Here is a 144,179-nt window from a genome sequence, read left to right as displayed (position 1 = left end):
CACAGATACAGCACCCTCCTGTGACACCTCTGCTGTTAATGAGGTCTTCATCTTTTCCAATACACCATTTTACAAACAGTTGACTAATGTACCCATTAAAAAATACATACAATAAATACAATACACAATAAAGCCAGAACAGGACACTCTACAGCAGTTGCATCCTGTCACACACAGATACAAACAGACCTTCAATTATTTTTTTTTTAAGTGTGAGTTCTGAGAAGACCAAACTAATTTTCAGACCCACTTGTCCGCACTTACAGAATACTCTCAAAGTGGTTTCACCACTTTCACCACCAACAAAATAATTGTACTCAGCAGTTAAAAATAATTCTCCTTCAGAGAGTCTTATGTAAGTAGCTTGGATTTTGGAAGGCTTCTAAAACAAAGTTCATACTTACAGGCAGTTCAGCTTCTTCAAATCAGGTCAGGGTATTTCTTAGTCTTTGTTCCTATGTTGGGAATATTTCCTTCCCTTACCCTTTTAATAGATTTACATTTTGCTTTTACTTAAAAGATGCTGCAAAGAAGGTTGTTGTCAACCTAATCAGTTGCTTGTTACCTGCTATTCTGAAAGATAACAAAGCATTTTTTCTGTTCAGTTATGTTCTGTGCATTACAAATTAATAGATTTAACATGAATTATTGCATTACTAAGCACATAAAACTACTCTCAGATTTTATCAAGCTGTGCATGTGTGCAGTGGAAGAAAAAGGGAGCAGAACAATACCTGCCCAAACACAACATTTACATTCTACAACATTTAATTTACTTGAGTTTGGTTTCATTTGGTCTTTTTGTTATGAGGGAATATTTTTTGGGTTTTATGTTGTTTTTAAACTAACACCACTATTCTAGGGATGTCATATTCACGTTAGTTGGGCAGGCTATTAATATTTAGCACAGCTTATCTGGATGCCAGTGCTCTGTGTGTATTTTGAAATGTATTTAGGAAATGCAGCAAAAACCAAGAAGGAAACACCTGGAGTTAGAAATTGCTTTCTCTATCTCTAAGCACAAAATATCTATGCAAGATACATGCACTATACATCCTCATGACTTTATGCTAAGCACAATTAGTAGCATGCTGTGTAAATACTGTACCTACTACAGCATAAACATTTTTCAGTGCTAAAATGAGGAAATAAAAATGAAATGCTATCAATCCCAAACTGTGCAAGTTATCTATACAGGCAAAAGCTGCCTGCCACCTTAACTATAAAGTGATATGTTTTGGGTCTTTTTATTAATATAATTTATTTTATTTTGCCAGGTTGTGGTAATTGGGGAAGGGGGGTGGCTACAGGGGTGGCTTCTGTGAGAAGCTGCTGGAAACTTCCTCCACCCCCTATAGCACCAATCCCAGCTGGCTCTCAGACAGACGGGGATTGCTGCCAAGGCTGGGCCAATCAGAAATGGTGGTAATGCTCCTGTGAAAACAGATTTAAGAAGGAGGGGGGGAATATGATTGCATAGATGTAACTGCAGCCAGAAAAGAACGGGGTGAGAACACATGAGAGGAACAACTCTTCAGACACCAGGGTCACTGGAGAAAGAAAGGGAGGTGTTTCATGCACCAGACCTGAGATTCCCCTGCAGCCCATGGTGTGTCCCATGGTGAGGCACCTGTGCCCCTGCAGTCCATAGATGTCCATGGGGATGCAGAGATCCACCTGCAGCTGGTGGAGGAGCCCCAGGCTGGAGCAGTTGTATGCCTGAGAGGAGGCTGTCACCCCATGTGAAACCTGTGCTGGAGCAGGGTCCTGGCAGGGACCTGCACACCTGTGGAGAGAGCAGCCCATGGTGGAGCAGGTTTCCTGTAGGTTGTGACACTGCAGGGGCCCACACTAGAGCAGCCTGTCCATGAAGGACTGCGCCCTATGAACAGTGACCCACTTCAGCAGTCTGTAGAGAACTGTTGCCCATGAGATGGACTGAGATGTTGGAGAAGCTCATGGAGAACTGTCTCACATGAGAGGGACCCCCTGCTGGAGCAGGGGAATAACTCTCCCTAAGCAGTGGGAGAAAAAACTTGTGATGAACTGATCATAACCCCTATTCCCTGTCCCTCTGCACTGATGGGGATAGGAGGTAGAGCTAGAAAGGAGGGAGGAGTAGGGGGAAGGTGTTTTTATGGTCTGTTTTTACTCCCCATTATCCCGCTCTGATTTTGTTACTCATAAATTCAACTAATGTATCTAATTCCAGCCTGTTTTTCCCATAACAGTATTTGATGAGCAATATCTTCCAGTCCTTATCAACTTATGAACCATTTTTTGTATTTTCTTGACCCTGTCCAGCTGCAGAGGGGAGGGACACAGTAGCTTTGGTGGGTGCCTGACATCCAGCCAGGGTCACTGAACCAAGAAGAGAATTAAGCAGCTTTACAAAACCAGCCATTTTGCAGTCAGATTCCCAATACTGAAGGCACACATTTTGAGTAATTTAAATGATAACTGTCAGTTCAGATCATCACATTGTAACTTTTAGATTTTTTTTTTTTTTTTTTTTTTTTTTTTTTTTGCATCAGTTACATTTTCTAGCAGGAGTTTGATAATCAGGCAAGGCAGTTTTGCAGACAATCCTGTCAGGTCACTTGATCCACAGCAAAGAAAGCAGCAAAATGAAGAGACAACCTTCAGGCACACATGCCCTTCTGGTCCAAAATGCAAGCTGCAGATTTCAAATACAAGTTATCTAAGTGCTCATCTAAAATAGGTAGATGATAACTCTGAAGAGAGAATTTTAAAGAGAGATGGATAAAGGGGCAAGGGGGAGAAGTGGGGAGAGGTGAACAAAGAGAAACATTATAAAATAATGTTAAACCAGTAAGCGTGGGTTTTCTTTCATCATTAAAGATGAAATAAAAAATCTATCCTATCTATGAAGCGTGTTCCTGCTATATTTTCAGACAAAACTAAAACTTCTATTAAAAAATAGCTCAGTTTTTTTACCACTAGAAAGCTAGTTTAGTTGACAGTAGTTACTGATAAATATTGATTCTACTTCAAGAAGTAAGCTTAAGTAAAGGCTCAGTATGGAATTTAGGTCAACTTTATCTCCTGCTGAATTGCAATGAAATTTTTCTTCAAATGTAATGTCTCTTTGTAACATACAACTGAAATGCTTAAAAAGGGTGAGCTGAATGATGTCTCAAGAAAGCATTTGTGCTAGTTAGATTAATTGATTTAGTGTCTTGGTAAAAACTGTTCTCTTCTCCACATCACCCTTGCCTTTCATCTGACAGACTTTTTAGATGTCATGGACTGTATTCTCAAAAAGATCTGCCTACTGAATAATGAGGTAGTCTGAGCTTTTTTTAAATTCAAGGTCCCAGTAAGGCACACTTAAGTTGAATTTGTTTCTTTGGAGATCCTAATGATCACTGTGAAATAACTAAAAAAAGTAGAGATTATTCTACAGAAACTACTTGCTCTCTATCCTTTCTTATCAAAGTGTCATGTAAGCTCCCTCTGCCTGAAGGTCAGAATGAAATGAACAGAGGCAAGTACTTGCTTGGGACAACAGGTCAAGATGCCTCCTTGCCCATCTCACCCTCCCTTTAGGTGCCTCTCTGTACAATAGTTACAGGTAAGAAAGGTCATGCAACAGATGATGAGGATGAAGGTCCCTCTCCACCTTGATAACCAGAGGTGTTATCAAGGCCAGACAGGCCCAGAGTTCATAACAAGATCAGTTCCATGAGAAAGAAAATAATGGTTGTAGTAGTAGATGATTCCCTTCTCAGGGGAATGGAAGGTCCAACATGCTTGGAAGGATATTCCCCTCAAGGAAGTTTGCTGCACCCCTGAGGTAAAGATTAAGGAAGTCACTAGGAAATTTCCCAGCCTGGTACAGTGCTTGGACTACTACCCACAGCTGATCCTTGATGAGAGTGGTGATGAAATCACAACATGTAGTCAGTCCAAAGGCCATCACAGACTTCAAAGCCTTGGGACAATTGGTGAAGGAATCAGCGCGCAGGTTATTTTTTCCTCCACTGTTCCACTTGCAGGAAGTGATTGAAATAAACAAATGGATTAAGTCTGTTAACATGTGGCTCTGAGGCTTGTGTCACTGCCAAAATTTTGGGTTGTTAACAGTGGGATAGCTAAGATAGCACCAATCTTGCTGGCATCAGATGGGATCAGAAGCATCACCTCTCTCAAAAGGAAAAGAGGGTCTTTGGTAAAGGGTTAGCAGGAGTCATTGACACAGTTTTAAACAATTTATGACTGGGAGGAGGGAGGTATCATCCTATTTAATAGTGATAAGGTATGGGAATGACTTGCCATCCTACTTATATCAGTTAGATGCCAGAGCCAGCAAGAGACACCCAGAGTCTGGAGAGGAATTGCAGGTCCGCAGAACACCTGGAGGGCAGCTCAAAGGGATTCCAGCCACTCCAGAGAGAAGGTAGTTTTCTGGGTGACCCAACTTAAATGCATCTATCCTAACACATCCAGCATAGGGAATGAAGTAGAGATATAGGCATGTCTGCATGTCTATGATCTCAATGGCATCATGGAAACATGGTGGCAACTCCGGTGACTGGAGTGTTGGAATGGAAGGATACAGTCTCTTCAGGAAGGACAGGCAGGGGACAAGAGGCAGAGGTGTCAACCTCTCTGTCAGTGACCACCAGGAGTGCACGGAACTCCACCTGGAATGGCCAAGGAGCTTTTGGGTGAGGATTAAAGGGAGGGCAAGCACAGGTAGTTTTATAGTAGAGGCCTGCTACAGGCCACCAGAAGACCAATGAAGCCCACCACAGGCAGAGAAGAAAAGCCTCACATTCACCAGCCCTGGTCCTCATGGGGGATTCCAACCACTGCAACAGGAAAGTGTTGACTGGATTGAGGGTCCTGCAGAGGTGGGGCTGTCAGTCCTATTCTGAGACATATTTGTTTTCCTTCATAAATTGTTAAGCTTGTAAGGCTGCCTTGAGACTTATGCTGAGTGCACCCATGTCAAGTGTCAAGTTTCAGACACCTCACTAAAAGGGGCTCCAGGATACCACAGTCCACTAATTCCCTCATTTCCTGGAGGGCTCTAAATAACTGACTGCACACATGTGAACAAACAGCACCAAAAAAACCTATTTCAGGTAAGCCATAAAAGGGGATTGGTCCCCAGCATTGTGTCTGTCTGTCTCTCTCTTCCACCTTTTTCTCTCCTGTTTTATCCCAGCAATCATATTCTACCACTTACTCAACACCTGAAGTTTATTGTGACATTTGGGAGCTAGTTTGAAAGAGTATTATAGAAGTTGGAGAGCTTGTTAGCCAACTTTTTACAGCTAAATAGTAGGCTAATTGCTGGAGTTAAGGCTACTGTATAAACATGTGAACTTTGTTGAGACAGATGAGAATTTACAAGAAACCTCACACACACTTCTGGGTTGTGACAGCCTGTTGGAGGCTCAGGACAGTAGAACACGTGTATTCCAGGAGGTTCACTGATGACAACTGCCCTCTCCAATTGATAAAAGAGCCAAAGAGGAGAGGTGCTAGGCTGATTCTTGTTCTCAGCAACCAGGAGCTGATGGGGAATGTGGAACCCAAAGGCAGGTTGGGCTGCAGTGACTATGAAACAGAGGAAACTGAGATCCTTGGGGCAACAAGGAGAGTGAGAAGCAAGATAAAGATAATTACGCTGGACTTCAGGAGAGGTGAATTTGTCCTCTTGGAGGATCTCTCTGGCAGAATACCATGGGACAGAGCCCTGAGCATAGAGGGCTGGATGACATTCAAAGATTGTTTCCTCAAGGCTCAAGACTAATGTGTCCCACCAAAGAGAAAATTAGAAAATAATGTCAGGAGGCCTGTATGGATGAACAAGGAACCCCTAGACAAATTCAAAACACAAATAGGTAGCTTACAGAGCATGGAAAAAGGAATGGTAGCTTGGGAATAATACAGAGAAATTGTCCAAACAGACAGGGAGATGAAATTATTGCTGTTGTTATTATTAGCATGAGTGAGAGAGAGAGGAGTAAACCCCAAGAGAAACAGATGATGCACAGTACAATGGCTCAGCACCCACTGTCCAATGCCCAGCCTGTTGCCTTCACTGGCAAATATTCCAGCCACACTGCCCTAGTTGCAGAAGGTAAAAGCAGGGAGATAGTCAGGAAAGCTAAATCATTGACAGAAGTAAATCTGGCCAAGAATATCAAGGGTAACAAAAAACTTCTTTAGGTACATGTCAGGGTCAGCTTGGCAAGACCTCAACAGTGTGGAAGTCCTTTTTTCCCTAGCCCAACTGCTGAAGAAAAGGTTTGGAATGCGTGAAGCCAAGTTTTCAAGGTTATATTTTCTCTCTGACCTGCTGAGGTCCACCTAGTAGAGAAGCCATGGCAGTCTCCTCCAAGCCCTGGGCATCTCCCACATTATATACCCAAAATTACGTGTACCATGTTTACAGTTCCCGTGCCAATACCTAAAATCTATGTTGGACAGTGTGTCCCTATCCTAAACCAAGAGAAAAGTGTCACTATCACACCGAGATATGGAGGACAAGAAGAAGGAAGAAAAGGCTAGGGCATACCCAGATTCCTCCATCTTGTACCCCTGACTTACATTCTAAAAAACCCTAAAATTCTACTTTTCCACCCTGTGTCAATTTCCCTATTACACTACTCAAACCCTTTTGGCTTGTAATTCCTCATATAAGGTTGACAACCTCTCCCATGGGCTAAAATCAAAGCCACAGATGTTTCTGATTTGCTGCAAAGGTCCCTGAGCCGCTTGCCAGGGTCACGAGGCATCCAGGGCAGCCAGAGGGATGCTCTGGACTCTTGACAAGTACATTAGCAGTAAAAGATTTGGGAAAGTGTGGCTCCTTTCAGGAGGGATTTGGAAGACCTGGTTAGATAGGACATGGAGTAGACTGAGGTATTCAATTTTTTTGTCTAAGTCTTCACCAGCAAGTGCTCCAGCCACACTGCCCAAGTCACAGATGAGAACAGGGACTGAAAAATTAAGAACTGCACTCTGCAAAAGATCAGGTTCAAGAACATCGAAGGAACCTGAATGTGCACAAGTCCATTAAACTGACACAAAAGAGCAATAAAAAGCAGATTCATTTCAACCTTTTCTGCAATCCCCACTTCATCTAAGCTAGAAGTCCTCAACATCATCCATCTCTTATTCTCCTCCATCCACCTCACACCACAGGAGTTGTTAACCAGTCTTAGCACAGAGCTGGTAAGTATTGCCAGAGCTTGAGTTCTCTCAAATGCTCTTAAGATGGACTCTCATCTTGGTTTTTAGGTAATGATCAACTGCAAACACATTGAAACAAGATGCTTAAAGATTTTTAAACTTCTTTTATTTATCTGTGCACAAGAGAAGTAACTACCAATAGAAACTCAAAAGCTATACAGTATTTTTTTACTTGGTGGTTAAAAGTAATTAGAGTATCACATGACCATGAATAGAAGTAATTTCTCCAATTACAAATTGGAATACATGTTAAACTCTCAGTGGAACAAGCCAAATAGCCATAGAAACCATTTCAGAGCACAAGGCTGTGGCTCTTTAATTTGGACAATGACAAAAGTAATTTACAATAATCTGTGAATATTGAAATAATGTTATAATGAAAGTTTCTGTACAGTTAAATGTAAAGAGACAACCAGAACTGGACTCTAGTATATTTTAACTTAAGTTGCCTAAGCATTTTGTCTCAGATAGTTACCAAAGATCCTGGGCAGTTCTACACCAAATTCAAGGCCTATGACTTTTTTTGGTTGTTTTTTTTTTTTTTTTTTTGTGTGTGTGTTTTTTTGGGGTGTTTTTCTTTTTTTTTTTTTTGTGGGGTTTTTTGTTGTTGCTTTGTGGGGGAGAATTTGTTTGTTTTTCATTGCTTACAATTTCACTCTACCTTATAGTGTAAATCTCTAGAAATGAGCTGTCTCTTTTGTATATATTGTGTTTATACCTTAAACAAATAAAGTAAAAGATGGTAGATTACTCAAGTGGTATAAATCTTCTCGCATTTTGCTAGTCAAGAAAAAAAAAACATGCCAAAATCACAATAAGCAGTATTGGTACCCACGGCTTCAATTAATTTGTTTCCTTTTTAATGTGCAATCTACATAAATTACTACTGAACAATACTGTTTAAGTAGTAAATAATTGGCCATTTGTAGGTCAGACAAAACTTGTTCATCCAACTGTGAAAGCTGATACTGTTTCCAAAAAAATCACCAATAATGCTGAACAGAAGAACTGATGCACTTAGAAGTGAAAATGCATTGATTCCCAATGTCTGAAGAAAACTACTGCACTCCACCTTCAAATGCATCAGACTGGTTTTAGTTATAACAAGACAATCCCAAAAATCAAAATGAAATAAAGCAATTTGAAAGATTAAAGAGCTGTTATCAAAAATAAATTACATTTTTTCAAGTTAAAAGAAACACTGCTATGAAGGCTGAGAGCCAAGCAGCCTTTCAATAGCTGCATTGATGTCTCCTCCTGTTGCTATTAGTGCTTGTAAATTTGCTTCACGGTTCAGGAAGCCCATTGCACTCAGCTGTTCCAGTTGTTGCTGAAATCGAACTTCTGGATTTTGTAACTGCTAAGAACAAAATTTCAAGCTATAAAAGCATAATACATATTTAGCAAAATACACAATTTAAACATAGGTGGGTTCTGCGCCACTCTGTGTTTTCTTAATTTTGACTACACGTTTTTCAAGTTCCAAAAATATATATTCAAATAAATTCAATTAGCAACTAAAGAATTTTTTTTATAGCAAGTCAGCAACATCAAATTATCTACACTTATATATCATTCCTGAACTCCAGGAAAAACTGACCAATAGAGGAGGATTCAAATTAAACTGGGTACACAAACAGTTTCTCAAATATATACATATAGCTGTTTTTTAAAACAAAACACAGTGCAACCCAGCAATGTGGAACAGCAAAGATTATGTTGTTGTTAGCAATCTTGAACATCACAGGATTTATTTTTCCTTGCGAAGTGACATAAAGATCACTTCTTTTGTAACACTCCCAAGCATGTTGACTAAAACTACCAAAATCCTGATCATTAGAAAGCTTGAGTCTAAGGCAAACTCTACTTTATAGGAAGATCCTGTTTACACAAACTCATGGCAAAATTCTGCTTTATCTTAACGATATGACCTTCAGAGGCATGTTTTTAATGAGGTCAGAGGATGTTTTTTCAGTATTCACTTGCACAGCTGCAATAGCACTTTTAAGCCTCCTCTACTGACTGACCTTTGACCAGAAGCATCCAGTGGGCTCTCCCCTCAACTGTCTCTCTTCTGTCCAGTATTTTACAATTAAGAATAAAAGTAAAAATATCTAGACTATAATGATGTACATTACCTGAGCATTTGCACCAGCAAGTGCCTGCAACATCTGGTGGACAAACTGCTGGTGACCAGGTTCAGCAGTTCCTGAAGCTGGACTTGTATTTTCAGTGGAAACAGAACTAGGTACTGTGGATGCTGTAGGAGCTCCGCTGCTTCCCACTCCACCCAAACCAGGATTAAACCTGTATAAATTATAGAAAAAGAAATACACCACTTGAATAATAAAGACTAGTTTGTCTCTTCTCATTAGTTAGTGGGTAAAAATTCTGTCAAAGAGAAGATAACAATTTGAATAAAGTATTGAGAAAAAGACCAGATTTATCAATGATTAGGATTACACAGCAGACAAACGACAAATGTGACAGATTCTAAAACAAATTTGGTTGAACTAAAAAAAGGCAAGAAGATAAATCTTTAAGAAAGACTGTATACATCTCTAAATCTAAAAAGAATAACCAACACAAGGGAAGACTTCTTGTCCAAATTTGTAAGATCAATTCTTACCCTGGTATAAGCCCCGGTGCTTCTGTTGCTAATGTCTGCAAGCCCTGCTGAATCTGTAGCAGAGCCTGCATTGCTCTGGGGTTTGACATAGCTGATAATGTGTCAGGATTCTGCATCTAAGAGAAGGAGAGAAACTCTTTATTATATGTGCACATTCCAAGGTAATTTTTATTACTAGATGTCTCATAGAATCTGACATAATTTCATGATTTTGTAGTTGAATATTACAGGAAATCCTTCAGTTATTTTTTCTTCTGTGAGAAAACTTCCATGAAGGTAAGCAATGAACTCTCTAGAAGTAGAAAAAGCCTTTTGAACATGAATTATGCAAGAAGTATTTTTCATCACAGATCCCAATCTTTCAAAGGCCACAAGACTGTGTTAGTACATTATTTTAGAATTAGTCTCCTGTATCATACTACTAGTAAGCAACAATGCTGAACATGATGAAACTTGACCAAAAAATACCTCAGAAAAAGTACTAAGTTCCTTTTTCCTAGCTGATTTCAGATCACAGCAATTTGATGGTGACTATTTGCATATATCTTCTTATCTGTAGTGCTCTTACAGCCTGAAATGCTAACAAATATACTGGAAAATATACCAGCAAGCAAATGGATATTCAAGGATTCTCAGTCTACTGTGACTTCAATTACAAATTGGCTTTCACATAGTCAAATAATTTAGAAAGCAAATTCTTTTCATTTCTGAAATTAAACACCTAAAATCCTCATTATTTTAGATACAAACACAAAACTAGTGGCTTATGCTCAGCTTTGCACAGAGATGCAACAGGTAAGTGAAAAGCAATGTGTCAGTTACAAATAACACAGATTCGGTAATCAGACCAAAGTGCAGATAGGCTTACTAATCTTAGCAGCTTCTCCCTGGCAACTAGACCAGGTTACTTTTGCTGAAAAACCACATTTGATTAATGTAGAAATCACAGATTAAGGTGAAACTTCCTCTACTGCAGAGCAGAACCACAGAATAGGACATAAAGAACACTGATCTGAGTGCCTAAAGACACTTCAGAAGAGCAATTAATATTCTCCATTCATCCCTTCAACGACTATCTTCATGATAGCTAAAAGTCAACAAATAAATTTATAGTAGATGGAAAAGATTACTCAAATTTAAAGAGATAAACATTTTGGGGTCTCCAAAGAAAGCTGCCACAACTACTTTATGAAAATACTTAAATATTGACTTACTGTCTACTATTTGAAGCTGTCTTACATAAATGCTGGCCCAACAATTCTTAGAGCACTTAGGTGACCTGGATCTCATCTCTATTAATGTTATTAATTCCAGTAGCAGCCATTCTTCCCTAGTTCTGCTGGCCAATTGCCCTTAATTGCAAAAGATTCCATTATGCATATTCCATGGTTTCTGTCTCCCAGTCCCATAATATAAACACAGGTAGATAAGCAAGAATACACAAGTTGAAATATTACCAACATTCTGAGAATATCCAGATAATTCTTCACTTCACATCTCACCTGCTAATGATCATCTAACTTCAGACAGTGAATACAACAGAAAACTATTTGTGCAGATAAATTCCAAGGTGATAGCAACAGAAGGAGCTACACAAAGGAAACAGATATGATTCCTAGTGTGCCTTCATTAATTACCAATTACTAACAGATTTCAAAACATAACTATACGCTAGTATTCTCAAATACTACTGAATAATTACAAAGCAGTGGCAATATGAAACACCACAGCTATTCATGTGGTTCAAACAGTATAAATAGTATCTTCTGAACACTGAACATGCTACTGTAATTCATGTATGTGCTCATTATTTTACTCATAAAACCTCCCGTGTGCAGTCAGTTGTTGGCAAAGCATATTTACACTAATTTGCAAGGGCTGCCCAACTCATGCAGTGGATTAGGTTTTCAATCCCTACAAAAATCTTGCTTGCTTCTCTTTAGGAAACACAGTACTACTACACACTGTTGCAACTAACACCAAGTAGATACCTGGGCTGCAAACATGACGTTGGTATGAGCAGAAGACAACAGTGGAGCAACCTTTCCAGGAAAGACTTCAGAACCACTTCTTTTAAATTAGCTAATGACTTGGGTCTTTCAGGACATGCTCTAGGACCTCTTTTCCAAATATTTAATGCAGGTTTGAAGAGGTAGGAGAAAAGCACACTGAAACTTTAACTAGTAGTGTGAAAAGTACTATTCTTTTTAATTTCTGAAACAAATCTTGTTACAAACAGGTGTTTTCTGGCTGGTTTGCAGTAAGAGCATTTATTCCTTCTAAGCAAAAAATCAAGAACAAATCTTAGTGGTTGTGCTAGTAGTCATAGACAACAGCTAGGATTAACTTTTGAAAGAGATGGAGACATTAGCAAGAATATTATCAAGGGACAGTCTAACTTCATATCTATAGCTAATGAGAATATATTACAGAATCTAGCTATTAGCCAAATCAAGGACAGGCATAAGTTACTAAAAATATTGCTCATTGACTTGAAGACCTTTATTAAGAGCTAGTATTTCATCTTACTTGCTGAAGGAAAGTTGGAAGTTGTTGTCTCATTTGTTCCTGAAGTTGAGGATTTCCAACAAATAAAGGATTATTCAACATCATCTATAGGACAAAAATATTTAACTTCAAAGATCAAGCAGTAAAAACCACTGGAAGTTTTAAAGCAACTACAGATAATACAGTAATAGTCTATGAAAATTACCTCATAGAATAATAATCATCTACTCCATTGGACAAAATTTTTGGTGGTGTGTCTTTTTTTTTTTTTTTCACTTGTGCATCATTGGGGTTTTTTAACTTGTAAGTTAATGGATTTCCAGATACAAATAAGGCAGTTTTGCCAAGTATTACAAGAAAATCCTTTTCTGCTCAGCCTCCACTACAAATCTAAGTAATATTTAGCTATAAATATAATTTGAAGTCAAGGATATTTCTAAGTATTTAGCACAAAAGAGGTAATATTTTTTCAATGTCAGTTTAGAATTTGACTTTCAATATTACCACTTTAAATAAAAATGAAAAGCACTTCTACAACAACATTCATAAAACAGCATTTCCACTTTTACAGTAAGCACAGGTCAGAAATTAGAAGTTAAAACCAGAGTAGTATCCAGATAGGGCACCAAGTCTCCTCCTCCACTTCTCCCAGACTAGAGGGGGAATTTATTTACTGTTAGCTCTACTTTCATTCATAACCAAAGCACTTGTTTTGTCTGTTTCTAATGCTGGATCAAAAGTTTAGGGCTGTGCAAAACATACACAACCCTACAAGTGATTTTTGAAGCATGTCAGGCATGACATCCAACTAAAGCTGGAGAAATTGAAGAAACTCAAGGCAACAAATTGTTCATAGTAAGTAAGTAATAATTTCAGTGACTTAGGAATCAACAATAAAAACTGGCCCATTTGCCACAGGCAATCATTGAGCTTCTGGGTTTTGTCTTTTTTTACTTCAATAACATACAATATATTACTTTACCAAACACAATTTACCTGTACTGCAAGATCAGGATTCTGGCTTAATGACTGCATCATGCTCCTCATGTAGGGCGCAGACAACATATTCTGCATAAGTTGTGGGTTTTCTGTTATCTGCTGTAATAAGCTCTGCATTCCTGGTGTGTTGAACATACCAGCTTAAAGAAAAGGTAAAGGGCACATTAGTAAGCATTCTGATTATCATCAGAGAAAGTACACTATCTAAACCCAGAATATAACCACTTGGTTTTCATGAGTTTAAGAATCCGAAACTTACCTCAGTGAGGTTCTGTTTACAGAGACATATCTATCCTAGAAGACAGACATTGCACCCAACACACACTCCCACCAAATATCCACATTATTAGCTGTTTTCCCACTTGCCTTAAAACATAAAAAATACTATAATTCATCTACAGATTCACTACCTTTGTTCTTTTAAGGCAGTGTACAAGTATCATTATAATTTACATTATTTTTCATATTTTTTTATTTTTCCTCTTTTTCTTCAGAAGACCTTGGTAATACTAAAATGTTCTACAAAAGTAAATAGCAATAAAAACTGAATCAAAAACTCTCTTCCTAATGAAATAATAATTTCAGTAAGTTTGCAAATATGTGCAAATATACACAGTTGCAATAACAAACACACCTCCAAGCCCAGGTCCCAAATTCGGTCCAGTTGAGCTCTGTCCTGTTGTGCCTGAAGTGCTATTTTCAACATTACTGCTGTCCCTGCTCTCTCCAATAGTGCTGGTAGTTGTTGTGGAAGTCTGTGAGCTGGACTGAGGAGCCCACGGATTTGGCAGAGGATCTCTATTTTCTGTACGAGATGGCTGATTGTTCCCTCCTGCTGATGCATTGCTTACTAAAGAAGCAAATGGATTACCTCCAAACTACAAAGGAAAGCAAACACTTATCATCTACAAATTTCTAATCATAAATGAAAAGAAACTTTTATGGCTTCTAATCAGTTAGACTCACCTGTCTACAGTAATTAATGTAAATATTGTGAAAATACACTAAACTGAGAGATACTAGGACCCCCTAAAAATGAAATCAATTTTTCTTTTTGAAAGTAGTGGTGCTACTGCATTGTATTTTGATCACAGTAAAATTGTCTTGCATACTGGTTTCTGACTTTAAAGTCTTTTATTCTTCTCACCTTTAGTTCAAAATTTCTAAACACACCCTTAAAAGGATTTTACTGGACTTCCAAGTCTTAAGGCAGTGATTTAAAGGAATTAAAAATTAAATAACAAACAAATCTATTAACTTTAAAATAGCTTCTCAATCACACATAGTGATAGCTGTATTTCTTCAGGCTCAGAAGAACACAGGATTTTTAAAGCTCTTTCAAGAGTAAAAGGCTACATAACTTGAAGTTTCAATAATTGTTTTGTCAAGTAAACATCTGGAAATTTGAATTACTTAAATTCTTTTACATTAAAAAAAAAAATTCCTTTTTGTGTGATTTGTAATCTTTTCTCACCTGTTCCTGTGCTGCATTCAGTATTGGCTCCTGAATGTCTGTGTACATACGCCGCAAGGCATTGTACCCCCCTGGTATACTTTCAAGGTTGCTCAATGCTCGGTCCTGGTTTCGCATCATTTCCTGCATCATTGCAGGGTTTCTAGCAAGTTCTAGTGTCTAGAGAAGTGGAACGTTTAATCTGTATTAATAAGAAATCCATTCTAAAGTGAAAACGTCAGCATTTGGCAATTTCTCAGTTATCTCTGTCTAATCCAGTTTAAAATTATGATTAAAGCTGAATCAACCTGTCAGCTCAGTGTTAATCAACACAATTGGGTATTTAGTCAGCGTTCTACCATAATTCTTACTATTTCTAACATCGCTACAGCAGGCAGCCTGTAGTATGAAATTTAAAATAAATACATACAATTTCAAAAGCATCTATTAATCTCTTCAGGTTTTGATACATTTTGCCACATAACATATCTTATCTTTTAACTTAAAAAGCATTTAGAAGTACACACAGTAAGACACAATGAAAATATGCAGTATTTTGGAGAATTACTACTTACGGTAAAATTGCTAGCTAGACAACAGGTTTCAAGGGCGCATCCAGTTCTAGGCTCAGAAGGGATGTATTCAGTGACTTTCAAAAACTATGCTACAGATTTTCTGAAATATCAGTCTATTTTGGACATCAACAAGAAATGTAGACACTGGTTGTCTATGGCAACCTTTTATGGATTTTGAGTAAGAAAAAATACTTTAAGAATGTTTACACACTCCACTAAGCGTGTCCAAGTCCTACCTGTTGTTTACATAACAGCAGAATCACAAGTCATGAACTAATAGATCTTTCTACATACCTGTCTCATTATATCTGGATTATTCAGCATGTGACTGATTTCTGGATTTCTCTGCATCAATTGCTGCATTTGAGGGTTAGCCATAATTAACTGCCTCATCAGGTCGGGATTTGAAAGCATGCTCTGAACAAATGGATTCTCCATTATCTGAACCATCATTTCTGGGTTGGACATAAGTTGTCGTTGCATCTGACTTTGCAACTCCGAGAAGTTTGAAGTATTTAAGCCCAGACTACTCAGGCCTGCCAAACCTCCAAGGCCACCTTTAAGAGGATGAAAAAAAAGGATGTGACTGACTATACTTCCAATTACATCCAGATTAATTCTAAATACAAAATACTTGAATGTATCTCATACTTCAAAGTAACAAAAATGAATGGAAAGTCCCATGTTTTGCAAGGATGTTAAGGAGTCCTCACCAAGTATATGCTTCTTTAAATAAGAAGATGCATAACTAAAAATTCAACAAACTTTATTCTTAAATAAAATTTGTTATAATTCTAACAACTTTTCTTCTCATTTTTGAAAGCCAAGATACAACAAATGTTTCCGTTTCAGAGCTTTAGGTCTGTGTCCTGCTCCCACCAGCAACACTTAACAATTGCATTTGTAATAACAATTTATCTGTCTCTTCTTGGTCAGACTACAACTAAGAGCGAAGTCCAGTACGAGTAATATTCCCTATTCTAAATGCAGAACCTGTGTTCCTCTTGGTAATAATGCACCAAGAGCTAATTATGTTTTGAATTTTTGTGCTTTGCTGAATCCAGATAAAAAGTTTCACAAGGTACTAGACAGACCAAAGAACTACTAAAACCTAAGAAATCATCTGCTTACTGTAATTGTGTTTCCAATTCTACCTCTTCCCCACTCCTAAATGCAAAAAAAAAAAAAAAAAAAAAAAAGGACAAAAAAAGAATGAAACAAAACCCCACCGCAACTATGGAAATAGGTTATAATTTTAAAGTCAACAGACCACAACCTCTTTATTCATAGAAGACTCCTAACACCATCAGGCTTGAAACCTGAGAAATACTTAATTGTAAGATTAACATCAATTTTGTTGCTTTTATTGCAGATCTTGGCTTCACGTTAGAGGTCCAAACTTCTATGATTCATCTGTATTCAGATAAGAGGAATTCAGGTGCACTTTTAACTAGTACAAAGACCCTGGAAAGCATTTCATTACCCATAGTGCCAAAATATAGCATCAGTAGCACCTTACCACTGAAGGTGAAACAATACAAATTTTGTAGTGAAATTTGTGGTGAAGCACTGGCACACTTCATCCAGGGAGGTGATGGATGCCCCATGGGGCATTCCATCTCTGAAAACATTGAAAGTCAGGTTGGATGGGTTGGATGGGGCTCTGAGCAACTTAGTCTAGTTAAAGATGTCACAGCTAATTGCACAGACATTGGACTAGATCACCTTAAAAGGTATCCCTTCCAACCCAAACTATTTCATGATTCTATATAAAACTAATGAAACAACTCTCCTCTGGTAACTGACTGATCAGAAACCTTCTACAGCCAATTCAATATATATCTTTAATTAGTTTTTTGACTGATGTGTTTGTTTGGGTTTTGTTTTTCAAGTTCTGTCTACATTGTAGTAAAGCTTTGAGGACAATTATCAGAATACAAAAGATACCCACCATACTACCTAACAAATATTCTTACCCAAGCCAAATGGATTACTATTTGTTGATGCTGGTGTTGAGGTGCTACTGCTTGATGTTGATGTGGTAGCAGTACTCCCAGTGGTGTTTGCCTGCTGAGTTGGGGGGTCTTGTGATCTAAAAAAGCAATTTTAAAACTTTATAGAGTGTAACAAGTTATTTTAAGTAGTGCCATTAAATGTAGCTATAGTATTACACTTCAGAATCTTGAATTACATTTTGATTCTTGGTCAAAACCCAGTCATCCCCAGATGGTTTCCCTGTAATAAATCTTTCTCAGACACCTGTCATGTCATCAGTTTTTCAGAGCAGTAGTTTCAAATTGTAAAAAAACAGATAGGTATCACTGCAGCCATTACCACCTTCTTATCCTACCCCATGATGCTTGCCAATGAATTGTTTTCTCTGTCCTTATCTTGCTTTAAGGATCCATGTCTTATTTCATTATACTCACATACTACTGATAACATGCCCAAACCTTCAAGAAATAAAGCCTGACAAATTTAATGCAGAATTTATTTCATGTCACATCTCTAATAGGATGCTTTATTGAATGTGAAATTCAGTTAATGTCACATTTTATTAGAAGACAAATCTCTAACTCTCAATAACCTTTAGGACTTCAATGAGACTGATAATGAAATCACATGAAGCTAAAGCCAGCATATTTTAGCATAGGCACTAAAGGCTACCCTGGCTGTGTACTCACCACACCCTTCTGTTGCAGGCAGAAAGACAAATGTTGCCATGAAGTAAAAGAGATCAAGGAACTGAGCTTGAATAAAGCTAACCTGACCTCTCTATTCTAAAGAAAAGAGACTACCTAGAAATCTAAAAAAATTCTTCACTGTGGTTCAACAATCAATAAATAGCTGTATTTGCAGTACTACAGAATAAAATACTTTGTAAAACTATGAATTCAGACGTCATAAAAAGATTTGAGAATTTGAAAGTACACTAGACTCCATACTTCAGTTCACCTTGGGGGACCTTTCTCCTACAACTTAAGTCTGCACTTGCTCCACTCAAGCAAACATCAGAACTATACCAAAACTCAACTACACCAAAAACAAATCAGAAAGATGCTTTAAATGCAGATATTCTCCTGGGGTTTCTAAGAGTTCTTTAACTTCATTATCAGCAACTACAAACTTTGAACACAAGATGACTATAATCAGCCAAGCAGCTGTAACTTGAATGAGATAGATTATAGACTGTATCCTGATCGTGATTATCCTGCTAGAGATATTTGGTTTTCTTTCGTCTAGAGAACACAAACATCTTTCCTGCACAAGCAAAAGAAAAATAATAAGCATCAATCCTATTTGTATTTTCAACTGAGAAACTATTTTTAGAAGCAACTACACTGCTTCATGTAATAGACATGAAAGGTTCTTAAAAGTCTGACAAGAAAAGTAGATGACACTGAAAACTGAAATTCAATAGTGCTCCTATGCAAACTGGGGCATATCCTCTGAAGATGAGTGCAAACCTGTGAGCCTCCAGTCTTCCAGCGATATTCCTGTCAAGTGCACATTGCCTTTTATATCCATTTTGTCATTATGTTTCCTCCCAGCACTCACTGCTACTCTGACACTATACAAGATAGGTTACAAGATTGCACTAAAAGTCTGTAGCAGTCTGGAAAATGTAGCACAGTAAAACAAGTAATCTTTTTTTTTTTTTAACAAGCATTTGGGTGGAATAGATGAGGTTTCCTTTTTGAAATTACACACTTAGTCATAGCTTAGAAGGGAAAAGATCACCTTCAGATCCAGTTTTGGAAAATAACTGAATATTACTTATTCAGACACACAGCGGCAACAGTAACAGCAAGAGTCAACAGAAAAGTTAATGGCATACCATAAAGTAGGTGGGAACAAATCAATCTTGATACTCATGGCCAAAAATCGGCATGTTCCAGACCACATTGGCAGGGTCTAAATCTTGTCTTTCCAGACAAGCATCAAATACAGATATTTTAGCAAGAATATAACTGAGATATTTCAGGACAATACTATACTTTTTCAGAAGTGATTTTCATTCTCTCCAGCAGCTTTCAGCATGTTTTTAGTTTATTCAAGCAAAACTACAAGGTGAAAACTTTGATGCACCATTTGAGCACAACACAGGTACCTGCAAAGGATCTGTAGTTCTTAGTTCATACTTCATTTTCCCAGACATGATTAAAACATTCTGCAGATAGTAGAAATATAGTCTTCTAAAATGATTCAAAAAATAGCAGGTACAAATGAAGACATGGAGTGCAATGCCAATAAGACAGATGCAGGAACACCAAAAATTCCCCAAAAGACACACATTTGACATTTGTGTTCCTAAGGGCTCCTCTGCTCAGAGGCAAAGTGCAAGCAGGTCCAAGAGGCTGGCAGTGGTATTTCAGTATGTATAGCTACAGTAGGTCCAAACTATAAACTCTCTGAAGACTTTGCAAGTCAAAAGAAGCATCTTCCTAGAAGCACTCATGGTGCCACTCTGCCATACTTAAGACTGCAGGCAAAAAAAACAACAAAAAAACCTAGCAACAGCAGAATACTCATGCAGATGCAAAAGGACCAGAACTGCAATATTAGCTAACACCATAGTCAAAACTGACATGGCTTGTATCAGCCTAAATTTCAGGTGGAGAAGACACAGGGCAGGAAAGGGAGACCTCTGACAGTGAAAATATGTATTTTGACTCCAGAACACAGAAGTGAAGGTATCAGTTTCAAAAGGTACCTACATTTAATGATAATGATACTAATTTCAAAAAGACTTTGTATTTAATGCTAATCTTACTAGCTAGCCTTTGTGTCTTGGTAAGGCCTTGAAAGGGAAAGCCCATTTCTGTTCTCACCTACACTACATACTCTTTCCTTCAACATATGACATCTTCACATCAGAGGGGATCCTTACCATAAACAGGAAAGATCTAAGTAGAACAGGAGCAAAAACACTTTCACTCTAAAAGAATGAACATGTTACTCACTAATGTCAAACTGCTTTTGAGGGATCTATTGCTCTACTTGTTGGAAGGATTTTTGGACACTTCACAGGAAGTGCACAAACCATAGCTAACTGATACAGCTTTTTAACCATCATTCTAATGCTTCTTCACCAAAGGAAAAAACAAGAAACAAAACAAAACACCAAAATAGACCCAAAAAAACCCTCCAAAAATATCCCAAAATTCCTTAAAATTGAAAGTCTATTTAGACAGATAAATTCATTATATTAAAGCAGTTCCCAAAATTTTTCTTTCCTTGTTTTACCAAAACAGAGTTTTTACTCACTCTGCTGGTAAAACAAGGAAAGAATATTTACTGCAGAGGAAAAAAAAAAAAAAAAGAAAGAAAAGATTCACTACAAGTTTTCACGTGTGAAAAGAAATCTGCATAACATACATTAATGTATTAATGGATAATAAGAGCTGATATCTAACAACTGCAAAGCCAAAACATAGCTGGAACGAAAAATAAAAAAGCTATATAACAAAAACCAACCAACCAACAAAACTCCCAAAAAATAACCAAAAGAAAAAGTAAAAGAAATGTATTTAAAAGCATAAACCAAATTAAAATATGAGAGAAATAAAAAAAAATATAAAATAAAATAAAAAAAATTTTGTAGTTTCATAATTTCACTGTTGTCCTGCAGCAGCTGTAAGTAAGGAGCTGATTAACATGATTTAGTCAAATCTAGTTTTGCCCAACAGAAAGCTATTAATAATGCAGACTACTTTAACTTTTCTAGAGGTATACAGAAGACCACTTGTCATGAAGGTTACCTGTTTTGTGTTTTGATAACCAGGTGAACAGTGAGTCCATCATGAATTCCATGCTGAGTCAAAGTATCTTGATCTTTTAAAATTTTTCCAGCGAATATCAATACAAGCTGATCAATGTGGGACTTGAAACGCTTAGAAATTTCTTCCTTGAACTAAAAAAAAAAAAAATATACATTTATATAATTAAATACTGAAGTGCAATTTTTAAAAATAATTTAAGAACCTGTTTTTCACATTTGCCATATTACCTCACTTGTACTGCATATTCTGTATTTCACAAACTAGAAATACTTTTGTTTCCTGAACTTCTTTCTGCCCATGGGAAGATGGGAAAGATGTCTTTGTCATTCTGAAAAGGAAATCTGAAGAATTTCACATCTAGTGAAATTAGTTACATAAGCTGTGACAACAAAAATCTAATTTCCATTGAAGACTATTGTGACTTCAATCAGGCATGCATCCATGATATAAGTACATACTAGCATATTCAGTACTTAAACACACCCATATGTATATACGTGGTAAATTATGCATATAGTGATATACTAGCAAGTACACACATACAAATGTGCACACCACTGAAGCCATCCATTGCTGAAGGACTGATGACAATGCCACAAAGAGGACACATCTGCCTAGACTTCTGCTTCAACTGAATAACTCTATCCTTAGATGTATTTTTGCTGCCTTCCTTCCATGTGTCAAAACTAGCATTCCTTTCCACACAGACAAAACCATACATACCACACCTATACCTCAGGTGGCTCTGCTTTCTCATGCATGACATAGCTACATGAAATGCAGTTACAGCCCAGGACACAGTGAATAAATACATTTTTCATTTCATTGAGAAATCATTATGATACAAGACCTTTTACAAAAGAGCCTGCTTTCTAACTAACTGCTTGTTAACTGTCCAAAACACCTAAAAGAACAGATTAGCTTCATACATTTTTGGAAGAAAATCATCTACACATATGGAAAACGTAATCCTAAAATCATTGCTGAAAAGGAATGTAAAGATCATCTAGTTCCAGCTCCTCTGCCAAGGGCAAGTATACCTTTCCCTAGGCCAGGTTACTCAAAGTCCAGTCTGGCTTCGAACACTTTCTGCAAAGGGGCATCCACAGCTTCTCTGGGCAACCTGTGCCAGTGTCCTCACAGTAAAGAATTTCTTCCTAATATTAAAGAGGGTAAAGTCATTCTCCTTGTATCATCACTCTATGCCCTTTTAAGAAGGGCATGTAGGTTTCTTTTGGCCACTGAGAGGCTGCTCTAAGGTCTCCCTGGAGCTTCTCTTCTGTGCAATGAACAAAAGTCCCTCAGCCTGTCTTGACATTACATGGGCTCCAGCCCTCTGGTCATACTGGTGGCCTCCTCCTAGCTCACTCCAACAGGTCCATGTCCTCCTCTGCTGGGGTCCTCTGAGCTGGATACAGCACTCCAGGTGGAATCCCACCAGAACAGAGCAGAATTCTCCTCACTCACCCTGCCAGCCATGCTGCTTTTGGATGCAGCCTGGGATACAATCAACTTTCTGGGCTGTGAGAACACATTGCTGGGTTATGTCCAGCTTCTCATCCACAAGCACCGCCAAATCATTCTCCTCAGGGCTGCTCCCAATCTACCCTGCCTGTATTTGTATTTGGGCTTGCCCCAAACCAAATGTAGGACCTTGTACTTGGCCTTGTGGAACTTCATGAGGTTCACATGAGCCCACCTCTCAAGCCTAGCAAGGATGGCATCCCTTTCCTCCAGTGCCTCATTCACACCACAGTGACTGGCACACATTGTTGGGGTGCACTCAATCCCACTGTCCATGTTACTGACAAAGATGTTAAACAGTGCTTGCCCCTGTACCGATTCCTGCGGACACCACTCGTTAGTGATCTCCACTTGGACAATGAGCCATTCACCACAACCTTTTAAATTTGTTGTTCACTGAGCAGTCCATTTGTCAAAACCATGTGTCTCCAGTTTAGAGACAAGTCATGTGGCACAGTGTCAAACACTCTACATATGTGCAGGTTGATTATGTCATTCACTTTTCCCTCATCCGCCACCACTGCAACCCCATCACAGGCAACCATCAAATTTGTCCTTAGTGAAGCTGTGCTGACTGTCACCAATCTTCTCCTTACCTTCCATGTTCCTTAGTGTAATTTCCAGGAGGTTCTGTTCCATGATCTTGCCAGGCACTGAGGTAAGACTGACCAGCCTGAGTCATCCCAATTTCCTTTCCCAAAAATATATGGATGTCCTCCTTTGCCTTTTCCAGTCTGTGTAACTTCAACTGAGAACTGCTACAACTTTGCAAATACAACGGCTGGTGGCTTAACTACTATCTTGACCAGTTCCCTCAGGACCTATGGATGTATCTCATCAGATCCCACGGGTCTAGATCCTGATCTACAGAGGATGGTTCTTCATTCTCCCAACCCCTGCTTTCACAAACTTGGACAGTGTGGCTGGAGCATTTGCCAGTGAAGGGAACAGGCTTGGCCACCAGACAGTGGGTGCTGAGCCACTGTAGTGTATCATTTGTTTCTCTTGGGTTTTACTCCTCTCTCCCTCTTGTTTATTACTATGATTGCTGTTGTTATTATTATTACTGTTGTTGTTTTAAATATTAAACTGTTATTATATAAATCAATGAGTTTTACCCTTTTTTTTTCTGATTCTCTTCCTCATTTCACTAGGCAGGAGGGAAGTGAGGAGGCAAGTGAGGAAGCAGTTGCATAATAATTGCTGGCTGGGTTTAAACCATGACAGATTATGAAATTCAGGCAGTTCTAAAAAAATTCATTTTGGTGTTGTTTAGGTCTTCAGTTTGTACAGTATAACTAAATAACAGTATCAGTAAATTACAGTTAAAATACTTCATCCACTGGGAAAACCAAAAGCAGAAGTTCAGCATCACTGACTGGAAATGATGAGCATTTCTGTCCAGTTCTCCTAATGCAGTGACTCATCCTTTTAATTATCATGTAATAATTCAACTGACAATGTCAGGTCATTTGCTTTATTGTTCTAAATGCAAGTTTTACTTCATTGTAATAATACTATACCTTGTTCAGTCATAACTGGGCACAGAAAAGGACTCAAAAGTTGTGAAAATAATGTTTCAACATACTTGAAACCTAGTGTATTCATGGAAACTACTTCTTACAGTAAAATAATATAACGTCAATTTTTTATATGATTATTAGGAAAATATGTGGAGAGAAACACAGTGGGAATCAGACTAAAACACTGGACTAATATCTAGACAGAGGCCTCGTTTTCCTAGGGAGAAAAGCAAAAAGCATTCTTAACCTGAGTGAGTTGATTCAAGGTTACATTCTCCTCAAAGCATGGCAACTTGCAAATTTGAAATGAATCAGAACAAATCCAAAGCTTGTCTTGTTGAAGGACTTTGCCCAAATTGCCATTTTACCTCAAGTTAACTTGTTTACATAAGCTTTTTTTTTTGCTTTGAAATACAAAAGCAGAATAGGTTTTCATCTTGAGAACACTCATTGGCTTTTTAGCAGCACACCAGCACTTCTTGTTTATACTCTCAATTACATGCCAAATATCCTTATCTTCACAGCAACTTTAAAATAATCACTATTAAAAAGTTGCCTTTTTTTGTTCAATGTTAAGACACATGGAAAAAAAACCCCAACTCTCTGAAGCAAGCTAGAACTTTTACTACACTTCTCAAACTTGATTGCCTCTCCAGCTTGTTGCAAATTACAGATGGACACAATAAAATATTGTTGTCTAGTGTTGAACAAATGCATACTGGTACCTGAGCTAGTCAAAGTAAATACTTTATCACCAAACAAAGAAAATATCTGAATACACATTTGACTAAACCAGATACTGTTTCACACTGTCACTGTGCAAACCAGATCCATAATTTAAACATTAACCTACTAACATCTGACAATCTGGCCTTGGAAGAACCTGGTAAAGTGTTATTCCAGGTAAAGTGAAAGTATTAACATTCAAACACTCCTTTGATATGTTACGACCATATAATATTTCCAAAGCTTCTGTTGACTCATTTAATGACATCAAAATCAGCAACTGTAATAATCTTACTATCCACTCACAAAAAAAAGTGCTGTGATAAAGTAATAAAAAGAAAAGAAGAAAATAAATAAATTTTAAAATACTTTCTCTTTTTTGAGAGAATTGAGAAAAATTCTCTCAACCTCATCTTAGTAAGTCATATTTAAAAATTAAATTACAGTAACAACCTGGAAGAGGTCTTAGCAATTAACATCCAAGTCCATTGAAGTAACAGAAAACAGGTCCTTAGAAACTTCAACTACTTTGAAAATGTTAAGCTACAATTTCGTCCAGATGACTGTCAAAAAAAGTAAGGCTGCTGACTCTCCCCACATTAAACTGTTTTGAACACAATAGAGGATGACATGGAAGCAAATGTTTGTACACAGAAGGCTGAACTTCAGTTTTCATTCCTAGCAGTCTCTCAGATAGTTCTACCACAAATAAAGGTTTTGAAACAGTATTACCTAGTTTGGCACTGCTGTTTCAAGACACACCCATAATATTTAAACTTTCCATCATCTTTCCTAACAACATACACAGTTAAGCATATTGACTGAACTCCCGTCTGTTTTACACTCACACTGAGCAGCATCAGAAGCAAACTTTGATGAGCTCCAGCTTTCTTTTATACAACAGAATTAATGGTTACAGGTTGTCTTGACCCAAGAAGTAAGGAACCAAACATACTCATAGCCACAGCTGATAGCTGTGGTTTCCTTTTGGAATGAATCATGACCTGGACATCTTATAACTGACTTAAAGTGAGTCAGTAAAAACAGGGTTTCATTGCACAACTCTAGAACACTATACAGAAAGGAAGATAACAATTTGTCATTTCAAGCAGAAATACAAGCACTTTTGCCCCGCAACAGATAAAGCATAGCTAGAAATAATACACAAAATAATGTTTCCATGTAAGAGTACTGTCTTTCATGTCTTACTGGAGTTACTATTTTATGGTGGCTTTGCCAATGACCCATGCTAGTTTCATAATAAAATTATTTCCTCAAATGTCTGCAATCAAATCAAACTCAGAGTCAGATTCTTGATGAGCTTAAAAGGCTAGCAGTCCATAAAGGGTGAACTGCAGCAGAACATGGTAGTGTAAAGGACTCACAACTCAAGTTCTAGCCATTTCTATTCCCTTCAGGGACTCTTCAGCAAGCCACTGCACTTCTCCAAGGCTTTGTTTGGGGAAGCAATGCTTCTTCCATAAAAGCAGTTGGCAATCTACTCTCTCCCTGTTAGTTATGTACCTGACCACTTGTCATTGACAGCAGCTGGGGAAATGGAATCTCTTCCAGGGAGATGGGGGGTTCCTTTTGTTCAAGAAAACATGGTGGAGGGAGATGTCTGTTATCAAGGGAATTTTTTCCGTGTCAATCATTGATTTTCTTGCACCCTCTGTCATTAGCATTGTTGCTGTTAATATTTGTTTTCTTATTTCATTGCTGTTTCTAGTAAATTGTTTTTATTTCAACCTGTGATCTTGCCCTTTTGTGCTTCCAGCTCTCCTCTCCAGCATGCCTTGGGTTGACGGACAATTTAAGAAGAGTGAAAAGAGAAAAAGCTTTGCAAGTTACAGAACACTAAGATTCAACTAAAGCCATTGAGGTTTTTGTGCTACATAAAAGTGGAAAATGCTTCAACTCCTCTCTTTCACTGTTATTTTCATCTTGAAAACTCTCAACTCTATTATACAACTCAATTAATTTATACAACATTCAATGTTATTTAACAAACAAATAAAGCACTCAGGCTCAAGGGGGGGAGGGAGAGAAAAAGGTGGCAGAAAGAGAGAGAGAGAGAGAGAGAGAGAGAGAGAGAGAGAGAGAGAGAGAGAGAGAGAGAGAGAGAGAGAAAGAGAGAAAGAGAGAAAGAGAGAAAGAGAGAAAGAGAGAAAGAGAGAAAGAGAGAAAGAGAGAAAGAGAGAAAGAGAGAAAGAGAGAAAGAGAGAAAGAGAGAAAGAGAGAAAGAGAGAAAGAGAGAAAGAGAGAAAGAGAGAAAGAGAGAAAGAGAGAAAGAGAGAAAGAGAGAAAGAGAGAAAGAGAGAAAGAGAGAGAGAGAGAAAGAGAGAAAGAGAGAAAGAGAGAAAGAGAGAAAGAGAGAAAGAGAGAAAGAGAGAGAGAGAGAAAGAGATAGTGGCAGTGTGGTTTGGAAAGTCTCAGCAGGGTCACTGCGTTAGGGAGCAATATTCCTAAAAAACAACGCTGTTTAGCAAGAGCCAAAATCAGTGCGTTACCATTATTCTCATACTTAATACAAAACAAAGCACCATATCAGCTACTAATAAAATTAGCTCTATCCCAGTCAAAACCAGAACTTCCAAATTATTAAGATTTCACCCTAACTTTACTCCCAGACAATGCCCCTTTTTACAGAGACAAGGTTTATAGTCACTAGATTGAAATATTTTATGACTTTTTTACATGACACTATTACAACAGCTAAATATTCATTAAGGTTTTATGCGCTGTTGCAATTTTGAACTGTACACATGGCAATTTTTTAAAACTGTGTGACACCCCTCACTGAGGGTGAGGGATTTTAGCAAAACAAACTCGCAGGACAAACGCATCTGAAATAGATCAATTTTTTAAAAATTAATTATGAATGTCTTACTTTTATACAGCGAAGTATCCACACAAAATACACTTCACACTACTACTTAAGTAAGCTTTCTTATTTTACTCTGTCTGCCAGTCATTTATCAGAAAACACCTGTTGAGTACTATGGCCACTGTTATGTCTGAGTTACATCCAAATAAGCTAATAGTCAGGAAGGTCAATATACTTTTACTTCTGAAGGTTCTTCTATCAAATAATCACCTACCATTGCTCTACAACAATTTTGATATCACAAAATGATGGAGGAAAAACTTCAGGTTAAGAAATAAGTATAATCAGAGTATATCACGAGGCAAACTCCATAAAGAATCACATAGATGTGTTACAATGCACAGAGACACAAGACAATGGAAACTCTAATACTAAATGCTCCATGTATTCAAGTGCCTTGAGACACCTGAGAAACAACAGAAACCTGAATCACAATCCTGGAAACAAAGAACAGACTAGATTCCATTATACAGTTTCAACCTATTTTGTTTGTAGCATTCAGTAATCCCTGGATTACAGAAAAACAGTGAAACAGAATTGGATCATGTTAAAAAAATTGTTCCTATAAAGTACAGTTTCTTTAAAAGTAAAAATTACATAAAATATTAAAAGCATACGCAAGCCAGGAAAGATGCTCCACTTCCAAACTACCCAAAGCTTTAACAATTTATCATTTACACCTGTGTGATCTTTATAAAGCAGAAGACTGCCAATTTGGGATTGCAAGAACCAGGCACAAAAATGAAACCCTGGATTTATGGATTTAAAGTTTCAACCTTAAACAGTACTGAAATTTCAATCAAAAATTTAGACGTTCTCCACTTGACAAAAATCAGTCTTGACACAATGGATACATGTCCACTTTAAGTAACTCAGGGATTTTATCTGTAGTTTATAGTCTAGTGCAGAAAGCACATTTGTGATCACCTACTTTAAAAAACACAGAAGCTGTTAAATATGCTGTTACTGAAAACTGTATTCCACACTGAAAAGATATTCTATTTAAATGCTGAAGCTAAATAAAAAGGGGGTGGGGGGGAAGCCCTAAACCTGCAAGAGGATCTAATTTGTTTTCTGTGGGGCTAAACTCAATTTCACTAACTCTTCCTGATGGGCATTGCTCTGAAAATTTCAAATAATCAAAGAACTGGCAATCATTCTCTACAAGAACTTCAAATTGCTGAAATTATTAGCACACATTTAGTATCCACCGTTTGTTGGCCCAGCAGTAAATAACACACAGCTAGGCACGTTACTGTGTTTCAGAGTTGTAATGCTCACAGAATGGGCAACTCAGTATCTTCTCGCATGCTACACACCCACAGACAGTAACTCGGGACCAGTTATAATAAACTGATGGATACAGCAAATGTCAACACAAGGTACTAAAACAAGAACACATCAAGAAGCATCAGCAAACTTTAACTCTTCTAAAACTCCCTCATTCTAAATGATGAAGGTAAAAAAAACTGGTTTTCCATGTAACCATTTCCAACACCACAATACTCAAACAATTCAAGTCGCTCACTAAGACATGAAGGCATGAGTCTCTCCTAATATATGCACGCTTTTTCTTTGTTTACAGGCTTTACCAAACACATAAGACAACTCTGCTAAGCAAGAAATTGCAAAGACTGTACTGCCATGAACTCAGAAAATAAACCGAAGGAAAAAAACACTAGACAAGAGACAAACAGTTTTAGTGAGCCAGAGTATCAGCACTGCCAGGGTCAGCTAAAGACAGCGAATTTACCTATCACGTATTCACTAAGTCTCTTCTCTGAGCAAGATCAGTATCATACCCAGCCAAGAAAGCAAATATTTGGTCTTTGTCCTAATACTGAGCCAAACTGTGCTAAGCACAATCAAATAGTTTTCAGAGAATGAAAGACAGACAGCAGTTGCAATCAACTGATCTTCCAGAGTAGCTTTGTACTTAGTTTATTTTCCATACTAACCTGCATACTCACTGTTCTAGCTGCATAGCACAGGATCAGAGTAACAAATCATTCTCCTGAAGTCTTCCAATACAGGAAAAAATCTTGACAGAAAAGTTGCAGACGTGGTTGACATTAATGGGACAACATAAAATATAATTTTTTTTAGCCCTAAATTTGGTCCTGATGACACAAAATATTTTCTTAGAAAATCTAGGTTCATGTTCTAGCAGTACCTGAAATGACCGTAAAGAAATAAACAGCTCAATTCTTTAAGTTCTAATGTTAGCTATAAAAATATACTGAGGGAGTTTCTTTTGCCTTTTTTTGTTGTTGTTTTGTTTTGTTTTCCTTTCAGCCTACAAGCTACTGGCCCACTTATCTCAACTGTACAAACCACTTGCTGATCCCAGATGCACTTGAACAGATGTGCAACTCGCCTGGTATTTGAGATTAACCTATTCTCAAGGCTGGTTCTAGAAACATTGCATCTATTGTTTATACTTATTATAATCAACAGCTCATTTTTGCAGTTTAAGAGAAAAAGCCAGTATTAGTCATTCTATGGGGACAGCGCATTTTTTTGTGCTGTTACACTGCCTGAGACTTCAATCCAATGGTCAACCCAGCAGGGAAATCTTACTTCACAAGAATTAAGTCATAACCGCACATCTAATATTTTAACAGCAGTGCCAAGAGAGAAAACACAGTTTAAGGTATCTGTAGACAACAGAGACATCTGAAGTAGTATCCTCTGTTAATTTTCTAAACTTGCATGACTGCTTTCAGTAAAAATTCATGTGCTTGATAGGTTGTACAACCATTTCAGTTTATGACAACTGTTTATTTGAAAACCTGGCAGATCCGCCAGTATTCAAATCTGAAACAAACTTGTTAAAGTCAAATGTATTACAAGATTCACAGCTAAAGTAAATCTCTTTATTAATTCCAAAGGACCCAGCTAATGGCTGATTGCTTTACAGGACAAACACAATCCTCAGGTTATATTAAGTTTATGAATCTCTCTTTTAAAATATCCTAACAAAACAAAAGCCCCAAAACTGCAAAGACTTTTAAAAAAACTGCATTGCTGCTGTTCACAAATATATGGAGAACAGAGAAGTGGAAAGCACCCTTTTCAGACTGAGATTGCTGGGAAAGCAGTGGAAAACACTAAAAAGCAAACACAGTCTTTTTACTTTTGGAAATGCCTAGATCAAGCTTGCAGAGAGAGTAGCTCACTGCACACAACACTGCAGCTGCCAAAAGACAAGAGGACAAGAAAGCAGCTTCAGTGCATTGGCAGCTGAGAAAACCTCAATGAAACTCAGGTCTGGGACACTTCTAGCCCAAACACTGATGTACAAAAAAAAAAAAAAAACCAACATTGCAAAACAAAACTGAATGTAGATTAGACACAAGGACAAAAAAAACCTCAAAGAAATATTAGCATTTTCTCTATTCACAGCAACTAGATGAAACAAAAGTCTGACAGTCTAGTTGAATAGCTATCACTACATTTGAAATTTCGGAGATTTTACTTAATCTTTTGTATCCTCTTCTATTAACCAATCAGTGTCCTTCAGCTCACACTTAAAGAATGATGTCAAGTTCTGTATCTAGATATAAGTGGCGCTTTCAGACATGTTATCTTTTTTTATGAAGTCTGCAATACCAAAGTCACACAAAAAAATGTGGAATAGCACAAAGTTGACACAGTTAGAGCCATTTCAAGGTGAAAACTGGGAAATCCTATGGAAAACAAAAGAAGTTCTGAATCTAGCAACACCTACATTCTTTGTAAGCAGGAGTCTCTGCATTTTTACATTTTGATAGCAGCTTTGCTATGATTTGTTGCTTTCTAATTTAAGTAAATGAATTTTTAGTCAATACTTGCACAGCAAACCTACTAAAAGAGTTGAAAAAATAGAAGATTTGCACGAAACAGTGTGGATGAATCAGCAGGTGTCACTAGTTTGAGACAAAGGCAGCTGGAGCATAGACTTTCACAGGAAGGCACAAAAGCCCTAATAAATTGGTTATCTGACATAACCATGCCATGCTAAGTACTATATCTGTAACTAGCACATCAGAGTATGGGAGACTGAAGATTTTGCAAACACAGTACAAGGCTACAACTTCCCAAAGTTCAAGGCCTACTCACTGTCTTTAAAGACAGTGTTAGATCAAAATAAACACTGGAAATACAGAGATACAAGTAACTGTGTATGTTTTCTACAGTCATGTTAGCCAGACAGTGAGACAACTACCACCAAAGCCAGTCAGCTGAACAGGACAACTCACAGCTAGAAAATGAGAGAAGAGAAGGCTTTGGGGTGGCCTAATTGTGGCCTTCCAACACCTGAAGGGAACTTACAGGAAGGATGAGGCAAGCCTGTTTGCAAGAACATGTGCTGACAGGACAAGGGGCAATAGCTTCAAAGAGAAAGAGAGTAGGTTTAGATTAGCTATTACGAAAAAATTCTTTACTGTGGGGGTGGTGAGGCACTGGAACAGGCTGACCAGAGAAGCTGTGGATGGCCCATCCCTGGAAGTATTCCAACCCAGGCTGAATGGTGCTTTGAGCAACCTAGTCTATATGAAAGTGTCCCTGCCTACGACAGGGGAACTGGAAGATTTTTGATGTTTCCTTCCAACCCCCACGTTTCTACGACTCAACGAGTTGACGAATGAGCTACATCCAGCTTCCGAACCGGCCCTCTGCAGTGTAACAGAGAAGCGGGAGAGGAGGGTGCGAGGCGGCACATTTCTCCACTGCCCCCGCCCTCCTCAGAAGGCAGCAGTCCCCTCCCGGGCGAGCAGAAGCTGCTTTGTCACTGGGCAGGGCCCGGGCCCGCGCAGCCGAGCCGGGAGCCGCGGGCCGGCGCTGCCAGCCGGGCGGCGCTCCGCCCGGCCCGGCCCCAGCGCGCCCCGCCGGCTCCGCAGCCCGCCGCGCCGCCCCTCACCTGCCGGATGCTGCTGGCCTCGGAAACGGCGAACTCCTCCTTCTCCTTGGGAGTCTTCACCGTGACTTTGATGATCCGCGGCTCGGAGTCACCGGCCGAGTCGCGGGTGGGCGAGCCAGGGGGGCCCCCCGCGGGCCCGTCCGCTGTGTCCGACATCGCCGTGTCCCGGTGGGGCGGGGCGGGGCGGGGCAGCGCGCTCGGCTCCCGGCTCCGGCGGCTGCAACCGAGCGCTCGCGACGCGCCCGCGACACCGGAAACGGCCGGGCCCGGCCGCCGCGCGCCGTGATGACGCACGCACCGGGGAAGGTACTGGAAGGGGCGGCGCGCGACTCCCAGCGGAGCGCTCCCGCCGCCGCCTGGGCTCGGGGATGTGCCGGCCGCCGCCTGGGCTCGGGGATGTGCCGGCCGCCGCCGCCTGGGCTCCGGGCTGTGCCGGCCGCCGCCTCGGCTCCGGGCTGTGCCGGCCGCCGCCTGGGCTCGGGGATGTGCCGGCCGCCGCCTCGGCTCCGGGCTGTGCCGGCCTCCACGGACAGCACTCTGGGAGGACACTGCAGCGCCACGTCCACTTCTGGGCTCCTCGGTACAAGAGAGACAAGGAGCTACTGGAGAGGGTCCAGTGGGACTCACAAGGACAATTTGGGGCTTGAAACATCTCTCGTATGAGAAGGGACTGCAGGAGGTGGGCCTGTTTAGTCTGGAGAAGCCTGAGAGGGGATTCATCAATATATGTGAATATCTCAAAGGTGGATACAAAGAGTGTGAAAAATGCATATTACATGATTGGCTCTTCGCAAATATTAAAATGAATACTATAGGTGTTATGTTGGAAAGTTATGCTGTATTAATCTCTTTTAAGTAATGTGGTAAATATAGTTTTAGGCAATAGCATATTAAAATAGAAATGTGATGTAAGATTCTTTTTACAAGTAGCTCAAGGAATGGATAATTAAGAAATTCTTTGCATAGGGATAACAGCAACAAGACACTAAAATTCCAAGAGAATAATTACTGCCTCCTTATTGGGAAGACGCAGACTCCAAGGGACCAACATGACTAATTTACAAGACGAAGGTGGGAGTAAGCAGAAGAAATCCTTCTAAGCAGAAGAAATCCTTTGTTTGAATTTTTAAATCATGTATGAGATTATGAATATGCAACAGGCTATTGCTTTTAAGGGGTAATCCTTATTTAGCAAGGTGTGCTTTGTGGCAGAGTGCAAGGCACCCAGACATCCATAATTCTTTGCTTTTTATTGTCCAAATACTTACTGCTCTAATTTTTGCTACTATTTTAATAGCTATTTTATTCCTGTTAAACTTATCAACTAAACAAGTGACTGGCGTTTTTCACAAAGAGATAGTGCCAGCCTCTTTTCAGGGGTGCCCAGTAACATGACGAGGAGCAATGGGCATAAACTCAAAGACAGGAAATTCCACTTCAGCATGGGGAAGAACTTTACAGTTAGCATGACAGAGCACTGGAACAGGCTGCCCAGGAAGGTCATGGATTCTCTCTCTCTTGAGGCATTCAAAACCTGTCTGGACATGTTCCTGTGTAACCTGCTCTAGCTGACCTTCCCTTGGCAGAAGGCTTAGCCTGGATGGTGATCTCCAGAGGTCCATGCAGAAGGTCACCAGTTTCCCAACTAGGGTCTGGGAGTGCAGGTGCTGGCCATGCAGCTGTGGTTTGCTGGAGCTCCAATCCATGAGACATGAGGTGTCACAGAGGCCTGTAGTGAGATGCAGGGGTTTGGTGTCGGAAGATGCAAGAAGAGTAACTTGGCATAGTTTGTGAATGTACATCAATGAAATAATTCAGTACCTTTTGCCTTTAAGTTACTTGGCCCCAGCTAAAGAAGAATACATCCTAGACATTTACTACTTTAAAGGTATTGCTAAGTGTTGCCGTGCGAGACCGGCTCTGGGCAGGTGCCTGCGGGAGCATGGCGGGAGGGAGAGACGGCTGTTTTTTCCCCTTTGGCTCTGCGAGGCTCAGTTCTAGTGCGGGAACAGACGGAAGGATGACACGGGGCTCGGGGGCAGACACGTGTTTATTGTGGGAGCGTGTTCCCGAGACCCCGGGACACCGACCACGGGTCGGTTATACCCCGTGCTGGGGGCGGGGGGAACCTGAGCCACAGCCAATAGGGACAGGGCAGGAGACAGGGTGAGCCCTGGAGACCCCGGAGCCCTGGAGACCCCAGGGAAGTAGGAGCAGTGATGGGAAAGGAGGGGAGGGGGGTGGGGGGACAGGGACCGGACCGCGTGGTGAGGGGGAGTGATAAGGGAATGCAGGGTCGGGACAAAGGACCGCGGGGGAGCGGGGAGGGGTGGGCTGGGTCACAGGACAAAGGGGGAACATGTGGGAAGGGGAGAGGGGGAATGGGAGGGGAAGAAGAGAAAATTACAAACCCCGCAGCTCAGTCTTTTGAATTTACATAAAGGAAAGGGAGTTCTGAGGTAAAAACAAATTAGCAAAGTTACAAATTACTGAGAAAATGTAAGTAGAGAGACATCAGAAAGTGATACACCAATCAATGAATGGAGCAAAAATTTTTTCCACATTACAATTTAAGACAAAGAGTACAAAATTATCATAAACACATTCTGTATCGAGGATGAAAGCAGGATTCATGACGCGATGCTTGTGGTTTTTCGCATACTAGCCGAGCAGAAACAGGCACCAAACAGCAACGTGGTTTCTCCAATTTGATTATTTGATTGCGAAGTTGGCATACCATTGTGGGCAGTAATTAGAGAGGATGATCTTTCCTTCTATAAGATATATCTCAATCCAAGGAGTTATTTCCAAATTATCACAAGCAATGGGGAAAACTTGCATTGAAATAATAAGGGAACTTGGGGCAAGGTATATTTAGATGGGATAGAGGGGAGAACCTGGGCGTCACTGTTTCAGGGGAAAGAGAAACAGTGGAGCTCTGGTCCGGGTTTCCAGCTCCACTCCCTTTGAAGCCCCCCCCCCCCCTTTCCCACAGCAAAGGGGCAAGCTCTCTTACAAAGGGAGGTCCTCTAACAGAGGGACCCCTCCGGTGATCCCTCCCATCAGAGGGGGGCCAGAAGAAGAACTGAGGGATTAATCCAACCTCACCTCCCCCCAATAGGGGCTGGCCCACTGCAGGATGGTGCAGGCCATTGGGGGAGGGGTGGGGCTGGCAGGAAAACTTGGGGTGGAAGAGAAGGATCAAGGTGGGAAAATGGGATCCCTGTAGCATGGCCAGTGCCATCTTGGGAGGGGGTGCCGGGTGCACTGCATCTCACCCGGGGAGGCACGGCCAGTGCCGCCCCTAAGGGAGGATAACAGTGTCTGGCAGGGCGCTTGGGGCGGCTCGGCTGCTGCCATCCCCAAGGGAGAAGGTTTGGGGAAGTCTGTGGGGAAAAGGGAATGGGAAGCTTCGCAGAAGCTGAAGGGGAATACTACAGGAGAGGGGCCTGACACGGTTGGAAGCTGATGAAATGCATGGATGTGTAGGGCCTCTCTTAGGATGTTAACAATTCTCCCACAGCTGACGTGTCGTCACTTACAATTCTGTCCCATTGGTGTCCTTTCGATCTCCTCACCCCCAAAGCCCAGAATAGGGAGGAGAGGGTAGAAAAGGCAGCTTTCCGAGAAAGAGAAGGAGCTTTCCAGTATGAGTTACTCCAAAAAGACTGAGTGAGGTGGCGTCCTCCTTGGAAAAGAAAAAGCCTCCCGGCTGCCAGGGACATGCAAGGCTACAGCCCCCGTCTGGGCACGGAGTGGCGATGGTAAAGGGGCAGGGGGGAGGGACCAGACTGTGTGGCAAGGGGGAGTGATAAGGGAACGCAGGGTTGGGACAAAGGACTGCATGGGAAGGGGGGAGGGGTGGGCTGGGTCACAGGACAAAGGGGGAATGCGTGGGAAGGAGGGGAGGAGGGGGAAGAAGAGAAAATTACAATTCCCACAGCTAAGGTAGCATTCCACAGCAGGAAATCATACCTTCCTCAAACTTGGACCAAAAAAACTTAAAGCACAACTTAAAACTGCATTACCAAATTAGGCATTCTCCCAAAATACTCTTGCTTCTCAGGAAATTCAAGATGTCTTTTCCTGTTTTGGTGTAAAGTATGTATGTGGCTGAACTGTAGAATCAAATGTCCTTTTTTGCTTAGATGAGAATGGATGTTTCCCATCCAATACTCTGAATCACAAGATGATTTGCTGCTTTGCTCTGCTCTTGGGATAACCTCTCAACACCCTTTGTAGATTGGTTCAGCTAATAGTAGAAAAAACTCTGTAATACAGCATGGTAGGCTCCACAACTCTTAACATTTTTACTAAAGATTTGAAGACTTGCTAAGAGACCTTAAAATAGGAATACCACAGATTGGCTGAAGGGAATTCCAGATTTTGCCTGTTCTAGAGCATTTGTTTGATGCAGATAAGAATGACTCCAGGCATATTCAAGTATTAAGCCTTTCCTAAGTCACACATGTTCCTTTTGCCCATTGGTTGTGATGCTACAAGGTGTTGACTTCTGCTGCAGCCAAACACTTCTGCCTCTGCCACATTATCTTGTTGTCTGGCAGAGTGAGGGACATTACACAGTAGAATCCTGCACTGCAGTCAAGAAGTGATTTCAAGCAGAAATTAGATGAAAGAGCAAGGAGGTATTCCTCATCACAGGGTGTTCACAGTTTATGGATACAGCTCATGCTGATTGTAACATTACATGAACAGACCTTGTACTAGAGTAGCACAACTTCTACCTGGTTATAGCTAGCAGAAGTTGACAAGTTAGAGGAATTTGTGTTATTTACAGAAGTATATTTGTTGTACGTAGCAAGGATACTAAAAATTTATAGCAAATAACTTGGAAGTTATTGAAAGTACTTAACTAAGCAAGGAGAGAAATTTAACAAAGAATGTTTTTATCTTCATGTTAATTTTGGTGCATATAACAGGAATATGGGATCTCATTTGCCAGACCTGAAAGGGTCCAGATGGAAAATACCCTAACCAGAGCATGCATATGGGTTCTCATCAGGTAGTTGAGAGCAATGCTTATAAACAGCACATGGGAAATGAAAATGATACAGCAAAGAATTCTGACTTCTTAATCCTCTTAGCCATTTGTCATGGTTCAGTTGTTTTTGGACTGCTTTCTAGGATGCATGACAAGTTCAAATGGTGAGCCTTGTATGTATGGATTTTTAAAAACATTTCTTTTCTCTTGCCTTTCCTTTTCTTTCCCACTTTCTTCCACCTGTGCCTTTTATTTCCTCTTTCTAAAACCACCTGTGTAACTTTTCTTCATTAACTGCTGATATTAAAGAACAGAATGCAGAATGTTTATTAGACAGACCAGGTTAATTTTTATGCCACTTAATTTTCTTCACCTACAGGTACTGGTGTTTACTGCAGAAGTTCAGCAATATTCCCAGCTTTGACTAGACAGCATCAATTCACTATTTTTTCCCTAGTTGATGTAACCAGTGCAAAGCCATCTAAATTGGCTACAAAGAAACAAACTGAAAATGGACATGCAGTGACCAGACAGTATTTTGAATCAAAGTGAAAGCAGTGGCTCACATCAAGTTGAATCAAATTAAGAATATTAGCAAAAGGTTTTGAACCTGTTCGGCTGAATTCTGTTTAATGTTTTACCTGATACTAGTGACACAATCTTGACTTTAGATGAGGCCTCAGGTGTTCTAAGGACAGTAAAACTTACATACAATATCTCCAAAGTTTGGCTATAAATGACACATAACATTCCTTGTATTTCTGAATATTCAAACCAAAACATAATACAAACACCTGTGATTTATTTTTAATGGAAAAGGGAAGAATACAAACTTCTACTTTCATATGGCATTAAAAAGATATTCTACATATTTTTTTCCATTCTTGATTTGCCAGAACAAAGGTTAGGGCTTTTGTTTTAGACTCAGTTAAAGGGGTTAAATTTAAAAAGCTTCATGCTAAAGCTTAACTAGGTCGACAGCAATTACCTACCCTGTTACTGTCTACCCAGTAACACTTTAGGGGGCTTTCTACCCAGTTATGCATTATAGGGGCCTCATTGTGCAGATTCTCTGCCTTGAGTGCATCAAATCTCAAGCATATGTCCTTGTTAGGTCTCAACCAGAAGGTAGCATCCTTGCCAGGTCTTCAATAATTCTGATAAATTAAATTACCTTGGGTCACTTTCAGTGAGATTTGTTTTTAGGTGATTGCTTTTCTAGTTCTTACAAAGAATCACCCATTAAAAATTCTAGGAAAAAGAATCATCCTTTTCATTATCCCAAACCATTAGCATCTGTTTTCTGACCCATCGTCCCTACTCCACAGGAGATTATTTCCTTCCAGCCCCGGCTAGCTCCAAAAGGGGCGATTCGATAGTGGTTCGCACTCCCCACTGGATCCTGCTGGCCTTTGGAGAGTGCCTTCCTGGGTCCAGCAATTTGGCTGATCCCACCAACAAATAATAGAGATAGCACTCTTCAGGGAAAAAACTCCAAAGTTTATTGAGACTCTGAGAGAACCCCAGAACCCAAACAAACTCAACTCCAGCTGAAAGAAGCACTGAAGTGGTGCAAACAACAGCTTATATACTGAGGGGGGGGGGGGGGGGGGAAACCCGACTAACCAATGGGAATATACACGGGTGTGGCTCTCTCAGTAAGTGACAACTAGGGCATCCAGTCAGGGAGGAACAGGGGAGGGGCCCCAGGCCCTTGTCCAATCACCCACACCCTCTATGGAAGCTTCCAGATAGAAGGGAAGGGGCGCTGAGTGACAGACAGGGCACTGGGAGGAGACAGGGGAATGATTCAGCACTTTTGGGGAGATTGACACGTAAGGAGAGGAGGGAAAGCCAGGGCTAAACCAAAAGGGTGCAGAGGGTACAAAGGAATGAACCATTTTGATATACAAAATACAATGAACCACAATAAAACATGAAAATGCAACCCCACAGTTTTCCATAACTGTTGCCCTAACCAGAGTTATTTCTGTTAGTTTGATTCATTAAAAAAAATATTTAAGGTTGTGTAGTAGTCTTTAGTCATATCCATCCCAGAATTCTTTTCTCCAGTTCCTCCCTACATGTATACTGTGCTTTGGTCTTTCCAACAAGCCTCTTTATCTCCCTAGCCTCTGTTTTTGTTTCATTGGGAAAATTTGTCTCAATTCAGAACTTTAACTGTCTATTTAAAGCTAGCACTGAATCTATGCAGTCTGAACTCACTGTTCAGTAAATGAGAGCATTACTGCTCTCATTTTGATGCTTTTGATCTTTATTCTGGCTTTGTCACCTCAGCCTTAGTTATGCGGGTTTGATTTTTTTTTTAATTAACCTTTTTGAAAAAGAAGGGTTTTACTGTGTTGCAACACAATTTACAGAGTATTTCAAAGTAACTAGAACAGATACAAAATAGTGTTGAACATTTGTACAGAAAATTAAGTTAATATCAAAGCTTTCTATTGCAAATTCATATACAGTTCCATTCTAAAGTGACTCATTGTGAGAAAATAATACTGAAACAATTGCTGAATTTTCCAAAGAAAGCAGAAGAGAAGTATCCTTCCTGAAACAAACTACAACAGCTACAAAAAAAGCTTTGTGAACATTCATTTATTACAAATGTAAAAGGAACTAGATATGAGAAAATACAATTTTTTTTTTCCCCAAGAGACATAGAAAGAATTTAAGAGTAAGAACAACATAGAAGAGAAAAAATCAGCTGATTGAAGAATTTATGTGTAATTTATATTGGATAGACTAATTCTATACTGGACAGGCTAATACAGCAAGTGGTAAACAGGGAAAGGAGTTGTGTTGAATAAGAAATGTATTTAGCATTGCCCAAGTTAGAAACATTATGTGTTACTTGAACACTTAAAAACTGGTTTTTATGGTGGAATCATGACTTTTTTATGATGGCATCAACAGGCACTTCTAGAATTCAATTTTGGTTTCATTTAAATAGAACTCCTGTTAATCAGCAAGCATAAAACAAACTGATTTTTAAGTATGTCAAACTCAGTAGCACTAGAAACAACACAAGTTAGTTCTACAGTGTGGGATGACAGGGCAGGAGGTGGGCAAAGCTTCAAATAAATGTCCTGAGAGAGAAAGAAAATCAAACTAAATTGGTCAAATAGGGATAGGTGGACAAATTAAAACTTAAGGGAAGACAAATTTATAGAATAGCAAGTAATCAGTCTTTTGGATTTTGACTTCTGATACAATATAGAATAATTAAATTACTCTCTCTAAAAATAATCTAGCAATTTTATAACACCTTGAAATAGACAAATTAGTTTTTGTGAAAAGACAAATATCCTGGATTTTCTAATTCAAAATTTGTTACAAATACAAACATGTTGGAAAATAAGTCATATCTCCAAGTTACAGGCTTTACTGATTTGATTAGATAAAAGTCTTGTTCTTATAAGTATTTTCTGTAGTGCAGCAGATAATGAAAAAACCTACAACCTTTCCAAATGAAGGGGGTTTAGTTTGAATCAGACTCTAACAAAACAGATTACTTCATTCCACCCAATAGCATTCTATCTGTCAGGATATAATTATACACACTTTATCCTCTGTGGTCACAGGGTCCACCGTTCTGAGCACTGGCATCACTACCATCAATTGGTACCATATTTCAAAATTATTTTCAAAGAGTTGGCCAGAAAACAAACAACAAACAAACAAACAAAGGCAGGACAAACAAATTGGTGAGTCTGCAATAAGACTTTCAGCATTATAATGAAATCTCAATAAATGTACACTGTCTCATTTCTTTGAAATTTCATAGAATAGAATGAAATAGAATTTCATTCTATTTCACTGTTGGCATCTTCATGAAACTAGTTTTCAGAAATCATTAGTAAGTTGTAACAGCATTACAGATTCATGGTACCTTTATTAATAAAGAATTTTGTCTCACTTTCCTCCCCTGCTGCCCACCAAAGTGAAGTGCTCTCTTCACACACACTTTGCTTTGGAAATGGCTTAGTGCTACAGTGTGTGAGGAAAAAAAGTCTAAAGACTTACAGGTATTTTGCTTTGTCTACTTTTTTATCTCTTCTCTGGTTATTTCCCTCTAATTCCTGTGTTCTCTGCTTTTTTCCCAGGTAACTGACAGAGGTTTTCTAATCTGCTTCTAATCAGCCAGCTCCTACTCATAGTTTAACATTCCGTAATGTTCAACTTCAGCAACTGTCACTACTAAGTAAGATGCCAGGATTTAGTACTACATTCAGTGCTGCACAAACAATTCTGCATTTTTATAGCCATATTACATTCAGTGACAGTTAACATGGGACAAACTAAATGTTTGAGCTTTGTGTTTGTAGTACCAGAGGAATTGTTTATTACTAGGCTGGCTCTGGAGAATGACATATGACACTTTCCTTAACACCTAACAGGCAGAGAGGAGTTTTTTCTGTGGTAGTTGCACATGTTGGCATCTCCATTTTCCAGATGAAAGTCATATAGGTATAAACAAGACACAGACCGTAACATTTCAGAATCACAGAATGCTTTGGGTCAGAAAGGACCTTTCAACACCCAGGTCTATTACATACCCTCTTAGGATGACGGCCAAGGGCAGGGACTAGGTCAAGGTGCTCAAAGCCCTGTTCAGTCTGACCTTCAACACTTCCATGAATGGGACATCCAAAACATATTGTTATCCAAAACCTATTTCCAACCTATTTGCTTTCTTAAATTTTATCCATATTTTCTTGCATTTAAGAGCTACGTATTGTTGGGAATATTTCTGTACTGAATTAGGAATATTCTGTCCAATACTGAAGTAGTTAAAAAAAATTAGAATTTTCTCAGGTTTAAGAGAAGTTCCTTCAAAGCTGCAGTATAACAAGAATACAGACCTGCTCTTTGCTGTATTTTCTCCTATTACACATAACTGAAATTGGAAATCTGATTCACCATCAGGAAGAAAATATTAATTACACACTACTGCTATTCACCACAGTGGGTAAGGAAAATTGCCTTCTCTCCCTGTTTTCAGTCTATGTTAGCATTGCCTAGATGGTATCTAAAGCAAAGCCCAAAAAATTTCCACGAGGAATTGGGACTGTTACAAAATCCAATGAAGCAGTATAGAATTTTGTTAAATTATTTTACTACTCTTTTTATTAATTGCTTAAAGTACATGGAGCAGACTGACAGAATGGGAATTTTCTGATACTTGAAAAAGTACTTTTACTTTAGTTAGTAAAGACAGCTGTTTTCACTTAAATTCATCAGAAGCAACTTGTCCTTCCTCTTGACTGGATAACAACACCAATACTGTTAGGCAGAAGTTACAACTTCTCTAAGTGCCTGACATAAGCAGGCAACATGGTTTTACAGCATCAGCAACTCACAGAATGAACATAGTAAAAAGTTATCAGCACCTCGCATTTTGCCCTTTCTATTCAAAAAGTTCATCATCTACAAAACCGTAAGTGGTACTTGCCATTACTCTCATCTGAGAAGGTGCTGTTAATACAAGGCTCACCATTAGAATTTGTCATGGATCCTAGAAAGAAGTCCAAAAACAACTGAACCATGACAAATTTGAAATTATTCATGTACTGAAAGTCAGCAACTATACTAGTACAACACACAAAAGACATTTACAAATTTGACTGCAATATACAAACAGGGATTTTATTCTTTCTAAAGCCCAGTAACAAATTATGGTTTTATTGCATTATATAGCAATATGTTTCATAATGTACTGAAAAGCACTAAAAAGAAAAATAACTCTATCCAGAGCATCTTCCAAAACTTGCAAATATATGCATAAGAAAAGCTGGAAATTCATAGGGGTCTTCTCCCTTCTTCCTACTGCTAAAATTTCCCAAGGCTAAGAGGTTGTCCACAAAGATACATATCCTAAACTACATGCTTCTGCATGCTTCTGTGTATACTAGACACAGAATAATCTTTCCCATGCTCACTCATTATCCAGGCTCTAGAATAATCATGTTCACAGTCTTATAGTGTACTTTATAGTCATGAATATGAAGGCTCATTATCTTGCCTTAGAGGGAAAGGGCTGAGCCCTAATTCACTCTGGGAGCAGAGGGGTGTGATCAGCGTCTCTGTGTAGGAAAGAAACTGAATTTTCACTGAGTGGGAAGAAATAGAAGCATCCTTTGGGAGGAAGAACCAGTCTTGCTGAGCCTTAAAAAGAAACAAACACAGGCCAAGAAGGCTATATTGTGTATGTGTGGTATTGTGGTGGCATTGAGAGGTATAAGACAACAGAAATGGTGATGAAACTTAATCTTCTTTTCTCCTCCACATGAATAGCTCTGTTGTACATCTGGGTTCTGGCAAGAAGGACATGTAACATTTAAAAACTTATACTAATGGTTGTTGTGTTTTGTTTGTTCAGTTGGTTGGGGTTTTTTTATGTCAAAGCACAGAGTTGCCATAGAGACCATTTCTTCTTCCCCTTCAAAAGTGTAAATGCTCTTTCAGCTTTAGTAAATAGCTAAAATAAGTTAGTAACTGTAAGTGTGGCACTTTTCATTGACAATCTCCCAGAAACTTTTAAGAAATCAAATGCATGGCATATAACAGAGCTGTTAGTTACAGTAGCGTTCAGATGCTTTCAGAGAGTAAAATTCCTTTGCCTGAACTGTAACAGTTTGAGGTTGTAAATGCTGAAATTGTTAGAATCCAAAGAAAACAGAGCAAGAATTTAAACCATTGGCACACCACTGCTAGAGCTACTGCTATAAATAAATGTCTCTCACTTGAAACGTGGGTAAAGGTGGAATATATTCCCAAAAAACAGTTAATACAGTAAAAATACAATGTTCTACAGCTATCTGACATACTTCTTCAAATGGTCTGTTGAGAATTGCATAAACATTTATCAGATAATATGCTTACATTTACTGGATGACCATAATTATTCAGATGACTCTCCAAGAAGGCTCTTCAATTTCTTCTTCAGCTCTCTGCTGGTTTTCTTATAGAAAAATAAATATTTTTCCAGTTGCTGGATTTTTACTTCATACCCTTTCAGGGTATCTGCAATACCTTCACTATTTTGTTCTAGAAGAAATAAAATCAGTTTAAGAACCAAGTAGCTTTGCCAAAAATCAAGATGCCCAATTAGACAGAGTATCTTGATGGCATTTTGCTTGCAATGTGCATGGTTTAACTCACATGAAATAAGATCAAAAAGGCTGTGCTAATCCTACATATAGTTGTAATAGTATTTAGAAGATCAAGATCAACAAAACTGGTGTCTTACTTTTCAGTATCAGTAAATTCAATACAAAAATACGACAGTTCTGATACTGCTTTTAAAAAATATTCTGTTTTTCATTCATACAGACACCATGTGTCTGTTCCTTGACATCCTACATAGCAATAGAATTAGTGACAGCCAAAATATATCTCTGAACCTTATTCATTTTTTCAGTTGGAATACAGTATTTCTTTGTCAATGACCAAAGAAAATACTTGCTGTATAATTCCTGCCCAAGAAGAAAATACCTTTGAAAATTTTCAATATAAACTGTATTTTTTTCTCATGTTCTTGGCGTTGGTGAGTCAGCTGCCTGTCACATTGCACCTTGATGTGTTCAAGTGCAGATTCTAATTCACACATCATATTTTTCTGGTGTATGGACTTCATTTCCTGTTCTTCAATCTGCACTTGTAATTTTTGTTCAGACTCGCGCAGGCCAACAATCTTAGAAAGAAACACACTTATTTTGATTTATCAAGCAGTTTTCAGAAAATCTTTTACCCTTCAGTCTAATAGATTAAAATACACAAAAGGACTGGATCTCTACAAGCAATTAAGCTTATAGTGGAAATAGACTTGCCACTGCTACAGGCTGACTCTTCAAAACTAAAATGCATACATTTTGATCACATGGACTAGTGGATTTTTGGATTGTGCAAAATTTAAACTGAAAGAACATTGCTTTCCAGATTCTGAAAAACTTCCAACTTGCATCCCACAGACAACCCTTCTACAAAATTACCAAAGGTTCACCCAAGATCACAAAGACACCATGTCATAGTGCATTTAATATTTACATACATACATCTCCAGATGTATGATTCCTAAGCACATAGCTGCATACACTGCAAAGCATCAGTTTATACTGGTGTCATGGATTGATACTGGCTAAAAGCCAGGCACTCACGAAAAACTATTCTTTTTCCTCTGCTGTAGTTCAGCAGAGGAGGAGGAAAGAAAAACTAAAGGGCTCTTGAGTTGAGGTAAGGACCAGGAGGAAACACTCAAAGGGCAAAACAGGCTCAAATTTAAAAGGTATAATGAAAATTTTATTAACAGATCTAAAAGAGGATAATCAGAACTAAAATAAAACTTTTAAAACACTCTTTTTCTCCACCTCCAGTCCCTCCTTCCTTCCCACTGACAGCACAGGAAGATAGCGTGTGAGAGTTTTGCTTAGTGTTTTCACTTGAAATCCTTCTTCAGTTCACTTAGGGAGAGGATTTTCTTTTGCTATGCTGTGGAGTTCTTCCCATGGGACACAATTCTCTGCAAACTTTTCTAGCGTGGTTCTAATTTTCATGAGTACCAGTCCCACCCAACCTGCTGTAATTTGAGTGCCTCCCACAGTTAATGCAGTCTTCCCAAAACTGCATAGAGTGGGTCATTTTAGTTCGTGGGATGTAGTCTTTCAAGGATAATCTCTTCTAGTTTGGAAGAAAGGGATCTCTCTCTCTATCTTTCTCTATCTTTCTCTGCTCAAGTTTCCCATTAAATTACAGCTTTTCAGCATTCACTTAGTCCAGCATGAGCACCTTTCCTCATGGGCTGTGAGTGGATCTCTGGATCCCCCTATGCACTTCATGGAATTATGGGGAAAGTTTGTTGTATTATAATCCTCACCACAGCTTCTACAAGAATCTCAGGTCTGATGTTTGGAGCATGTCCTCTTCCTGGAGGAGGCTTTTCACTGACCTAAGTGGCACCATGTTGTTCTCCCCAGGTGTCTTCACCACCTTTTTTCTGACTGAGAAGAAAACTGTCTGCAGGTTTGTTTGTTTGTTTTCAAGTTCTATCCATTGTGAAGTTCTTACAGGGTTTTGCAAGTGCTAAAAGGCTGATCTCATCTGGGCTCTATATGGGGGAAATGCTCACCATGCTCCTCACTGTTGGCCAGATGGTCCCTGCCACTGTTTGGGCAATGCCAGCCACTGTGGTGCTGGCACCATTCAGTGCCTCTCTTCATGCAGGGTGCCTGCAAGGAGGTGCCACTACTGCCATCCCTGCCCTTCTGCCCGCAGCACAGCTGGCTTCAAAAGCAGCCAAGCAAGCCCAGTTCACTGTGGACTGTGCCAAGATGCCTGTGGCTGTGCCAGGAAACAGCAGCTGGTGCCACCACCCCTGCCTTTCTGCCCACGGCATGGCAGGCTAGAAGTGGCCAGGCAGGCACAGTTCACTGTGGGCCATGCTGAGATGGCAGCAGTTGCATGGCCATGGCAGCCTCATGGCTACCCCAGCATCCCCCAGCCCTCGGAAAACAAAAACTCCGTGCATTTTTTTTCCTTCTTAAATACGTCATCACAGAGGTGTTACCAATTTCTCTAATTAAAGAACATGTCCAATTAGCAACATGTCCATTATCAGAGCCTTCAGAGATTGGCTCTGCTGGACATAGTAGAAGCTTCGAGCAGCATTCTCTCTCAGAAGCTGCTTCCGTGGCTTCCTCTGCCCCCTCTAAATTCAGGCTCTGTTAAACCAACAAAACCAGATTTAGGAAAAACACAATAGGAGTAACAGCCTTTATGAAGTTTCCTGAAATTCTACAGTCAGGAAGAATTTTACTACAACACCACTATTTAAACATGCTGTTTCTCCTTAAGTTAACAACACAGAGCACTGGAAAAGGGCAAGGTAATTTCCAGATTTGTAGCACGTTTCTAGCTAATCTATCAAAACATGATATAAAAATTTAACTCACAAGTATCCTATTTAAGTTTAATAAAAATTAAAAACTATTTAATAGCAGATCTATGTAACCTGAAGATATATTAACCAAAAGCTTCTTCTTAAATTTATTTTTATTTCCTGTCACCATCTCAGTATATAGAATAGTAATAGAAAATGGGATAAAATCATATTAAAAAAAAAACTTGTTGAAATAACTGATGATGATAGCTCTGAGCTCAGCAGCAGACAGAGAAACTAGTTTCCCTATTATGTTATGCTGGCTCTGTGAAAGACTCTGAGACGATGACCTAAGTAAGTGCTGGCGATTATGAATACTTTCATTCTTGCAATCAATTGCAGCTACAAAGGCTTCCATTCCTTCTTCTAGCTGGAAAAGAATATGTTCTTCCTACAGAGAAACACATGAGTGAGATCTTTACAAAAAAAATAGCTCAGAATTAATCTTTCAAGACATCCTTAGCTTCATTCTCAAGAGCAAACCTGATCTTAATGGTTAGGTGAACTAGTAGCACAGACAATGGAATGGGGAAAACAAGACATAGATTGCAAATCTAGACCATTTGTCTTTTCCTAACACAATACAGGGGTTGATCAAATGGCTCATCACAAAACTAGAAGTTATGTTTCTCTTTTTATCCTTCCCTCATCCTCACCACAGTTTGACTTCTGCTATTTTTAATTTTTTAATGTACTAGTTTTCTGTTAGATTAATGAATTAATCAATCAGTCAGTAAGGAGTTTGGTGACCATGACTTATGTAGGGAAGTGGCAGAAATGCCTGGCCTGAAGCACTGCAGACTTTTATGAGTGAGGCAAGAAGGGGGTCTTTCTGGAACATTATCACCTAAGCCATAGTCTCATATTGCTTCTCAAGACCTAAAAGTAATCTGTGCATTTTATATGAATTTATTTTATGATACCGATCAACACCAAGTAATGGGCCATCCATGCAATATGACTTTTTTCACTGTAGAAAATAAGTAGTAGTCCTTCAGGTGAAGTTTGCTTTTTCACAAGATTCTGTGAAAAAAATCAAGGGACATCACTATGTGAATACATGGCTTGTTATGTATCCTGATATTAAAATACCTGCCTTTGATAAACAGATTAAGTTCTGGTTTCCTTACTTCTCATTATATGACTCTTAGACTAATAGAGTTTGGCAAGACACAATCTGACTTATGTTCCTCTGATCTTAAATTTCATTCACCAGTATATACTTGGTGCTATCATAGAAGTACTCTAAAATAGCTATTTACAAAAGTATCCAATTTTTGCTCCTTTTTTCTAGCTTACCTGATATTTGGAGACATTTTAGGTTCTGACTGAAATTCTTTATTATCAAACAATACCTAAAACCTGTATTTATCTCAGAAGTGCTTACTTACTTCAGTTGACAACACTTTACCAATTTTCAGATTCTTATCCATACTATTTCTCCTTCTGAGCACCTGATCCCTTTCCATTTGGAGAACCTGTATTTTTTCCAAAATGTCTGACTTGTCAGTGGTGTTGCCCTGAAGCTGCATACTTTTATCACACAGCTCCTCATCCAGCATGCTGATGAGCGTAGACAATTTCATACTATCTTTGTTCAAAGCCAAAAAAGAAAACCCACAGCAACCACAGATATAAAAATGAGATATTCCTTTCCAGTAAGAAATATGTAGGTGACACTGTCACATTCTAAAGTGAAAAAATTGCTTGTTTCTTGTAATGGGACCTCATTTACTCCAAGTGGACAGATACCATTAAAAAAAAAAAAAAAACCAGAAAAAAAGCCCAACATGCAGTTTTATATATCTGGCAACGGCTCAAGCTGGGGAAAAAGCATTACATGTTATAAGGCATTTGTGTAGTTGTTTTGCAGTAATGGGAGTGCCAAAGCAGATCAAGACAGACAATGGTCCTGCATACATTGGTGGCAGGGTGAATAGATTTTTAAAATCATGGGGAATTAAGCACATTACAGGAATAGCACATTCTCCCACTGGACAAGCAATTGTAGAAAGGGCAAATGGAACTTTGAAGAGATACTTGGAAAAACATAGGGAGATTGGAGATGTTCAGGAAAGGCTGCTCTTTGTTCTTAATAATTTGTGTATATTTGGGGATTCAGAGGCACCACCTGCAATGGTACATTATGGACAAAAAGAAATGAGCAAAAAGGGCAAAGAAGTATGGGTCAGGTATAGGGACCCTAAAACAGGTATCTGGCAGAACCCAGCAAAGGTCCTATATTGGGGAAGGGGATATCTTTGTGTTTCCATCCCTACAGGTTCACTCTGGGTGCCAGCGAAATGGACTAAACCAGCTCTGGATGAGTCGTCTCTTAGCTCGCCTGACGGATCAGGACCAGAGGAGAACTGAAGAGAAGCTGATTTGCACAGTGGGACCTATTCTTCAAGAGATAAGAGGACTTTCCCCAGTGATTGATCAACTTTTGCCTTCAGAGTCAACTTTTACAGCAATTGTTACAGCTATTGAGGCTTTACAGACTGTTCATATTCTGGGACCAAAGAATCCTGAGTGTCTTAGTTGTGGGAATTTTAATTGTAACAGTTGGATTGCTTTTGTTTGTGGGAGTTGTGGAAAAACGTACTGGGAAGATCAAGTATTTTTAAAACGACATTTTTGGTGTAAACATTGTGACTTTCGAAGACAGGGAGATTCTTGGCAGAGAGAGTTAATACGAGACACAGGCTTAGGAGTTGCTATAGCTTTGTAGTTATTTGAAGCGCCAGAACAAAAGAGATTAGCTTTTTATAGGTGGGAAGCAGAACATGCTTGTGATAGGTTAATTAGACAGGCAAATTCAAAAATCTTATCAACAAGGTGTCAAAAGCAAGTGAAGATATCTGTAAGATCTTATTTAGGAAAACCAGTAGTAGGAAATCCAGACATAGAATTAGATAAGCTTATTAAATATGTGCAGGCATTGAAATTAAAATCCAAGCGGAAGAAATCATGAGGGTGATAAGGTGGATAATCTATCTTGTTCTTTTGACTAATCTTTGTTGTGGACTAATGCAATTTAATCAGCCCAGAGAAAATATTTGGGTAACCTTGGCTAACATGACTAATCAAAGTTCGTTATGCCTTAGCTTGGGAAGAGTGACAAATCCATTTCATACCTGCCTAACAGGTGTTCCTGTCTGGAGACCAGAGGAATTTTGTGGGTTGATAAAGGATCAAATGCTTTGCAAGAATTTTGCAAAGGTGAAAGGGCCAGACAAGAATATTGATTACACAGAAGGTCAAAGAGATGGCTATAAGCAATGTTTGTTGGTACTGTCACTTAAAGAAATATTACAATCTCCACCAGAGGCATTAGATCTCTTTGGAAGTGCTAATACTAGTTTAGGGAATGTTTCAACAGGAGGATGGTTATCTTTGTTCCATTGAATTTGCAGAATTTAAATAACCCAAGAGACAAATGGGCTTCTCTGGACTCTTCACTGGACTCAGGTAGGATAGCATCACAGTTATATTCTAACTGATGGTTCCAAGATAACCAAACCCTTAAGGTTGCCAAAGGGTGTGTTTTTGATCTGTGGAGATAGAGCTTGGAATGGAATACCGGTAAAACCACAAGGGGGACCCTGTTACCTAGGAAAACTAGCGCTGTTCCATCCTAATATGTCGTTGCTAATGCAATGGAACAGGCTAGGGAAGACAAGGAAAAGGTGTAACGTGCATGACTTACAATGTGATCAGGTTGGACAACCTAAATTTTGGAGTACTTTGAAACAGGTAATAGTGGCAACAGTGTTACCAGGAGGAGCTGCCAGAAAGGCTATGGTTTTAGCTGAACAATTAGGATGTTGGGCTAAAGATGAACTTAACAAAACATCAGAGGTTTTAGCTATGCTTGCTATGGATATACAAAGTGTAAATCATGCCGTACTGCAGAACAGAGCAGCCATTGATTTTTTGTTGTTAGCCCAGGGACATGGATTTGAGGAATTTGAAGGAATGTGTTGCATGAATCTCTCTGATCATTCTGTATCAATACATGCTAAGATTAAAGAACTACAACAGGGGTTTCATCAATTAAAAAAGGAAGATGGTCTGGGGATAGAAGAATGGCTTAAAAGCTTAGGGATCGGTCCTTGGCTAAGAACTTTTATTATGTATGCAGTGGGAATCTTGATTGTTGTTTTACTACTCTTGCTGATCTTGCCCTGCCTGTTTAGCTGTCTTCAGAGGCTAGTAGAATGTATGATTCAAAAGATGTGGACAACTAACTTAATGGTCCAAAACAAAAACAGGGGAAATGTGGAGAGTTTTGTGGATGAATGGCTTCATGAGAAAGGACATGACTAAGTGCAGTTAGTGAAGCAGTAGCTGAAAATTGCATAGTGCAGCAATAGCAGATGTAGCAACAGTATCTTATGTCTTTGGGTAAGCTGGTTCCCAACAGTAGAATGGTCAGCAAAAAGATAAGTGTAAGGGAAAACAAAGCAAGCTTAGAAAGCCCCAAAGGCGGGGTTGACCTGTTTTTGATACACCAATGATGAGCCTAAGTTTTGCAATATGCATGAGCTTCATTATAACAGGTATAACTGTACATGCGTGCTTGGAATAAACTGAGACTTGTTGACATTATAGAATGGACTTGTCTCCCGTCATTTTTTCCACAAAAGAATATCTTTGTAAAAACTATTTACATAAATTGATGTCATCTATCCAAGCACAGAAATTAAGTTTAGATGGTACCATGAAAATTCAGCTAGCCCATCATTGCATTTTAGTGGCTGAAAACTAGCTCTTTGTTGGACCTGCAAGCATGGCCCTTTATAAATTTATTCTGAAGCCACAGTTTATAAGATTATATATTCCTGCTAAGGCTAAAAAGTTTCCTTTATTTAACTTCTAAAATTTCTTTTCACCTTTAAAGACTTAGGGTAATTCATATTTCAGTGTAAACATCTGAAGTAATGTAGGTGGCACTGCTACATAGGATACATACTTTTCTAACCCTGTTATCAACAACTGAAACCACTGTAATTAATATCAGAGTAGAAACCAAAACAAAATAAAACACCTGAATAACCCACGGAACCCTTAAAATACAGCACATCAAGGTCACCCTCAAACCAACTGGACAACCAAAGCTGATGAATTCACCGGTCTCTGAATCAGTATTCTTGACAAATTATAGGAAAAAAAAAAAAAGACACCAAAGGCCTTCCTTTCTTTCATTCAAAAAGAGTACACTACAAAAGCTGCTAGGCTCTACTCCCAATTTTTGCTACAGCTAAAAAAAAAGACAAAACTATGATGGAATACTCTTCATACAAACAGTTTACAAAATCAGATGACTAGAGATGAAAAACGATTTTTTTTTTTTTTATTTCAGGGGTCACACATATTTGGAATAGATTAACTATTTCTCTGGAGTTCTCACTGAGTTATTTTTCTTCTTTTTAAAAGCAGCATTTTCTTTATTCTAAATTTTAAGGATCATCTGATCTGTTGTTGCTCCATCTTAAATTGAAGATCCTGTGAACAAACAAAAAGTAATAAAATGAAGGGGAAAAAAAAAGCTGAAAGAGAAAGGCAAAATGGAGATTAATGTAAAATGTTTATAGACAATTTCTTTGGTGCATTTATCAAGAAATTCATTATGGCATTATTAAAAATAAGGGAAAAAGCTGGTAGTGTAGTTTTTTCGGGGAAGCAGGGGCAAAAATTATTCATCCTAATCTTTGTCATAGGGAAAACAGGAATAATCTTACTTTCATTTGTTGCTGGTCCTGCTGAAGCTCTGCTTCCAGTTACTTCTTTTCACTCTCCTCACACAGTCTCTCCTCTATCTGGGATAGCTGATGCTTCAACTGAGCCACTTTCTGCGCAAGTTCTCTTGCTTCTCTCTTCTGTAAGGTCAGAATGTTCATGACAAATTTCATATTAAGAGCAGGAAAACTTGTAACTAAAATATAACAGAGCTTCATTCTTTATTTCATTGAATTCTTAGGGTCACCAAGATTTATTAACTTCTGCCCAAACAATCAGTTGCTATTACTGTAGCTTCTGAGCTATCTGGTGAAGCTGGCACAGGCAGAATTAAACTACATGAAAAGGTACAGTTCATGCTTGGCAATACAGTAAAAGTACTAAAATCTAGCAGAAACCACAGTTCTGAAACATTTGCAGAGACACAATGGTGTCAGAATGCTGGTCCTGAGCTCAAGTCAATAAACAAACTACCTCTTTCTGTGTGGAACTTTACTGACCTGTCATTCTAGGATTGAGAGACACAGAGCACCTAAGGTGGCCCTACACAGAATACTAACTTAGATGTTGCAGAACTTAAAAATAGAAGGTCAGTGTCAAACAATGACACTGATCTTGCAAAACATTGCAGGGATTTTCTTAGACCTACAATTTATATAGTATTTCCATAAAACATCAATTTTATTTACAGCAAGTAATAAATTTGTAATACCCCCTCTTGAATAAGTCCTTCTATTGGACTATGTACAACGATGTATGGAAATATATCTCCCAATACTTTCTTAGCCTCTTACATACCAAGAAGGTATTTTATGTATCTAACCAAAGTCAATGTTAACCAGCACTTTCAGTATAATAGTATTAAGTTTCCCACTAGATACTTCAATCCAACCAGCTTCCAGTGTGTAAAACAGGTACAAATTTTACAAACAGAGTGTTAAGGTTCAGACAGTGAGAAAGAGGTTTGCAAATCTTAATGATCAGATCAGAAATACCTGCACTTTCAACTTAGCTGCCTCTGTCTTCTTCTGGCACTCTTTCTGTAACATGACTTTCTCAGGAATATCTCTCAGCTCTTTACTATCTGGCTCCTGAAGCTGCTTTTGTGTTTCAGACAGCTGTGTTTTGGCCTGCTCAATTTCTTGCTCCAGTTGACTTATCTTCAAAGAACACTGCCAGCTTACAGACAGAGCATCCTTACCTTAAAGACAACATATACAAATAGTTTAAAACCAACATAATAATTAGTTGAAATGTAATACTCACTCCTGGAGCTGAAATATTATTTAATTTGTTTTGCCTAAGTCAGTAATTTCTGATACATCTTCCAACACTAAAGGAACCTGCAGCTCCCTTCTAACTGAAATGGAGATACAGAGTCCTACATCTGAACATTTCGTGAGTCACCTCATGCCACCCAAGAAAATGCCAGCTGAGTGCCAGAGTTAAATTCTACTGCAGATTTTGGCAAAACAGCTATCCTGTATTTCACAATTTTTTTCCCCAGAAGAATATGCCATTTTTTAATTATTCAACTTTCAGTTTAATAATTGGATTGTGTTTCTACTCTGTGTCTTGTCCTGTTCAGGCAATCTGAGATGGCACAGAATCTTTCTCAGACCACCTCAAGAGAAGGTAAAGAAAAGAGAAGAGTGTGATTAAAGGGGCTGAGGAAAGAGATCCTTCCTGTCATCACAAGGTTAGTCTCTCTATCAGGACAGATGTGTAAGGGATGTATGCTGCCAGGGACACTGATTTTTTTCGTTCATCCCCTTCTGACTCCCATTTCTCTACTGTTATAGAATATAGAAGATACAATGATGTATCTTTTCTCCAATCCCAGACACTATGTCACAAATGCACATCTACAAAGAGATAGCACTGACCATACATTAAAAATTACACTACTGTAGGATAAAAGCAATAATCAACAAAGGACAAAAAATATTTAACAAATAATCTTCATAGTAATATTTAACAAATAATCTTCATGTAATCAAAATTTTCAGTGCGATCATAGCAAGTAATTAGCAAAATCTATGGATTTTTAAGTAGTTAAAAGTATTCTTGTCTAAGATAGTTGTGTAAAAACTAAGAAATACAGGATTTCAGGTTTTCAGTGCCTTTTTCTTTATTTCAGAACATCTTAATTCCCTTCAGTATCTAGTATTCCTACAGTAGCCAGTTACCTGTTCTTACTAAATCCTTAATAAGTTCCTCTTTCCTTTTCATATTAAGTGCAAGTTTTCTTATTTTTTGCTCAGTCTTAGCAAGTCTCAACTCTGAATTCGTTAACTTCTGCATGTTAATAACATGGCTATTCTGGAGGCTGTCACTCTCTTCACCTTGAAAAAAACAAAGCAAAATAGAGTTATGAAATCTGCAATAGATGCTGTATTCAAAAGGTAGTGCTCTGTAATATTAACTGTGTGCTGTTCTTCCATATGAAGTACAAGAATCAAAAGGAGAGACGAAAGCAGGGTATTCTTCCCTGCCATGTGTCTAAACAGGAAAAAAAAGGATTGTATACACTTGCATTTCAATACCCTACATCTGAAAAATATTCCAGGAAACCACTTCAGTATTTTTGGTAAGATAATAGCATCCATTTTCTTGCATTGAAGCAATTCCAAAAATTTATTCCTGAGTAGGTTTTTGATAAGTGAACTGCTTTCTGGCTAGTAAGTATTACTTAGAAGTTACTAACATCAGTTTCATAGGAATGGGAAAGAACAGAAATTGGAAAAGCTACATTGAATTATAACCAAAAAAATATTTGTAACAAATACACATATTTTGCTGGGAAAACAAATTACATAAGCTAAAGATATTATTGCATATTCTGATACTGTAGTAAGATTTGCTCTAATGACTTTCATTATACCTGTGTTTGTGTCGGTTTGTAGGGCAGATTTATTGGACAAACCAGACTTGTCTACTTGATGCTTCATGTCACTTACATCAGGAAGAAAGCACAGAGATGCATGATTTTGTGTCCATGTTTGATTTATGGAACACCTATGGAAGAACAATAAACATGCTACTCTGCAAATACACAGGGATTTTTTTTTCTTTAAGCATCAAGCAAAGTAGATTATCTTAACAGAGAAGAAGCTCAAACTTAAGAAAGCATTTATACTTTCTTCATCATCCACACCACTCCCACACACACCATCACCCAATCCCCCAGTCTTCAAGGTAGATTCTGACCCACAAGCAAGGATTACACAATCTTCGCTAAACCTACATATATTAAACTTATTTTGCACTATGCCCAGTTGGTCCCACAGGTTTACTTAAGTATCATCACAGATGGTCTCATATCATGGAAGGATTAGGCACTAATACTACCTTTGCTATACATTTTTCTGTAACAAAAGTGAAAGAACAACAAAACATTACTTATATGAGGTTTTCTCTTCGCAGCGTGTATTGTCTTCCTCTTCGTCACTCTGATCAGGGAGGTGGCAGTGAAGGACTTTATCTTGATCTTCTAATTTGCTCAGTATAATCTGTCTGCGAATATGGAATTCTGTCATCTGGGCCAGAAACAAGACAGGGGGGCTGGTATACCCCTATCAAAAAGCACACAAAAATAGTGAAGGGTAAAAATACTTGCAATAATTTAGCATTTCATTACTCATATTTTAAAAACTATTTCACCATCTCAGCTTGTAAGCAAAATTACACAGGTTTTCTATAATAACTCTGAATCCCTGTGTACCAAATTGTTTTGCAAGAGCCTAGAGGAATCGTTCCAAAAGTGAAAGTGGGCACTGGTAGCAATTCATTATCCCATGTTCTCAACATATTGGTAAGAATAATAATTCATTTTTTATTATGTCTCATACTTGAACCCTCAAAACCCCTAGAAAACTAGCTGGGAGGTGAAACCATGACAGCCATAGGACTTGTAGGTGGGAATTTTAAGCCTAAATATTTTGGATAATTGTGGCATAAAAAATTATATTCATAAGCATAAGCTTATGAAGCTGAAGATAATATCTCAGCTTCATAAGCACATGGGAAATCTAAAGATTTCACATCTGTAAACTCCTCTAATCTCAATTTTAGCTGATCAATGACTATATGCTGTTCCACCATTTTCTAGTCTCATGGGAAAAAAATAAAGCAAAAGCAAAATTGAGCTCTGTATCATATTCATGACTTCTAGTTCCTCACAAAGGTCATGAATCTTGTAAATCACCCACTGACCCCAAATTATTGTGCAGGGCACAGGCAAATTCTGCAACAGAGAATTCTGTGACGTATCTTCAGTCTCAGAGCCCCCCTCCCACTCCCCAGTCCAGTAAAGATTAGATACATTTTTGTTCAGACCAACCCAGGTGTCCTGGGTTACAGAAAGAGTGCCATTGTGGGGTGTAACCAAATTGAGTATTCTATGCCATTTCTGACAAACTGTTAATGATTGGTTGTTTGAAGTAGATGCCCAGTAGATGCCCAGCTGACACCTCAGACTACAAGCTGGGTGTTAAATGAGACAAGGTAGAAGAGCCAACCCCTGTGAGAAGGGGAGTGTTTCTTTTTCTTCACAAATGACTCTGCAGTGCTAACTCCTTCTGGGGAAACACCAGCACAGTCCCCCCGATCCTGAGGTGGTCATCTCTGCCAATGGGCCATAATGGACTCAATGGTACCACCACAACTGATAGCTGTAGCAACTTAGACCACCAAGAATTCCTAAAAATATCCTATGACTCACAGGACTACATCATTCCCATTGTGTAACTGTCCACCCTAGGGGATGTGCTGAATACTTTCCCTTGAACCTGACCATAAATAACTGGGGGCTTGGAAGCCCCACCACCCCTGGACAGATCCAGATGAGGACCATCACTTTTGACTGCAACCATCACTTCAACAGGACTGCAATCACCACTTGATAGGACTGCAACCACCACCCTGGCCAACAGGATGGCAGGCTGTAATCTGACTTTGTGGGTCTAAGCCAGTTTGAATGGCATTACATTTATTGTAACATTTCTATTAAATTTAACCTTTCTATTAAATTGTGACTCAAGGTAATTGTGTGGGTTTCAATTTTCCCATAGAACACCTGATCTAGTTACATTAGCCTATCCAGGCATCTAGTGAGAAGTGGATGACATAATTAGGAGCTCATGCTTGCTTTATATGTGTGTTTATGGAGAAATAAAATGAGAATTAAACAAATATTTTCAAATTGAACTTATGGTCTGAGTCTTATTCATTAAACATGTATATAGGCTTCCCCTTCCACTTTGTACAATTCCACTTTAAAGATTACTTGTATAAATAAACTAAACATGTACATATCCCAGGATCACTTGCTGCTTTTTCTTCCACCCAGCCTCAGGTTTGTTGATAATGCTAGTTTCAATACCTTATCTGCTTTTCCTACAGCATTCTCCATACATTGTTCAAAAGTACTTATGTTATCTAAACTGATTCATCCATAAGGCCTGGTTATTTCCATTTTCTACTCACTTGATTATTTTTTATTATTTTTGAATATGGTTAAAATCAGGCCTAGCAACAACAGGGAAGTTGAAATATAGCTCATGGTACATTCTGCATTCTTCCGCTTCAAGTGACACATTTTTATTAATTCTTTATATTGTTGTCTTAGATTGAAAGTCTCTTTGCCCCTGCTACAACTGCACACACAACTCCACAGTGTACACCCATTGCATAAATACATATGTGTATAAACATTTATTACCTCCTACCTCATACCCACTGCTCTAAAAGTCCTTATTCTATCATGTACCATTAAATTACATCTGTCTGTGAATACAATGTAAAATATTTGACAGAAGCACTTCCTTTACATTGTATGTTTTTAAATAGAAGTGGCAGTTTAGTGAACTAAATGCCAAAATGGTGCCTGAAAGTTCTCAAGCTTCCCTCCTGCCTCTGATACAGAAAGATTCTTCTATCTACACTGTGACAGCTACCTTGTATCCGCCAAAATTTATATAAGCATTATCACAGTGTAAGTCGACACTATGGTGTGCAGGCTAAAAAAAAAATCTAGCCAGAAGTGACAGAAAAGAAAGAAAGAGACAGAAGGAAGAAAAAGATCATAACTAATTTACTTACCTTTAATGCACTGACTCTCCCCAAGCCATCAGAAAAGAAAAGGAAAAAGAAGAAAAAGTATAATAAGGAGAAGAGTACTAACTGTCCATGTTTATGCTTTTCTCTTTTAAAAATACATATAGTAAGTTATCTGTAGTCTGCTTGTCCAGCAACACCAGCAGAATATTAACTATTCTATGTGCAGTCTTTTTAATCTTGAAATGTTATGCACATACTAGTCACCGTAATTTCATTAGCAAACTCAAGATCCACACAAGGAAAGAGGCAAGCAGCTACTTTGTCATTACCTCACTTTCCACTGTGTCACTCTGTTTTCTCTAATGGTAAAGGATCTGAAAGTTGGGATGGAATACTGTCTTGTAAAGTCAAAAGGGGTCAATACTCTAATTCTTAATACAGCTATAACAAAATAACTTTCTATACAATTTTTAAATTAAAGCATGCAAGAGGATCCTTATAGTTTTTTTAAATTTTAAAGCATCTTTCAAATCCGAATCTATTAATTGTCCTGAAACTCCTTAAGAATGATACAAATCTGGGGAGAGGGTTGTGTGTTATCCTTCAGGAAGCATGGAGAGCATAAATGGTTCAGTTCAAGTTATGCAGGAGGCTTCTGATACAAATTGGCTCATATAAAGTCTCCAGAAATCACATTACTGTGACACATCCACTAGAAGAACCCAACTCATTCTGTGAAACAGCTCTAATTATAACAAAATGGCCCTAATATTGAAAGCTAATTAAGTAAAAAAAAATCTGAGGGACCTACTGAAGCAATTCACAAAGTAGAAGGATAGTTCAATGCAGATAAATGTGTACCAGTGGAAAAATACCTGTAATCTTTGTGTTTCTTGAGCCTCCTTTAAAAATTCCTGTTGCTCTTTCTTTTCTTGTAGCAATGCCTTTGTCTGATTCTGCAGTATCTGCACTTCATGATTCTTCTGGCTAAATAGTTCTTCATTCATAGCTAGTACCTGCTAGATAATAAAAAAAGTTCAGCTGGACAAAAGGGACATTATTATTCCTACAACTGGAATATTAATCAAAATAAAACCTCATCTGTTATTAAAAGACATGACCAGAACCGCAAAGTCTTGAGGCATGTATAGAAAATTGTCTAAGTGGTTATCTGCAGTTTCTAGCTGCTAAATCTTCACTTCTGTTTCATCTATTGATTTTGTTCTACAAGTTTCATTCTTTCCAAGGAGATAATGTACTTACAACCAAACCTTATTTATTGAAGTATATATTAAATTCAGTTATTCTCTTTAGTATGCTGTTACATGTAGCTACAAGATCACAGCATCTCGTGATTAACATACTTGTCAAATGGAAACAATAAGAATAGCTGTTCTAAATATGCAACTTGGATAATAGTTTAAAGATTAAAGAAAACACAAGAATGCTTGTTCATATGTTCTTGTGGATGAATTTATACTGATTGATGGAGACTTCCAAGTGCTGTTAGTGGTCCAGAAAGCCTGCAGAAGCCAAAGTATTGAAACATTACATCAAAACACAAACCTTCTCATTCGTGCTCTTCCTATTTTTTCTCCAAGAGTCCGGGTGGTGGACATATGAATGAGTTTATCTACAGCCCAACAGGTATTTGATTATCATGTAAGACAGCATTATCCAGACAATAATAGCTGCTATCAAATTACGGTTTATGTACAGACAAGAACAGGTCCTCTACTAGTTGCTAAATCTGTCCATATGCAAACCCTGCTCTAGAGTCTGTAGTGTCTCATTTATTTTGGCCTTTCTCTAACCATCTCTTCCTGGCTGTGGATGGCATACTCACCCGGGGAAAGGAGTTTAAGCTAAGTTTAAGCTCAGCTTTTACACTGTTTTGAACCTGGAAAACAGGTTTAAAGCAAGCCACATATGAAAATCAAGAAGAAAAAAAAAAAAGCTGTGATTTAGATTGATTGAGAGCAAATAAAAGACTAAATTTGTTTATGCAATGGCCTTATAACTATTTCTAGCTTTATCAGTTTGGCTGCAAACTTAAAAATGTGTTGATGTTACAGAATTCTAACTTACTGGAGCACTGCCTCCTTCCACACATAACAAACTCAAATTATTTTTTCTGAGGTATTCATCTGCATCAGAACTTCACTCAGATTCCAACTGAGGTACAGTTCTTTTAAGTAATAAAATTAATTTTGATTTGAGATTATTGTCACTGTACAATAACCTGCATTTCTTTTCTTCTGATGTTCACAGTCAACATTTTAACTCAGCACAACCAATACAACTACTTCCTAAATGTATATGGGAATGTTTCCAAAAATAATTATTTATTTAATCATGTGTCAGTTCTGCTAGGAGACATGCTCTCAGAAGGCTGAGAGCTCTTCTCTCCACAGGTCATCTCTAGGACTATTATGTTCTGTGAGAGAAATAGCTAATCAGCACTAGCAACATGACAGGATCCACGTGGTATATCTGCATGCTAAGACTCCCAGATGTTTTGAAATTTTCATGCTATTTGGAAAACCATAAGGAAGCATGATGTCACCAAAAACCAAAAGTTGATGCTAAACACAAAAGCAAATCCTAGAATGTGATTAGACAAAGAAATCTGCCAAGAGTTTAGAAACTCAGTTAGCTAAAGACATGGCAATGGAAAAAGAAATACAGAAGGTTTTGTGAGACCACAGCTGAAGAAATACAGTTTAGGAAATTGCTAAGAGATAAGAGATGGGACTGTAACTTTGTCATATTAGACAGATTAGCGTATTACATACATAGTATTAGATAATATTAGACAAAAGTTGCAAAACTTCATCCCCGGGTTATCTGTAAACCCATTGATATCTTTGAAAATATCTGCATTGTAATTCTATCTGTAATACTTCTGATGGAGTAATATCTTCCCAGGATTCAAAACAATTTCTGGGTTCACAGGACAACTGCTGAGGATATGCAACTAAGTACAAACTTCCAAGAGGAGGGAAAGTTCTCTCTCTTTCTCTTTCTCTCTTTCTTTTCTTTTTCCCCTAACTAAGGGGAAAACTTACTTACCTAAATAAGTACACTCCCTCACTTCCAAGCCTCCAGTCCCAAGGAAGAGTAAAAGAAAGAAAACTTATGTGTCAAACAGAAATTGTTCAGTAAGTGAAGGTGAAGCGAAAGAACAGCGAAAATACCACAAGTAATGCAGAGGTAGTTAATTAATACAAAACCAATCACTCTTTGCCTCCAAAGGGTAGACTGATGCCCATTAGCTCCTGTGCAAAAAGACAGCTAACATAACTAAATCCCCCTCCTCCCCCTTTCAGTTTCTGACTATGTCATATGATGTGAAATATCTCTTTGGTTGACTTGGGCCATCTGCCTGGCTGTGCTCCTTCTGTCCCTGGGCACACTCGCCTATCTATTCACTGGTGTCACAGGCAGAGAGATAAAACACTACTGTTTTATCAGCACTGTACCAGTCAGATGTGTAAAACATGGCAGCCTGCAAGCATCTATGAAGAAAATTTACTCCATCCCAGTAACTTAGTACAACCCCCACTCCATATTCCACACCATTTATGTCATGCTCAAGCCCTGTACTATCCAGTGCAACCTGATTAACCATCCTTTCTTCCCTTCTCATCCTTTGACTTATGCACAGTCCTTTAGTCTACAGACCACTTCTGTAAAATACCCGTAAAATGTCCACTGAGATTATTAAATTCATGATGTGGGTTTTGTCTGGTTACAGTGATCACTCAGGACAGGAGCCCAGGCTGTGCTACAATAATTGTTGTATGATCCTACAACAGACCAGCATAGTCCTTCCATGGTGTCAGAGACTGACATGTTTATCACACATGGCTTAAACATTGTCATAACAGATTTTTGCTGTTATGGCAAAACTGTGCAATGAAGCTGCACCACCAAAGCCCAGAGTGAATGTGCCTCCTGATTGAAACTCTGTGAGTTAAACTGACTAAAACTATTCAAGAGAAGAAAAGTTGGTTAAAGCATCTCAGGCCTGGGAAGTAATGGATAAGGCTGGGAGAGCATTCACAGAAGAGCCAAGCCCAACGGGCTCAGGGTGGAGGCCACAGCTGCAGGCATAGTCCACTGTGCAGACTAGCTCAGCTGTAGGGCTCTCCATGCCAGAGAAGTCACATCTATGGGACACTCTGCAAGAGGGCGAGCTAAAGGCGCATCAAGATCCATCAAAGGCCCTCTGAAGGGTTCCCCAGACCCTGTGCCAGAGGACTGTTCATGATGCAAAATGATGCAACTGACCCAAAGTCTTCCAAGGGACAGTGTCAAACACGCACCCCCATCAGGGGAGGCACCTGGCAATTCCCACCTGCCCCAAATGTATATTAATCCACTGGATACTATGCTTTGGCAGGGGATCCTCACCACCAAGAAGACCAGATGGAGAGGACCTACAAGACATCATTAAGATCCATGGCAGTATGTTTCTACTTAATCTGTCTCTGTCATTCTTGTTTCCTTTCCTTTCCTTTCCTTTCCTTTCCTTTCCTTTCCTTTCCTTTCCTTTCCTTTCCTTTCCTTTCCTTTCCTTTCCTTTCCTTTCCTTTCCTTTCCTTTCCTTTCCTTTCCTTTCCTTCCCTTCCCTTCCCTTCCCTTCCCTTCCCTTCCCTTCCCTTCCCTTCCCTTCCCTTCCCTTCCCTTCCCTTCCCTTCCCTTCCCTTCCCTTCCCTTCCCTTCCCTTCCCTTCCCTTCCCTTTCCATTTTCATTTTCATTTTCATTTTCATTTTCATTTTCATTTTCTTTCTCATTTTCTTTCTCATTTTCTTTCTCATTTCCTTTCATTTCCCCCTCTTCTTTCTTTCTCTTTATCTCTTTGTTTCTTTCTCTCTTTCTTTCTCTTTGTTTCTTTCCCTCTTTCTCATTGCATCTTTTACTGTTAAATAACATGTATCAAATTTTGATATCAACATCTAACCTTGTTTGGTTTTAATCTCATTTCAGGGAATAATCAAACCTCAGAGTTCCTTCTTTTCTATTCACAGAGAGTTCTCTTTGCTCCTTTGGGATTAGAGCAGATTGTAACACCTGGTAGAAGGATGGGGTTCAAACCCACAGAGCTGTAAGTCCTCGGAATCAGTATCAGAAAGAGGAAGGGGTCTACTGCATCTCAGGAATATGCTGACAGCAACTGGAACAGTAATCCTCCTGGATGACCCTTTGAAACCACTGCTTCTTCCCCCTTTATGTCCAGACTGCTTTATGTGCAAAGTTCGAGGACCAAAATAGGTGCACTGCCCCACTTCTCATATCCTTTTCACAGTCATGCAGATAGAACTGTAGGGTGGGATTTGTCATGGGCCCATGGTTCCCCTTCCCTTAAGCAGAGGAATTCCTGGTCATGGTAGCCAATGTGCTGGCCTGCCCAAGCAAGAAGTTAAAGAGTATATCCACATTATCTTTTGAGTTGCTAGACCTTGTGTAACAATCTTTCCACAGGTGAGACACAGGTCCATATCAAGGAGAGAGAATAGAGCTTTTCAGTAAACCTCTAGGGCTGGCAGTTTGTTCTGTACAAAGTTGGTGCCACATAGTCAGCCTAATTCAGACTTACCAGGCTTACTTAAGTTGCTGGCATATGATGTCTGTGTGTTCTGCACAGACTTCAGCCACTCAGATCATGTGCACTTTACATACTTTGGAACTTTCAAAGCCTGATTATTGTCCATGTCACTAAAGATCACCTCCATCACCTTTAATTCCCTCAAACATTAAATACATTCCTCCGTGGCAGTCCACACAACCTCACTGGATGACAATATCTTCCTTAAGAGAATATTCTGTCTTCATACTCAGTAGGAGTCACCTCTGGAACCTGGAGGTGGCTGACCCTCTTCCAATCCCTCTGGTAGTCCCACAATCCCTAGCAAAGAATCCCAGGTGTTGTGTTCCCCTACCTTGTAGTTCCAGACTGTTAGCCCTACGATTCCAGCTCCAGAGCAACAGGGAGCAATTAGCTCATCCTGTCAGGCAAAATCTTTACACTTTATCTTGCAGCTAGGTCATGGATAGGGACCAAGTAGCTTCTGCCTCTCATGATTTCTGTCTTTTTCCTCTCCTACCCTGCTGTGGAACAGGCTGCCTGTTCTCATTCTTCCTCTCTCCTCCTCTGAGCAGGAGCTGCTTCTTCTCTTATTAACTCAATCCACTGTTTCTTTACTACAAGATCAGTTATTACAGTTGAGGGTTTAGTCTCTGGTTTAGTGTCTCTGTGGCCTCAGACCAAGACCACCTTCTCAGTCTCAGACCACCACAAGCCTGTGGGCTTTTAGACCAGACCCTCTTGCATTTCTAAGGGCACTGGACAATGACTTTATAGGCATGGGGCAGATCCAACACAGCTGTAGAAGTCACTGTGTTTCACCTTAGCTCCTTCAAATAATGTATTCGTTTGATGGGTTAATGAGCCTGCTCAGATATGAAATCACAAGCTGTCAGGGGCAGCAATGGCCCTGTGCTCCTGCCCAGCTCCTCCCACACATACTGATACCCCAGGGATCAACCACACTAGAGCATCTTCCTGTGTGGCAAACTCCAAATAGCCGTTTAACCTTACGAACAATAATTAAAGTTGGGGTCACAACACATCATTATGAACAGTCTGATTACATAAGGATACTGAAGGAACTCAGAAGCCACTACATCAAGGCTATAAAAAACTCTCCTGGAGGAGAGGAAGGTATACATGCCACTTTTTCCCCTCTCTCAGCAAAATGTCTCTCAGAGAAGAAGTGGGGAAAACTATAGTTGCTGATTTTATCCATGAGGTGGTTCTTGGAATACGGGGACATCAACAATGTAAGACCCAAGTACCAGATTAGGCTGATGGCCCATGGTTTTGTCATAGCTCTCCCAAGCAAAGGAAAATAAAGTAATAAAAAGCAAACAAAACAGCAAAATCTGAAAATAGTCATTAATGATTCTTGGGGCTGTTGTACAGCTAGAAAGCAATCAAGCATCTAAATATTCAAGGAATATACAAATCAGCACCCAAAGCAAATATGCAGCTTCATGACCTGCAACAGTCATTAAACATCTTAACTAAAGAGGTATTAACAAGTTAACTCTAGCACACTATAATCACACCTGTTATTATCTTGAAAGCCTTGAGCCACGGGTTGGGGATCCAAAATAAACTGTTTTGGGTTACCCCAGTAGATAGCCAAGTACACAGAGCTATCTTTTCACTTCCCCCTACCCCCATCTCCTAGGAGGACAGAGGAAGAGCAAAGGGAAAGTGAAAGCAAGAAACTTTGTGAGTCAAGATAGAAACTGATCATAAGCAATGATGAAGTGCAAGAGAGAAAGAAAATAAAACAAAAGAGATGATGCAAAAGCTATCACCCACAACTTCCCAAGGCTGACTAATGTTCAGCCAGTTCTGGGCAAAATACAGCTAAGTCTCCCTAAACCTCCTCCTCTCCCTTTTTATTGCTGAGCATCATGTTATGCGGTATGAGATCTCTGATTAGTTCAGGTCATCTGCTTTGTTCCACGTTTGTGTCTCCAGCTATTCATGCATCCTCCAATCTATACTGGGGGATGCAGCCAGAAAAACAAAAGGCCCATCACTGTACAAAACACCACTCAGCAAGAGCAAGAACATTACTGTCTTATTACCATTGTATTGGTCACAAATCTAAAACAGCACCCTCAGAGATGCTATACAGAAAACTAACTCCATCTCAGCCAGACCCAGCATACTGGCAAAGCTAAAACCAAAAATCTACCAGATAAAACAGCTCAGCCTCAAGAATCATCTTGAAACTGACTAGAGAAAATACAACATTACTTATCTCTGCTGTCACTGATTGTGTATTCAAAAATCCATTACAATACACCTATGTCCCAGAGATTAGCCAAATGAAATTCTACAATGCTCTAAATTAAATTTAATTGTCAAATTAAGTACAGGTGATAATTTTATCCATCTTTCAAAATGGAGTTCAAATTTTGGCAGATTGCCTTTTTACTTAGTCATTTAAAGAAACAGCTTATAATTAAATACCTGGCATTTCTCTAGGTCCCTCTTCTGCTGAAGAACTGTAATGTGATGTGGTACAGGGCTGGTCTCAGTCCCTGTGTCAGTCTCCTGGACGGTGAGAGCTTCCTTCCTTACTTTCTGCACCATACTGATCCAGCTCTGCAATCTGTCCCGCTGACTTCTTCTTAAGCTAACATCATCATTCAAATCAACCAGTAAAAGTAAGGCTTCATCTACACAATTTCTGTAACTGAAATATTGAACCTGAAGGCGAGTGAGCTTCTCCTCAAGTGAACTGATACGGCCTTTTTCTTCATTTAAGTCATGTAAATGCTGATTACTGACCTGCTGGCTCTGCAAAGCTTCCTGAAGCAATCTGATTTCAGGTTCCATTTCATCAATTCGGTCTTTTTCTGGGTTGTAATTTACTACTGGTTTATTTCGAATGTTTTTTGCTCTGTTGGCATATTTGAGGGAATTTAAAGATTCATCAAAGTCCAGTGATGATGGACTTATACATGTTATCATAACAATCTTGGCATTTCTTCCAAGGGAGTCTTTCAGAATACGAGTAATTTTAGCATCCCTATATGGAATATGTGCACTTTTCCTTTTTGGGTCTCCAAGGGCACTGATGACATTTCCCAAGGCAAAGAGACCACTATTGATCTTAACTGATTCTTTGAAGCGTTCACCAGTATTTCCAGTCTTTGCTAACCTCTCTGATCCAGCCAGATCTACAAAATGAAACTTTGAAGAGATCGAATCCTGTGCAGCATTCTGATACTCTGCAGACTGCTTCTGATGAATACTGATGGTAAAAATGGCATGAGATCGACTAGAGTGCTCATTCATCTGTGTTGTGCCTGTGTGACGAGCTGCATTACCACTTTCCAGCAGGCTTATCACTTCATCTGCACATTCCACTTGGAATTCCTTAGAACCGACAATCACTTCAAACACCAAACCAGATGAAAGTAAGAATAATTTAATTAAATCTAAACTCTTCAGCAAAGGTTTACAGCAATAACTATAATCACGTACTAGACAAACATACAAGCCTGCTACAGCTATGACCTACCTATGAGGTCATAGCATATAACTATAAAAATAGCAGATAGAATATGTGAAAAGCATGAGGTATACAACACATCTGAAATCTGCAGATATTTAATGTATGGGTCTATTGTGCCATAACATATGAAACAGTATCTTAGACATAAGACACAACTAATTTACACATTGCATACTGCACATTACCTTTACAATTTACAATGTAGTGCTACCTAGAAAAAGTATGAGCAAAGTCAGCTCATAGGATATTCTGCCAGTTAATAAAAAGACTAAAGCCTTAACTAAGAAAAGATTTTCTATTCTGAATTGCACAGATAGTTGGGCCTTTGGGACAGGTATCTCTTAGTAATCTAATAAAGTGTAAATGTAAATGTACTTCTACTAAGTACTATTACTAATTATCTTTTTTATCTTTTTTTTTCTTTTAATGAAAAATGGAAAATGTCTTAGCACAAGAAACTGATGCTAACTGTACTGAAAAAAAAAAGAAATAATTTAAAATATATTGTGGGATCCTTTTGGATCCTTGGGAGAACCTTGGGGTTCTGCAAGATTTGTGTTAAACTGGTGCATTCTCCCAGCTACCGACAAAAAACCCATGGCAGCTTAATATAACAGTATAGTAACACTAGACAATGAGAATATAAATAAAAAAATATCCAAACCTAAAACAGATTAGGTACTTGCAGAATAAAATACTTCTGATATGGATTCTTCTAGCATTTTCATGGGGTGAACAGGATACCTACAGGGCAAGTGTTAATCTCAAAGCCTCCAAAAATATCTACTTCCCCTCCTCTTAATGAAGTAGTCTCTTCCACTCATTTCACTGTAAAAGGGGAGCAGATATTTACAATATAATTGACTTAACAATTGTAATTTTGAAGGAAGAAGCAATGGTTTAATATTAAAATATTCAAGGGAATAATCACACACTATTTTGTTTCTAGACAGAACTTGCAGAAGCAAGAATTGTGTATTTACCATTTGTTGCCACTTCCATATAACAGAACATCTATATTGCTCAGAGGCATCTAAACCCCTAACTGCTTCCAAACAGCTAAACTGAGTTTATATTCTGAAACATTAATTTTTTATTTCCTTTTATTAATTAGTAGAGAATAAGCATTTTCAAGAGAAAGCAAGAATAATTTGGACCCAAACTAAAACCCAACACACCAAATTTGAGAGTTGGAATCCTACCTGTATTTCCCTTCTCATCTTCTCGGATATGTAGATCTTTCATAGAGGTCTCCAAATCCAACAAATCTCGAAGTTCTTCCTTGTAAATCTCTATATAGGATACCTTCACATGGAAGTTAATATTACGGTGTTCAGAAATATGATGAAATAATTCCTGAATAGCCCGTGGGATTATGCCCCTTTCATCCGCTGCAACTGATGCTAAAATATAAACACAAATGTCACAGAGAACTGCAGTTATTCTGTCAGTCACATCAATTACAAAGACTGAAATTTGAAAGAAGCCTGCAATATTTAGTATGCAACACACTAAGGAATCTGAAGAGCTCATTTTTCACAAGGATTTTTGTAATTTTTTGTGTGTGTGCATTAGAAGTTTTGTTTGCATCCAGTACTAGGGTTCAAATTTAAGTTCTAAATTACATAATTTTATAGTGATGAAAGTTATGAAAAATATGGATTCTGCTTTAAAGCTATACTCCTCAGAGTATAGATTCTTCTTTTTCCCTACTCAATATGGTTAGCAATGACATTGCAAGGGTTTGAGAAACTATAAATTCTACTTATATAAAGCAAAATCATCAGTAACATAATCAGACAATATTTATGGCCAACATTAAAAGTAATTTCTTATTTTTTCATAGACACGGAACACTAGTGCCAAACTCGACTTTTTTTTAAAGAGTATTCAGCATAGGACAATGTTTCCATTAATAATCTGTGGGTTTTATCCAACACCATGGAAGCTGTTTGCCTATGAGACAATACCAAGATCTCTTTTACCAAAAAACTAACGGGTTGCTCACATCTTTTAATTTAGTAAATATATTCATTAAACTAAAAGGGTGTAATTGCAGAGCTAAGATCAGTCTTAGACTGTGACATCCACTACCCAAATAATTTAGCTAGCAATGGTACTTATAGGAACCTTAAATAACTACTAGTGAAGGGAATAGAAGGGAAGTTACAATAATAAGCAGGCCAATGGAATGAGGTTCAACATAGCTAAGTGCGGGGTCCTGCCCTTGAGTCACAACAGTCCCCTAAGCACTACAGGTTGGGTTGGGCAAGAGTGGCTGGAAAGATGCTCAGCCAGAAAGGACCTGTGGGTGCTGGTTGACAGCAGCTGATCATGGGCCAGCGTGTGCCCAGGTGGCCAAGGAGGTCACTGGCATCCTGACCAGTACCAGCAGAAGTGTGGTCAGCAGCAGCAGGGCAGCGATTGTCCCCCTGTGCTGGGCACTGGTGAGGCCACACCACAAGTGCTCTGTTCAGTTCTGGGCCCGTCACTCTAAGAAGGACATTGAGGGGCTGGAGAGGATCCAAAGAAGAGCAACAGAACTGGAGCACAAGTCCTGTGAGGAGCAGCTGAGGGAGCTGGGGTTGTTTAAGCTGGAGAAAAGCAGACTCAGGATAGACCATATTGCTCTCTACTACCACCTGACTGAAGGGTGCAGCAGGGAAGGGGGGTCAGTCTCCTCTCCCAGGTAAAAAGTGACAGACAAGAAGAAATGACCTCAGGCTACACCTGGGGAGGTTTAGATTGGATATAAGGAAAAATTTCTTCACTGGTGGTCAATCAATGGAACGGGCCTAGTTGTGGACCTGGAAATGCAGGGTTAATGGTTTGACTTCAAGATCTCAGGGGTCTTTTCCAATGGTTTCTATACAGTTCTGTGATCCTATGATTTTAAATAAACAGAAGACTCTACCAAGATATTTACAATACTCTAGTTATATCCATTTCGAAGAAGTAAATCATACATTTCTGATGTCACAGAAATTTCTCTCAAAAGCCCCAAAAAACCAAATCCAACACAGAACAAGCAAGTAAACAATTAAGTGTCTAATGAAGACTTTTTCAAGGTAAGATAAATGTAGCAAACAACTTCAAAATCACTACATTTCAGAAAAAAAAGTTCTAATATAAGTTGCATGTTAAAATGTGGAACATGAAAGAACACATAACAAATTGGGTTTTTCTTAGATTTTTTTTGTATAGTCTAATTTATGGAGAAGTTTTTAGAGCTTTAATTATCACATAAACTTCGGAAGTTTTGAGTTTTTCTATTACAGGTTTTTGCCTTGATCCTTAAAATTCTGCACCATTATCTGCTATGTAATAAACATTTAACTTGTAAAAATGCACCCTCGACTGATTAAAAAAACTCCAAAAACCAAAAACCTTTCTATAACTTACCACTGTCCTCACCACCAATGGTATAAGTCTTCCCAGAACCAGTCTGTCCATATGCAAACACTAAAGCATTGTATCCTTCAGTCAGAGACACTAGAAGAGGCTTAATACAAACAGCATAAACTTCTTCTTGGGTTGAGTTTTCGCCAAACACGAAATCAAAAGTGAAGACATGGTCCTTTCCAATGATAACTTGGTTAGCATTTTGGACTAATCTGACACACACTTGCTGGTTATGAAGTATTTCTTTGGAAAGCAGAGGTCTGACTCGGACTGCAACTTTAACTGGGATCTCCTCCATTGCAAACTCCACCCTTGTGCTTCCCACTCAGTATGGACATAGCCAAGAAGAAATCTGCTCAGTTGTCTGCAACTAAGAAAAAAAGGTTTCATATTATGTAATAGAAAATAATTAATCTCCTGAAGTGAAAAGTTGAGATTTCCTAAGGAACATGTAAGCACCATTACAATTTTGAAAAGCACTTGATATAAATGCAGCTCTATTAATAACTATATAATCAATTAATAAATTATTTATGCATCCATTAATTTCCAGGTTAGCAGACTTAAGTCTGAAAGTTGCCTGATTTCGTATTTGAATATAACACAGTCATACAAAGCAACAATATTGTAAAAGTTTCAATAAACACTGTTGATAAAGAAAAGGCTTACAATGGAGCCTCTCATTTTCCTGTTCGCTGCATTTATAGCATAGGCAACACAAATCAGTCAAACAGAACCTTTTTCTCCAGAATTTGAATATACATACATGTATATTCAACAATATACAATATACATACATGTCTCAATACTCTTTTCCACTTATCAAGCACCAAACATTTCTAAATGAACAAGCACAAAGAACTGCGGTTTTAAATGCATCTATTTACTGTACATAAAGCATTCCTCTGATTTTGATCGGAAACTTTAAGCACATATGTAATTATTTTTTAGTAATTATAATTTTAGCATACATGGTTCCTTATACTGCCTGGTGCATATTCATTGTTACAGCATAGGCATTGCACAGTAGCACACTTGTAAATATAAAAGAATTGCCTTTCTTTATAGGTTTCTTTTATTAGAATTCAAAAATCTGCATGGGGTCCCACACACACATTTTCTGTTGTTGCTAACTGAGGATTTTTGTCATGCAAGGTAAAGTTTGCTGAAATTTCTGCTCTCATGCACATTGTCTACAAGAAAGCTGTATTACTGAACTGGCAGAAATCAGCTAAACTCTCAAAATTCAAGTTTGTTGAAAACTAATAGCTTAAAACAGTGTTATCTCACAGCAGGGAAAGAGAAGAGCTTTTGCATTTCATTTTACCTCTTTTAATTTGAGGACTTGGCTGAAATTTGAAAAAAGAAAAGCCTCATTTTATTGACTGAGCACAAGAACAAATAAGCAAAGCATGAGAATGATTTGTATCGTGGCAATCAGAAACAGATACATAAACATACTAACTACAGATTAAAACCACATTTTGATCGATAACCGAGTTTAGTTACCTGGGTGCATTATTTTTTTGCCCCCTAGCAAGTGCTGTTCCTAAGTGCCAACATTCCCTCCCTACTCTCTTTTTAAAGTTATATTAATAAACAAAAAAACAAATTAACAAACCATGTCCTGGCTGTGGGAGGGAAACCCTACCTCCTAAGAATCTATTTTGTAAAAGAACGTGGGAATATGACACATTCCCACCACGTCAAGGCTAGAGAGATACCTGGCTGCCGTAAGGCAGAGGCAAACACACAGGCAACCTTTTCGCTCGCAGGGATCTCGTGACGGCGGCCCAGGAGACCTAACGCGTTTGCAACGTCTCCAAGCCTGAGGAGTAGCCGGGGTCGGCTCACGCCAGAGCGTCGGGAGCCGCCCTGCCGGGCCGAGCCGAGCCGAGCCGAGCCGGGCCGAGCCGAGCCGTGCCGAGCCAAGCCGAGCCGAGCCGGGCCGAGCCGAGCCGAGCCGAGCCGGGCCGAGCCGAGCCGAGCCGAGCCGAGCCGAGCCGGGCCGAGCCGAGCCGAGCCGTGCCGAGCTTTGCCGAGCCGGGCCGGGCCGGGCCGTGCCGGGCCGGGCCGTGCCGAGCGGAGCCGAGCGGAGCCGAGCCGTGCCGAGCCAAGCCGAGCCTTGCCGAGCCGGGCCGGGCCGTGCCGAGCCGAGCGGAGCCGAGCCAAGCCGAGCCGAGCCGTGCCGAGCCGGGCCGGGCCGTGCCGTGCCGAGCCGAGCCGAGCCGAGCCGAGCCGTGCCGAGCCGTGCCGTGCCGTGCCGAGCCGAGCCGGGCCGTGCCGTGCCGTGCCGAGCCGTGCCGAGCCGTGCCGTGCCCCTCTGCCGCAGCGGGGGCGGGAGCGGCGGCGCCGCGCGCGTCGCTGCCCTCGCCAGGCAACGGCCGCCGTGCCCGGCCGCGCGCACAGCGCCCCCGCGGGCGGCTGCCGCTCCTTCCGCCCGGGCCGGGCCTCGGCGCGGCGCTGCAGCGTGTCCCGGGAAGCGCCAGGGAGCCGGGGAAGGGCTGGAGCAGAAGTCCTGTCAGGAGCGGCTGAGGGAGCTGGGCGCGTTTAGCCTGGAGGACGCCAGGGGGACCTTACTGCTCTCTACAGCTGCCTGAAAGGAAGGAGTAGCAAGATGGCGTTCGGCCTCTCCTCACAGTACAAAAGGAAGTCGCTTCAAGCTGTGATGGGGAAGGTTCAGATTGGACATCAAGAAAAATTTCTTCATAAAAAGGGTGATTAAATGCTGGAACAGGCTGCCTAGTCCGGTGATGGAATCACAGTCCCTGGCAGTATTTAAGGATTAAAGACTGGAGGTGGTGCTCACTCAGTGCCGTGGTCTAGTAGACAAAGTCATATTCCATCACAGGTCAGACTTGATGGATCTCGCAGATCTTTTCCAACCTAAGTGATTCTGTGACTCCTCCCACCCCTTCCTACCTCCCTCCCTGCATAGACTGAGCCCCCCCATCTCACCCCTACCAGTAAAAACACAGAGCCCCACGGCACGTCTGTCACCTCACCATTTATTGAATGACTGGACGGATTACACGTCCAGGTCTGAGCAGAAAAGCATCTGCCAAGCACCTGCCACCTCTGTGCAGGTATGAGAGGGGACAGGCAGGAACAGGGAGAGGCCAAGGTGCAAGGTACACCACAGGATCTGCACACACATCTGGCTGTGCGCACAGGTAGCCACGTACACCGATACAAAGGTCAAAGAAGGAGTAATAAACCCCACCTTGACATGGGTTACCTGCAAAGTTTACACTGGTAATTTCAGTCAGGGCAAGCAAAAGATTAAAAGAAATTTAATAAAACAATGCATAGAGAAAAAAGGCACATTGTTACTACATCACTAGAAAACAAGAATTTAACAGATTAGTGCATGACAAATGACCATATAAAAAGCAAAACAGCAGTTCAAAAGATAAGTTAGAATACAAGAGCTATCAGAGTGGACTTTAGTAATATATACACCGTACTCGATGGAATGGGATGTCTTTCATCTCTGCCCTGTGATCCCTGGCATAATCCCAAAGATAATAATCGAGCAAAACTGCATTGATCTTCTCATGCATATCCTGACCCTTCTTCTGATAGACCTCCTGAAGGTGCTTACAAATCAATGCACAACACCAAATAGAACAGCCACGGATCTCTACCTCTTCTTTGTCTCCAGATTGGAAAAGTGTTCCTGCAGACACAAGAGACAAGCAATCCATTTACATGGAACAGACAGAAAGCCATGGACTAACGAAATTTGTCAATTTTTTCCCCCTTTCACATTTATTTCACTCTATGATTCCAGTTCTCATGACTTACCCTGCAATTTATTTCCCCCTTTCACATTTATTCCATTCTAGGAATTCCAGTTCTCGCGACTTACCCTGCAACTGTTAACAGTGTTGCTGTCTATTTTCTAATGGTTACTTTAATTTTACCATATTGCACTTAGAAGCTTCCCTCCCATTCAATTCAAGCAACATCCTGTATTCTAAGGAATTTAGGAGCAGGGTGTACTGCAAATCATATGATCATTTCTTTGCTTGCAGAGACAAAAAAGATAGTTTTTCATTATAGTATACTTTTTAGTATATAATTACTGTACTTCATAGTATATTTTCTACCAGGATGACTGAAGTCTAAGATTTTAAAATTAAAAACAAACAGCCCTCCAAAAGAACTTAATGCAAAGATAAAAAGGATTTATGGAAGGATAAAATGTCTATGAGGTCTATTTAGTTATATAGATATGCATAAAGACATAAATACACGTACGGCCATTCTTTTAAAGTTCATGGGCGATGGCATTAATCTGTTTATCTTCCTGAATATTTCTGAATTTTTATAACAGCAGTTCTACACCTAAATACAGTCATTTTACAGTGCAAAAGAGATTGGCTTATTTTTATTCACTAAAATTCGTGGTTACTAAGTATTGAAGATTAAACCATGCTTAAAAATGAGATCCTAGTCATATGCAATTAACTTAATTTAAAGAAATATTTTTTAATGGATGCTTATAATATTACTTTGCTTATTAACTAGCAGTTCAGTACAAATACAGAGGAATTCCCATGCTTTTATATCAAATTTGAATTAATGACAAAAATCATTGTTTCTTTTATGTAAACCTCCAAAATTGTAACTATTCTCATGGTTTTACAACAGCTTTTCAGAAACTCATTCAGAAATTCAAAATATCTTTGAGTCTTTTTAATCCCTCCCTTATTAATGTTTAATTCACAAAATACATCTTAACAAAAAGGTAACCTTGAGATCTCAGGATCATGGTTACAGAAAAAGTTCCTTCCTGTTACCTCACCAGTACCAAAGAAATCCCCAGACGAAAAAAAATGGAAAAACATTTTGTCCCTTACATGGACAACATATTATATTTTAGAACTAGCCTTAGTCTACAATATCAGGCAGTTAGATTATTTGATATTAGCAAGAACAGAACAAACCTTCGCGTAGTTTCTTCATTAATTTTTCAGAATACTTCATTGCTTTTAAGTGAACAAGAACTTGTGGAATTCTGTAGTCAGCAAATATCGTCAGACTGGAAATATCATCAAAAGAACCATCTCCTTTGCCTTCTAAAACACTCCATGTGTCAGCCACAAGTATTTGTGCCCGTTTGTAGAAAGACACCTTCTTTTTCTGAAAGAAGAAATTTATGGATTATTTTAGTGCCTGATCAATAAAAATAGCAAATAATACATTAAGCATATCATATTGTTAAGCAAACATTAGTTAATTACACAGAATAAACTGCAACACTCTTAAATATCTTCAAATCTAAACAATATCAAACTACAAACAGGGATTATGTAGAATACTCATAAATAAACTGAAACAAAAAATAACATATTAAAAGTTACTGCAGCAAATAAAAATTGTTTAGAATATGCCCAGATCCCAGAATACTTTCACAGATGTTTATGGCCACTTGGCAAACACTGTAGTTGAACATCCAGCAACATTAATTTTCAGAAACTCTACAGTACATCCAACCTTTTAATTTGACAAGAGAAGCATAATAAACATGTATTGTACTAGACAATTAAAAAAATTTGTTAATCCATTTATCTGTACTGTTAAAGAAATAGAATTCTGGTGAAAAGTTTAATGAATGCCCCTCTTCATTTACTGTCAAGATGCTGTAACTATTCCTGACAGCAAATATTTTTTGTCCTTGAATTATAGTCTCCAAAAACACAGTGAAGTTCAACTATATCTCAAAGAACAACTTCCAAAACATCCTCAAAACTCCTCCCTTCCCTGTGCCTTATTCTATACTTGACACAGATGCACAAACTTACTTCTAGAGAACATATGTAATTTTGTACCTTAAATAACAAAACACCACCTTAAACATCACACAAGAAGCGTAACAAGAAGTAAATAATTAACAGACCAAATTTTATCATAGCTCCTACTGTCCCAAAGCAAGGGTGTCATTCTTACATAGCATTAGGAATTTCCCAGTACTAAAGTACTGCTGTCTCTAGCACCACACCATTTCACAAGAGTAGAGAAAGTCAAAATTAGAATGGAACTTTTCAATTCATGCTGCAGCTTAATTAGGAAGAAAAATATCATCTGGGACTCATCACAGAGCAGATAATTTTACAATTTCATTGTTTCAATTGTTAACTTTTATATGGTACAGAACATATGAAGTTTATATAAAAATCTCAATATGAAAAAGACTACGAAACATTTCGAGTAAATTTTCCCACTGTTTATCAGAAAGCAGGAAAAGCACTAGGATACTACATGCCAAATTGGAAGAACTTAAGAACTTCTTTACTGTGCAAGTGACTGCAGTGGCACAGATTGTTTAGAGAGATTGTGGAGCCTCCCTCATGGAATACATTCAAGAACTGCCTGGACACAAGCCTGTGCCATGTGCTGTGGGATGACCATGCTTGAGCAGGAAGGTTGGACCCACTTATGGTATGGTTCCTTAAACCCTTCCCAGTCTCTGATTCTGTCTGTGAAAGGCAATAAAGATAGTACAGTTTATAAAGAAATTGAACTTTTTTCTACATGGCAATACAACTATATTTCTTTTATCTTTTTTTTTCTGCAACACCTTGCCTTTACAGGAAATAGTACCGTGTACAGGAACATTTCATTCTTCTTTGCAGTACAATGTGCTAATATTAAGGAATATATCTAATTATGACTGACATTAAAAGAAAAGAGCAGTATTGTGTTGGCAAAGAGCAAAATGTAATAGCACAGACATTAAAAAAAAAGCAAAGAATAGGATTATGAGAATTTTAAAACCTCAGTCCCAGGTGATGGATGGTAAGTAAAAGATGAATACATGCAATATCGGGGAAGATCAAAAAGAACTCTATTTAGTCTCTGTTAGAACAGAAAACCCCTGATATATGAGTACAATAAAACTTAAACTGCTGTTGGGAATCAAGTGCAGCACAGCATCTAAATATTAATTATCCTCCAAGGAGAAAAAAGTGTTTTGGAGATCTTGGTCTTGGTTTGCATTTTCTTTTTCAGAAAAACTAACACTGGCAATTTCTGTGATTACATGTGTAATCATTAAAAGTATTTTGTATATGTATTTGGAAAAACATACAGTCAAATAATTGTGCTAATTTTAGAAGCTTCCCTAGAAGGTCAGCTGTAGCAGTCTGTGATGGCATGGTTCTAATGTACAACTTAACTTATATATATTTCTCCTTTGGAGAGTTACTGAAAAGGACTGGTTTGCTATTAGATATTTCACCGTCTTTCCAGTTCCCTCCTAACCCTTTAGAAGTCTTACTTGTGAGAGCTTACCTGCTGCCATAAAAATAATATGATCCATGTCACCACCTTCAAAATATGTGTCTTGCTTAGTGAAAGCAGATAAAAAGCTTCCATATTCATGCAACAGTCTTTATTACTAAGTCAGTGCTTACAGGGATAAGTTTTAGAACAGTTTTTCATTCTGTAGTCTGCTGGTGCTTTTAAGGAGGCTTGCTTTATAAAGCACTCATCATCTCATGAAACATATAACGTCAATGAATACAGTCACTATAAAGATAAGAAAATATCACTTTACTTGGAAAACATTCCTTTTCTGATCACAAAAATCGTCAAAATGTTACTTTTTATGTTAAAAAACACAAATAAACTCAAATAAATGAAACCAGTAGCTTCAAAGATTAATTCAAAAGGACCTCTGATTTTTTATGCAAATATATTTTGCAGCAGGAGACAAAGGAAAAAATATGACACTTCCTACTGAAGGGTAATAAATGCAAAGCAAATAAATGCAAAAGCAAAAATATTGAACCAATGCAAAGGCTCAAAGCTTCAGTGACTGATAATCGAAGAAGCTGAAAAGACTCCACAGACTAGTAGTATAGGCTGAACTGTCACTAACGAAGTCTTCTAGATTAAGGATGAAACACCTGAGTACTACTTCACATGCAACTGAGCACATGAGCAGCTATGTAAGTCACAGGTGCTAAATGAAAGCCGTGACTGCATAGGTGAAAACTGGGAGACAAAAAATATCAGATGATACCTGCTTAATTCCCAGCAGTTCCTTTCAGTAAACGCTTCAGTATACTGCCAACATTTGTAAAAATGTAAATTACTTCTAGTCTGTAGTGATTTGGGTAATGCCTGTTGAATCAACAGCCGTTAGAGGGTGGAGTCCCAGTACCTGCGAGTTAACTCTACCACGGTTTCACTTCCCTCATTAGCTGCAGAGAGCCTTAAGGTAAAAGAAAAAGAAGATGATGGGAAGAGGGTTGTCAGCAATTCAAGGGAAGTGGAAAAAAAAGGAAAAAGAATTCCCATTTTTCAGGCAGGAATCCTCTCAAATACTATGCATTTTTAAGGAGTACAAAGGAGGCGTGATCTAACTGGGAACTCAAGAGTGTACCAAAATAAATTACAGTAAATTGATAAAGAGACAGCATATGAGAAAAAAGGTACTCCTCTGGTGGGAAAAAGAAAGTGACTCTTGTCCTGACTAGTTGTGGACTATAAAATCTCTTTCACTGTTACTAAATAGTTGCACTTTTTTCCAGAGCTTTAGAATTAACCTACCTCAAATACAGCTTCATCTCTGTAAGAAGGAAAATTTTCCAGTATGAGATGTAGCAGTTTCTGAGCACTTTTCTCACTCATTTTAACACAGGTGAGGAAAGACCCTCCAAACTTCTCTAACAGAACGATTCCACTTTCGTTCAGCACCCGGTGTCTTTCTTCAATCAAAGGCAAAGGAACTTCTGTGTCAGAGCGAAATACGTGCCTAACTTGGTCAAGCGTCATGGTGGCAAAATAGGATGCACTGGTGATAGGTATTCCTTCAGAAAAGTGAAAATAAGATATTTAGGCTATCACATAACATAACACAAAGACCTAGTGCAGTGGTCTGCTAAAGGAAAGCACTTCTATAGCAAGATCTAAGAAGTCCATCAACTCTTAAACCCACCTTTGCTTTCAGCAACAACTGCATCCACACAGATGCTCACAACTAAATTTGTGAATGCACACAATGTTTTCTTCTACAGCACATTTCCAACATACAACCATAGAACTATTGTTACTTTTTGTATTTTCTCCAACTGCTTGGTTTTCATATTTTAAGTGTGACGTTTACATAGCACAGTGGCAAATATAGTCAGTATGCAACTAGTTTAGTCAGCATAGGCCTGTTTTCCCATGGAAACTAATCATGCTGTGCATTCACAAAAAATGTCTTAATGCTAATACCCCCTTAATTTACTAAATAACTATACAGAAAATTAATTAAAACTTTCATCTATGCCTACTAACAGTTTGGGGTTTTTTCTGAAAACAGCAAGAAGCGTGAGTGCTAAAGTAGTGGGTTTAAATATGAGACTTTAAAATACTGATTTTAAAATATTGGTTTGAGGGCCATAATGGGTTTCAGACTTACTTTAGACACTCTGATATTTGATTAGTCCAGAGGTTTCTCGCTTTATGCCTCATTTTTTCGTTTGCCATGGAAATATGCAACTCAAGAATACATGTGAAATAACCCAAGTCATGTACAGCTGACTACTGGCAATCCTTAAAGTCTTTTAAATGGAAGAGAGAACCCAGTTAGAGCCAAGAGTTAGGCAGTTTCAGTACAAAGGTATTTTGAAAGCACTTCCAGTTCCCTTCCCCAAGCTCTGTGGGACGCCTGCACATACAGAGCTACCGACACAACGAGCAGCACTTTCCAAGAGCGTGTCCCAGTTCCGGGGCGCCGCCTCCATTTAATACACGACGCTCGGCTCCCGATGCCCCCCGCCCGCAGCCGCGGCCCGGCCCCGCTGCCCCGGCGCCCACTGACCGTCGTCCAGGGCCCTGTTGACGGCGGCACACAGCGACCAGTAGCCGCTGTAGGTTTTGTCCTTGTACTTCACAAGGTACTTGCACTCCTCCTGCTCGGACCAGAAGGAGAAATTGAGGGTGTCCACCAGGAACACCCAGTCTACAGCCTCCTTGTCGGCGGCCCGGGGGTTCAGCTCGTGTAGGCTTTTCCACCCCGCCAGCCCGAACTCTGCCGCCGAGACTTTGTCGAACAGGCTCTCCGCCACCCGCCGCGCTCCCTCCTCGTCCACGGAGACATCTTTGCTGTGCTCGGCTATGAACTTGGCGGACTCCAGGGGGGACGGGAACACCTCCATCCTCGGCAGGAAGCACGCACGCCGCCCAAGCCAGCCTCCGCGCCGCGCCTGCCGCGGGGCGCGCACGGGAAGCGGCTCCGGCCGCTCGGCGCGGCGCTCCGCCCCGCGGTGCTGCCGCTGCGCGCAGGCGCGGGCGGAGGCGGGCCCGGGCGGCGCTCGGGGCCGAGCGCAGCCGGGCCCGGGGAGCGCTTGGAGCGGCACGTTCGTGCCGAGCCGCCCCCTCCAATCCTGCCAGGCTACAGCAGTGGGCAGACTCGGCTTCACGGCAGTGAAATTTTCCACAAGATTCCCATCATTGAAAAAGAGAGGGATATAAAAAGAAAAAAACACAAAAACACAACTTGAGAGACGAACGAACAATATGCATGTTAAGTTACGGAGCTCTTTTCCGCAATCAAAACAGAAAAGAACCGCATGAAAGACAATCCAAAACTCCTTTTGTATACATACGTAAGTTCGAAGCACAGAGAAATTCAGCCTGTTTTAGTTCACTTGCATTTTGCCCAAACCTAGGCTTTGATTGCAGCCTTCTCTAGAATTGAGGTACCAATCTGTGTACCAAGCCAGTTGACATCTTTCTACAGAATTCATTAGCCTCTGCCAAGGGAGCCAGCCTTATGCATAACGTTTCAGGCTCCTAGCCTTTACCATGCTATTTTAAAGAGCAGCTGCATAAAAAGGCCAAGTTCATGCACCACAAATCATGGGGAGGAGGGGACACAACCAACCAACCAACCAAGAACAAGAATCTTCAATTAGTCTGGACGCATCATGTCTCTATGTGCCACACACCTTTACACTTTTTAATCTGTTTTTATTCAGGAAGTGAAATTAAAACTTTAAACTATAAATAAAAATGCCAAGGTATTACATGAGATATCCAGAGGTGCTATATTTGTTTTAATTTCTCACAAATAATTATTACGGAACTCAACATACATCAGGGAAACAAGTTTTGCATACAATGAAAAACAAGTTACACAGTTATATTGTCATCCTGCCAATTTGCAATTCCTACCTCATATAAAAAAAAAAAAGCTCAGGAAACAAGTATAATTTATTCAGTAATGATAGAGCAACTCTGCATTAACCAAGCTGTCTAAAACCAGGTGTACTTTACCAGTTTACTCAGTGACATCACAAAGTTTTAAAGTATTTTATTTATAAACTGTCACCAATATATATATGTATTGCAAGGAGGGCCGAACACTTGCAAAAATGTCAAGTTTTACACATTTGCATTAGTATTTTCACTTTCCCCCCATCCCAAACAGCAAAGCAGTCATTGTTTTCACTTGATCTCTTTAATTTGTCAAAAAAAAACCCCACATAACTCCATCTATATATCAAGGAAACTGAAGAGCAAGCTTATCAGCAACTTTTAATTTATAAGGGAAAAATAAAAACAAACCAGATGTATCCATTTTAGTTATGACTTTATGTAGACCTGAAGAAAAATGACCACCAAGAATAGGTTCACTAAATTTATTTAAAAATCCTAAAATGTTTCTTACAAAAATGCAATACATTCTGCACACTGCTCTCAGCAAATGCCAGGGACATGTGGCCTACCATATTCTCCCCATCAAAGTAAGATACAGTGTACATAAAGCAGGGTGTTCACAACAATTACAGAAAAACAGTACAATTTACCACCAACAATGAACAAAAATAGAATTCACTCTCTCTGCCACTTCAAAATTTCAATGTTAGTCTCGTGCGCCCTCCCCCACCCCATGTATTTGAAAGGAACTAAACATTACATCTGGTGTACAGCAAAGATTCCACTACACCTCAAATGCAGAACACCTATGAAGCAGAGGAATGTTGGCTTTTTAAACAGAAGCAGATAAAAAAAAAAAGGGTGCAGGACTCCTTCAGTTCTTCACTAGTCTTAGAAAAACTTTCCAGAATACTGCTTCACACTATAAAAAAGAAAAAATAATCTTGCATTAGAATCCTTCAACATCTGCATACTGCTTCACACTATAAAAGAAAAAGAAAAAAGCATGTATTAGAATGATGGACCATACATCTTGCATCAACATTCATAAAGCATATTAATTTACAAATTACTAACACATTTAAAAATACATATTTTAAAAATGTCAATTGCTAACAATTATATTAGTGTATTTCAGGCACAGTTAAATATTAGTAATCTACAGCCAAACATTCCAGTTGGGACATTAAAACTGCTATAGCAGCCAAAATGTTAATACAGCAATTGCTATCTGTAGCTGTTAATATTTGGCAGAAAAAAGCAAAGTACTGTCAGTAAGGTGTGAAATGCTGCATAACAGCCCCAAATCGATTTCAACTTGTCCTGTAGAGGCATGGTCTGTGCCATATGGCAGACTGTGATTTGTTGTCAATTTAGTTATCTAAAAACAACAAAATCACTAGTCTTCCACACAGAACTAGGCCAACATCCACTGAAATCTTCTATATTTTCTACAGGCTCTATGTAATTTATTACAAGTAGTTTTTTTGCAGCAGTTTTCACCAGAGAAAGGAGAGGACTGCTTGGTTAAGATGTCTTCCAGCAAGATTAGTTTTGAGGGTATCTTCATTTTAATTAGAATGGAGAGCAGAAGAGAATCAAGGCAGAACTACCACTAGAGAAGTTAGGTTCAAATAGTTACTTAAAACCTGCCTTCCTCAAAAACTGATTCACAGAGGAGAGCAGTTTTATAATATACAAGTTAATTTGACAGTAGGGACAACATTAACTTGCCTGTTCTGCAGCAAATACTGTGCATTTTGTATCTGGTCCTGTGTTCCCGTAATAGTTATTATCCGATCTTCTGAGCCTTCTAGTGGTTCATCAATTTTGATCGAAGCTCCTGACTCATGACGTATTTGTTTGATTCTCTGGCCTCCCTTTCCAATAATAGATCCTGCCAACTAGGGAAGAAAGCAACAATATTTATTTCCTGATACGACTGTCCTTCCAAAAGGTTAGAAAATTAGAACAGCATTTGAGTAGTTTCCACAAATTCAGTTTTAAGTGTTGCAATGGGAGCTTATTTATTTATAGCCTAAAAATATCCCCTGCAGTATTAATTGTCTGAACATAGGTGAGATGAAACTGGGAGAACCAGCTCTCACTTGCAAAACATGGGTTACAATGACCGTATCTATTACTGAGTATTAACCACAAGTAGAATTCTTTAATGTGTCTCTAAAGACAAAAACCAAGCAGTCATTGTTGGTGATTAAGAAACACTTGTTTTGTATTAGAAGTACTTTATCAAGTATTTTAAGTATTTCTGATTTACTTAAACAGTCTGAGAAATGTAGAGTTGTGTTTTCACCGTATATCCCCTCATAATGCTTTGTCCCTCCATATCCCCTCTTTGTACCTGTTTGGTTCATCCCAGCTTTCCCATCAGTATGTCCATCAAACCCCAACCCATCCCCCTGTCTCCTCCCAGGTGATGTGTCCGTCACCTGGTGACCCTTCCCCTTTGTCCAGATCCTTCTGGCAGGGTCACCAGGTAACTGGACCCTGGCTGGGACTCCTCCCCACCTCCTCCTCAGTGGTCACTCTGAGGCCTTGTCCCCAGAGAGCTGCTCCCCTGTCCTGCCCCCATTGCCTGCTCAGGTTTCCCCGCCCCCCTATATCTGACTGCTCTGGACTCCCTTCGAGATCAGATGTGGCCTGGGATCCCTCCAGGCCCCCATTAAACTTCGGAATTAATCCAGAGGAGAAGCGCCTCTTTCCTTTGCTTGTGGGACCAGCTCGTCTTTGGACTCACGAGGGAGCTTCTCCAAGCCCCCCGGGATCCAAGGAGAAGTTCCTTTTCTCTGCCTGACTTGCCCCACTGCCCAGCTGGCCGGGGTTCACAGGGGTTCTGTTCCCATGGATTCGAGGGGGAGACACAGCAGAGAAATGGCTGTGACTTTTAAGAGAGAAAGCCTGAATTGAAAGCAAATCAACTTTACTTACATCTTTGGGAATCGTTACTTGTGTTGTTATGATGGGTCCGCCAAGATCACCATATGAACCACGCCCCCCTGCGTAAGAATAATCTGATTTAAGTGTATGCATCAAGCCCTTTAGTAACTACATAATGAACTATGTGCAAAGGTTCTACATGAACACTTACCATAACCAGAACCACCCTCAAACTGTAAGAGAAAGAGAAAAAAACATTAACATGAACAGCAAAGGTTCATTAATACATTTTTTCCTTACATGTTATATTGTTAACTTTGAGCACATTTAATCAAACATCACAACACTCAATCTGATATATATGCAACAGTGTTACACCATAAAGAGCATCCTGAGGCAGACGGAAGAGCAGAAACAAAAGGGGTGGGTGGGAGAGATCTCATTAACCTCTGGCCATTTGGACCAGAGGCCATCTTGTGCAGGACCACCAGTTGGAGGCGATGATTTTTGTCGGTCCCAGACAACTCCAGACATTCTGTGATTCTTATCCTGCCCTATCAAAACCCCTAAGAATAATACATAAAATGGCAAAGCATTCAGCCATGCCAGTTTACCAAGGCAGTCTCATTATCTCAGCTTCTTGTAGACAGCTGTTGATGCTGATCTACTTGTGACTTATGTACTAAGCATCAGAATTAAAAAACCAGAGCCTTATTAACATTAGCTCAAAAAAAGACTACAGTCTCCAGTTCCAGGGCAAGAAGTCTGCCCAGTAAATCATCCTACTAAATCTACATCTTTGATTCTATGTTACAACCCTTTACATCTTTGAATAAACAATCGCAACATTAATTACTTCTGTTACATTTGAACCACCATATATGTGGTATATGTAAATCACTGCAATGAGCACTCCTGGCCCTGTTGTTTTTAAGATTTGTAAACTTGCATTTGACATCAAATTCTCATTTAATCTAATGTGTTTTAAGTTTGCAAAACCATATATTTATACTTTGCTACAGAAGCAGAGAATAAATACACATGGTTCTCTCAAATTCAGCTTCTGGAGGGACTCCTTGGGTCTGTGAGAGGAGGCTGGAGGCTGCCTAAAGCTGAAACTGTCAGCCAAGCTGGTAACATCTCAGTGACAGTATTTAAGAAAAGAGAAAAAAATTCCCAATGTGCACTGCCTTTAAGAGTGAGCAAGGATGAAAAAAGTGCTCCAGGCACTGGAAAGGAGACTTCCCTGCAGCCCATAGAGAGAACCACACTGGAGCAGATCACTACACTATAGCCCATTGAGGAATGATACGCCGAGAACAGGTAAAAACACCCAGAAGTAAACTGCAGAGGCAGATACCTGGGCCCTGTGAGGGGACCAACACCAAATTACTTTGTTCCTGAAGGACTACTATATGAAGGGAACCTACACTGCAACAATTCCCTAAGTATTACAAGTCCACTGGAAACAGATCATTTGAGCAGCTCCCAACTGTATCATTCCATGGAAGGGATCCTACACTGAAGCACAGTGCAGAGAGGAAGGAGCAGTGACAGGTCTGATGAGCTGACTGGGAATCTGCCATTCTTATCACCCCTGCACCATTCATAGCGGAGAAGCAGAAGAGTAAGGAGTGAAGGAGTGAAAGCTGAGTCTCTGAATAAGTGGAAGACAGGTAAAGGTGTTTTTATGTTTCTCACCATGCTACTCAAAGTGGCAAGAAACCTACCCAAGCCAACTCGGTTTTTGCCTATGATGTTAATAAGTAAGTGATCTGCCTGTCTCCATCATGAGCCATAGACTTTTCTGTCTTACTTTCTTCCCTCATTCTACTATGGAAGGGACATGAGAGCAACTGGCAGTCAGTCAAGTTCAGCCACTCACAAGTACCACCAGGCCTGTAGAAGTTACAATATAACAACTTTCCCAAAAACTATTACTTACCATCTTTCTTTTTACATCAAAATGGAAGCTAATCAGATCAAAGTGTTGAGCTTATCCTCTGTCTCTAAGCAACCTGGATTGTCTAATCATGTTATTAAGCAATACATATTATAAGACAACATAATAGAGCTCACATTGGAGTCCAAAATACAAGACAATGAAGGACTCTGCTTAAGGTTTAATTGAAAAGCTGATCACACAGCATACTGCATACACACACATATTGCCATAAGATACCTTTTTGGACTAATTTCTTTTAAAGAAAATACCCTTCCTTTATTGCATCTGCCTCTCCATGCTACAAAACGATAGAATTTGATAGCAGTTGCTGTATATATAAGGTAAGAGCTGACTTTTCACATGTAGTAATCAACAGTATTTGGCAGCATTTTGCCATCTTCAAGACATTGTCAACACCTGATGCACTCTGTAATTTCTACAATGGAGTGACTACATTGGTGTACAAGAGAAAGGCTACAGGTACCATGTACCTGGACTTCTGTAAAGGCTTTGACATAGTCCCCATAATCTTCCCTCCAAATTGGAGAAGGATGGATTCCACGGGTATACTGTTTATTGAATAGGGATAATTACATCCAGGGGGCAGTGTCAATGGCTCAGAGCAGACATTAAGTGGTGTCCCTCCGGAATCAGCCTCCACTGGGACCAGGGCTACTCAATGTCTTCATCAACGACACAGATTAGGTACGCTTGCAGCAAGTATGCAAAATGAGTGGCAGATCTGAAGGACTGGATGCTATCCAGAGGAACCTGGACAACCTCAAAAAGATGAAGAGCAAGTGCTGCACCTGAATTGGTGCAACCCCCAGTACCAACACAGGCTAGGCGATGAACAGATGGAGAGCAGCCATGCCCAGAAGAACCTGGAGGTGCTGGTGGGTGAGAGGTTGGACATGACCCAGCCATGAGCACTTGCAGCCCAGAGTGGCAACCGTGTCCTGTTCTACATCGAAAGGTCTAGCCTTGGGATCCCAACATGAGTACTGCATCTAGCTCTGGAGGCCCCAACATTAAGGATATGGACCTACTGGATTAAGTCCAGAGGAGGACCACCAAGATTATAGAAGGATGCAGTACCCCTCCTGTAACAAAGCCCGAGAGCTGGGATTGTTCACCTTGGAGAGAAGAAGGCTCCAGGGTGACGTTATTGCTGCCTTCTAGCTCCAGAAGGCAGCCTACAAGAAGGCTGGAGAGGAATTTTCACACAGGCGTGTAGAGGAAGGACAAGGAGCAACAACTTTAAATTGAAAGCAGGTTGGTTTAGGTTAGGTATTGGAAAGAAATTCTTCACTGTGAGGGCGGTGAGGCACTGGAACAAGCTGCCCAGAAAAGCTGCGGATGCCCAATTACTGAAAGTGTTCAAAGGTGGGTTCAATGGAACCCTGAGCGTCCCAGTCTAGTTCAAGGTTCTCTACCCATGGCAGGTTGGAACATGGCAGATGACCTTTAAGGTTGCTTCCAACCAAAATCATTCTGTAATTCTCTGATAACATCCCACAACCTATCTGATCAAATGATACATTTTCAAAGAGATTGATAAGTAAACATAGTTTATTCACAAATAAAATGAGAAGCTACTTCAAATATTTGCTGCTTGAAATAAAATTCCACATTATGGAAGTAAACCAAAATATAAATCATAAATTGATGCATCTACAGTGCATCAGTTATAGAGAAAGTTACTATTTAGCAAAATGAAAATACTGTAAAAAGGAGGCAAAAGAGGTACAGAAAAGCTCCACTGTTTTGACCAGGCTGTTGCATAATTCCACATTTCTATGAACATTACCTGCCTTCAAAGGACACACCATTAAGTCTGCCCCTAAATTCAGAGTCAGAAGAATGGCTTTATAAATTTTAATAGAAGTAAGCTGCCATGGACTACACTCAAGATCCCTTAAATTTGCTTTATCAGTTAACTCATTCATTAAAACACTTTTCAGAAAATAGGCTGAAAACACTTACCAACTCTGGTGGTTGCATGTCATCACAGGCATCCACATGACATTGCATCATCTTCCAGGCGCAACATAAGAGGAAGGAAGGAAATCCAGGTCATACATACTTTTAGAGAATGTTGCAACCAAACAAAATGCATAGTGGCACAAAGAAACCCTTATACTATTAACAAAGACTTGAAATTATGTGATTTAGACTACTTTCAAGACTCACTGGCTTTTAATTTTACTTTGGGGCAACTCTATATGAGCAACTCCTGTTTTCCTTCTCTTTCTATGGTATTAGCAGATGTTTCCACTAAGAAACTCAGAAACTAATGACAAGGCAAAACTTAAGCCTTATGTTTTATTTTAGAAAACCTTTTTACATTATTACATGTAGAAATACTTTATCAATCTTTTATTTCTGCATCTACTAGAAAAAGGTATAGTAAGATTGGAACAAGTAACTGCAAGTGATTATGCCAAATGCAGGTTAAGCAGGAAGGACACTGCTTCTTATGTTCCACTATCCACACACACCTCATCTAGCCAGTAAGTAGACTAACAATCTACTGCTGCCTAACTTTATTAGAAAATTAATTATATTTCTAAAACATATGATATATGGCATTTCTTTCTTTCAGAATTTTACAGTTTCAGCAAGCAATGTCTATTTGTGCAAAATGAGTTTCTGAAACAGGGTGTCTTAGCATACATAACATTTTACATTCAAACTAATTTGTGCTAATCACTACTCAGAACTGGAACAGAAACCAGATTGACAGACAGGCTGGATAAGGCAAAGAGCTTAACTTTTAGATCTAATAAAAAACCCTGCATGCAGTCCTAATGTCAAATTCTTCTGTAGTAATTTTTTTGTAGTAAACTTTTCTGGTTTTTAAGAGTGACCTAGGAAAGTTAAATTTTGTTACTTCCTTCCAGCATCTGCATAAATAAATAGGAAAGCTGCCATACATTCTTCCTTAATAATATTTTACATGTCCCTGAGAATGAGGGTGTTATAAAATACAGAAAACTCAGGATTTTTCAGATCACCATAGCCCTTATTGTACACAAGATTTGATCTGGAGTAGTTACACACTGTAGTAGCTGTACTTCTATATGCTGATAAACAAGTACTTTTGAGAAAAAGCTTCAGAACAGACTTTAAGTCAAACAAGCATTTAAACAGCAGTACGTATTTATACTACAACTTTAAGCCAGGCTAACAGAAAAGTATCAACATAAGTGATTAACTCTGTATGGCCAAGAGGAATTTAGCCATCATTTAAAATCAAAAATGGGTTTTTCTCAACTCAGCATTTACAAGGCTGTCAATACTGTCCTATCTCTGAATACAGGAAAAACCACAGAATACCATCCAGTCTTAAAGACTGTCAACTCTTCAATCTTTCTGCCTTTAGTGAAAAGGAGAAGTGGCAAAAAAACCTGGTTTCGTACATTAAATTCTTCCCGTATTTCTGAGATGTTCATGAAGTGCTGACTTTTATTACATCTATGTAGGATAGAATCCATGTGAAAAGAGCGTTTCTACTCTCATTTGTAATTGCTTTTTCCATCACAAACCACAGTAATATTGGTTTTGTTTAAACTTTTAGCTACACAACAGTTTCTATTTGTGTTTGTAACACAGGAGGACTTTACCTTTAGGCATAAAACTTGAAGCTGTGATGTCACACTCAGTGTGAAAATTTCCTTTCTGCTTACACAATTTAGGATACTAGGATCATGATTAACTGAAACAGGAATTTGGTTTTAAAAACTGTATTTGTTGGGAAGTAGTCCTTACTTTAACCAGCTTGAATACTTGGTCACAAAGGCGCCAAAATTTTGAGCAGCTTCACTATGCAAAAGAAATGAAATTGCCTTTTTTTCCACAACGGAAACCAAACCAGTAAAAATTAAGCCACTTGTGTGTAGACACCCATGTCAATAAAGTGACGGTCAACCTGACCTTAGGCTAAGCCTAAATTAAAGTGGATTTTCTATTCTAGCTGAACTGGAATAAAAATAGAACTAAAATAGAACACGCTTCTGCCCAAGAGTCAAGCTAAGTAAGACTGTGCTCAACCAATAACCAAAGAAGGGCAGGCTGCTCAGTTTATGTACTCTAGCACAGGCTTTATAAGCTGCAAACATAAGAACACAAAACCTAAGCTCTGAAAACATGCAAGTACAGATAAGGAATCTTTGAGGTGTACTTCCCCATTCTCCCAGTTTTTTAGCATGTAGAGTAGCATGGGAAATAGTTGGAGTTTTTTTGTGACTGTAAATATTTGTAACTGCAAATCTTTCCTTTTATTATTTCTAATAACCATATGACATTATTGCAATTTGTAGTTCCAGTAACTCTTATTCCCAAGAGTTACTGGAAGAGTTCATGTGAAGCCAATTTAGGTAGCCCATTTCATAGCTCTTTTTCATTTCTATCTTTTACATTCATTTAGAGTAAAAAAAAATAACACGCCATCTGTCATCTTAAAGAAAGTGCCAAACAAAGCCAGAGGAGAAAAGAATATTGCTACTATAGAGATCTACCTCTGTTTTGATGTAAGACCAGCTGGAAACTAAGCTGCTTACTCACACATCCCTACCCAACCCCCGGTAGGACTGGGACAAGAATTCAAAGTAAAACATACAACCTGAGATACGAACAGTTTAGTAACTGAGAAGAAGTTAAAAAAAACCAAAAAAAAAAACCCAAAAAAAAAAACAACAACAAAAAAAAACCAACAAGGAAAACTAACAAAAAATGAAACAACTACCACCACCATGCCCTAAAACAATAAAAAACCAAGAATAAAATTGAGGATATATGATACAACTGCACACCACTTTGCTGACCACTGCCAGGCCCCATCCTCAAATCTCTATGGACCCCCTGTGTGGATAACTGCCCCAGTTTATATACTGGGTATGATGTTTTATGGTGTGAAAGATCTCTTTGTCCAGTTTGGGTCACTCGTACTAATACTTCCCAACTTCTTTAGTGTACCTTCTCATTGTCAGGGCATGAGACACTGAGCAAGCGCCTGACTTGGTATAAATACTACATGGGAAAAACAAAAACATCAGTATGTTATCAACATTGTTCTCATACTGAATTCAAAACACAGCACTGGACCGCTACTGAGAAGAAAGTAACTATCCCAGCTGCATCAAGGACAATCTCCTGGATTTCCCGAGGAAAGAGAGACCATCTGTATTCTTTGTTTTAAGCTTTCACATACTATGAGATTTCTTTCTCCCCCCAGAAATAATTGATGTAGGATTCAACTAAGCAGTGGTTCTATCTCCAAAATACTTGGAATTAAGAGTGGATTTTCTGCAGAGAAACTAGTAAATATAGAAGAATTTATTCAAAAGAGCCATCACCTTCCATCAACTAGAGTTCTTCTCAGATGCTGTTCCATAATCTGTATTATTGTATCAATGCTCATGTTTGCCAACCTTTAGCATTAAGAATGCTTGTGTAACACACCAGAGAACATTGTTCTGACATGCTTTTTCTAACTGAAAAATCTCCCAATTGCTATTTTTGTCATGCTGATTAAAAAAATCTGAAAGACGGCAAGTGTAAGAAAACCTACAGAGATGAGCACAATCAAAATCACTGAGTATTTTTGATGACAGGGAGAAAGAAAACTGAAGAGTACCATTTATACCTCAAATATTCATTCACAGGAGAACCACTTGTATGGACAACACAGTTTGGTTTCACGATCAGAAGCACGTATGGTGTGAACCATCCCACATAAACGTGCATGTGGTTCAGCAACAGGACGTCAACATGCTAACTGTGCTTAGGGACACAACAGAGCAAATTTTAAACTCATACCATGCCATCATAACGGTCTCCTGGTCTGCCCCTTCGGTCATAGGACATCAGATCTCTAGACAAAAAAGGCAGAAGCATTATGTGTGTTATAAGCTAGCTTGTTTATTCTCATCTGGTTTCCCCATTCAGGATTCACATGTAATTTGGTATTAAACTACTCTCCCCAAGTACTGAATAACCGAAGTTCCAAGAAGTACTGACTATAGTCCTGGCAATTTACTACATCACAGCAGGTAATTAAATTTCACTAAATTTCAAAATACTCTTGGTCTAAAATACAGGATCAATCCCACATAATCACTACCAACATGGAGGCATGGGAAAATTAATGAAAATATGAATGTGACTCAGATATGCAACATGAGTTTTTGTGTAATGCAATTATCAAACAACTCACCCGCCACGAGGAGGTGGTGGAGGAGGAAGAGGAAGATTACGAGCTCTGCTGCCACCTCTAACACCTCGACCTGGTGGAGGTGGTGGTGGTCCTCTGCGAGGGCTCATATCATCATAATCTCTTCTTGAGGGAGGCATAGGTCGTCCACCGCGACCAGGGGGCATTCGATCAAAACCTCCTCTCCCACGCATTGGAAAGCCCACTGGCCGTCCCCTTCTATCATCAAACATCATCGTGAAGCCACCATAGTCATACGTTTCATCATAGAAATTGGGATCATAAGGCTGGGCCCGTCCTTTAATTGGAGACTAATACAAACAAACAAAACAATTCCTCAAATCAGATAGTTCTATTACAGCTGGTATATTTAATTAAACTAACACATTTATGCATTTGGAACATGTTCTTGATTTCACAATGCTTCATTTCACACCAAGAAAGGAGAAGTTGATGTGCTTCCTGTGAAGTTATCTATGACAGTAAAACTACTTAGATGTGGCAGAGACATTTTGTTTTCCCTCCCCTTTGAATTTTTTGTTCTGGTGACATGCAACATATAAATGGCCTGCTACTACCAAAAAACTGCTTTCCTCTATACTAAAGAATAGAAACAATACAAACAGTTCCAAGGTTCATTTTGCTGTTGGGAGAGTAGGAGGTACTAAATTTAAACTGGAAACTGAAAGACACCATTTTTTTCATCCAATTAATGTCTAAAACATTCATAAATGCCAACGAAAGTATAAAATAAATTTAATAAGCATTACCTCAGAGATAAGATCCAAGATAATCTTGATGCACTCAACAACTCTATCAGGTTTTCCACCAATAAGCACCACTCTGTCAGTTGAATGAGGACAACACTCTTGAAAGAGCTTAATGGTGGTCTGAGTGTTCTGCAGAAAAAAAATCCAAGATTATCAAATATATTTTTTGAAACTTTATAAAACTATTACAATATTTTTTAATAGATTCAAAAGACAATTAAGTTCCCACACACTTAAATCTGTGTGCTTGCTTTTGAGTTATTTATCACACAAAATTTGAAGATAACATATTTTTAAGATCTTGCTGCTCTAAATTTTGTACAAAGATGAAAAAAAATCAGTTTTCTCCTATTTCAATTACGACGCAGCTACAATGCATTATTTAATTAAATATTAGAAAAAGAGACCACATAACCATTGTGAGCTTACAGGCGGTATTAGCTTTCAAATTAAATGTGCTTTGGATGCTAAGACAGCTATGTTGCTAGGATTATGTCTAGCTATCTTGCCTTTCTTAATCCATACAAATAAGTATTGGCTTATACCTGAACTGACCTGAAACTGCCTGACACAATACCAGGAAACTCCACCATGTGTTTTCAGTTCATAGAGACCATTAAGTTTTTACAACCTTACTCTTTCACTTAAAAAAAAGAAAGGTCTTGCAGGAGTTAGAATTAAAAAATACAAAATCAAACATGAAGTCCTTTCACAGTACATCTACTCTGGAGAAGCTTTCATTCTCGCTGTTTTGTGTGTCCAACCACACAAATAATTCTACACTATGCAGCAGTTTGCTCTAAAAGGAGAAATTAATACAATTTAAATAAAATGAAGTAAAAATCTTTTCTTTAAAAACACTATTCTATCAAAAACATGTTTAACCAAGTCCTGGCTCTGCCACTGACATTACTTCTGAGGGTCTGCAATATAGTTCAAACTCCCAGCTCTGTCCCACAACATCAAAAGCATGTATGCAACATGTTGAGAAGGAATTACCACACAGCAGATACTTAAGATATGCCTCTTAGGAACAGAAAATATTGTTTACTGAACAAAATGCAATCTCAGAAGAATAGAAAGCAAGTACCTCTCTGAGTTCTTTAATTTTAGCACCCTTGACACCAATGATGCCTCCTGCCAAACTCTGGTGAATAAGAAGTCGAAGTTCGCAGTCGAAGTCACTGCCCTTGTAGTGTTGATACTGTAAAAAATTAGATGCATATAGGGAGAAGCAATAAAGATTAATCACAAAAATTCAATATATTTGGGGTTTTAAGCTTTTTCTTTAAACAGAGTAAGGCAATTTAATTTATTGCTCAATTGTAGTCACATACTTCTTTCAATACAACCACAACAATTTTAACACCTCACCTCAACTTGAAGTATCAGTTTTCCCTATTTTTTACATCATTTATTAAATTACACTGCAGTGCTTGCTACATAGATTTAAGACTGTATCAAACAGTGCAACACTTATTTTTTGGAAAACAAGGAAGGCTGTTCAAAATGTTAGTTTAATAAACAATGACAGACTCTGTCCTCTACCCTAAAAATGCCAACATGTAGTGGGACAGCCATAATCCTTCTTTAAAAGGCTTTTGGCATTTTCCACTTTTCTAATTTTCTGTGTTTAAAAGCAGCAACGTTCTTGAGTATTCAAGAAGCATCTCATTCAAAAGCTAATCTTTTCTTTCTACACAGAAGAAAATTTCAAGATAAATACCTCTTCTAAAGTAGGGATAATCTTCTTCAAGATTTCTCCAATTGTCTCTATATCTGCACTTATACTCAGGATGCTGTTGGAAGCCATGACGACAGACAATATGGAGAAGGTAGAAAAGAAAAAGCAGAAGTAAATTCTTTTTATCATCACACACAAAATTTTCACAAGATTTACTACAAAGAAGAGTTTACAAGTATTCCCCATTTAAAGTAAACCTGTTTGCTCAATTTACAACACATGCATCTTTGTTTATGCCCAGTATATATGCATGAGAAATTTAAGATTAGGTAGGTCTTGCAGAGAGAGAAAGACAGAAAGGGCTTTTGGAAGGGCTCAAATTAAGTGGGCAAGAAACTGACGCAGAACTGAAAAGTAGAAGTGACTACTCATGTTCCCCGCCACCACTAATTAGGACACCCTCGCTATTACATTCGCAGAACTGGCACACCTTCTCATAGTAAAAGTGAGGATATGCAAGTGGTGAACGTTGTATCTGGAATAAGGTTATGGAACTCAGATTACTAATGGGCCCTCCAAGAAAACAAATACAAATGCAAGACAAAAAAAAAGACGAAACAAATGAGAAGTGAAGGAAAGCGAACCGGAATTAGCACTTCATCAGAAATAATTATGAACAGGCAATGTTGAGGGGAGCAAGGTGGGCCACAAAGACAGAGCGAGAGACTATTTTGAACCAATCTGATTTACAATGCAGCAAATATGCAACACTTGAAGCTGTGCTCCTTCCATTGAAATAAAATTAGTGGATTGTTTGGGTGGGCAACTCACGTAAAAGTTCAGTGACAAAAAGACTTAATGGGGAAAATAAGACAGAAAACTTGAAAAAAAACAATACACCGTCTATAAGGGGATACTATTTAATTATATCAAAGGCAGGTAATAAAATACATTTCTCTCTTTCTATTCAGGCAGTGAGGCATAAACTGTTGGGACATACCGCTCGGGGCCACTGCTGTCTGGGACTGAAACACTGGCATTGTACTGCATTGGTCATTGGCGTTCGTGGATGTTGGCATTGGGCATGGGTATTCAATCGGAAGTTGTCAAGTATGGTACCCGTTTGGCAACGAGCACATTTTTGGGCATAGCCAACCAGGGTTTTCACATGGGCGTTCAGGGGCGGATGGGCCAACGTCATGGTGGGCAACGCAGGGGCAAGTCGATCCAGTACATGGGCAACGGAGATATATGGCCAAAAAAACAAGGAGAGGGAAAAGGGGGAAAAGCAATAAATTTTAATTTAATACAAACTATACTCATTACTCTCAATTAATGAAACAAGCTTAAGTTGTTCTGAAGACTAACACAATAACGGATCGCTACACCGACTGTGGCCTAACAGTATGGACTTTAAAAATGAGTCACTTGATCTGACTAAACTACTACTTATTTTTAATAAATGATGTTTCAGTAGCAGGCTGGCTCATGAGGGTAGACGCAGAAACTGTCAAGACTGATAGTACTAGAACCTTGGGCAAATTGGGAAAAGTTTGTGTTCCAGACAAATCTAAATTATCTGGATATAGGTGACATACTGATCTACTCAAAAAAACAACAAAAAAAAACCAAACCAAAAAAAAAAAAAAGCCAAAAAAAAATACCCCCAATTTAAAAAACCCTAAAGAAAGAGCAACAACTAGCTGCCAAAGTTAGTGAACATATGTATGATTCCTGACCATTTCAACTAAAATCTCAACTCTAGTTGTGGTAGTTTATGAACTTAGTTGGAACTGATTTGTAATTATATACTGCCAAATCTTGGGCTGAACAGAGTCTTGATTGGAAAAACTGTTGAAATTGTAGCTGATGTTAAGTACAGGAGTGTAAACAAATGGAATTTAAGAAGTGTTGCCAAGTTTTATAAATACACAACATTAATGCTGAGCATGTGTCTAATCACCAAGTCAACCCCCTGTAAAATGGGAACAGGCATTAAGTCATGACCATTTAAAAATACTTCCAAGTAATAGAATACAATGTTCCTTTAATGTTTTATACTCATATTTAAAGCAAGAAACCTTAATATTAATGGTTTTGTGCTTCATGTGCAAACTGTTAAGGAACAGATGGATGATTGCATTTTGCATTTTTGAAGGAAGTTAAAATAATTCCTCTATCACTGGGTTAGGCCAGCCACCTACGAGGGTTTCAGCAGTACTATAACTGATGCACACATATGGGGAATGGTACTATTAAGGGATTTAAGTTTTGTCAATATTTTTAATTAGGATGGTAACTCACTTCAAGTGTGTAATTTAGCAGAATCCTATTAAAAAGTCAAGAGATTTAATATAAACCTCTCCTCCCATGCATCAAGCTGGGTTTTAATTGATATAGAAATTGAAGAACTGTTATCTACTCTGACAGTCAATACGAATGTTTTTTAAGTTGGATGTCTGTAGAGTTGAATTGCTCCCACTTCTAGAAATGCACACAATCAAGTTTTCGATGTAGTGCTCTGAAAGAAGCAGTGTTAAATTAGTTCAAACTCATATATACTCACGTCTGTACGAAGTGCTTTAATATTTTTGCCACCTTTTCCAATCACTGCTCCAGCATTCTGGAAAATAGTTTTCAGAAATTACATTATGACCACTCAGCACAGACTAAGTTTCTGAACTCAAGACTAAAAACAGCAGATCTATTTTTGCTGGCCCAGGAGGTAAAGGAAGGCACCACTCTGGCACAAAAAAAATTTGCCAAAAGCTCTTTCAATCACGGAACACAGCACACAGAGAAAGATAACTCAGCTGTGCCACTAATATTTCCATTCCAAAGATAAGTTTTAGGCAATTCTGCCTATGTTGAACTTCTCATAGACTAGATCTATTAAAAAAACCAAACTAAATTAGTGTCATGTAAGCCAATTACTTCCTCAAGTATCTGATCTGTTTTTTCTTTTCCTCATGGAATATGTCTGCACATTCCACTTTTAAGCTCCAAACATTTGATAATTTCAAGTGCTAATACTGTTTTGCACATAGGTAAAGTAACTAATTTCTCAAAGCAATATAAAGTGAAAAAGGCTGAAATGAACGTTAACAGCCACCCACTTCATTAAAGCCACCAACATTAACAGGAATAAACTGACAAATAGTAAAAAACAGTAATTGGAAAACCACATTTTTACCAGATGCTTTCAAGGATTCTACAAGAAGTATTGCTTTTATTACACATATACATTATGCAAAACATTTAATGGTATTCATATAACTTAGCTATTGGTCAGGAATTCCACACAGAGTTCAGGCTACATTCTTTCTCACCAACACAAAAGACTGAGATACTTCAGAAAGTATAAATCATCTAAAAGCAACTGGAAACACCAGAGGAAATTTACACACAGCAACTTTAACTATTTACACTTGTCAGCAAAATCACTGCAATCCCTTGAAGGACTACTCCCACACTTCTTCCTGTTGATATAGTTGAACAAGTTTAGAAGATCTATTTGGGAGAACTACTAAAATCCTAAGTTCCCACCTTACATATTTCAATTAAAATCAATTATTTATAATCCTCTAAAAACTTTCTTTTCCAAAGACTCATATACAGCTCAAAATAGCTACCTTCCACTCAAATGTAAAAATATCTTAGAATCTTTACTGCTTTACTTGTTAGAAAGTATATCTTTTTAATAAACTCTATATTGATCCTTAGGGACTTACCCTTTTAAGAGAGGACAGTTCCATTGCAATACACCTACAACTACAACATTCCTATATACTGAAAATTAATCTAACAAGTTATCTTCAAAAAAAAAGCACATTATCTCTCTACACTTATCTCAACATACATTTTGTCACCACCATCTTGAACAATGCTACACACAAAACCAGTAAAAAAGCATACTTTGCTCTGAAGCAAGATGCGCAGTTCAACCATCTCATCAGTGTTCCGAGATCTTTTGAAGGCCTGCTCTTCCTCCATATCTTCTGCAGGACGTTTGCCTGTAGAGAGGTCCATAGGGAGGAAACACAAATATTTATTTAACTTTCTAAGTCATAATGAAGTAGAAGACATGCCAAATTTATGCTCTGTACTATTAATACATTATTTCATATTGCCACAAAACTAATCACAGATGTCTGTTCTGAACATCCACAGCACAGAAACCAGTCTTCACATCAACTGCTTTCTTACTGATTAACAATTGAATTGAAAATGCATTTAAAAATCTATGAAGTGTGGCTTAAATGAGAATGTTGCACACAGTCAGTAAGAAATTAATGACATTTTAGACACATCTCAAGGAATGCAGCATCACTTGGTATTTATTTATAATTTCAATTGGGGAAAACCTTTCAGGCATTAAAGCTCAAATGTAGTTTGTCCAACACTGAAATACTGGTGAAATAATAGTAAAGTAGCACTTCAGATGCTCTGGGAAAAACTGGCACAAATCAACAATAATGCCCAAACCTCCTTGGTAATTCCCAGGGTATTTTCTATTAAGCTCTTCAGCAATATTTCATATATTCATACTCCTGCTTGTAACAATTACAATGAACAAAATGCAATTTACAGATATGTCCTATATATTCATACATATTCACATTTTCCATGCAGCTATGAAATATTTTACAGTGTTTAGAAATAACCTTCAGTTCTCATGTCTAAAAAATACCAACACAAAGATTATGTATTTATGCTTCACAAGCATATGTAATGACATTTTAATTAAAATAGAAGACATTTAATGCAGAACACAAAATTAGTGCTGATGCAAACATATGGTAAAGTTAAATCATTATAAAATTCTTTGAAATACTAAAATTTTTAAGAAATAGTCCTTTAAAAAATTTACCATTTGTCTCCGTGTTGGTAAAGGTCTCCTCCTGTTGTTCAGTCTCCATTGCCTTTTTTTATGTAGGCAAGCAAAACCTGTTGAAAAATAAAGATGGTACATTTTTTTGTCAGGCAACAAACTGTACCTCATACTAAAATGAAAAAAATAACAGAACTGCTAGAACTTACCGCTGTTATATATCCTTGCTGACAGAAACTCAAGTATTCTGGGTGGGATCAAAATCCAACAGCCTATTGCTTCAAGAGCCTATGAAAACAGCATGTGTCAGTTGTGAGTCTTCCCCCGTTATGTGTCTGATTCTGCTACAGTCAGAAACCAAAGGGTTGACCTAAACTATTACTAAAAAGTTTTTCCTTATAAAAGAAAAAGCATATCCAAGCCAAACACACTACTAAGACAATATAAAGGCCATATCTGTAGACTTACATAAACTCTTACTTACACTGTCTGAACTACACTTTTTGGGCACATACAAGTTTTAAATAGCCACAAAATCTCAACATTATGTGCTTCTGTTTCACTTTCTAAACGGCACTAGATCAAAATCTGGTCCTGCTATTCACACTTAATAAAAAGTCCCAGTAATCATCAGTATTTGTTCTATTAATTCTCTACTAGTACACATTGGCGCATGTGTTCCTCTCAACTAAAATTAATGAATAATATAAAAATTACAAATTCCAACTACACTATAATAATGTCTTTTTAAAAAATCACCTTCTGCAGTTCCATACAACCACATGCACACACCCCCAAACCTCCAAAAGCACTGTACTTCAGTACAATTTTCTGAAATAGACTGTGACCTGCTTTTATCTACTAAGTCACATTAGCAAGAACTGTAAATAAAATCCCCACAATTCTCCAACTTACTATCATTAAAAATATGATTTACAAATCTAGCCAAACAATCACGTATTTCCCGTTGCATCCCATTAACTTCCACTGTTTCAACAAACAGCAGGCACTCCTTCTTGTATCCATAATCGGGGGAGGGGGAATGGGGGTGGGGAAGAAACTGATTCTGACTTATTAAACATACCCTCAGACAGTTATGTAATTACTGCCCTGCTTGTAGGGGCTAAAAGTAGGCTCTGTCTTCCCAACACATGCCGGTACTTCCAGGTACTTGAAGCGGGCTAAAAAGCATGCACAAGTTTAGTAATAGGGGGATCACAGGCAGACACTGCCAAAATTGCGCTGTTACGTGAACCGGCAGTAAGGAAGACACGGACAAACTGTGACAGCCCTTTCAGGTTAATCTATTTCCAACTAGCTCATGAATTTTAAGGCAGCAGGGGGAAAACTGTTATTAGTTACAGTTACAATTCATGGCTTAGGCTCTCCTAGTCAAAATTCCCACACGTCATGTCTCCTCAGTAATCTCGCTCAACTAGGCAAATGGAGGACTGACTTAATTAATGAAGTCGGGTTCCTCATGAACACTGAAGGGCTAAAGAGGACAAGAGAGGTGGAACCAGCGACCACAGACCTAAGAGCTGAGACAGATCAGAGCGCCTCCAAGGAGCAGCGGCACTTCTCGCCTGCCGCTCTCTTCCCCCCCACTTCCCCGCGTCTCCAGCCGCCCGCCGAGCGCGGCGGGGACAAGGACGAGCACAGCGGCGCCCCCGCGGCGCAGAAGAAATGGCGCCCTCCGAAATGGCGCCCGCCGGCCCGCGGCGAGGCGGAGCCAGCAGCGGAAGGGCCGCCGCCACCACCACGCGGCCGCCGGGAGAGTTACCCGGCCCGGCCTGGGCGGACACAAAGGAGGTGCCCGGCGGCTCGAAGCCCGAGGCAGCGGGCAGAGCAGGGTGAGCCCTAGCGCCACGGGCACTCCGCCCGCCCCCTAGAGCGGCGCGGCCGCGATGCGGAGCCTCCGCCCCCCGCTCGGCCTCTGCGGTGCTTCCGTGCAGGCCGCGGCCCAGAGCGCCCTCCGTAATCCTCAGCAGCGGCTCCCCCGGGGCACCCCCAGCCGCCCTTGCAGCGCGCCCGCTGGCGCTGCGGAACCTGCGCTCTCCTCGCGGGGCACCAGGGCCACAGGCCACCTGAGGGCCCTCAGCAATAGCCGAGGCGGCGACACACCAGTGTCCTCCACATAGCGCTTTCCCCGTTCTACCGCCAACCCCACGGAAGCGCTGGAGCCACGGCAGCCCTCAGGGGTTAAGGCCCCACTACAGGAGACACAGGCCGTCTCACACTGCTGTGTCACGCCGCGTCGCCGTGCGGATTACATCGGCGGCTCCATGGGCCCAGGGAAGGCCTTAGCCGGCCTGTGCCCTTCTCCCGTCCCCCTCCCCTGCTCGCCGGCCCCGGCCGCACGGTGCCGCGGGCTGCGCGTACCTGCGCCCGCCGCCAGCCCCGCCGCGAACGGGAGAAAAAGGGGAGCAGCCCCAGACTCCGACGCGCACATCCACCAGCGCCACCCGCGAGTGGCCCCGCCGCCCCCCCCCCGCGCGGCCTCGCCGCCACCTCGTTGGGTGAGGCCGCTGCCCGTCAGCATAGGAGGCGGCGCCGCGACCCGCACCGCCCTCCGTGAGGGAAAGGACGAGACGGGCCCGGGGAAAGGGTGGCGCCACTAATCCGTGCCACGGCCGGCCGGCCTGCCTTTCCTACCTGGGCTGCGGGAGCCGCGCTGGGAACGGCGCGGGCAGCGCGGATGGGGCCCAGGAAAGCGGGAGCGGCTGCGGCCGGCAGGCGAGAAAATGGCGGCTGCCAAAACCCCGCCTTGTGCGTGCAGCCCAGCGCCGGCTGTGGCGAGCCTCTCGCGATGACTCGGTGCGCGCCTGCCATTGGCTGGCGGGAGCTCGCGGCGGTTTTGCGGAGCGCGGGCTCGGCGCTGGCCGGGCCCTGAGGCCGGCGGGGCCGCGGCCCCAGCGCTGCTGCCGCGGTGAGTCGGGCTCTCGGCCCCTCCGCGGGGTGCGGAGTGCCGCCTGTCCTCAGTCGGGTCTCCCCGCTTCTGCTTCCCTCCCTCCTCTCCCTCACTCCTTTCAACTCCTCTCTTGAAAGCTGGCGCTTTACTTGGGTTAACTAGGCGGTATCTTTCGAGTGGTGCATCTTTTTCGGGAGAGCTTGGAGGCAGGGTGTTCTTTTGCTCGCTCTAAAGGCTATAATGGCAAAAATACCCCAATAAACACAGCAGAACCCACACCTGGTGCTCTTAAATATTCTTACTACAGGTTTTGTTTTCGGTGTGTTCTCTAGAAATATTGAGTTACTCAGTCGTCCTTTCTAAGCGTGCACTATCAAAGCACAGTTAGGCAACCTAATATTTTTTCAATTTTGTAGTAGTGACATGGTTGCAGGAGTTGAATGCACCATTAACAGGGGTACTAGCGATACCAGATTTGAAGGTGTTGCTGACTTCCTCGATGGCGAAGAGCCTTGCAGAGGGATCTGAAATCGATTGGAGCAATGGCTAATTCTCAGAGCCATGAAATGAAGCAAAAACAAACCCACATTCTGCCCCTGGGATGCAGTGAAGCTGGGCACAAGTATAAGCTGGGAGAGGAGTGTGTGTAGAGCAGCCCTGCAAAAGGGGATCTGGGGGTGCTGGTCAGCAGTGTGTGCCCTTGAAAGGAAATTGTTGTAAGGTGGGCGTCAGTCTCTGGAACAGATTTCAAGGTCTGTTCAAAGGAAGTTCAGGTTGGACATCAGGAATTTTTCACAGAAAGGGTATTTAAGCAATGAACAGGTTGCCCAGGGAGATAATGGAGTCACCACCTCTGGAATTGTTCAAGAAGTGATTGGACATGGCACTTGGTGCTGTGATCTAGTTGGATGGTGGTGTTCAGTCAGAGATTGGACTCAATGATCTTGGAAATCTTTTCCTACCTGAATGATTCCAATTCTAAGAGCATGATCAAACAAATACTGGAACAGGCTTCTTGTAGAGGTGGCTGATGGCCTAAACATGTTACTTTTTAAGATGTGTCCAGACAATAACCTTACTAACATGGTTTTACTTCTGGTCAGCCCTGAATTGATGAGATGGTTGGACTAAATGATCATTCAGAGTCCCTTCCAACTGAAATACTTCTATTCTACTCTGTTTTTGCAGAAGAACTTCCTAAACTAACAAAAAGTTACTGTTTATTAGCCACTGATGTCCTTGAAATGATAGCTGCCAAGACTTGGTGCTATTGCAGCCAAGCCCTGCACTGGGTCTCTAAATAAGAGTGTTTCAAGCCAGCTTTCTGTTGTCAGGTACAAAGCTTTCAATCACAGACTCCTCCGATATAAGTGTTGGTAGACCTCAGCTTGGTTCTGTAGATCCTCTTCTGTTTGTAACAGTGCTGGTGAAGTGGGAGAATAACATCTTAGGTCAATTTCTAAAGTAAACTGTGTGTTAACAGAAAGAAAACCATAAAAAAGAGAAAATATATTTTAAAACCTACTGCTCTTATGGTTTGGATTTTTTTTTTTTGTCCATTCACTTTCATCTATAAGGAAAGGGTTTCAGTTATATGTTTCTAATTTAATCAACAGAATAAAAGTGTCATTGCTTGTATAAGTCTCCATACTTTTCTTATTTTTTGCATGTAACTTTTATGCTGATAATTGCACATACCTTTTATGCTTTTATTGAAACATTAAATGTTGGAAATGCCTGTGAATTTAATTGTCTGTAGAAGTGTTTTTAATTTAAATTTTTTATACAACATAAGCATGAAACTTGTAATAATTTCAATTTTTGTCAAAAGATTAAATATGTCTTTTTGAAATCCATTCTAGGGCATTCAGTCTCTTAACATAAACGAAAATGTCTCCATCTAGCATTGTAGCAAGAGTGGAAACCTGGCTTTCATCCACATGGCACGTTAAAGTTCCTTTAACATGGCTGGAAGCATGTATTAATTGGATCCAGGAAGAAAATAACGGTAGTAATTTAAGTCAAGCTCAGATTAACAAGCAGGTATTCGAGCAATGGCTTCTTACCGATCTGAGAGATTTGGAATATCCTATTTTGCCTAATTGCGTCTTAGATACTCCCAGGGGAGAGTTATCAGGCTGCTTCTCTATACAGATTGATTCACTGGTGGATGTTAGCCAGCCAGCGTATTCTCAGTTGCAGAAGCTAAGAGGGAAAAGCACTGTAAATGAAGAAGTAACAGCCAGTACTCAGACATTTCAGAAGCCCTGGGAAGCAAAGCCTACTCGAATGCTGATGCTACAATTAACCGATGGCATACATCAAATTCAGGGCATGGAGTATCAACCAGTGCCTGTTCTCTGCAGTAATCTCCCTCCTGGAACAAAAATCACTGTGCAGGGCAATATTGCATATCGTCTTGGAGTTCTTCTGCTTAAACCAGAAAATGTGAAACTGTTGGGGGGTGAAGTTGATGCTCTTCTTGAGGATTATTGTCAGGAGAGAGTTCTTGCTAGGTTAATTGGAGAAGATGAAAACCCTAATTCTCTTGGACGAGCTGGACATGAACAGATTTTTTCAAGGCCTGTGGATGAGTTAGAACAAATTCTTGGTCCTTCAGATGAAGAGCTTTTAGCCAGCCTTGATGAAAATAATGAATTTACTTTAAACAACAGAACATCTTTCGAAAGTGGATACTGTAGTAGAAGCAACAATTTTAATACAACCTCAGGTTCACTGGCTGCACACAATGGAAATGTTTTGCTACAAAAATCTGGAAGTCCTTTGCCTCACTCAGATGAACAAGTTTCACCTCCCATAGGATATGCTGATGGCTTTTTAAATGACTTTCCTTTAGAAGATGACTTTCTTCTGGAGGAAGAGATGCAAAGAGAGATGGAAGAAGTGCCACCAGTGGAGATGAACAGAAACATTACTGGCAGACTTCCACATACATCTAGAAGCTCCTGCAATTCATCTTTAAATGGCACTGGTGAAGAAGACGATGAGAATGAAAGAGATAAGCCTAGGGAAGCGATCAGCGAGGAAAAGAACATGAGAAGAACAATATCTGATGAAGACAGAAATAGCATGAGTAACTTTTTGCTGCACAAGGGCTTACGTCAGACCTGCAGTTCATCAGCTTCCTCTTTGGAAAATCCTCCTGAGGAGGGGCAGAATTATACAGACCTAGATGCGAGCAGATGTAAACACCAACACATTACTAACAGCAGGGTATTAAATGATGATCTTGTATTTTCCTTAAAAATGGATCCAGAAGGAGATCAGCAGAAATGTGATTTACAGATCTTTCCTTGCAAGGCAGTAGAGGCACATTTAGATTTAGATTCTCCACCTTTCACATATATTTCCCTTCTCCTTGCAAAAAAGCCAGAAACTGTTACAATTCTGAAAGTTAAATGTTTTATTGTAACTCTCACTGGAAACCTCACAAAAAGCAATGGGTCCTGGGGTATAAAGGCAAAAATTTCTGATGGCTCTGCTTATCTTGAAGTAGATTTTGCTGATGATATTCTTACAAGTTTCATTGGCTTTTCAGTGCCTGAAATAAATAAGCTGAAAAAGGATCCAGCTTTACGTCTAAAACTTAAGGATGGTTTAGAGAAATGTCAAAAACAGCTGATAGATCTCTGTTGTTTGATGACTATTGAGTTTAATCCATTTCAGTCTAAAGCTACTGTATTAATTCTCCAAGATGCTGATGCTAGGCATCTAGAGCAATTGAAAAAACGTTTGAATAAATAATATGCGCAAACTTGCAGACTATGTATTAGGAAATGTTTAAGTCAGATTTCCCATGAAGAACTCTTGAGAGTTAAACTTCAAGTTAAGTGGTGTGTCTTTTATCAGGAATTATAATGTAAAAGTGAGACAAGGAGAGGATTTTTTGGAACACAACTGGACAGATTGTTTCTTATGGTGACAGTATTGGAATAAGATTTCAAATATTTGTGTCTTAACTTTTTCATTCTGCAAAATCCTGTGTAATCCAGGTAATCCTGAGTAGCAGAATTTGTCAGGAAATGTATAACAATGAACAAACCATCTTGTTATTTTACTTTTCAAGTACTTACCAGATTTTTAAAAGAAAGGTGCAGGAGACTCAGTTTTTATCTTGGAGAAAATCAGTTGGATAAATTTAAATCAAATACAGTCCCTTCTGCCTATGCTAATCTGAAGACTCAAATCTGTATTCACTGTGCACGACCCTAAAGCATAGAGAAATTAAAAATTGTCTTCTAAATATTTAGGTGTGAGGAAAAAAATCCAATCCTATACAAAAAGGACATTTTAAACCCCTCTATTTTTACAAATAATTTAAAAGAAAGCCAAGTGTTTTAAAGTGTTTATTGGCAGAAAATTATAACGTATGGGGATTCTATTTTGTCACATTAATATTAATCATTGCTAGTAGTTTCAAAATTAGAGACAAATTTATTATTAACTTTTATGGTTACTTGACTAACCTTTTTACAGAGTAGTCAAATATTTGTGCTGCACACATGTTGTATAGTATACTTAATGCTGGTCTTAATTTTCCTTGTTTTTTTTTAAATTTCTGCTTCTAAAATAATAAAGTTTTCATTGAAATTTTTGTGGATGCTGCTTTTTAGTCACTTTAAAAGAAAACTAGATATTTTGTTGAGTGTTCAGAGTATAAGAATTCTTTTATTAAGTTTGTTATTCTTTTTGCTTCTTCCCATCCTTTTCCCTTCACTTGTTTTTTGGTTTTGTTTTGTTTTGAGTGTTTTTCATTTGTTTGTTTTCTGTTGGTTGATTGGTTTGAGTTGGCTTCTTTTCTTGTAAATGCAGAAGAATTAATATTCTGGCAGGAATAGGGGAACCAATGACAGGAGCAGTTTGCCCAGTGTTGATAGTGCTTGCAAAGAATGTAAAATTGGTGGCTGGGGAGATTTTTTTTAATTGACCCATCTGAACAATGTCTGTTAGGCCATTGAGATTTGCTGTGCAAGACTGTCAGTATAGCCTTACTGCTGAATCCCAAATTGAGAACCATGCTTGAAGACTCCAAGGAAAACTAGAAGTAATTTGCCAAGTAGGGTAAAAATGGAGGAAGGTGGACATGAGACATCTTGAAAGTTCTTATGCTTGAGGTGTAAGCGAGGGGTTAGGCTTTATTTTGTGCAATTTATAAACAACACATCCCTTTCTTTCTTTGTCTCTCCCATTGTCAAGAGAACCTGAGGAAATTATAACCCTGTGAACCACCTCTGGGTTTATTTTCTGACACTTTTGGGAACAGTACATTATTTGGAACTATACAGCAAAAGCTTTTGCCTGTCTGGAATATGCATTACCGGATCTTGAGTTACAGTTTCAGAAAAAATGGCTTTTTAGTAGGAAATTGACCAAACTTCATTTCATGTAAACCTTGTAGAAGTTAATTGAGCTGACTGTAAACCTCCAGTGCCATTTTATGGAAATATTTCTCCTATAATGAGTTAGGAAACTTCCTTTGAAGTTTTTGCATTAACATGTAAAAGGAGAGGAGTCTTCAAACTTCAAATGGCACAAATAATCCACAGATTTTATTCTGCTTGTGCAGAGGAAGAATCATGTTATTCAAATTGCAAAATCCAATTAACTGTTGTGTTTGGTTTAGATGATGAAGTCACACGTGCCCCTCTTTTTTTTTTGCATTTGCATCAATGTTTAGCCATGTCTGCTACAATAATTGCAGGTACCTCCTGTTCTCTTCCTCCCTCCACCACCTTAAAGGCAGTGTTACTTGTCTGACATTTCCTTCTTCATCACCCCCATTGTCATTGTCTTCATTTTCAACATGTGCTCTTTAGAAAGATGCTGTCATGCCTGTGGTCTAGTGCAAGCAAGAAGATCTCAGTAAAGCTGTTTACAGCATGACTGCTCTGCAGATACTTCAGTGCAATTTTCTCATGTATAAGGTCTCCAGATCTGTGTTCAAGCTTTTAGAATTAATGAGAAATATTGCATAGTTTTCCAACAAGAAAAGGAATTAAATTAGTTATATTGAGAAAGCATGCTTGTTTAAGAGCTGATGTCAAACAGAAAATGGTTTGTGTGGCTATGCGTAGCAGTCATTGGTTCTTGCCTTATCCACTTTGTTTCCTCTCAGAATCAACTTTTCTCTTAACAGTCTTAGTGATTTGGTGCTCTTTGTATGCATGGTGTGCATATATTGCCTCACTGTACCTGTGTGAGTCTAAGCCCTTCAGATAACCACTGTTCTTACAGACTGAATTCACAACACAAGTTGCCACCCCAGCAGAGGTATGGCCACATTTCTGTAGAATACAGCAGCACTCCTGCAGCAGCTGCTGAAGGCACTTGTCATGGCAGCTGCTCTCACAACTTATATATTTGTAGCCTTCTGGCAGAAGGCAGCCTTTGCACTTTCTGTCCTCTCTTGTCTACAGTATATCACCAACTAACTTCTTGTTATCTTTGTTTCAGGTGCTAAGTAGGCTTCTGCACTTGCAGCATATCTGACTGTAGTAAGGTCCATGCTCTTCAAGAATGTTTTCCTTTCAATGGGGAAAATAAGCTCCTTTGTTGAAAAAAAACAGTCACAGGTCACAGTAAAAACTTCCAATTAATTTGGTGTCAATACATGAAACCTACAATATTCTTATACAGGGACGTAGATGTTACCCTGTTAACAATGAAAGTCAGTTCTTGCCTTATGGTTATTCAAGAAAATGAAAACAATTAACGTGCTATGGCAGTAACAGTCAGAATACTCTTTAAAAGCTCTGTCACTTAAGTCAAGCTAGTAGAAAACAAGGCTCTCAGAAACTTTGCCATGCCCTAGTTCTTTTCAAGGTATTCACTCAAACTAGAGCAAGACCATGGCTAGTCCAAGAAATATTGCATTTTTCCAAATAGACTAGGCTGGGAAAAACAACTTCAGGACTAGTCTAATCATACTGGATTTTAGTTAGGCCACAAATATGCATGTCATTATAATCCTGCAACCTCCTTGTTGAATGCAGGCAGTGCTCTCAGGAAGCAACAGCTATTTGAGATAAAGTAATTTCAAAGTATGAGTGAAGAATGTTAAGGATTTCCTGAAAGATATTCTGAACTGATCAGAACTGTGAGTTCACAGTAGAAGAATTATATATTTCAAGTCATATCAAAAGCAGAAATTTTGATGGTAATGGAACATGATTAGATGGAATAATAAATATAACATTTGGTTCTAAATATAAAGACCTATTTGATGTCTCACTGTAATAATGTCAAACATTTCTGTTTTGAGTAAAAAGGTAATAGCTTTAAGCTTTTTGCTATAGGTAGGAAAGAATGATTTATAATACAGTGTTTCTGAATTATCTGGTGGCAAGGAAAAGTAAATGTATCTATCTGAGAGAAAAAGGCAGAAAGGACTTTAAAATGTAACACCTCTCATTTCAGATCCTGTTCTCTGGTGTTATGCTCCTAGAAGAAATAGAATACCAATAGTAACAACAGCAAATGAGAGTATAAAGATAAACTGATATTGCAGTTCTTGAATTCAATAGAAGAGTTTGCAAGTTTCTTACAAATCAGCTGCTTATCTAAATGTATCAGGCTGTCTCTTTTTTCCTTAAGGACTTTATTATTCCTTATTGTACTGGGTTTTCTAACAGGGTGAAATTGCAGTGTGTGGCTGTTGGAATTTGTCCAGCTTCTGATTCTTTTCTTAAGGCTAAAAAAAACTGCCTCTCATCCTTTCCAGGAAATGGCATGTGCTCCATCTCCCTGACCACCTTGGCAGTGTCTGCTGGTCACCTGGTTCCTTGTCAGCAGCGTTCTTGTGCTATGGAATGCTAAATAGGATACAACACTTCACATGCAGTCTCACAAGGGCTGAAAGCAGAAGGCAGCTTGCTCTCTGGGACATGCTTGCTGGTTGTGATGGCCATTGCCACCACAAGGTTGCATGGCTGACTTCTGTTAAGCTGCACACAAGTGCACACAGCTCTTAGTCTAAAGCTTCCTCACCAGCTGGTTCCCAACCCATACTGTTGCATGGAGCTATTTCTGCAAGGATGAAGGAATTTGCATTTGTCTTTGTTGATATTCTATTTCTACAAGTCCACATGTCCAGCCTGTGCCGTAATGGTTCTCTATCTCTAATCACTTTCTTTTCTTGTCTTGCCCCTCACTGCCATGTGTGGAAGCTTCTCTACCACTTTCCCCTTATCTAAACAATCAGGCACCTCTTTCTAGAGAGAATTAGGTTGGGCAGACATGACTTGACATTGTGCTGGCTGTTTCAATCTACCACCACCTTCATATGCCTCTCATGGATTGAGAGGGGATTTGCTCTAACCTCTGGGACTGAGGTCAGACTGTCAAATTAGTAATTCCCTGGATCCTCCTGGAACATGGGAGTGGCACTTGCCTTTTACCACTCATCAGGTACTGCTGAAACCTTTCCAGAGCCAGCACTCTCTCTGGTCCCATGGGGAGTTGTATGTGTTTGCAGGGTAAAGCAGTCTGTTGCTACAATGATTTCAGTAAGAAAGACACTGACTCTAAAATACCATTTAAAACTCTAGTTATTGGTGATGAGGACAGACAGGGAAGACTTTGAGGTGGTCAAATGCTGCATCTCGCCCTCAAATCCACGGGGGCAGAACCCCAGTGGGCCCTGGCAAGCTGGGCAGTGGGGCAAGTCGGGCAGAGAAAAGCGGCTCCTCGTTGGATCCCAGGGGGCTTGGAGAAGCTCCCTCGTGAGTCCAAAGACGAGCTGGTCCCACAAGCAAAGGAAAGAGGCGCTTCTCCTCTGGATTAATTCCGAAGTTTAATGGGGGCCTGGAGAGATCCCAGGCCACATCTGATCTCAAAGGGCATCCAGAGCAGCCAGATATAGGGGGGCGGGGAAACCTGAGCAGGCAATGGGGGCAGGACAGGGGAGCAGCTCTCTGGGGACAAGGCCTCAGAGTGACCCCTGAGGAGGGGGTGGGGAGGAGTCCCAGCCAGGGTCCAGTTACCTGGTGACCCTGCCAGAAGGATCTGGACAAAGGGGAAGGGTCACCAGGTGACGGACACATCACCTGGGAGGAGACAGGGGGATGGGTCAGGGGGATTTTGGGTTTTGAGGGGCACACAGGTACTGATGGGAAAGCTGGGATGAACCAGAGGGATACAAAGGGGGCATATGGAGGGACAAACCATTATGAGGGTATATACAGTGCAACACAACTCCACAGTCAAAGAATCTGAATTTATTGTGAAGTACAATTGTATATATAGTATTTTAGAAAGGCTAGTAATGTTTTACTACACTAATTGGGTTAAAAGTCACATAAACAAACTTTCGCATTTTAAACAACTCTTGCTTGCAGAAGTCTGATGTAATTTGCTTTTATACGATAAACCTGTCTGATTTAATCTTCTTGCAATCTTGATTGAATTCTCAAAGTTCTGTTTGCTCTTGCCAAGGCATCCTATTATCAAATCTCTTACACTAACCAAGTCCAAAGTCCATAATTTGTGTCCCAATATCCCAATAACTGGTTATTAGAACTAACACTTTCAGATAAAGACAAGGCCATGCAGGTGGCATAAGATCTGGTACAAGAAGTTTGTCAAGACAAGCAGCTGCTTGCTGGGTCCTTCCACACTGTGCTGCCTGAGCTTGTCTTACCACCAAGAGATTTGCTCTGCCCAACACAGCCTGAAGGCCCCACTGGCTGTGCAGAGCACAGACCTTGCCTGCTCAGGTTAGCCATGACATGTCACTGAGCCCTCATCACTTTCTGGTCAGCAACTCTGCATTCCCCTGTCCCATTACTTGCAGTCGGTTGTAATACCTTTCTACAGATATTGCTAGTAGGCTTGGGAAACTTAGTAGGCTTCTTGTGATCTGCTCAGGGATCTCCTGCTTCTTCCGGTATCTGTGTTGCCTCTGTAAGCTGTAAGTTATTTAGGCTGTATCACAGGTTTCATACTGTAATACAAGTCATAATTTATGCTAGCTTTAAAATAGTTTTACTGTAGTGGCGCTGCAAATGGTAGAAGAACATTTTTAGCTAGATGATACTACTTAAAAAGCCATGGTAATATATAATTTACTGCTTTGTGGCAGGTGAATACCAAAATATTATTTTCATGGACAAAACTAACATTGATTTCAGCAAAGTTCAGTTAATATAAAAAAGGGGGAAATGTAGGCTTCACAAATACCATCTGAATTGGTAATACAGCATAAACCAGAGAGGTGAGCTGAGTTGGGTGAACTGAGAGGGATTATCATAGAAGGAGTAACAGATTAGAGGCCTTTCAGGATAAGGGTATTTCCCTGTTTACCAGGGAAGGTCTCACAGAGTCATTGTGGTGAAGAAAATTTGCCTCAATGCTGTGGCTATTCAAAAAGCAGTAGGAATTCCAATTGACAGAGAGAACATCTAATCTTCAGCCTTGTTGAGTACCTTTATGGTAGGTGGAGATTGGAGCTGGGGGACATTCCATACTTAATGCTTCTTAGTAGCTAAATTAGCGTCTCCCTGCACACTGACTTAGATATTTTAGCTTAATTCCTTGCATAAAACTCAGAGATATCCAATACAGTTAATTCAGCTGGTATGTTAAACAACTTTTTGTTTGCATACTTGAGAGGCTGGAATTTTCTTCTAGGAAGAGAATAGTAATTTCTCTGCCGGGGGGTGGGGTGGGGAAGCCCTACAGAGAGACCTGGAGAGACTTAATCAATGAGCTAAGGACAGCTTCATGAGGTTCAACAGGGCAAAGTGCTGTCTCCTGCATTTGGGTCACAACCACCCCATACAAAGCTACAGGCTGGGGGAGGAGTGGCTGGAGAGCTGTTCAGCAGAAGGAGACTTGAGAGTGCTGGTTGAAGCCAGCTCAGTATAAGCCAACAGTGTGCCCAGGTGGCCAAGGAGCCCTATGGCATCCTGGCCAGTATCAGCAATGGTGTGGTCTGCAGCACCAGGGCAGTGATTGTTCCCCTGCACTTGGCACTGATGAGGCCACACCTTGAATCCTGTGTTCAGTTCTGGGCCCCTCATTTTAAAAAGGTCATTGAGGTGCTGGAGAGTGTCCAGAGAAGGGCAACAAGGCTCCTGAAAGCCTAGAAAATGTGTTTTGTAAGGAATGGCTGAGGGATCTAGGTTTGTTCAGTCTGCAGGGAGGAGGCTCAGGGGGGATCTCATTGCTCTCCACAACTCCCTGAAAGGAGGCTGTAGTGAGGTGGGGGCCAATCTCCTCTACTGTGCCAGTGAGAGGACCAGAGGAAATGGCCTTAAGATGAGACAGGGGAGATTCAGATTAGTTATTATAGGAATATAATACAAATTACTATGTTTTTCACTGTTAGTGTGGTCAGGAAATAAGTTTCCTTGGAGGTGCTCAAGAGGAGTCTGGATCTGCTGCTGAGTGGTGTGGTTTAGTGATTTAGGAGTTACAGTGGTAATGCTGGACAGTGGGACTGGATGATCTTAAAGGTTTCTTGCAACCTTGGCAATTCTATGATATTCTATGAAAAGCAGATTATTATTTCTGCTTAAAGAGTCAGGGATTTATTTTATTGATATTGATAATCACAGTACAAGAATGAGGCAATGGTGGCACTAACTGCAGAAGATGAAAATCTGATCTCATTTTTAAAGTATTGGGAGAATAACAACCTTCACAAAATATTCTTTCAAATTAAACATCAAAATGCTAACGTGAAAATATATCTATGTTGAAAGAATCTGAGATAGAAAAGATGGTGATTTGTGATAATTAAGAGGATATGTTGTGCTCCACTAACAGCATTTACAAAAAAAGTATAATTTCAACCAAAATATTCACAACTGGCTTTCCTACTCCTAGGACAATCTCTTGTTATAGTTATAATTCCATCACGATCATAATTTAACAGATGTGTACTATATATAAAATTTGGGCAATTAATTATTAAACAACAAATCTGTCATTTATCATAAAGAAATACAGCTGCCCTTAATGCTGCTGACTGCCTAAGCATATGCTTAGGTAATTTACTCCCTTGTACCAACTGTTAGTGTAATTCCCTCATACAGTTTCTCCATACTAGAAAGTGCCATTAAGTAGAATGTGTAAATAAGTATATACTTGTAACTTAAAACATTAAAATTATCTTTCATTAGATACCTTTTTATGAAAACACATCTTTTGTCTTAAACCTTTTATTTACAAATTGGATAACTCAAATACAAATACTGAAAAATTTGTTTGAGCTGCCAAGAATATTCTGCCAAGCATATGTGCAGTAAGGGCCAGTATAAATAATATATTACTTTAAAATAAATGTTAGTGTATGAAAGAGCACTTCCATATAGGAAACTTTTTGTTTTAGAGATAGTCAGATACAAAGGCAAGCATCAGCTTTTAAGTGCTCCAGGATTGCACTGGATAGTGTAGGCAAAGAAAAAATAGGAGAAAAGTAGATGTCTTACTTATGAGGCCTATTGCTATTCATGAAAGAGCATGAAGATAATGCTCATGATATTTTTTTTTCTAATACCAGTTCATAAAATATGAATATTTTATCTTTTATCTTTTAATGTAAAATAAGAAAGGACAGTGTGAAATAATCCTCAATCTCTAGCCAAGTACTTATCTACTATCTAATATTGGTGATGGTTGATGACTAATCAAGAGACCAAAAAGCCCTAAAAATATGGTTTTCTTCTGTCAAGTGACACTGGTTAGGGAATTCCCCCAAACAACACTTTGGCAAAACTGTTGTTTTCCCAAATGCATTTAAATCTCCTGATTTAGTGACCATTCTTCCATTTCTATTATTTGACAAATAGAATTGATCTAAAAATATCTTCATAATGGCCTTTATAATAATCAGTAAATTAGGCCCTGGGTATATGTACAAAAATAAAGAGGTAGCATAATTGTGAATATTGACATCTCAGTATTATTTCTCCATATATGAGTAGTGATTGTTAATCACTCTGCAAAGACAGAAACAAGTATATAAAACACAGCATGTCTACATATTTATATGTTTTCCATATTTTTTTAGTAGTAATTTATCCATGTGACACAGAATCTGACATGTTTCAACTGTATGCTCTATATTGATGGAACTTTTTAAAAACATCAGCTTGTAGATAGAAATTAAATATTAAGGCCTCTGTTGCTTCTTTATTGTAGTGGGAAACTTTCTTTACAGAAGTTTTTTCCTCCTTTGAAGAGACATAAAAATATGTGCTAAGGAAAAATATTAATCTTCTGATAATCTTAACAAACTAGTTTAAATCCACAGTTTATGTTATTTGTGCTGACTCATTATTTCATTAATAGTTTTGAATCTAAGAATCTAGTAGTATGTCTTCAGTGTAATTTACAACTTTACAACTTTACATCTTTCTGAGAAATGCTTTCATATTATATTATACCAAGAATTTAAATGTTTAAGAAAAATGTTTTGTGATGGAATTAAGCAAAACAAATTTTTATTATGACAGAAGTATATCCTAATATTAGGAAATGGTGTGTCTGTTTCTGACTTCATTTTGGGAATTTAAGGGATTGTTAGAAGAGGAGAATTTTTTAGTGGAAAAGGAAAGGGTGGTTGGAAAGAAAGTCAGGTGTCTTAAAGGAATTGTATTTTAGCAAGATGTCTCCATACTTCATTGGAGAGGGGAAAAGCAAAAGCTTAAATCAAACAACTTTAACAAAACTCAAGCATCATATACAGGTTTTAATTTGATATCGTTTCTGTAGAAAAGTCTATTTAAATAAACTAAAGTTGCTGTCCTAGGTAAGGAAACCATGTGCTTTACACATATAGTGTGCTTGATGTTGCTCTGGTTGTATGCATAGGCCATTCAGTAGCAAAACTTTTATTGGACACTCTCATAGCAGAACTTATCTGCCAAAAGCTTCATGCTGCTCAATGTTTTTTTTTTACCATTCTGTCTCATTTGGAATGTTGTTGAAATCAAAATCTTGTATATTAATTCTACAGAAGAAGCCTGCAAGCCTCTCAGATGCCTTGCTTTTCATACACAGGAAGTGAATTTGTTTGTGTTTTATGGGGAATAGGTTCAGTGCAATTAATTATTTGTTGTATAATTGACACAGACTGACAATTGTTGGACATTGTGGTATTGTTATATATCCATATTGTTATATGTCCATAGTGTTGAACATTGGTATAAATATGTGTAAGCTGTCATAATCTGTGTCATTTTGCAGGAAGTTGTGTAATAACCCTAGTTAATAAGATAACACCCATTTTGCACCTAAAATTTTAGGTAAAATTTGGCTGACTGAAAAAATATTAAGGACCTGATCACTTTATAGCTTAGTTCTGCATTTGCTTTAGAACTTTATAAACCATACTGGCCACTAAAAGAAGGTACTAAAAGCTTCCTGGTCCTGTTTTCATGCTTGCATGCCATCTTCTATATCTGTGTTAAAAAAATCAAAACCATCACCATTAACTGCTGGGATAAAAATTCTCTGTAGTTGTTGGGCTGGATTTTAGCTTGAATTAGCTCACTGAGGTAAAAAGGAAGAAATACTGCAGGCAGGGGTGGATAGAAGCACGGGGAGGGACATTGAGAGTGCATATGCCAGTTTTTTGTGTGTGGAGCCATAGCCACTGTTCTGATGAAAGATAGCAACAGGCATCCTTTGGAGTCAGCAGGAGGAAAATAGGAGGAAAATATACGAAGAGGGAAGTCAAGAACTGAAGGGAAGGAGGCTAAGAGGTAGAGCAATGAATATCAAAATGAGAAAAAACTTACTGTATCCATTGCTTTCTTTCATGAACCAAATAATGTCTTTATTAGGAGCAGAAAAGAACAATAAAGTAGGATGGAAAAAGGGAAAATCAAAGCTTTCTGTGATATTGACAGCTATATGTGATTGTAGGAGGCCAAATTCAACTGTGAAACAGCTAAGAATGAAAATCATACATATTAATACTGATTAAATACTTTTCTGCTCCTAGGACAAAGGCTACCAGTGAAGGTATACAAAATAATTTGAATAAATTGCTAAATTTGAGGGGGCTTAGTATCTACAGTGTATTTCTTGTTGAAATTTTCCTATCAAAAGAGAAAGGAAGGCACAGTGAATCATTATTTTCTCATAAGTATTCCACTGAACTCTAATTTCTTAGAAGTGTTAAAGCATAGACTGTAGTTTTGTGAATGAGTACAAAAATAAGTTAACAGTAATATGTTTGCCTTTTTGAGAGGTGATAACACAGAATCATTGAATTGTTTAGGTTGGAAAATGTCTCTAAGATCAGCAGTACAACTGTTAACGTAATAAAACATTACCTTTAATAAACCTTTAAACAGTCTTGAATCATGGTGCTAACTTCATTTTTCCTGTTAGAATTCAGAGGGCCATGCAATGCAGGTATCACACAAGCAAAGAGAATTGTATGTTTAGGACTATAGTGCAAAGAAAAACAAAATGTGGTGTGTCTTGGTAGATTTTGAACCCAGTTCTACACCATCTTGTTCACTCGCTGGACTAAACTCAATGCAGTGCTTACAAGGTCTGTTGCAGCACTTCACCCATCCTTACACTGGTTAGGGGCATAGCTTTCTTTTAGGTACCAATATCTCAATTCCTCTAAGCTGCATAAGTAAATAATGATCTGGTTCTAATTAGAATATATACAACCTTGCTGAATTTTATAACACTATTTACAACAGTGAAGAAGAGAATGGGTGAAGGTTGAGGAAGGATTCTTGATGCTGACTTTTCCCCTGGTGTTTTTTAAATAAGGCATTTATCTGCTCTTTATTTCTCTATGTATCCTCTCCAGCTGTGCAGCTGTAATTCAGCAGTGTCATGTGTTGTCATTTCTGCATTAGTAAATAGGTAGGACCTATTTACTGAGTAATTATGAAATAACCTCATAATGAAATGCAAGAAAGGATTCTAATTAAATTTTAAAGTTGCTAAACAACTATTCAACTTTAAATGAGAATTTTCAATCCACTTATCATAATGAGTTCTCAGAATACATTACTAAAATATATAAATTATACAGTAAACACAAAATGTGATTTTTCACACCTCCAGTGTATAGAAAACCATTTGTAAACAAAATATACTCATACACAAGAATTTAAGTATCAACTTATGGTGGAATAGTACATCAAACACATGAAATTTTTAATACTTTTTTAATATATAACCAACAATAAAGAAAGCCTGTAAAGACTGATATCAATAACCCATGTAGTCCAGTATTTTGCCTGAAAATGTCTAATACTAGATAACATAGCAAGGGTGAAGTGCTGGATTCTTTCAGCAATCTTAGGCTTGTGGGCATCCTCAGCCAGAGGTTGTATCTTTGCACTTAATAGTTGGAAATCAAGAAAATGAGATAATCAGACTAAGCCAGATAATCAGAGGTTTTAGTGAACATAAAATGTTGTTAAAATGTAGTCCTTGTCTATCATCTCTGATTCAGGTACCACAACACTTATTTGCAAAGAAAAACTATATTTTGGATATAAAATCTATTCCTAATTTTCTTAAATTCTTACGTCTTTCTGTTACCACACAAAACTTACATAGGTTATTTTGTTTTTAAAAAATTTTGTATTTAAAAAATTTGGCACAGTTTAATACAAGTACAGTTAATACCATAATCTACATATCATTAGCATTACTTAGACTGTAAAAAAAACCCAAAAAAACCCAGCAAACAAAGATCTCCACACAAGTTAATCTAAGTATGAAAACTGATTTAAAACACTAATTGAACATTAATCATCACAATATTAAATAAAAATAATTTGGAATTCATAGCAAAGCTACATGAAGGGGCTTTTATAATACTGTGTGAGGATAGATAGAGCTAGCCTAAGGAAAATCTTCATTAGGTTAGAGAAATAAATACACAGAACTAATTAAATTGCTAAGAACAAGTATCTCACTCACACAGAAGCCTTATTCTATATTCCAGTTTCTGATTTTACCATTGTGAGTACTGCTCATACTACTTTTTCATATTTTTTCTGGTTTTTATTTTTGAATTGTAAATTCATTATAATTTGTACTATTTTTGTAATTGCATTTTTTGAACTGAAGTGTCTTATACTTTTACCCTCACTTGGAACTTTTAAGAAGGTAATAGAAAGAACATACAACATAATACAAGGAAACATAAACCAAACTGAATAACCCTAAATACAAAACTGTAACACCCTAAACCAAATTCCATAATCCCTAATCCTTAATTCTAGCTCTAAAATATGAAATAATGCTTTACATAGAAACATAGACACATTCCAGTTGGAAAAGGTCCTTAAGATTGTTGGGTCCAACCATTCATCCAGCATTGCCAAGTCTAACACTAAGCCATGTCCTTAAGTTCCACATCTACACACGTTTTAAATGCATCCAAGGATGGTGACTCAACCACTTCTTTGGGTAACTTGTTCCAATGCTTGACAACCCATTCAGTGAAGGAATTTTTATTGACATCCAATCTAAACTTCTCCTGGAGCAATTTGAGGCCATTACTCTTGTCCTGTCACTAGTTCCCTGGGAGAAGAGGCTGAAACTCACCTGGCTGCACTCTCCTGTCAGGGAGCTGTAAAGAGCAATAAGGTTTCCCCTGAGCTTCCTTTTCTCCAGGCTAAACACCTCCAGCTCCCTCAGCCACTCCTCAAGTTCTGGACTTGTGTTCCAAACCCTTCACCATCTCCGTTACCCTTCTCTGGACACACTCCAGCCCCCTCACTCCAGCCCAGTTCTTGCTGTGAGGGGCCCAAAACAAGGTGCAGCTTCATCAGGGGAAAAATACAGGGGAACAATCTCTTTCCTAGTCCTGCTGACCATTGTCATACATTACTGTCTTATTTGTTGAACCTCATACTGTCATTCTCAGCCTCAGTCCAGATCCCTCTGCAGGGCCTTCCTACACTACAGTAGATCAACACTTAATTCATCTGCAGACTTACTAAATGTGCTCAATCCTCTCATCCAGATCCTTGATCAAGATATTAAAGAGCATGGTCCCAATACTGATCCCTGGGGAACACCTGTAGTTACTGGCCACCAACTGGACGTAACTCCAGTCAACAATATTGTCAGTCCAGTCATCCAAGCAAATTTTAACCCAATGAGCAGTGGACCCATCCAAGACATGAACACCCAGATTCTCCAGGAGAATGCTGTGAAAAATGTTGAAAAAGGCTTTATTAATGTCCCAGCAGACAATGTTCAGAGCCTATCCTTCATTTGTTAAGTGGATTACCCACTTCATATGGCGATCATAGGATGAGATCAGGTTGTTCAAGCAGGACCTGTCTTTCAGGCCCTCCTGACTGGGCTGTCCTGCAAACCCCATGCAATCACACTCAGGACGATCTGCTCTATGCCTTTCCCTGGCACCCAGGTCAGACTGACAGGCCCATAGCTGTCTGGATTCTCCTTCTGACCCTTATGTAGACGACATCACATTGGCCAGCCTTCAGTCATCTAAGATCCCCCATCCACAACTGAATTCACAAAGACATTAAGTACTGACAACTACCTCCAGTATAAAAATATGGAAGTTTTCCAGTCTTCAAAGTCACCATCTAATTTTAAAATACAGTATCTCTTTGTTTGCAAAAGTTGCTTTTTTAATAAATTTGCTTCAAATATCAGTATATATTGATCTATATCTATCTATGTATATATCTACATTGTCCAAATCTGAAACCTGGCTTATCAGAATGTCTTTTGACATTAAAATTCAAGTTTGCTCTTGCTTGACAGTTTTTGCTAATCTATTTCCTGCTGTTCAAATAGGACATCAGAGCTATTTTTCATTTGTTCCTTGGTTTTCCTGGAGTAGGTAATGGGCTCTGTTTAGTTTGGAAAAGTCTTTTCAAGAGTGATTTACTTAGCTCATTTTGTCTAAATCATCAGTAAATTCTTTATAGGTAGTGGGACTACCAGCACATTCCAGGCAGATCAAAACTACTGACCCCTTTTTGAGATACTAATTACTTTTTAAAAAATTACTTCCCATGTTCCCAAGTATGTGTAATATGTTAATTAAAATGTGCCGTTGTAAAATTTATATTTACTAACTCCTTTCTTTTTCCCTAACATCTCAATCAGGTAATTATGAGGCCTATTTTAAAACCCTGGGTACTGCTGAAATATGCTCAAATACTGTAACACTGATGTATCTATGGTAGCCTTGCCCTTACCATAGTTAAATAATGCATTCAAATTGGTACTTAGTCAAGTAGCTGATATTTAACATTGGTTTTGAATTACTGCTGCAATTCAAAGAAATAAGAAATAAACTGGCATTTTCAGTTGTTCTATTTTCTCTGTACAGATCTTAATTATCTTACCGTAAAAGCTGTAACATTTTTTCACATTTTTGGGGGCCTTTCTATGTGTAGTGCAGAATTCAAGCATAAATTTTTATGCTGTTATTCCTGCATAAATTCTTTAATTTTGTCTTGCTATAATATAGAAAATATTTTAAAGTGTCACAACATGTTATATTTACTTCATACATTCATAAGAAGATCAGAAAACAATATATACAAGTATTTCAGCTTCCTAAGAAGCTGAAATAAGAAGCTTTCCTAAGAAATCTGACAGTGCTAGTGATGTTGTTTGTTTTCTGTATGAAATAATGAAGAATACTTACTTCAAATATGTTTGCATTTTCCTTCTGGGTATTTCTGAAAATATTTTTCACAACAAGTTCTTATTTCAATAAAAAAAAGCCTTAAAGCATTGCACAGAATCAGCTTCTGCTCCCATGGTTGTTTTTACTGATGTTATTCTTTTTAATGCAGTTCCAGCAATTAATAGAAATGGTTCTGAGTGGAGACATCTGGAACATAAACATAATTATTCTGTGTACTCTGACTTGATACAATGAGGGAGCGAAGGATATGCTTTCTGCCTCTCCAGCAACAAAAAGCAATCTATTATCCCATGAACAGTACTAAAAGAAAAGAAATCATATCTTGATTTAAATAGGACTATTTCCTATTACAAAACCCCAAAGCCTCAAACAATACTAAAAACAAAATTTTCAGATCCTGGGACAACCACAGAGTAAGTAGTCAGAAGAGAATAGTATCTAGTTTTTTTTCCAAAGGAAATACAGAAAATGTTCTTTCCTGCTCCTGAAGATGAGAATTTATTAGACCTCTTAGCAAATAATTTAGTTTTACAGTAGATTACCAGGAATTAGTGAGATTGGTTATGTCCCTAATTATGGGGTTTTTTGAAATGTCCTTAGTCTACTTTGAAAAATTTTGAAGTGGAACTTTATTATGCTTACAGAATTGTTTAAAGGAGCATAGCACTCTCAAAACAATGGTCACAGGTTGAATGTAGCAAAGCTAATATAAAAGGTAATGGAAAAAACCACTACTTCTCTTCACTACTTAAATTATATGATTGAGTAAATGGATTTCTCTACTTTCTAGGAGTGTGCTTCTACATTAGTCCAGCAGCAATTAGAGAGAAGTTGCTCTGGAAATTGTGTCCATGAATCATGTAGTTCATCTTTTTATTGTGTAAAACATAAAAAATTGCTCCTAATCAATGCACTTCAATTTTCTATCTCAAAATAATTTATTATCCCTTTTTGGCCTAGAGTACTTCTGAGATGTTTTCCTGAAATTAAGTAAAAGGAGGTGGTATTTGTATCAGTGAGCAGATTATGGCTATGTAAAGTAAATCTTACTGTGGCAGCAACAAAGACTCTACATTTTTACCTAAAAGGTCTTAACAAATTGATCAATGCATTTATAATAATTAGTTCACATTTCAGATGTAATAGTGGTCTCTTATTTAATAAATAAAATATGCATCTCTTGATTACAATAATAGACTCATAGAATAGAATCATAAAACACCCTGAGTTGGAAGGGACCCAGAAAGTTCATTGAATTCAACTCCTGGCCCTGCACAGCACAATCCCCACAGCACACGTGCCTGAAAGCATTGTCCAAATGCTTTTTTGAACTCTGTCAGGCTGATGCTATGACCACTTCCCTGGGGAGCCTGTTCCAGTGCCCAGCTGCTACTGAGGTAGAAAACTTACCCTAATGTCCCACCTAAACCTCCTCTGACACAATTTCAAGCCAATCCCTTATGTCCTCTCACTGATCATCACAAAGAACAGACCAGTGCCTGCCCCTCCTCTTCCCCTCATGAGGAAGTTGTAACTGCTGTGAAGTCTGTCCTCAGTCTCCTCTGGGTTGAGCAGACCAAGTGGCCTCAGCTGCTACATATAGGGCTTCCTCTCAAGGCCCTTCACCATCCTTGTAGCCTCTTTTGGACACAGTCTAATAGGTTTAGATCCTTCTCATATTATGGCACTCAAACCAGCCCCTGGCACTCAAGGTGAGGCTGCCCCAGCTCAGAGCAGAGCAGGACAATCCCCTCCCTTGCCTGGCTGGTGAAGCTGTGCCTGATGCCCCCCAGGACAGGGTTGGCCCTCCTGGCTGCCAGGGCACTGCTGGCCCATGTTCAGCTTGCCAGGTTTGTTTCCATGGCCCTGCTTACAGCATCTCATTTCCAGTCTGCCCATACATCCAGGGTTGCCCCATCCCAGATTCAGGATCCGGCACTTTCCCCTCTTGAACTTCATGTGGCTGGTGCTTGCCCAGACCCCTGATTAGTCAAGGTCTCTCTGCAGGGCCTCTCCCTGCCCTGGAGGTAGTCAACAGCTCCTCCCAGATTGGTATTATCTGGGAACTTGCTCAGTATTCCTTACAATCCTACATCCAAGCAATTTATAAAGTGGTTGAAGAGCAGAAGGCCAAGGATGGGGCCCTGTGGAATCCCACCAGTGACAGGTCCCCATTCTGATGTCACCCCATGTCACCCATGAGCTAGTTGCTCCCATCCCATGATATGTATATCCAGCTGTGGGCTGCCCTTTTTTCTTTTTTCAGAATGATCCTGTGAGAGACAATATTGAAGACTTAACTGGAATCCACAAACATCACAACAACTGGCTTTCCTTGGTCATCTTCTGTGCCCTTCAGAGGAAATGCTTAAAAGGTGGCCTGCCCTGATGGACCCCAGCAGCTTCAAAAACTTTTTCCCCACAGGATCTTTCTCATTATTAATCTGAGTACCTGATATCTGCCCCTGTCCAGAGTTGATTTTTTGTTGACACTTCTCCAAGTGACAGTAGAGATTTTAAACTTGATTGCTTTATGATCACTGTGGTCGAAAGAGTACCCATCAGTGCTTCACTCATGAGATCTTCTCTGTTAGCAAGCAACACATCAAGGAGCTTTGATCAACCTCTTTAGTGCATGTACCATGAAGTTATAATGATAACTTCGGGGCTTCTGAAGCACGGCTTCTCCCCCCACCACAGGAGAGCTTATATGTTGGTTATTAGCTGGTGCAATAATTCAGGACATCTTTCTCTCATATAAGGCTCAGATGAGCCTTGGTGAAATAACTCAATCAAGACAGTTCACCTTGTAATGAGTTATTTCAGTGCCACATTGTTGATGCTTTCAGCTGATAGTAAACATCTTGCTGTGAAAGCAGATGTGGAAAACTGGAATTTCTGACTAACAGACACTTCACTTAAAAAACTATAAAAGCTACACCATTCTTTCACAAAGCAGAAGTCTGCACATTCCCTGAAATGTGTGGAGCTTTCTCCCTGAAGTCAGGATGCCTCCTTTGTGATTATTCTCCTGGAGCCTGAGAAAAAGGACTATCATCACTTTTGTACCCTGTTGTCAATGCAGTAGTAAGTTACATTGACTCCTGACCTATTTCTTTTCTAGCTATAATATAGGTACCTTTATGTCATGCACTGTTTTATGTATTCCACTAGTAGTTATTTTTGTTTTATCATGTCTAATAAGTCACTCTGTTTAAGACCTTTTGTCTGTTAATCTCCTTCCTATTCAGTACATAAGTAATTTTATAATAGACATAATTGGGCATCCTTAAGAACTTGCAAAATTGAGTGATTTAGGTGCGGGGATTTAAAGCTGCTGCCAAAAATCTGATTCTAAGTCAGGGATTGTCTAAAGCTCTCAATCAATCCATAACAATCATTCAGACATTTAGGAACCTTCTGGACCAGTTTGTGCCATCTGTGTGGTTTCCCCAGTTAATATCTAGCAAGTTGAAGTCACCTGTCAGGACAAGGACAATTGATTTACAAGTGTCTGTTAGTTCTTAGAAGAATAATTGGCATTATCATCCTGGCTAGTAGGTCAAAAGTAGATTCTCACACTGATACCCACATTATCTGTTTGTCCCAAAGGCTCTCAGCTGTGCCAGTGAAAACTGCAAGCTCCATTCATTCCAGTCCTCCATTACACACAATGTCACCCACCTTCATCACCTACCTATCCCTCCTAAAGATCCTGTAACCATCCAACATGGCACAGCACTCACAGGGCTTATCCCACTAGGATTCACTTACGCCAGTGATGTCATGTCTCTGGGACTGTACCAAGGATTTGAGCTCCTTTTGCTCACTCTTTTCGCTGCATATGTTTCTACATACATGCTTGTGTATAAGTGTTTCTACACATATGTTTGTTTAGGAACATTTCAAGTGTAGTTAACAGTTCCTGGAGCAGACTGAAGGATGCCTCTAGCACTCAGATGCTCAAGTTTTGGTATGCCATCCCATTCCTTACCAGTGTCAAGCCTGGTTTTGTCCCTTACCTGCTTCAAATCTTGTCTAAAATTCTACCAATGAGTGCTGCTAGCTCCTGTGTTAAAACCCTTTTCTCCCTCTGAGAAAGGTGCATCCTATCAGATGTTGGTAGACCAGATGTTAGAAGTACCATCCCACAGTCAAAAAGCTCATTTTCCCAGTTACATCAGACTTGTATCCATGTGTTGGACTGATCGGTCTGCCTATTCCTTTTGTTATTCTTTCTTGCTACTGGAATGACCAAGAAAAACATTATCTGTGTTCCTGATCCTTGAACCAATCATCCAAGGTGATGATTCAACACTAAACTATCTTATTTTTTAAAAAATAAACTTTTGAACTTTCCTACTTACAGGTCGAATGTCACTTACTAAATAAGGGATCTCTTTGGCTTATGTTCCTCTGAGACATACAGAGATTTCTTTTGTGAACAGTAGTATTTTGTTGGCTTAATTATAGTCATTAGCTACTAGAATATAATATTCACTATGTTCAGGTTAAAGAACATTTAGGAAATATGATGGTAGGCTACTAGTTTCCTAGTCAGCAAATTATTAAATCTCTGAATTTTCTGTAATATGCAGGTGTGATGTTCATGACTGGAATATTGCAAGGCTTAATTAATCGTTCTTGAGATGCCCTAGCAGAAGTAAAAAGTACTGATGTCTGAATAAATATGTTGAGTCTAGTTTTTTAATAATCTGGAAAAAAAATGATATTACTACAGCTGGTAAAAAGCTAGAATTCCATGTCATTTTAACAGTCAAACTTCTCAAATTTGTTTCACTTCTGTGTTTGTTCATTTCTTTAAAAGAAAAACTTTAAAAGAATTTTCACAAGGAAAATTTCATTGTAATGGTGTTTTCTGAAAAATTACTCAGATTTTTAATTTTACTTTCTCTCAGCTGAAATAACTGCCCAACTCAGGATGTTTGAGACCTTTCTAACAAAAGCTCCATAGAGCTAACAATGTCTTATATATACTTCAGCTTGGACAATCAGGATATTTTCCCAAAAATGTCTTTTTTTAAAATGCTGCAACCATTCACTGACTTAAATATTTTCTGATCAATTAGATCTTACTTGTGATGTTCCTGTACACAGAAACTATGATCTAAGGTTATTAAAATTTGACTTCCATATCCATTTTTAGTTTCACTGAAAGTAGTGATGCCACAAATAAATCATATTCAGAATGTCATAATTATGTTCTTATTGGTACACAATAATGATACTTGAAAGTTCATTAATGTTATAAGTAAAAATTATAAATAAAAACTATTTTTATTTAGAGATCAAATTCTATCTGAGCCAACCACAAATAAAAGGACAGTGCCGAGCCTGGGATCGGTGCTGTGTGAGACACAGGTCTGACCACTACAGTATAGGGTCCCCTGTATTTCACACTGACTATCCTGCTCAAGCTGTGTTTATACAGTTTATTTTGCTCGAGGCAGGGTTCTCAGCTCATGATTTTCTTTAATTGAAAGTCCCACATATTGATAGAGTCTCTTTTCTCTGTGCTGAGTTGAACAAAACCATGTCTGAGAAGCAATATATGCCAATCAGAGGGTTATCTGGGCATCAAGATATGTCTTCTTGATGGCTCTGGCTATCTCAATCTGAAATATTTATCAAGTATTCATCGCCTAAGTGTTCCTTGGATCACCTTGGAGATGTGCCCATCTCCCAGGGGCCACATTTGTTTGTAAATTAGGTCCTTTTCTCCCTGCTGCCAGCTGCAGCATTGAAATACTGTGAAGCAACCTTCCCATCCCCAGCTTGAGTGCTTAGGAAAACTTACAAGAATATTTCTTACCAATATAACATATTTCATACATCTATTTCTTATAAGCACAAATTATCTAAAATACACATAACAATTAAGATAGATAGAAGTCTTCTCATATTGTCTAAGTAAATCAGTGCAATCATTCTGTACAGTGTGTGTGAAACTCTATGCCCACAGCATTTTATGGCACCTGGCAGTGCAGATGCCATAAGATGAGAGAACTGAGAACTGATCAGTGAGCAGGTTCAATTCTGACTCACAGATGGATATGTGCATCCAAAATGCACATTTCAGCGTATTCTGATGCATGGATGCTATGTGCAAACCAAAATTCACATGGTTTACTTGGCCAACAGCATGCAAGTACTGGAAAAGAAGTTCAAACTCATAAATTCCAGGTTGAATTTCTAAGGCTAAAATATAGACTGGAAGTCTCTTGGACCCAATCAAAGTTTGTGTTGGAAATTTTCTGGGTCAAATTTTTAATTAGAATGTTACTTTATGGTGAGTTAATCTTTTTAGGTGGAGGTGTCCCAGAACAACAGCAGGAATTTCTATATGCTTCCAAAATTACCTTCACAGCCAGTGAAGGCTGGCTTGGAAAACCAGAAAATAAATTCTTATTTCTGCGATCCTAATGTCTAATACTGATGAAAGTGTTATAAATTAAAATTTGTCCAGCCAAATTAAAATGAAAAAATAAAATATTTATTTCATAATCAAATTCTATCTAGCCAGCCACAAGGAAAGAACAGTGCCAAGCTGGGGGTCAGCCCTGGGTATGCAATAAGAAGTCAGCATCAACAGAGGTTTTCCTCTGTGCCCACATACCTCCATCCTGGCACAAGCGGTTTTTATAGGAAAAATTCTGCCTGAGGCCAAGATTTTGGAAGCCAGTCTTTTCTTCCATTCAGAGTCCATAGGTTAAAAAGATTTTCTTTTTTGGTGATGAGGAAGAACAATTCAGTGTCCAGAGTTGTTGAATCCCTTGATAAAATTTACGGGAACACAGCATTCACATGTATCTGCCCGAGGATTTCCATGCTATCCATCTCAGGTCGCTCATGCCATGATCAGTGCCCAGGCTCCCCGTCTCTCCAGACATGGCCCATCTCTTGGCTGAGACACATCCTTTTACTTGTAAATCAGGTTTCAACATACACCAGGTTTTGCCTGCAAGTGTGGGGTGGACTACTAATACAAATGTGCATACTCTAATGTTGTGGTTTGACACAGAAAAAGAATTTTCTCAGAAGGAAGAGGTCAATTTAAATATTGACGAATTGAAGGTGGACACGCCTCTGAGAACAGAGAGGGTTTAAAAGCAGAATTCCCAGGAGAACTCGCTCTCTTTGGTTCCACTCAGCCGCAGTGCAGCCTCTCCCCTGCCTGGCCGTGGCTGGGTGGGGAGGGGAAGGCCCATGGCCTGACTGAGGTGGGCCCAAGGGTGGAGGGACTGGAACCCCCTGCAGATGGAAGGGTGGAGAAATCTGGGATGTCTCCATTCGCCCCCAGAGTGGAGAGAGAGAGAGAGAAAGAGCCATCAGCAGTTCTGTCAGCAGTTTCACCGTGGGAAGGAGAAGAGCTGGGGGCCACAAGGTGCCCAGCTGCCCGTGGGAGCCGGAGCCTGGGCAGCGAGCCATCCTGGGAGTCGGGACTTTTAATCCTTCCTGAGAAATGAAAGCTTTGTGAAATTTTACTCCTCCTCAGTTTGAAAGAGATGAAGAGAGGCAGCCTGGACCTAGGATGTTAGAAGGAGAAATTCTAGGTGGGAGGAGATGAGGAGTGGCTTTTGGCTGGACTTTTTCTTGGTAGCCACAGACTGAACTGATCTTCTCCTCCAAGAGAGACTGTATTTTAGGAGGATGCTGGTGAGCCAAGAGACCTGCTTCAGCTGGGAAAAGACAGAAGTGGAGCGAACAGAGAAAAATTAGGGAGGTTTGTGGTGGTGCCCCTGTCTTCAGAGAAGAAGAAGAGAAGAAGATCTCTGTTCTTTGACCCTCGGCCCCAGGGAAAAATGGGGGGGAACTGTGGTCACAAAACTGAAAAAACTGAACTGTTGATTTTTCCCTCTTGGCAGAGCATCCTTGAAAGAAAACTCCTAAGAGCAGTCTGTCCATCCATGCATTGGTGCTGAGAGCACTGTGCATGGAAAGGAGAGTGTTACACTGGCAGATTTTCTCTGGGTGGTGCCATGTGTGACATGGAAACACAGGATGTGGCAGCTGTGTTTCTTGGAGGCTCTGTGGCACAGGAGGGACTCCTCTCTCCCTTGATGGACTCAGTATTGATTATCTGGAGGGTGGGAATTTGATTGGGGTCCAGGTTGTGTCTTGCTGTGGTTTGTTGAAGTTGGGTGGTGGGAGGAGGAATGTTTTGAAAGGTTTTCATTTTGAATTTTGTGTGTGTTTTTTTCCTTCTTTTTTTCTTTTATAGTAGTATAGTAGCAGTAGTAGCTTAATAAAAGTTTTTTTTTTTCCTTGTTATTATGCTTGGGCCTGCTTTGCTCTGTTCTTGATCGCATTTCACAGCATTCAGTTGCAAGGTTGCATTTTCATGGGGGTGCTGGCATTGTGCCAGTGTCAAACCACGACATCTAACCAATATTCAGTATCACAAATATCATACTAGAAATGGCACTACACATAACAAAAGTATTGCTAGGGCTCAACAGGATTCTGAATGACTTGCTGTGTTCAACAAATATGTCTGGTTCTTCAGAACACTGGGAGGAGGGATGCAGACTGTGTTACAAAAAATCTTCTCATTATGCTTGCTTATTATATCACATAGCCTCTGAATTTGGGTTTGAAATAGCAGATGAGAAATATAATTTACTGTCCTTTAATGAGCATACATGAAGTTCCAGATAGGATACTGTATTGCTTTTAAGTGTGGGAAGAAATTTTTCAGAAATATTTGGAAAAATTTGGTGCTTCTGAGTGCAGATAAAGGGTTGATTGGAACAGAAACAGAACTTAGAATGTAAACAATAAGGTGCAAATGCCATTACTGGCACTAAGGTGGAAGACTGAAGGTCTAATTTTCTTGGACCTACTTACTATAATCTAGCTCAAGAAAGACAAATTGGTAGGTATAAGAAATTAGAACTTTGTTACAGCATTACAGACATTTTGAAGGATATTACTAGATCTTTTAAAATGTCCTGTTATATAGAGATATAGACTTATCTGCCACTATGCTTATCATTCTTGGTGTTAGGTTGCTTTCTTTTTGTTTCTTTTTACTTACAGAATTTTCCCCCATAAGTTGAAAGGAAACACTAACAACTGGGTAATTAATAAAACAAAAGAAGTGGCCAAGCTCAGGGGAGGAGGGCGTCTGCTTGCACTTCTCTAGTCTGGGAGTTTCTCTCCGAGGGGCAGAGATACCCTGAGAATTGGGCAGGTAAAGGACAGGGCTGGGGCAGCTGCTGTCTCTCTTTCTCTCTCTCAGCTTTGGAGGACGACGGTCGGAGCTGCTGCTTGGGGAAGGGAATTCATTGCTGCCGCCAGAGCCCAGCCTCGTCCTGCTTCTTCTGCCACGGGGTGAGCTTCTGTTCCTGAGAGCAGCCACTGAACTGAGACCTCATCATCACCCACCCCACTAAAAGAGGGACCCATCCACTGTAAGGAGCAATGAGACAAGAAAATGAGCTATAACAGCAACAATATCAGTGGGAAAAATGTACAAAGAGAGGTTGATTTACATGTAAAATGCTCACAAAGTCCAAGACAATGAAACATCTGCCGATGAAACATTTGCTTTCCTCCATCTGTTATATTTGTTCATCTGGAAACCACTCCCTTCTTCCCAGAAGCCTGAGGGCCCCCTAGCTTCACTCCCAGCAATGATGTGAGGTGGCATAGAACAACCTTCTATTTATTACAGGGCCACACTCCCTCATGGCTATGGCAAAAATTAACTCTGTCATGACTGGAACTAAGACATTATCCACCCTGTATTCTATACCATTTACATCATGTCTGGATCCTACACCTTCCAATTCTATAGACATACATTTATATAAATACACACCAAACCAGAAATAATTCACCCTTTTGTTGCCAGTCCAGCTCCTCCTGAGACATTTTAATCTTGGCAGCTCAATCCACCTGTCCATTGTAGCAATGTTCTTCAGCAGCCCAACTCTTGGGAACATGTGCATCTTAAGAGGTACTTTTATAGCCAACTGCCTTACCCAGTTATGTTGTAATCCCTCTCTACCATGTGATACAGAACAAGGATGATTTAATGATTTTATTTGTACTTAAAACATACTCCTTTAGATGTCTTTCTTTTTTCTTCTTCAGTAGTCTCTAGTAAGAATTTCTTCTTGTTTCCTTCTCTTCCCATTCCTTTTTGAAAAGCATTCTGGGTTACATTGACATAAATGGGTCAAATGTTCCATGTTCTTGATGAATATACTACTTGTTATGTAAAGGTTGCATTGTTTTTAGTAAACCATCCAGAAATCCAATCAATGCTGAGAAAAACACAACCCTGCACATATTAAAGAAAAAAATCCACAAATTTTTGCATGATCTTCCTTTATTTCATGAATAGTAGTCTAACTAATCTTTACTAATTAGTATTTTCATCTGTGCTACTTGTTTCATTTGTAGTCTTAGATGTGAATTTATGGAAGGTCTTATGGCTGTTCTTAACATAATCTATTCCTCTTAATTCTGTTCAACATTTCATTTCTTTATAAGTTACTGGTGATTTTAAACATGGCATATCCATGTGTTTCTTTCAAATCTCTAGTCTGCATATTAAAATGGAAAGGTGTTAAATTTGGAGGCCAAAGACAGAACAAATCAACAGCCAACAGAGGTCAAACAAACATTATCAGGCTTTCATAACTGCAATTTACAGAAGAGGCTGTTTTTGTGCTTACAGAAGAGGCTGGGCTTTTTTCCTAACTATATTTGAAAAACAGCATGATTCAGCTCTACTGGATAGTATCAGCTAGACAAAACAAAATTATTTTTATCTGGCTATACTCACCTGCAGTGTTATACATCTTGTTATTCTGTAAACTTGAAATAAACTGACTTTTCACAATCCTTATTAGTCCTGTTTCAAGTCCATAAAGAAATTATGTATAAATGATGCTTTAAGAAAAGGTATGTAATACACAATCTTTAAAGATAATATTTAAATCTGTATCTGTTAATATTAGTTAAATTATTTTTGATTCACATTTGCCTCCTTTAAACTGATGAAACTGGTGTGCTTGTGTTGCCTTGCTGGAAATCAACATTAATATGGATGGTAACTAAACAGGCATCTCATCTTCCCCATGCCAGATGTTCACTAACTGTAGAACTGAATAATGGATAGTAACACATCCTAATGTATTTATTATTCCATTTATCTATTTTACAATACAAAAGAGGTCATCTTAGACTTTTGTAGGTTTTTTCAGCTCTTGCTATGCACTACCAAGGAGCTGCCTGTAAAGGCTGCCATGTGAAAGAGAGGCCACATTACCTGGAAACAATAACAGTGTGATACCATATGAAATACAAATTCACTTTGACCATGGCTAGCACATGGTTGCTATCATCAGTATCACTCAGAATTAAAGCTACATTTACAAAAGGGTATGAGGTGCGTTTGATTTAACAGTGACCAAGCTAGCTTGTTTCCCATGAGCTTCAAACATTTGAAAGAAGAGGAGGGAAAAAACAGTGAGATGATCACCATATTGTTAACACTCCAATTAACAGCCTTATTTCCTGAAAAAAAATGCACTGGCATTTTAGTTACCTTTAAAGGGAACAATAGCAGGGTAATTTTCTTCAGAACACATAGGCCACTGTATTGCTCACTAGGACTTTGAGGATAAAACCAAAGTTAAAACACTAAAACCATTTTTTAATCCCTTCAGGAAGTTCACAGTGAAAACTAGAATAATGCCTGTGAAAAATGGAATCTTAATTCTGAAAGAACTACAGTGCAGCATTACAATAATCAAAGAGGGGACAGAGTTTAGTGTGAAAGCAGTTAATAGAGAGAAGCATGGTTAAGCTATCCAGCTTTGCCATGGCAAACTAGCTGTCCATCACTTCTGATGAGTTTGCACTGCTTCTTGTCCTTGATTTTCCACTAAAGTAATAAAAATGTTCCTGTTTTTCAGCAGTAGAAAATCGCTATTCAGCATATCCTAGAGTAAGCATTGTTCATATTTTTAAAGATTCCTATTTAGAAACAGTAGACTCTTGAAATTTCTGGTGGAAGGCTAAGAGCGACAAGAAAATGAAACACATTTTAGAGGAACTATTATATCAAGTGCTATTATATTACACCCGGCATCTGTTTGTCTCTTTTGTTTCTCTTTTCCAGTCTCCTTGCCAAGTGACTGCTAATAAATAGATTTAACCTGTGCCATCTGTTGTTTTACTGTAGATCTATGTCCTGTGGCCTTCTGTTTACTGTAGCACTATATTTAATCAAATTTTTAATAACATTTAAAATATATACACATAAAAGTTAACCAGACAACTACTGTTAAGAAGCAAAGAAAACTTCTTCAAGCATATGTTCTACTACATTCTCTTCCATTAACAAGATCCACTTAGTCTTGGAGTGCACTTGGAGTGCATCTTAGTTATGTTTGTTTAAAGTTTGCTATTTATTAATGCACCGTACTGGAAGGGTCAGGGAAACCCCCATATGGTATATTGTATAGCTGATTAAGTAACTGAAGAATTGATCATTATGTGTTGACTTTTTGGTTCTTTTCCATTATTAGATTTTTTTCTTGCTTTGCAGCATTTTTCTTTGCAAGGGGCAAAGTACTGCTGTCACATCAGCTCCTGATAAAATAATTCTGACTTTCACAAGAAGAGGAACTTGTACCACTGAAGTTTCTTTTGCTGACCAGAACAGTAGATGGTAACTTTATCACCTTTCTCTCTTCATCACAGGACCAGGAACCTAGCTGAGAGAAGTCTATCAAAGATGGTGTGCAAGCACTGAAAACGGATTTATCTTGCTGTCATATACACAGAGATTAGGCACAAATGAGTAAATATTCAAAACTCAGTATTTTTTTTCATATTTTCTTTTCCAAAGATTTTTAGAGCTATAGCTACCTGCATCATGAAACACAGCTATGTTCCTATCTGGTAAAAAGATGAAACACTTCAGACAAACCATTTGGGCAAGGTATTGCCATTATAATGTAAAAGCTTTTTAGTCATTTTAGTGTGGTCAATGACTTCAAATCTGGGTGTCTGGAGAGTGCTCAAATAGTTGGATTTTTTCCCCTTCTATAAGAGTAAAGGTGGTCTGGGTTTAAGAAGTTAAATATGTGGAGGTATTTTATGACTGAACCAAAAGAGAGCTGCAAGTACTAAGTGCTATTAGACAGTGAAAATCAAGAGATGAAGATGCAAACACTGTTTTCCCCACCTTTTTAATGAAAATCCTTTGAAGAAATGACTTATTTCAAGGCTCAAAACTGTCTATAAAGAGTTTTGGCACAGGTTCTTTAAAGCAGGTGGCCAGAATGAGTAATACTCTTATGCAACAGCAGATTTTTCTGTGGTATTTCTGAGCTCATCAAAATAGAGATGTTAGAAAATCCTAATCCTAATTGTAAACATTTGGTTTCTTTATGTAAAATGTAGTATTCTTTTAAAGATCTTTTGCTCTTCAGATGTTCTTTAAAATGATCCTTCCAAAGATAATAATATCAATTCAACATGTGAATTTACATTTACATGAACTTACAGCACCAAAAAAAAAAAAAAGTGATACTTAAAGATACCTCAAAAATATAATTATATCATTAAATATTGGTTTAAATCAAAAATTCCACGTATTGTATTTCTCTGTTTACAATTTTTTCCACATCACATTTATATTTAAATTCAGTTAGGAGTGACATAAAATTTTAATCTATCTCTCCATTTCTTGTTCTTTTATTTGATACTGCATCATGAATCATAGAATTTTTAAAGCTGGAAAAGACTTCTAAGACCATTAAGTTCAACTTTCAACTCTGCATCACCACCATGTTCACTGTTAAACTATGTTCTCAGTATTAACACATATTTTAAACACTTCCAGGTATGGTAACTCAACACTTACTTGAGCAGTCTGCTCCAATACTTGACAACATTTTCCCAATATTCAGTCTAAGCCTCCATTGGTGCAACTTGATGTAATTTCCTTTTGTTCTGGGAGAAGATAGTAATCTCCACCTGACTACAGCCTCCTTTCAGGCAGTGGTAGAGAATTGAAACATTTAATTTAATTTCTTTCCAGATCACAGAATATTCTGAGTCTCCTCTGAACCTCCTTTCTCCAGGCTAAAACAACCCCAACTCCCTCAGCTGTTTTTCCTCACAGGACTTGTGCTCCAGACCCTTCACTAGCCTTGTTGCCCTGGACTCACTCCAGCTTCTCAATGACCTTCCTGAAGTGATGGGCACAGAACTGGATACAGCACTCGGGGTATGGCCCCACCAATGCCAAGTGCAGGTGGAAAACTCCTTCCCTGGTCTTGCTGGCCACACCATTGCTGATCCAGGCCAGGATGCCATTGGCCTTCTTGGCCACCTGGGCACACCCTGGCTCATGTTCAGCCATGGCTGATCAGCAGCTCTGGGTCCTTTTCCACTGGGCACTGTCCAGCCGCTCGGCTCCAAGCCTGTAGCACTGCCTGGGGCAGTTGTGACCCAAGGGCAGGACCTCACACTTTGCCTTGTAGAACCTCAAACAATTGACCTCAGCCCATCAATCCAGCCTGTCCAGGTCCCTCTGCAGAGCCTTCCTGCCCTCCAGCAGATCAACACTCCCACCCAGCTTGATGTCACTTGCAAACTTGCTGAGGGTACACTCAATCCTCTCACCCATGTTGTTGAGGAAGATACTAAGCAGGGCTGGCCCAAGTCTCAGTCTTGGGGAAAACTAGGACTCAAGAGAGAAACTTTTTATTTATTTACTGCTTGAGTAATGTCTTATACTAGTACAAGATTCAAAATACTGCACAAAAATAAGTTTTTTTTCAAAAACCTTACAATCTTTATATGTAAAAAAAAAGTGTTTAGCAAGAATAATCAAGACTGCATCATGTAAAAAAACTCCACAACTTGAAATGCAGACTTTTTTTTGATGTTTTAATAGTGATATGGAAAACAATTTTGCTGGTGTTCAAATGCCATGACCATTTTCCCTTTTTTTCTTTATTTAAAATGAAGAAACCCTAATGCCTATAATAAAGACTAACAATGTGCAAGGTACAGCTAATACAACAGCTATATTGGCTGATGCCCAGGGATTACCTCAATAACATACAGGAATTAAAGCACAGATGGCAGGATACTACAAAGATGAGCAAAGAACTCATGAAAGAACTTGGATATAAGGGAGGAATTCAAGAGAATAAAGAGAGAGACACTGACCAAATATGCAGGAATGAAACTAGGAAAGCCAAAACCCACCTGTTCCTTGACTTTGTGTGGGAACTCAAAATGTCTTTCAGACATTTTTAGAGGTTCCAGGCCTTGGTCAGAAGCATTCTAGACCCTGACAGACAGCTGAAAAACAGCTGTGATTTTGAGTTTGAGCCATGGAATGAATTACCAACTTTGGAGGTGGAACAAGCAATCACAAAAGGTTAGATAGTATAGTAAAAGTAGTTACAAAGTAGAGGGGAAATTTTTTTAGTATTGTACAGGGGGGTTTTAACACATGTACAGGGGGGTTTTTACTTTGTACATGGGGGTCAGAAGTTCTAAGATGGAGGAAAGTGGGCTGATCCTGTTCTTCCTCTTTCTTTTTCCTTACCTCCATGTTCTTGGTGATGTTGGCACTCACAGATTGGTTTAGAGTAGAAAAACACTTGGCAACGTAGGTAGTAGGTATTGGGGAATAATTGTAAACATGTTATACATAATATATCTTATAAAAGATAGCAGCAGCCCTGGGCGGAGAGGGAGACAAAGAAGACAGCAGATAGAGAGGATGTCAGGGGGTGTGTGTGCCTCTGCCCAGGCCGCTGATCAAATAGCTGCAGTCCAAGAACATAATCTGTTAGATAACTAGCAATAAACTGCCTTGAGACCGAACAGCTAAACCTGCGGAGTTTTTCTTTGGAAGCACGGGTTGGAGGAGGAATTTCACCACCACATGAGATCCCAGAGCAAGGCTGGGGTTCTCACAGCTTTGGTCTTTGCTGGTAGAGCAAATCTTCAGGAATGCCAGGCCCTGAAACCTGTGGGAAAATCTGAAGGGAGGAAGACTTACCTTTGGAGCAGAAGATCACCTTAAGGAGTGTTTGAACAGAATAGACACAGGCAAATCCATGAGACCTGGTGGGTTGCACCCACAAGTGTGGTGAGAACTGGCAGATGTCATTATGAGACCACTCTTAATTCCCTTTTAAAGGTTATGCAAGTGGGAGATGTTATTAGGGGCTGGAAAAGAGAAAGTGTCGTTCCTGTTTTCAGAAAGGGCAAAATGGAGGACCCAGGGCACTAGAGAACACTCAGCCACACCTCAGTCCTTGACGGATGACATAATCCTGGAAATAATTTCAATGTATATGAAGGACAAGAAGGTAACTTCAAGTAGTCAGCAGGGACTTGGGAAGGGGAATCATGTGTGATCAGCCTGATAGCCTTCTAAACAAAAATTACTACCTCAATGGGCAAGGGAAGAGCAAAGAAGATTATGGAGCAATCCTCTCAATGGTTTTGAGAAATATTGCAGCATTTGCATCCCTGGCTTCATTCAAATCTCAACTATATAGAAGTGTTGGGCAATTGGCTTTAGCAGTCCTCTCTTTCAGCAGGGGTTTAGACTGCACAGTCTGCTGAGGTGCCTGACAGCCCCCAACTATGCTGTGATACTGTGATTATTAAAGCTATATAACATAACCTCCATTAAGACCAATGCAAGAAGAAACAACAGGAAGGTATGGTATTGGAGATGTCTTGTGGTATGGAATGGAAACAACTGTTTGCAGACCAGAGCCTCTATTGATGGCAATACATTGCCTCCCTGGGACCACCAGGCTGAAGAACCTAGCATGACTTTCAGACAGGGATCTGAATACATTGGAGCATTGGACAATAACCAGTGGCATGAAATTAAGCAAAAACAAACCCAGATTCTGCCCCTGGGATGCAGTGAAGCTGGGCACAAGTATAAGCTGGGAGAGGAGTGTGTGTAGAGCAGCCCTGCAAAAGGGATCTGGGGGTGCTGAGCCATCAGTGTGTGCCCGGGCAGCCAGGAGGGCAAACCCCATCCCGGGAGCATCAGACACAGCATCACCAGACAGCCAGAAAAAAAGGTTGGAAGGCATGTCCTGTGAGGAGCAGCTGAAGACTGTGTTTGGAGAGAAGGAGTCTCAGGGGTGGCCTCACTGACCTGTACAGCTTCTTAATGAGGTGATGTGGAGAGGGAGATGCTGACCTCTTCTGCCTGGGATCTGGTGACAAGATGCATGGGAAACCATGTCAGGGTAGGCTCAGTATGGACATCAGAAAGTATTTATTTACCAAGAAGGTAGGCAAGTATTGGAACAGGCTTTTAAAGGGGTGGTTGATGTCCCAAAACTCTCAGTGTTTAGGAGGCACTTGGGCAATGTCCTCAACTATATGTTTTAACTGTTGGTCAGCCCTGAAGCAGTCAGGCAAAGGAACTAGATGATAGCTGTAGGTCTATTCCAACATAAATATTCTATTGTATTTTATTGGCAGATTGTGGTTCCTGTAAAATTAGCAAACCATATGCTGTAAGATAGCTGCTGATCTGTGCCTTCAAATTTCAAACTAAAGTGGATTTCCTAGCTTGAGCATGAGTCTTGGAAGTTCTCAGTGCACTCGTTTGCTGTGGCCCCAAGGACCTAACAAAAAGACACTTACAGGAATTTTTTTTTTTTTTTTTTTTTTTTTTTTTTTGGAAGACAGAGTCAAACACACCCATATTTAGCTTTGTTTAGGGCAAACAAATGGCTTTCTCCTATCCTATAATGCCCAAATTGTGCCAGCTGAAGAACAATCTGATAATAACAATAGCTATAAACTGCTTTCTGGCTTCTAGCTTCAAAATAACACCACAACAGATGTTGTGCCAGTAAAGCTTTTTTTCACCACCTTTGGAGTGAGAATTTCATAATTTCTTGCATACATAAATACTAAGCTTCTAAAGAAAAGCAGTGTTAATGTGGTCATTCAAGTATTTCAGGGCAACAAGAGCTCAGTTCAGAAAAGCCAATACTTAGCCATCTGAAGTGCCCAAACTACAAATGGATGTTGAGCTTGTTTCCACTGTACTCTGGCACGTCCAAATAAATTACTTAAATGAAAGCCAAGAAAGTATGAAAATGTAGAAGATAAAATTAATTTATCTTTATTAAAAGGGTCCCCTTTTCTGAGGATGTGCTCTTTTAAATATTAACAACATTCATCATTTAAACATGCTACTAAACATGAAGGTCCATTTCTGCATGCATTTGAATGCATATAGATTTACTGAGCCAAAGACTGCTCCCAAAATATCACTGCCCTCAAAAATATCAGACACTTCTATCTGGACAATTTCTGTCCCCTTTTGGAGCATCCAGCCCAGTGAGGATATTGCACACCTGGCAACTTTGACCGCAAGATGATTTGTTATACTCACAAACGATGTGCAAAAGAAGTGGTAGATTAAACACTCCGTGATGGCAGGTAGATTGGTTCCCCTCTATATGTGTGCTGAATCTGGGACAGCCTGTCTGGAGATGAACTTGTGGGTGGCTGTCTACTGGGAAAAACTGAAGTTCTAGTGACAAATACACCTTTTAGAAGTAGCAAGCCATCTTCTCTAGAGATATTGGCTGGCTACTCAAGGAGTTGTTCTGCATAGGGCTGGTAAGTGAGTGCACAAGTGAGGTAAGAGTGAGCGAGTGAAGGAATATTTCTAAATCTCAGTGAGAAAAACTCAATAAGGCATCTGCTTTAATAAGACAGAATTAGAAGAGGACTATAGGTAGTAAGAAGCACCTTCAATCCCCTTGGGCGTAAGGAGCGCTGGCACTCCACGTTTGTGCAGCATCAGGCAGGGTCCTGTTGCTATGGTTTTTGTTATGGCTAGAGCAGATCCTGTCCATGGGGAGAAACTCTACTTTTCTGTTATTCACAGTCATGTATAACTTCCTTACAAGTAAACAATTATGGGAATAATGATAAAATTATTTAGCTGCATTATGAATTCTGTCTATCCTGCTGCTATCAAGCTTTCCCTGTGGGTAAGTGATCATTGATATGACAGAAAAATTCTTAATTTTTTATTCCAAGCTATACCACAACATTGTTAGACATTCTGAAACACAATGTCATGTCCCAAGGCAGAAAAAGGGGGTTGTTGCTGTTGTAAATAACCAAGATGTAATTTCTAAACACTGTCAGCAATAAATATGTGGCTTTTCTACTTCAGATAGACTCTAATTAATTTCTAATAATGATTTATGCTGGAAGACCACTGTATTGACTTTCAAATTTTCATCTCTCTTAATGGTAATATATTTGTAATATATTTGGGGTAATATATTATGGCTAATAGAAATTAAAATCAAGATGACTGGGAATCTTGTGCTTGAATTTGTAAGAGTAAAAGAGAGTTTTTATTATATTGCAGGAAAAAATTCCATATCATGTAAAAGACAATAATAATTTTAAATTCTGACAGACACAGTAATGGTAATGACATGAAATTTTTGTAACTAAATTACAAATCCTACAGCCAAAGGAGAGAAGTTGTATTAGTCATCTTCCAAATCAATTTTTATATATAAAATTATCTGGGAAGAGTAAATGATATATAGTTAGTTATAGCTGAAATATAGTGCTGCAGCTTTGGATTTCTGAAGGTTCTGGGGTTTTTTCCTCTTTTTTTAGGTCATGAATTGTAATCCTGCCAGGCCCAACAGTCCCTATACCAAGGCTGATTTACTGGGACACCATAGGCATGTCCAATGAATTAAGGTAGGGATGGAGAAGGCTGTCTGCTCTCCATAGACAAAAAAGGTCAAGGGTCCTTGTGAAGAGTAGGGATGAAAGGAAGAATATAAGTTACACAGATATGATCCAGGCTTGGCCTCATTCTTCAGCCTCTTCACAGGAGCCACTTTAAACTGGCATTAGGTCACTCTTTGCTGGGCACAGCAGATTTACTAGGTCACTCTTACCACAGAGAAGTGGCTAGGATAGTTCACTAGAATAATACTAGATTTCCTGCCAGGTTTTTGGGCAAGAAATATGTGCTCTATGCAGAACTGACACATCAGAATTTTTCTT

General features: G+C 39.2%; 6 protein-coding genes and 1 long non-coding RNA gene across 31 annotated transcripts in view; 3 read left to right on the top strand and 4 right to left on the bottom strand.

Annotated features, from left to right (window-relative positions):
- IDNK (IDNK gluconokinase) overlaps positions 1-1,176 on the top strand; it is a 9,351-nt gene extending 8,175 nt beyond the window's left edge. Inside the window, exon 5 of the mRNA XM_021534452.3 lies at positions 1-1,176. This exon is cut by the window's left edge and continues 1,952 nt beyond it. The gene's annotated coding sequence lies outside the window, so the exon portion shown is untranslated.
- A 6,143-nt stretch (positions 1,177-7,319) lies between these two features.
- On the bottom strand, positions 7,320-32,975 carry UBQLN1 (ubiquilin 1). Of its 5 annotated transcripts, none has more exons than XM_021534450.4 (11): positions 32,741-32,975; positions 21,157-21,308; positions 17,371-17,486; positions 15,689-15,951; positions 14,841-14,999; positions 14,001-14,244; positions 13,364-13,506; positions 12,389-12,472; positions 9,860-9,975; positions 9,369-9,537; positions 7,320-8,590 (listed from the first exon to the last, which is right to left on the bottom strand). In XM_021534450.4, the coding sequence occupies exons 1-11, from the start codon at positions 32,894-32,896 to the stop codon at positions 8,435-8,437; spliced, it is 1,758 nt and encodes a 585-aa protein (XP_021390125.1). In that variant the 5' UTR covers positions 32,897-32,975; the 3' UTR covers positions 7,320-8,434. The 5 variants fall into 5 exon arrangements, with proteins under 5 accessions (XP_021390125.1, XP_021390126.1, XP_085422085.1 ...); XM_021534451.4 differs by having other exon boundaries at positions 7,320-8,587; XM_085565959.1 differs by lacking the exon at positions 12,389-12,472.
- Positions 32,976-40,302: 7,327 nt separating this feature from the next.
- KIF27 (kinesin family member 27) lies at positions 40,303-73,871 on the bottom strand. Of its 4 annotated transcripts, none has more exons than XM_085565963.1 (11): positions 73,731-73,871; positions 72,007-72,376; positions 69,807-70,007; positions 67,554-68,482; positions 60,372-60,515; positions 56,839-57,011; positions 56,321-56,454; positions 55,626-55,781; positions 54,432-54,637; positions 53,439-53,576; positions 40,303-44,807 (listed from the first exon to the last, which is right to left on the bottom strand). In XM_085565963.1, the coding sequence occupies exons 2-10, from the start codon at positions 72,302-72,304 to the stop codon at positions 53,478-53,480; spliced, it is 2,340 nt and encodes a 779-aa protein (XP_085422089.1). In that variant the 5' UTR covers positions 72,305-72,376; positions 73,731-73,871; the 3' UTR covers positions 40,303-44,807; positions 53,439-53,477. The 4 variants fall into 4 exon arrangements, with proteins under 4 accessions (XP_085422089.1, XP_077646448.2, XP_085422091.1 ...); XM_077790322.2 differs by lacking the exon at positions 40,303-44,807 and adding an exon at positions 53,029-53,202; XM_085565965.1 differs by lacking the exon at positions 40,303-44,807 and adding an exon at positions 53,029-53,202 and having other exon boundaries at positions 56,839-56,975.
- LOC146763861 (uncharacterized) lies at positions 44,536-53,576 on the top strand. Its single transcript, XR_014951018.1, has 2 exons — positions 44,536-46,778; positions 49,976-53,576. It is a non-coding gene; the product is annotated as an uncharacterized LOC146763861 (long non-coding RNA).
- Positions 73,872-74,993: 1,122 nt separating the features above from the next.
- QNG1 (Q-nucleotide N-glycosylase 1) lies at positions 74,994-82,268 on the bottom strand. Its single transcript, XM_021534446.3, has 4 exons — positions 81,827-82,268; positions 80,569-80,828; positions 76,959-77,154; positions 74,994-75,685 (listed from the first exon to the last, which is right to left on the bottom strand). Exons 1-4 carry the CDS (start codon positions 82,161-82,163, stop codon positions 75,453-75,455), a joined length of 1,026 nt encoding a protein of 341 aa, XP_021390121.1. The 5' UTR covers positions 82,164-82,268; the 3' UTR covers positions 74,994-75,452.
- A 688-nt stretch (positions 82,269-82,956) lies between these two features.
- HNRNPK (heterogeneous nuclear ribonucleoprotein K) lies at positions 82,957-104,285 on the bottom strand. Of its 17 annotated transcripts, none has more exons than XM_085567459.1 (16): positions 104,164-104,285; positions 101,718-101,796; positions 101,548-101,624; positions 100,593-100,690; positions 99,244-99,300; positions 97,678-97,721; positions 96,720-96,792; positions 96,084-96,215; positions 94,994-95,122; positions 94,227-94,534; positions 93,830-93,884; positions 89,996-90,046; positions 86,276-86,297; positions 86,116-86,198; positions 84,901-85,070; positions 82,957-84,149 (listed from the first exon to the last, which is right to left on the bottom strand). In XM_085567459.1, exons 3-16 carry the CDS (start codon positions 101,594-101,596, stop codon positions 84,116-84,118), a joined length of 1,305 nt encoding a protein of 434 aa, XP_085423585.1. In that variant the 5' UTR covers positions 101,597-101,624; positions 101,718-101,796; positions 104,164-104,285; the 3' UTR covers positions 82,957-84,115. The 17 variants fall into 17 exon arrangements, with proteins under 17 accessions (XP_085423585.1, XP_085423588.1, XP_085423591.1 ...); XM_085567462.1 differs by having other exon boundaries at positions 96,084-96,197; XM_085567465.1 differs by having other exon boundaries at positions 82,957-84,088; positions 96,084-96,197.
- RMI1 (RecQ mediated genome instability 1) lies at positions 103,281-109,030 on the top strand. 2 transcript variants are annotated; one of them, XM_021534437.4, is made up of 2 exons: positions 103,281-103,361; positions 106,282-109,030. In XM_021534437.4, exon 2 carries the CDS (start codon positions 106,310-106,312, stop codon positions 108,182-108,184), a length of 1,875 nt encoding a protein of 624 aa, XP_021390112.3. In that variant the 5' UTR covers positions 103,281-103,361; positions 106,282-106,309; the 3' UTR covers positions 108,185-109,030. The 2 variants fall into 2 exon arrangements, with proteins under 2 accessions (XP_021390112.3, XP_021390110.3); XM_021534435.4 differs by lacking the exon at positions 103,281-103,361 and adding an exon at positions 104,368-104,437.
- Positions 109,031-144,179: the final 35,149 nt, after the last annotated feature.

This window comes from Lonchura striata, chromosome Z, assembly GCF_050655825.1.
Source record: "Lonchura striata isolate lonStrDom1 chromosome Z, ASM5065582v1, whole genome shotgun sequence".
Taxonomy (NCBI): Eukaryota; Metazoa; Chordata; class Aves; order Passeriformes; family Estrildidae; genus Lonchura; species Lonchura striata.
Note: the sequence above shows the minus strand (reverse complement) of the source record. Positions and strands in the feature narration are given on the sequence as shown.

Excerpts from the sequence above, each read along its gene's own strand:
- UBQLN1 (XM_021534450.4), bottom strand. The coding sequence starts at position 32,896 with ATGTCGGACACAGCGGACGGGCCCGCGGGGGGCCCCCCTGGCTCGCCC. Across the intron at positions 21,309-32,740 it reads AGGCCAGCAGCATCCGGCAG|TTCAAGGAAGAAATTTCTAA; the intron begins GTGAGGGGCGGC and ends TTTTTTTTTTAG. Across the intron at positions 13,507-14,000 it reads TTTGGGACCTGGGCTTGGAG|CTGGTATGTTCAACACACCA; the intron begins GTGTGTTTGTTA and ends CTTTTCTTTAAG.
- KIF27 (XM_085565963.1), bottom strand. The coding sequence starts at position 72,304 with ATGGAGGAGATCCCAGTTAAAGTTGCAGTCCGAGTCAGACCTCTGCTT. Across the intron at positions 68,483-69,806 it reads AGATGAGAAGGGAAATACAG|TGATTGTCGGTTCTAAGGAA; the intron begins GTAGGATTCCAA and ends TGGTGTTTGAAG. Across the intron at positions 53,577-54,431 it reads CAGCTAAGTTGAAAGTGCAG|AAGAGAGAAGCAAGAGAACT; the intron begins GTATTTCTGATC and ends CTGACCTTACAG.
- QNG1 (XM_021534446.3), bottom strand. The coding sequence starts at position 82,163 with ATGGAGGTGTTCCCGTCCCCCCTGGAGTCCGCCAAGTTCATAGCCGAG. Across the intron at positions 80,829-81,826 it reads CAACAGGGCCCTGGACGACG|GAATACCTATCACCAGTGCA; the intron begins GTCAGTGGGCGC and ends ACTTTTCTGAAG. Across the intron at positions 77,155-80,568 it reads GAGATGAAGCTGTATTTGAG|AAAAAGAAGGTGTCTTTCTA; the intron begins GTAGGTTAATTC and ends TTCTTCTTTCAG.
- HNRNPK (XM_085567454.1), bottom strand. The coding sequence starts at position 101,596 with ATGGAGACTGAACAACAGGAGGAGACCTTTACCAACACGGAGACAAAT. Across the intron at positions 90,047-93,829 it reads GAGACCGTTATGATGGCATG|ATGATGCAATGTCATGTGGA; the intron begins GTATGAGTTTAA and ends TGCGCCTGGAAG. Across the intron at positions 85,071-86,115 it reads AAGTAACGATTCCCAAAGAT|TTGGCAGGATCTATTATTGG; the intron begins GTAAGTAAAGTT and ends TTTCTTCCCTAG.
- RMI1 (XM_021534437.4), top strand. The coding sequence starts at position 106,310 with ATGTCTCCATCTAGCATTGTAGCAAGAGTGGAAACCTGGCTTTCATCC.